The 121,896-nt window shown below is 44.3% G+C and overlaps 1 protein-coding gene across 3 annotated transcripts; it reads left to right on the forward strand.

Moving 5' to 3' along the window:
* Positions 1 to 27,486: 27,486 nt before the first annotated feature.
* LOC117356475 (hormonally up-regulated neu tumor-associated kinase-like) lies at positions 27,487 to 121,278 on the forward strand. Of its 3 annotated transcripts, XM_033935716.1 has the most exons (11): positions 27,487 to 27,664; positions 53,798 to 53,855; positions 96,377 to 96,669; positions 99,152 to 99,207; positions 102,730 to 102,868; positions 103,424 to 103,551; positions 107,334 to 107,469; positions 108,412 to 108,589; positions 111,434 to 111,526; positions 115,843 to 116,053; positions 119,916 to 121,278. In XM_033935716.1, the coding sequence occupies exons 3-11, from the start codon at positions 96,383 to 96,385 to the stop codon at positions 120,626 to 120,628; spliced, it is 1,941 nt and encodes a 646-aa protein (XP_033791607.1). In that variant the 5' UTR covers positions 27,487 to 27,664; positions 53,798 to 53,855; positions 96,377 to 96,382; the 3' UTR covers positions 120,629 to 121,278. The 3 variants fall into 3 exon arrangements, with proteins under 3 accessions (XP_033791607.1, XP_033791606.1, XP_033791608.1); XM_033935715.1 differs by lacking the exons at positions 27,487 to 27,664; positions 53,798 to 53,855 and adding an exon at positions 78,798 to 79,078; XM_033935717.1 differs by lacking the exons at positions 27,487 to 27,664; positions 53,798 to 53,855; positions 115,843 to 116,053 and adding an exon at positions 78,798 to 79,078 and having other exon boundaries at positions 119,916 to 120,087.
* The last annotated feature ends 618 nt before the right edge of the window (positions 121,279 to 121,896 follow it).

The following is a 121,896-nucleotide window of genomic DNA, read 5'->3' on the forward strand; positions in this document are numbered from 1 at the left end:
GTTTTGCGGCTCGATCTCAGCTCTGGAATTTTGCTACACTTTGGGTTCCTGCCAGATACTTGGGACCTGGGTTGGCCACTGTTAGAAACAGGATGCTGGACTTGATGGACTTTCGGTTTGTCCCAGTATGGCAATGTTAAGGTGGAATTACATAAATGAAAAAGAAAATGAAATGACTAAACAAAAAATGAAAAAAGGCAACATGAAATGAAAATGGTCTGCCTGAAAGCCTCATTTTTATAACTGACAAAAAATAGTGCCATTATAATGTGCAAGAATAAGCATTTGTAACGAACCTGTATCTGTGACTTGGGTTTCTCTAAAGACTGGCGTTCCCCTCTGGACTTTTTGGGTGCAAGAAGGGAGTCTGTGCCCTGGAATCAGCATAAGTTCACATTCAGGGGGAAATTCTACCGGCACCTAAGTTAATGAACAAAGGCCATTTAAAATGGCAAAAAAACCGGCACCGTCAAAGCTCCTACCGTGCTAGAATCGCGCTTAACTAGGTGCTTTAGGTGCCGCCAAATGCCACTAGGGGCGTGGCTAATGCCAGAGGTGGCGTTAGGCGGCCTAAAACGCCTCTGTAGGTGCGATTCACGACAAAGATAGGCGCCAGAAATCTAGGCCTGAAAAACCCCTAGCCTACCCTGCATCTTTCACGGAGGCGCGATTCTCTATAGGGTGCCATCATATGACAGACATGCGCTATCGGCGCCCTATAGAGAATCCGGGACTCGGTCATTTTCCATAGAGTAGCTTTCCCTTTTGGATTTGGATATGTCATTTTAGACTGTAAATCGCTCTGCTTGGCGCTTACAGCTAAAGGTGGAATAGTAAATATTGAATAAATACAAAATATGAAACTCAGCTCCACAGGAGGACTGGCGTAGTAAAGGGGGGGGGGTCCGACACAGGCGCCATCTTGGTGGGTGAGCCAGCTCCCGTCCTCCTCTATGCCCCCTACTCCTTCCCTGCCACCCCCACTAGTTTCCAAGTTTATTTGTTATTTGATATACCATCTATCAAGCGTTAGCTAAACAATTTACAATAAGTTTTATAAGAGAATATAATTTTTTTTAAAAACCACCCAAAAACCAATATTATGTACAATTAAATAAGAGGGGGGGATTTAATGACAGACATGAATTAACATGACCAGAAGGAAAGGACACAGGGGCGAAAGTAAAGAAGGGGGGAGGGGAAAGTGCAAGAGGAAGGGGCTCACTTCTTAGGAAGCATTTGTCGTCCTTTGCTGACGTGTTTGTCTGGAGAAAGAAGGAAATCTTAGCTAATGAAGGCATCGCTGAAGAGAAAAGATTTGACTTGGGGGTCGAAATTTTTCCAGAGAAGATTCTAGCTTGATGTCTAAGGGTAGCGTGTTCCAAAGCGAGGGGGTGGTAACTGAGAAGATAGCCCTTCGAGTGGTATCGTAGAATAATCCGCGAGCTGATGGAATCACTAACGAGTTCTGGTTGTTGGCCAGTGGCGTTCTGACGACCTCAACCTGCTGCTCGCACCAGTGTCGGCTCATCCTCTGACATCACTTCCTGGACCCACACCTATGAAGTGACATCATAAGAAGAGCCGACACTGGCGTGAGCAGCAGGTTAGGGTTGCTGCTTGCGCCTTGAAAGTTAAACAGGTACGGGGGAAGGGAAAGGGCATGCGCAGCAGGAGGGGGTCGGGGAAGGGGGAGGTGGAGGGGTGAAGAAGAGGGTTGGGGAATGGTGTCACTGCCCCGGGCGTCCCTCACTCTCGCTACACCACTGTTTGGAAGAGAAAATATATTTTTTATTTATTTAATTTATTTAGATTTCTATCCTGTTCTCCTGGGAGCTCAGAATGGGTTACAATTGACATTCACAGTAAAGTTACAGGACAAAAAAATTATAGGCATTCGAAGAAGAGGCAGGTGAGAGGATGTAGAGTGAGAAGGGGAGGGGGAGAAAGGGGAGCAAGGGAAGGGAGGAGGGAAGGGAGGGCAGAGATGGGGGAGCAGTAGGGGAGCAAGGCATCAAAGGAAGGGGAGCAGGGAACAAGAGAGGGAGGAGAGAGGACAAAGGAAGGGAAGGTAGTCCATTAACACCGTTCAATTGAAGAGATGGGTCTTTAGCGTTTTCCGAAAGGTCGTCAGCGAGTCTTGTGGGCAGGCAATTTGTTCCAAAGACGGGGGATGAAGTGGCTGCCAGAAGGTTTGCAGTTCAAGCCAGTCCACCTTGCCTGGGTGGAGATATACTCTGTTCCATAATGAGAAGGAAGAGAAAGAATTGGCTGCTTACTCCTGGAAGCTGGTCTGGAAGTTTGACTTGGCCAGCTGTCATCCCAGGTACAGTGTGGAAATAGCCACACTGAAGGGTTTCTTGTACTACCACACTGGCCGAAACTCTGAACAAGTGCAAGCCAGTGGGATTTCTGAACGTTCAAGTAGGGCAGCCAAAAGATAAAGGGAAAGGGGATATGGCTTGATATACCACCTGGTTACAATCAAAGAAGTTTACAAATTATATGCAGGCACTTACAGGATTTTGTTCCTGGAGCACTGGAGGGTTAAATGACTTGCCCTGAGTCACAGGGAGCTGCGCTGGGAATTGAACCCAGTTGCCCAGGTTCTGAGGCTGAGGCTGCTACACTAACCACAAAGCTACTCTTCCACTCCATAAGGGGTGTCTGGAAGTCCCCTCATACCTAAACTGAAGAGACAAAGGAGTACTAGAGATCAGGCGGACCCAGTTCCCAAGTGATCCTTCCGCAACCCGTAAGGGAAGGGGATCCTATTCCAGGAACATGCATGGAAAGCCTGGAAAGGAGACAGTGAGAGGAATGCAAGAGAGAATCGAGTTTTCTTGCCAGGAGAGGAGGAGGATACCTCGTACAGCTGTTGTCAGGCCCGAAGAGAGGGGGGTGCAGCCGGTACATCGCTCCAGGGCCTATGAAGCTCAAGGGGACCCAAAGAAGCCCATGAAACATCACGAAAACCGAAACATGTCGTCATCTCAAGAAGGAGACGGCGCGAGAATTTTTGCGTACAAGATCGCGAAGCTTTGAGTGAGCATGAAGCAATAGAAGGTCGTAACAATGATAAAATACTTTTGAGTGACTTAATACGGTGCATTCAAGATTCATAAGAACATAACATGAACGTCTACTCCGGAAACTGAAGAACCATGGGGTGGAAGGAGACGTACATAGATGGATCAGAAACTGGTTGGAGGGTAGAAAACAATGTTATGTTCTTATGTTCTTATAAAATACTTTTGAGTGACATAATACGGTGCATTCAAGATTCAACGAACAAAAACTTGTGAGTGTTCATTCCTAGCTTCAAACTTATTGCTCGGATTACTCCTCCTTGCTTTCCCACCGAATCCCAGGAGGAAGAAGAAAACGGGACACGAGCCACGCTGATTCATCGTGGACCGCAAAGAAGACTTTACAGGACAACAAAGGAAGAAATAGTTCCACAGGTAAAGTTCCCTGTAAATGCTGCAATTGTAGCCTAAAGGACCCACTGACGTCCCGTGCCTTTTTATCTACGTTATCAAGAGATTCGAGGCTATAAACGGCTTCACGATTAGCGGAAAGACAATAGTCATATTGCACTAACTTTAGAACCACTAATAAAATTCTCGATAGCAATACGGCAAATTTCTATGTTCTATATTTTATTTCAGGTACCGGCGTTAAACATGTCATCTCAAAAATCGTTGTACCGGGGCCCGGATTTTCTCTCGGCGGCCCTGGCTGTTGGTACAGTATATATTACTATACCTTTGTAGAAGAAACTAGAACTACCTCCAATAATCCTTTTGCTATTATTCATTCTGATTAATGACTGTTGCGGAAGTTTGACCCACTGGCTTACTATTAAATTTGGAATTAGTTATTTGGCCAAATGTAGACTGCACGTATTTCAGGGAAGCATCGCCAACAGAGAAGGTCAGAGCATAGTAATCAGAGACTATGGAATCTTTAAGGGCGAGGATCCGTGGAGATAATTCTTTCACCCACCCCACAAGACCTATAAAGTTTGTGTAGCCCCCAAATAATACTCTGGATCTAGGATCTGGCTGGGGGTCCCTACACATATTTGCAATATATATACCGTAGAAATTAAGGCGACATGTCTCAGATTATGATCACAGCTCCCTAATTTGTGAAATAACCCATGTGATTGTATTCCTTTTGGTGGTAACGAGAAGCCCTATGACTCTAATTCATGTCGACGTAATCTCGGCCACAAGAAAATGTGTTTCTAATTGACAAATTTTTCAATGAATCTCATTGCATTCGCCTCGTCTGTTCTCAAAACACGGAAGTGCTTGAAGCCCGGCCACCTGCAATAACAGATAGCTGCTCCCCAAAACATTGCCCGTTCGCTTACAATGTGGAGGTGTAAAAGCTTCCTTAAGAGAGGTCTTTGTTGTCCTTCCTTGCGGAAAGAAAGGATCCCAAAGTGAAGCCAGTTTTCGGCAGCCTCTCTGCTCTCAAATGAAACTGGAATCAAAGCCTAATGAGAACCTGTTTGCGGACACTGGACCAGATCCAAAGTATACTGCTGGCCTAGTCCAACGCCCCCGGGGCTTGGCTCATATAAAAAACACAGGGTTGTCATCAGATGGAGGGTTGCTCCAATAAATCAAATTTGCTTTGAAAATTGAAGCACAGCAAAATTTTATTAGGTGAAACTCGCATTTCATGCAGCCAGCCCACGTATATATTTTTATTGCTTACAGCAGCTTAAAGGTATGCCTCCAATCACAGGCAAAATGGGAGAAGATTGCAGAGGACATTTTTTTTCACTGAATGGCAATAGTAACTCAATGAATATCACAGTGGTAATAAGCCAGAGACTACTGGCATGGAAGAAGGAAGACCGGTGATTGTTTTGCCTTGGAAAAAAGTAGCATGCCTCCATCACTGTGCATTCCCAGTTCAGGCAGTTCCCGGGTTAGGAACGAGTTACGTTTTTACAGCTGTTCTTAAGTTGCTCGGAACATGGAACTTGTAGATTTTAAGATTTTTGCTGACAAGGGGGCCAACTGTCCCTCTAAGGTACTGATGCACAACCACACACTGTTCTTGATGTGGCCATGCGTCGTTCCTGAATCTGCTGCAGGAGAAGTGTAGGAGTCTAGGCCACTGGAAATGCTGCTCAGTGAAATCAAATGAAGCCGTTCTTAAGTACGAGTCAAACTTAAGTTGGGCTTATATAACTCAGGGCTGCCTGTACTTGACTCGCGTAAGAACATAAGAATTGCCATACTGGGACAGACCGAAGGTACCTCAAGCCCAGTATCCTGTTTGCAAGTGGCCAACCCAGGTCACAAGTGCCTGGCAAGATCCCAAGGAGTAGCAACATTCCAGAGCTCAGATTGTGATGTCATGATGCCTCATTCCACCAATGCCTAAGAGCCAACCTCAGCAGTGATGTCACAATGGCTTGATTCTTCCTATACGTTTTTAAAGCTGTTCTTAAGTCGGATTTGTATGTAACTCAGAACTTGTGGATTTTAAGATTCTTGCTGCTTAGCTCTGCTCCCAGCTGCCAAAAGAGCCAATGCCAGTGTTCCCTCTAAGGTACCTTATGCACAACCACACACTTAATGTGGCCCTGCATCATTCCTGAATCTGCTACAGGAAAATTGTAGGAGTCTATGCCACTGGAAATGCTGCTCAGTGAAATCAAATGAAGCCGCAAACGCGTTCTTAAGTACGAGTCAAACTTAAGTTGGGCTTATATACCTCAAGGCTGCCTGTACTTGACTCACGTAAGAACATAAGAATTGCCATTCTGAAGGTTCCTCAAGCCCAGTATCCTGTTTGCAAGTGGCCAACCCAGGTCACAAGTGCCTGGCAAGATCCCAAGGAGTAGCAACATTCCAGAGCTCATATTGTGATGTCATAATGCCTCATTCCACCAATGCCTAAGAGCCAACCTCATCAGTGATGTCACAAAGGCTTGATTCTTCCTATACAGGCAGTACAAGAGCGGAAGTAAGGAGGAGCTTGGGAATTACAGGCTGGTTAGTTTGACCTCAGTAGTGAGTAAACTAATGGAAACACTTCTTAAGAAGAGGAGAGTATGATTTCTAGAACTGAATGGACTGCAGGACCCAAGGCAGCATGGGTTTGCAAGAGGCAGGTCTTGTCAGACAAATCTGATTGATTTCTTTGCCTGGGTGACCAAACAATTGGATACATGAGGGGCGCTAGATGTAGCATACTTGGGCTTTAGTAAATCTTTTGGCACAGTGCCGCAAAGGCGATTGATAAATCAACTGAATGCATGCAGTATGGACCTTGTACAATGCGGCATTCTTCCACTGAGGCAGGCCAACCAGTGCAGTTTGAACAGGACGACATTAAAAAGAGCTATATTATATAGAGGGTCCAGTGCATATGAAAGATACCTTATTAATAAAACATGCGTGGCCTCGATTTAGCTTATAAGAAACTTAAGACCTTTATCAACATCTGCCTAAACTCATTTCCAGTCTTTGGACTCTGTTGTGGATAAACTGATTAATAAAAGATGATGCCTCAGGAAGGAAGTTTCGACCCTGGAAAGCAATGACAAAGGAAAACGCAGGGCTCGATCTACATATGAAAGGGAAGCATGAACGTATGCTAGTGTACCATTGCATCCCTGACTGCCAGCTTCCTATAACATTGTGTCTGAGTCAATTGTGACCGGAGCCTGGAAAAATATGAAAGAATTCCAAAAATCAAGTGTGGAATTAATTTGCAAGAAAGATGGTGATGCTTGATTTACTGAAACCAAACACAGTTCCCTTGTGGCTTCCTCCCTTCTATGTTCTTAACTTTTCAGTTTTCTGGGTTTGCTTTTCATTTGTCTTACTCTTTCCTTCCATCTTAAGTGAAGAGAAAAAACTAGCTTTAAACAAGTGCCATGTTTTGCAGTCTGACAGGCTGAAAAGGAAAGACCAACCTTTAATCCTGTGGTGTTTTTAGTTATGTCATTAGCTCAGCCCTAAGGAAGTCCCTGATTGGCTCAGGTGCCTCAGGCCCCTCCCAAGGGAGGAACCTGAGGTGCATGAGCCAATCATAGCCTTTTGTAAACCCATTAGATTCAAGGAAATACACTATCCTTTCTTTCAGCAACACTTCCATTATTTTTCCAACAACTGAAGTGAGGCTCACCGGCCTGTAGTTTCCTGCTTCATCCCTGTGACCACTTTTATGAATAGGGACCACATCCGCTCTCCTCCAATCCCCAGGAATCACTCCCGTCTCCAGAGATTTGTTGAACAAGTCTTTAATAGGACTCGCCAGAACCTCTCTGAGCTCCCTTAGTATCCTGGGATGGATCCCGTCTGGTCCCATCGCTTTGTCCACCTTCAGTTTTTCAAGTTGCTCATAAACACCCTCCTCCGTGAACGGCGCAGAATCTACTCCATTTTCTCGTGTAACTTTGCCAGACAATCTCGGTCCTTCTCCAGGATTTTCTTCTGTGAACACAGAACAGAAGTATTTGTTTAGCACATTTGCTTTCTCCTCATCACTCTCCACATATTTGTTCCCAGCATCTTTTAGCCTAGCAATTCCATTTTTTATCTTCCTCCTTTCACTAATATATCTGAAAAAATTTTTATCTCCCTGTTTTACATTTTTAGCCATTTGTTCTTCCGCCTGTGCCTTCGCCAAACGTATCTCTCTCTTGGCTTCTTTCAGTTTCACCCTGTAGTCCTTTCTGCTCTCCTCTTCTTGGGTTTTTTTATATTTCATGAACGCCAACTCTTTCGCCTTTATTTTCTCAGCCACTAGGTTGGAGAACCATATCGGCTTCCTTTTTCTCTTGTTTTTATTGATTTTCTTCACATAAAGGTCCGTAGCCATTTTTATCGCTCCTTTCAGCTTAGACCACTGTCTTTCCACTTCTCTTATATCCTCCCATCCTAACAGCTCTTTCTTCAGGTACTTTCCCATTGTATTAAAGTCCGTACGTTTGAAATCTAGGACTTTAAGTATCGTGCGGCCGCTCTCCACTTTAGCCGTTATATCAAACGTTTGATGATCGCTACTACCCAGGTGAGCACCCACTCGAACATTAGAGATACTCTCTCCATTTGTGAGGACCAGATCCAATATCGCTTTTTCCCTTGTAGGTTCCGTCACCATTTGTCTGAGCAGAGCCTCTTGAAAGGCATCCACAATCTCCCTACTTCTTTCCGATTCCGCAGACGGAACATTCCAGTCCACATCCGGCAGGTTGAAATCTCCCAACAGCAGAACCTCCTCTTTCCTTCCAAACTTTTGGATATCCACAATCAGATCCTTATCAATTTGCTGCGATTGAGTCGGAGGTCTGTAGACTACACCCACGTAGATAGAAGTTCCATCTTCTCTTTTCAGAGCAATCCATATCGCTTCTTCCTCTCCCCAGGTCCCTTGCATTTCGGTCGCTTGGATATTGATCTTTACATAGAGAGCTACTCCTCCACCTTTATGACCATCTCTGTCCTTCCTAAAAAGATTATATCCCGGTATGTTTGCATCCCATCCATGTGATTCACTGAACCATGTCTCTGTGATAACAACAATATCTAGATCTGCCTCTAATATCAGGGCTTGCAGATCATGAACTTTGTTGCTTAGACTGCGAGCATTTGTGGTCATCGCTTTCCAGCTATTTTTCAGCGATAATCTCCTTTTTTGTATGGATTTTTGTGTCGTTTCACTTTCCTTTGCAATACTAAGAAATGAGTTGCTGATATTGCTTATGTTGCAGCCTTTACTACTATCACATCTTTTCTTTTGCCGGGGGTGGTCTCTATAATTGTCCTTCGTACATACACCACCCCCACCTTCTAGTTTAAATGCCTGGAAAAATATTGTCTAAATTTCTCTGCAAGGTTTCTTTTTCCTGCTGTAGTAATATGTAGCCCATCAGTGCAATATAGCTTCTTGTCCTTCCATGTATTTCCCCATCCTCCTATGTACCTGAAGCCTTCTTGATGACACCAGGCTCTGAGCCATCTATTAAAGTCCTCTGTGTTTTTCACTCTTTGCTCTCCTTTTCCATATGCAGGCAGTATTTCAGAAAAAGCTAAAGTCTTTACAAAAGGTTTCACGCCCTCACCAAGCTCCCGAAAAGCTTTCTGTGCTGCAAGTGTGGAGTTGTTGGCCAGGTCATTTGTTCCCAGATGGATAACAACATCAGTGTTAAAATCCTTAGTTTCTTCCTTAATTATAGTCAGTATTTGCCTGGAACTCCTGGTAGCTGAGGATCCTGGAAGACATTTCACTATTTTGGTCTCCTCGCCTTGTGTTCCAAGGTTAATGCCTCTGATGATGGAATCCCCCAACAGTAATAGTTTTCTGTTTTTGGCTTTTTTATTTGTACTTAGGGTGCGCTTGTTCTCTTGAGTTACCTTCATTGGTTCCAGTCCCACCTCCCTTCTGTTTTCCTGAGTATCGCAGTACACTAGTGGAGCGAAGGAATTCTGTAGAGGTAATATTAGTGAAGGTGGATGTTTCTGTGTTACATGTCGCAGTCTTCCTGAGCCTACTGTGACCCATTTATTCCTGGGCTGTTTTATTCTTTGAGGTAGAGGTGGTAAGTTGGTATGATTTTGTGGAGTGATGGAAGCTGCTTTAATTGTATTCAATTCCTGTTTAAGTTTGCGGAGCTCCTCCTTAATACTGGCAAGTTGAAGACAGATGGGGCAAGCCTTAAGCCTCCAAATAGTATGTCTTGGAATTAAAGCACCACAGTGATTGCATAGAATAAAGGTCATCATGATTGGTTGTGAAGTGACTTGATTTGAGTAGTCCTGATTATATGGGTCTCTATATATGAATAGTGGTCCCTGGGGTTGGTGGGACTATAAGTAAGACTACTAGTAAGGCAGAAATATAGGCTCTATACCACCTAAACAAAACTGCAGGTTCTATCAGTGCTACCCTAAAACACAGGATTTATAACAGGATTTTCCCTACTTTAGTCACCTTGAGCCACAGGCACCAGAAATATAGGCTCTATACCACCTAAAACACAGTATTTTAAACAAAAATGCAGGAAGAGGAAATAAGATTTAACAGAGGAAAGAGAAGGATTTATTTTTTGTGCTTTTTTATATTTTTTTAGTAAGAAACAGGGAGGAGAAGAGAAATTAAGCAGATATAATGCTGAAAACCAGTCAAAAGAGCAGAATATGAAATGCTGAGTAACTTAGCTTTTAGATGTTTACAGGACAGCCTTGTTCACATTGTGACATCACTGATGAGTTTGGCTCTTAGGCATTGGTGGAATGAGGCTTTATGACATCACAATCTCAGCTCTGGAATGTTGCTGCTCTTTGGGTTTCTGCCAGGTACTTGTGACCTTTGTTGGCCACTGTTGGAAACGGGATACTGGGCTTGATGGACCTTCGGTCTGTCCCAGTATTGCAATTCTTATGTTCTTATGTGAGCCAAGTATAGGATAATCAAGCCAATGTGACATCACTGATGAGTTTGGCTCTTAGGCATTGGTGTAATAAGGTATTATGACATCACAATCTCAGCTCTGGAATGTTGTTACTCTCTGGGTTTCTGCCAGGTACATGGGACCTGGGTTGGCCACTGTTGGAAACAGGATACTGGGCTTGATAGACCTTTGTTTATCCCAGTATGGCAATTCTTATGTTAATAGTAGTTTGCAAAGACCACCAGCGAAGGTTCAGTGCTAGAAATCAACTCACTCAAAGACATTTAAAGTAGAGAATGACACGGTGACAAAATTCATCACGGTTCTTGTCCCCGCGGATAACCACAGGAAACCATCTTCATGTCATTCTTTAAGGAGAGAGAGAAGAATCAGAGTATGAATGGCCACAACCACTGACCCGCAAGCTTTGCTTTGAAGAATGCTGGTGTAGAAGGACTGAGGTTGAAACAGACACTGAAGAATGACAGTCTCTGGTATCCAGAGCAGATATTGTGATGTCATAATGCCTCATTCCACCAGTGCCTAAGAGCCAATCACATCAGTGATGTCACAATGGCTTCATTATCCTTGGCTCACATAAGAATCAGAGTATGAATGGCCACAACCACTGACCCGCAAGCTTTGCTTTGAAGAATGCTGGTGTAGAAGGACTGAGGTTGAAATAGACACTAGAAAATGACATAGGATTATTTCCCGCAGTTATTTGCAGGGACGGGAACGGTGATGAATTTTGTCACCATGTCATTCTCTAATTTAAAGCGAAGGTATGCACATTCTATAAACAGTGCCCTACTGGCACCTGTGTTAATTGAGAAACACTGTTAAAAATGGCATAAAACGGTAAAATGAAAGTGCCTACAGGTGCTAGAATCACAGCTAAGTAGACGCTATAAGGTGCTTCACACCACAATGAGCATGGCTAATGCCGAAAGTGGCTTTAGGTGCCCTAAAGAGCCTATTTAGGAACGATTCACAACAAAGACAGGTGGCGGGAATGTAGGCCTGGAAAACCGCAGCCTACATTTCCTGTACCTATCTTTCACGGAGGCACAATTCTCTATAGGGTGCATCCCGAAGGGGCCTAAAGCCCTGATTGGCCCAGGTGCCTAAGGCCCCTCCCATAGGAGTATTCAGGGGACACTTATCTGTTGAGTACCGTTCGCACATATGTTGTGGAGCCAGTACGGACCGCCCAGCTTTGGCTCCACAGCATATGTGCGAACGGTACTCAACAAATAAGTGTCCCCTGAAGAAGGTGCTATTTAGTAGCACCGAAACAGGGATCCTTGTTGGAACTCTCTTAACGTTTGTACAATTCAATAAAGACCCAAGTTGGTTGACTGGACATCCACCTTGTCTTTCTCCCGTTTGTATCCCCTAACAACTGGCATAAGTCAGATTAAAGGATCCCCATCATTACGTATCTCGCAATGACGGTGGCTGCACACTCCTTGCAAGGCTTCTGAGGCCTCAAGCCAGGTTTTATTTAATGGGGACAACTGCAGGAGGTGGCATAATCTCTCCTTGGGAAGCTAGCTTAGAAAAGGGATCCTGAGTGAATTTTTCCTGGTTAAACTCCCTGCCAGACTACTTAAACCTCTCAGCCTAAATCTAATCCCCGAGAGAGAACCTGGAGAAGAATTACAAAGCCCAAGTCTACATATGCAAGGCTGAACCTCTGGTCTCACAACTGACCTTGCAACGCAGGGTAAAATGCTTCATTTCTTTGATTCCCGATGTTGTAAAGCTGCTATTTGTATTACTGTTATCTAGCCCCTAAAGCTGCCTGAAAGCTGCATAAATAAACCTTTGATTGAACTCTGTGCTGGCCTGGCCGAGATGTTCCACAAAAGTTGCATCCGACTGCCTTGCCAAGAACAGCCCTTTCATCAGTTCTTAAGAGCTTTTTTTGCTTCTGTCAGATACCCCTGGATCCTACATACGGTACATACATATGGCTGCCTAAATTTGGCACGCTTTCACAATGCACACGCAACTTAATTGGCTGCCGAGCTGTTAGCCATCAATAATTGGAGGCTAACAACCAATTATCGATATTAATTGGCAACCATTAGGATTTGATCGCACATCGGGCTGCGAGCTATTCTATAATACCAGGAGCTTAAATCCTATAGCATGCATTCGAATAACTTACAGGCCGTAATGAGGTAGAAGAAGATATCTTTTTCCCTATGGGTCTCAAGGCAACAAGAGGGCATCCGCTCAAACTCAAGGGTGGGAAACTTCATTGTAACATCAGAAAATACTTTTTCACCAAAAGGGTGGTTGATCGCTGGAATGGTCTTCCACGTCAGGTGGTTGAAGCCAGTAACATGCTCGACTTCAAGGGACGATGGGATAAACATGTGGGTTCGCTCTGGGGAAACATAGAAACATAGAAAGTGATAGCAGAAAAAGGCCGAGGCCCATCGAGTCTGCCCACTCCATTGACCCACCCCTCTAGTTAATCGCTCTCTGATGACCTTTTCCCTCATAGAGATCCGACATGAGCATCCCATCTGTTCTTAAAATCTGGCACGCTGCTGGCCTCGACCACCTGTACTGGGAGCTTATTCCAGCTGTCAACCACTCTATCAGTGAAGAAGTACTTCCTGGTGTCACCATGAAACTTCCCGCCCTTTATTTTCAGCGGGTGTCCTCTTGTGGCCGAGGATCCTTTAAGAAGGAAAATATCATCTTCTACCTCGATACGACCAGTGACATACTTAAACGTCTCAATCATGTCTCATCTCTCCCTACGTTCTTCGAGAGTATAGCCGCAATTCGTTCAGCCTTTCTTCGTATGATAGATCTTTAAGCCCCGAGACCATCCTGGTGGCCATTCACTGCACCAACTCGACTCTCAGCACATCTTTACGGTAATGTGGCCTCCAGAATTGTACGCAGTACTCCAGATGAGGCCTCATCATGGTTCTGTACAAAGGCATTAGGACGTTGGGCTTCCGACTAACAAAGCTTCTCCGGATACAACCCAGCATTTGCCTAGCCCTGGATGAAGCCTTCTCCACTTGTTTGGCCGTTTTCATGTCTTCGCTGATGATCACCCCCAAATCCCGTTCTGCTGCAGTCCTTGCTAAGGTTTCTCCATTCAATGTGTACGTTCTGCATGGATTATTGTTGCCAAGGTGCATGACCTTGCATTTGTTAGCGTTGAAGCTAAGCTGCCAGGTCGAGGACCAATGTTCCAATAAAAGCAGGTCTTGCGTCATGCTGTCGGACAGATTGCCATTACCCACAATATTACATAGTTTGGCATCATCGGCGAATAATGTTATTTTACCTTAAAGCCCCTGAGTCATGTCTCTTACAAATATGTTGAAAAGGATCTGGCCCAAGACCGAGCCCTGCGGCACCCCATTGGTCACCTCCGACGATTTAGAGATGGTACCATTAACCACCACCCTCTGAAGTCTGCCACTCAGCCAATCGTGGACCCATGCTGTAAGTGTTTCACCTAATCCCATTGATTTCATCTTGCTCAATAGCCTGCGGTGGGGGATGCTATCAAAAGCTTTGCTGAAGTCCAAGTACACGACGTCCAGGGACTCTCCCAAATCCAGTTTCCTTGTTACCCAGTCAAAGAAACTGATGAGATTGGATTGACAGGACCTACCCTTGGTGAATCCATGTTGGTGGGGATCGCGTAGTTCCTCCTCGTCTAGTATCATGTCTAATTTGCGTTTGATGAGTGTTTCCATGAGTTTACTCACTACCGATGTGAGACTCACCGGTCTGTAATTCGCAGCCTCTGTCCTGCAAACTTTTTTGTGCTTAGGGGGAGGGTACTTTTAGAGGGAGGGTTCTTTGAGTGGGCAGACTTGTTGGGCCGATGGCTCTTTTCTGCCGTCATACTCTAAGTTTCTATGTCTATGTAAAGAACGGGGTGTTTCTGCTCATCTCTGTACAAACTACTGATGAAACCTCACACGCTAGAGCACAGGTGTCAGTCGGTCCTCGAGGGCCACAATCTAGCCGGGTTTTCAGGATTTCCCCAATGAATATTCTGGGCTCTTTTGGGAGGACGGGCTAAAAAATCGAATAAATGAAATGAAATGAAATTAATATGCATAGATCTATTAACCTACAATGAAAGCAGTGCATGCAAATAGATCTCATGCATATTCATTGGGGAAATTCTGAAAACCCAAATGGATTGCGGTCCTCAAGGACCGACTTTGACAACCCTGTGCTAGAGGGACAGCGAAGAAACAATGCAGTAGAGGGCGATTAAAAATTAGCAAACTGCTCACTATAAACTTGAGAAGCTAAAAATAGATACTCAGAAAGAAAAGAGGAAGAAGGGAATTTGATAAAGACATTCAAATATTTCCAAGGTAAACTATAGGAATACTCAACATGAAATCTCTTTTCGTATGAGGAAAGACTGGAAAGGTTAGGGCTCTTCAGGTTGGAAAAGAGACGACTGAGGGGAGATATGATTGAAGTCTACAAAATCCTGAGTGGAGTAGAACGGGTACAAGTGGATCGATTTTTCACTCCGTCGAAGATTGCATAGGCTAGTTACAGGGAAATACTTTTAAAACTAATAGGAGGAAATATTTTTTCATTCAGAGAATAGTTAAGCTCTGGAACGCGTTGCTAGAGGTTGTGGTAAGAGCGGATAGCGTAGCTTGTTTTAAGAAAAGTTTGGACAAGTTCCTGGAGGAAAAGTCCATACTCTGTTATTGAGAAAGACATGGGTCAAGCCACTGTTTGCCCTGGATCGATAGCATGGAATGTTGCTACTCTTTAGTTTTTGGCCAGGTACTAGTGACCTGGATTGACCACCGTGAGGATGGGCTACTGGGCTTGGCCTGACCCAGTAAGGCCATTCTTATGTTCTGATGATATGAGACCTAAAAACATTAAAAAAGGGGATAAATCCTTCTTCAGATACATTAGCGACAGGAAACGAAATACAGATGGGATAGTACGTCTCAGGAAAACAGACGGTACCTATGCAGAAACGGATTCTGATAAAGCCAAACTACTAAATGAATACTTTTGCTCAGTCTTTACCTGTGAGGCACCGGGAACCAGTCCACAACTGCAGGCAAGGCAAACCTCGGAAGACCCGTTTCAAAATTTCAAGTTTACACCCAGCAGCGTCCATGGCGAACTATCAAAACTCAAGGTGAACAAAGCCATGGGACCGGACAATCTACACCCCAGGATTCTTAGGGAGTTGTGTGATGTCCTGGTGGAACTGCTATCCGTGCTGTTCAATCTTTCCCTAAGTACCGGAAAAGTCCCCATGGACTGGAAAACAGCTAACATCATTCCATTGCACAAAAAAGGTTGCAGAACGGAGGCTGCGAATTACAGACCGGTCAGTCTCACCTCAATAGTGAGCAAACTCATGGAAAGGCTTATTAAACACGAATTAGATACGATTCTGACCGAGGAGAATCTACAGGATCCCCAGCAGCATGGATTCACAAAGGGAAGGTCCTGTCAATCCAATCTGATCAGCTTCTTTGACTGGGTTACAAGGAAACTGGATATAGGGAAGTCTCTAGACGTCGTGTACTTGGACTTCAGCAAAGCTTTTGATAGCGTCTCGCACCGCAGATTGTTGAGCAAAATGACTTCGATGGGATTGGGAGCGATATTGACGACATGGGTCAATGACTGGTTAAGCTGTAGAATCCAGAGGGTAGTGGTTAACGGTACCCCCTCCAATACATCGGAGGTGACCAGTGGAGTGCCACAGGGATCGGTCTTGGGACCGATCCTTTTCAACATATACATAAGAGACCTGACTCAAGGGCTTCAAGGTAAAATAACACTATTTGCCAACGCCGCCAAACTATGCAACATAGTAGATAACAGCACCTTGCCCGACAGTATGGAACAGGACCTGCTCTTATTGGAACATTGGTCCTCGACTTGGCAGCTAGGCTTTAATGCCAAAAAATGTAAGGTCATGCACCTTGGCAGCAAAAACCCGTGCAGAACTTACACTCTGAATGGTGAGACCTTAGCTAGGACTAGGGCAGAACGTGATTTGGGAGTAATCATTAGTGAAGACATGAAAACTGCCAAGCAGGTGGAGAAAGCTGCATCCAAGGCTAGACAAATGGTGGGATGCATCCGTAGAGGTTTCGTCAGCCGGAGGCCCAAAGTCATAATGCCCCTGTACAGATCCATGGTGAGACCTCATCTTGAATATTGTGTTCAATTCTGGAGACCACATTATCAAAAAGATGTGCGGAGAATCGAGTCGGTTCAGCGAATGACCACCAGGATGGTCTTGGGACTCAAGAACCTCCCATATGAGGAAAGACTGAATAAACTGCAACTATACTCGCTCAAGGAACGTAGAGAGAGGGGGGACATGATTGAGACTTTTAAATATATCACGGGCCGCATCGAGGTGGAAGACGATATCTTCTTTCTTAAAGGACCTTCAACCACAAGAGGTCATCCGCTGAAAATCAAAGGTGGGCAATTTCATGGCGACGCCAGGAAGTATTTCTTCACCGAAAGGGTAGTCGATCATTGGAATGAACTTCCATTGCAGGTGATTAACGCCAGCAGCGTGCTCGATTTCAAAAAGAAATGGGATATGTATGTGGGATCTCTAGCTGGGTGAAGTCTGGGGGTGGGTCATTAGCGTGGGTAGACTTGATGGGCTACAGCCCTTTTCTGCCGTCATATTCTATGTTTCTATGTTTCTAGAGGAGGAGGAGACTCAGGATATATACAGGAAATATCATCAGAACATAAGAATGGCCTTACTGGGTCAGACCAAGCCCAGTAGCCCATCCTCACAGTGGTCAATCCAGGTCACTAGTGCCTGGCCAAAAACTAAAGAGTAGCAACATTCCATGCTATCGATCCAGGACAAGCAGCGGCTTGACCCATGTCTTTCTCAATAACAGAGTATGGACTTTTCCTCCAGGAACTTGTCCAAACTTTTCTTAAAACAAGCTACGCTATCCGCTCTTACCACAACCTCTGGCAATGCGTTCCAGAGCTTAACTATTCTCTGAGTGAAAAAATATTTCCTGCTATACTCATACTTAAGAACGCGGTTGCGGCTTCATTTGATTTCACTGAGCAGTATTTCCAGCGGCATAGGCTCCTACGCTTCTCTTGCAGCAGATTCGGGAACGATGCATGGCCACATTAAGAACCGTGTGTGGTTGTGCATGCTGTACCTTAGAGGGAACACTGGACTAGGGACAGCTGGCTCTTTTGTCAGCTGGGAGCAGAGGAAAGCAGCATGAATTGAATCTTAAAATCTACAAGCTCTGAGTTACATACAAATCGTTCTTATTCCGGGGACTGCCTGAACAATAAAACGTTGCTCTATTGAACAGGTGCAGAGACCAATTTTCTAAAAAACCTCGGTGGGTACAAAATGACACCAGAACCGCAAAAGTTATGAAAGGAGAGTGTGAATCGTTAGCAGCGGGTAAATTGGGATAAAGGCGGAAATCCACCAAAGAATGACCATATTGAAGCGTATACAGAAACTAGGCAAATTGAATGGATTTCGGCAGTCGTTGTGCCATAAGTTTTTATGCTTCTGTTTTCCTTGTTCCATGTTTATTCATGTTTTACTTTTCCAGTTTAAGAATTAAAATCATGTGGGTTTCTATTTTTGCACTGGCCTAGTTTCCTGTCCAAAACACTCCCTGCTCTAAGCTAATAAGCTGAGTCGTAGCAAAAGCAGAAGTATACAGATCCGTATCACATCTGGAAGTCACTTAAATCTTTCCGATTAATCAGCTTTACATAATTTTCCTCAGGAAATATCCAAGGCTCTCTTCTTTATTCGGACGAACTACGTTTGCCGCAGAGCCTAGGCGTTGATAGTAAAGTGAAATTTACCGCATCAGGGCGGAATGAGATGATACAGGAGTCAGCGATAAGTGCAAATTAATTGCTCGCCCGACTTGAACTTGCCTTTCTCATGCTCTTCAGATCTGTGCGGGGTTATCCTTCTGCTGTTTGCACCCCGGGGATTAACATCTGTGTAAATGGGGCATTATAACAAGACAGCGCTGCTGAATTGAAGACTTGTTTCTCTGTGATATTTGCAGGTGCACTGACCACACACTAATCGAAAAGATTTGTTTTCCTAACTCGCTGTGTAGCCTGTAAGGTTTGTACTGGAAAGCAAAACTGTTTTTAGCCAGATGCGACCGAACTTGCTATTAATTCCTCAAGTCCGTCCTTCTTTCAAAAATCAAATAAAGAGAGGAACTATCTTCCTTTCAACTTGCTCTGCCGTTTGTGTCCTATACGGCTGAAACAAATAAACTGCACAGATAAGAGCATAAGAATGGCCTTACTGGGTCAGACCAATGGTCCGTCAATCCCAGTATGCAAAGAGGGAAAAGCAAACTATTTGATCGGTGCGCCAGCTGCATGAGCTAAGATGGAGAAAGTTAGGGTCAGATTGAAGATTTGGGGAAAGCAGAGTATAAAATGCAAATAGGCCAGCTTACGGGCCTGATTTTGAAAGAACGTAAGTTTAACCCCCCCTCTTCTACGAAACCACGCTAGCGGATTTTTGCGCAGAGAGCCGCGCTGAATGGCCCACGCTGCTCCCGACGCTCATAGGAGCTCGATGAGCGTCGGGAGCAGCGCGGACCATTCAGCGCGGCTCTCTGCGCTAAAAAAACCGCTAGAGCAGTTTCGTAGAAGAGGGGGTAAGTTTCAAGTTTATTAAAAATTTAGATAAAACGCCTATCACAAATTCTAAGCGTTGTACATAAAAACGGGATGCAATTTAAAAACAAAACTTATCACTAATAATAAAACCTTAAGCACGCATGCGCACTCCTACCTGCGTGATCCCTGCCTCAGTGATCTGTAGCTCCGTGGCCTACGGCAGAGAAATGTTAAAGCGTGTGTCGCATGATGGTTTACTGTATCCAGCAGCGGTTATTGTGTGCTGGTTGCCCTTTCCACTGTATACAACACAACGCATGATTTAAAAAAAAAAAAAAAAAGGTAGGTGGGAGTAGGGGCACAATAAACAGACAGGCAGTGGACAGGGATATTGAGAGACAGACAGAAATAGAGACACACATACTGAAAGACAGGTAGGTAGGAGTGAAAGACACACATAGAAGGACAGGGGGCCAGGGAGAGAGATAGAAAGAAAGAAAAAAACAGACAACGGACAAGGAGAGAGAGACACACAGAAAAAAGACAGACAGCGGCCAAGGAGACAGACAGCAAAATAGACAGACACATACAGCGGCCAAGGAGAGAGAGAAAGAAAAAAGACAGACAGACAGAAAGCAGCCAAGGAGAGAGAGACAGAAAGAAAGAAAGACAGATAGACAGCAGGCAAAGAGAGAGAGAAAGAGACAAAGAAAAAAAGACAGACAGACAGAAAGCAGCCAAGGAGAGAGAGACAGAAAGAAAGAAAGACAGATAGACAGCAGGCAAAGAGAGAGAGAGAGAGAGAAAGAAAAAAGACAGATAGACAGAAAGCAGCCAAGGAGAGAGAGAGACAGAAAGAAAGAAAGACAGACAGCAGGCAAAGAGAGAGAGAAAGAGACAAAGAAAAAAAGACAGACAGACAGAAAGCAGCCAAGGAGAGAGAGACAGAAAGAAAGAAAGACAGACAGCAGGCAAAGAGAGAGAGAAAGAGACAAAGAAAAAAAGACAGACAGACAGAAAGCAGCCAAGGAGAGAGAGACAGAAAGAAAGAAAGACAGATAGACAGCAGGCAAAGAGAGAGAGAGAGAGAGAAAGAAAAAAGACAGATAGACAGAAAGCAGCCAAGGAGAGAGAGAGAGACAGAAAGAAAGAAAGAAAGACAGACAGCAGGCAAAGAGAGAGAGAGAGAGAGAAAGAAAAAAGACAGACAGACAGAAAGCAGCCAAGGAGAGAGAGACAGAAAGAAAGAAAAACAGACAGACAGCAGGCAAAGAGAGAGAGAAAGAGACAAAGAAAAAAAGACAGACAGACAGAAGGCAGCCAAGGAGAGAGAGACAGAAAGAAAGACAGACATACACATCTATTCTAGCACAAATGACATGGACAGGAACAGACTCACAAATACAGAAGGAAAAGGGTAGAACTATAAAAGTATAGGAAAGTAAACATGGAAAGGGTAAAACGAGAGGACAGGTTATAAGATTTTAATCAATCTCTTCAAAAGGAATATTATTTCAGAGGCAATAACGGATGTCAGAAAGGAGACTAGATATGAAAATGATTATTGTTCAAATGCATCTAAGAAAAGAAGGTAGAGAATGCTATATTGAGGGGGCACTTACCCTCAATATGGTATATTTTACCCAAAGATATACGAGGGGGTACTGAAAAGTTCTCAGCCCAACCAACCGACTTCCTAAATTCTGAGCGTTATTTTGCCACTGGAGCTGAAAAGAGCGTTATCTTATTTCATTAAGGGCTAGATTCACAAAGGGCACGGATCCAATCCGTGTCCGGGGGGGGGGCTGATTCACGAATTGCCCTCAAGCAAATGAGGGCGATCGGAATCACGCCCCCATCCAACTGTCGGGATCGTTCTCTAGCGATGTAGATGGTCTGCGCATGCTTAAGAGCAACAAACTTTTTTTAGTTTTTTTTAACTTTTTCTTCACGAGCCCGTGGTTTTAACCCGCTTTAAACCCCCAGGTTAAAACCACGGGCTCGTAGTGCTGGGGTAAGGGCAGAAGAGTCGGGGCAAGAGCAAGGCAGCGAGTCAGGGTGGCAGGAGAGATTTGGGGCAGGGAGGAGATCAGGGCTGAGAGCAAAGAAGCAGGGCAGAGAGCAGGGCGGCAGAAGGCAGGGCGATCGGAAAGGAGCTCAGCGATTGGTCCTCGGCAGTCGCTTCTTTTTGGATGGGCCAGCCCAGTTGGTGTTGCTTTTTTATTTTAGTGAATCGCTTCTTGCCTGCATTTGAATGTCGTTGCCCCTCATTTGCATGCGCGGGTCGGAGGACGATCGGGACAGGTTAGTGAATCGGGTCGGAGGGAAATCGGGCCGTAAAGGGGTCGCTAAGTGGTCGGAAGGTGATCGGTGGGCTTAGTGAATCTAGCCCTAAGTGCCAATTTGCAGAAACGAAATTCTCTGTTTTGACATTGTTTCAGGCCTTTCTCGTCTTAGTTGGGCTGAGAACTTTTCAGCACCCCTCCCCCCCCTTGTAGAGGTCAATTTTCAGGCCTGGCAGTGAGGTCCTGATTCTATAAACAACGCCAAACGTGTCGGCACCGAGCAGCGCAAGCGTCAAGCATAAGTTAGGCGCCATTTATAGACTTGCACCCAGTGGCGCCTAAAATGATCTTAGGCGCCAGTAGGCATTGAAACCTTAGGCGCACTCTATTTAGGCCAAGGTTTTCTTGGCCTAAACGAGTGTGCCTAACTTAGGCACTGCTTATGCCTAAGTCAAAACATGCCTGTAATCTACCCCCTAAACACAAATCATGCCCAAAATCCATCCCGTAACCACACCTACTTTCTTGTAGGTGCCAAGGAGTAGACGCCTACCTTGAAGTGGTAGGTATTTACCAAGGTAGGCGCTTACTATGAAATTAATTGCAATTTTTAATTAATGGCACCAATTAAGGCTTTTTAAATAATAGCCTAGGTTGGCTAGCTGCACTGATCTAGGCACTTCACTTTAGGCGTCATAGTGTTCATAGAAACATAGAGTATGACGGCAGAAAAGGGCCATCGGCCCAACAAGTCTGCCCACTCAAAGAACCCTCCCCCTAAGCACTTCCTCGAAGTGAACCCACATGTTTATCCCATTTTTTCTTAAAATCGAGGCACGTTGCTGGCCTCAACTACCTAAAGTGGAAGATCATTCCAACGATCAACCACCCTTTCGGTGAAGAAATACTTCCTAATGTCACCACGAAATCTCCCACCCTTGATTTTTAACAGACGCCCTCTTGTCGCCGTAGGTCCTGTGAGGAAAAAGATGTCTTCTTCCACCTCAATACAGCCAGTAACATATTTGAACGTCTTTATAGGCCAGCCACGAAGTTTAAAAAATGTAGATTTGGAGCTGATGACCTTGTGTGGTGGTGCTAAACATTCGGAACTGGCAGCCCAAAAGTTTGAACTACGCACAAAGAAGGTGCATTATTCTTACACAAGTGCCCACCATCCCCCACATTTTGCATATGGCGTCTTAAGTTGTGTGCACAGCCAATTTGCATGCCCAACTTAATTGATTAATAGGCCTAATTAGCGCTGATGATTGGCAATTAACACCTTATAACTGATGCTAATTGGCACTAATTAAAAGGCACACACACAGCTTGGAAAGCACGACTCGTATCAAGTTTCAAGTTTCAAGTTTATTTATGGCTTGATATGCCGACCATCACATGTATCTGGACAGTTTACAATATTAAAAATTAGAAAAATCTAATAAAATTTAAGATTTAGTTGAAATAAAATAAGAGGAGGGTAAAACTAAAACTATGACAAATTAAGACTAATTAGAGACGAAAGGTACTGGGGGATAGGGAAGTTTTAATTACAATGCGTAAATAAAAATAAAAAGGAAGGATAGAGGGATTGGGAATAACGAGAGGGAGACGGGATGGCGCTTCTTAAAAAAAAATTTTTTCCCACTTATTGATAGGCATCTTTAAAAAGAAATGTTTTAACATTCGTTTTAAATTTATTTAGGGAATTTTTGTTGCGGGGATAAAGTGGCATTGAGTTCCAGAGCGAGGGCGCGACTACAGAAAAGATGGAATTTCTAGTGTAGTAAAGGTCCTCGATTGAGGGTCCTGTCAATAAGCTTTGATTCGTAGATCTAAGGACCCTAGGAGGGGTGAGTGGAATGAGATATTTGTCTAGGAAAACAGGGAGGTGGGAGGTCTTAATTTTAAAAGTTAGAAGAAGAATTTTGTATGTAGTTCGGCGAGACACTGGTATCTAGTGTAACTCTCGATGAAGCGAGGTAACGTGATCATATTTTTTTGGCCTTATAAATAAGTTTGATTGCGGTATTTTGGACAAGTTGTAGTCTGCGGGTTTCTTTTTGAGTTATGCCATGGGAAAGAGAGTTGCAATAGCCTATGTGTGAAATGATTAAAGAGTGAATTAGGATTTGGACGGAAGCGGGTTTTAGAACAGAGGTTATGGAACGAATTAAGCGGAGTTTGTAGAAACAGTTTTTGGACAGGGAACTGATTTGATCGTGGTAGGTACCCTGTTTCCCCGATGATAAGGCAGGGCCATCAAATAAGACAGCCCCCCCTTTTTAGAAAAAAATGTAAAATAAGGCACCCCCCCGCAAATAAGCCACCCACCGATACCTGCGCTTACCCGAATCGGGTGGTACGGTGGGTGACTCCGTGTGGTCCCTCCGTCTACCGTATTTGCCTCCATGGCTGCGTGCCGCGCCTCATCATGAAGTGAAGAGGAGGAAGTGACAGGACTGCAGCGCGCGCACGTGACTCCGCGCAAGGAAACACAGGCAGCTTCCCTCATCCCTCCCTAACGGAGACTGCAGGAGTTTGTTCACGGCCAGAACATCCAAAAGTGAGACACGCAGACAGGTTTCTTTTGCTGTGAGCAATACCACTTACTGTATATAAAGCCTGTTTAAAATGCATACGGTATATAAACAATGGTTTCACATTGTCAAGTCCCCTCTGATGCTGCACTACAGAATAATCTCTTTACTGTGTTTCCCTGATGGAGAACATTGGGGACATTAAATGGTACAATATATGGTATGATGGATAAAGCTGGCCATACACGGTACGATTTTTCGGCCGACCGATTCTTCAGCCGTCAAATAAGACAGCCCCCCCCTTTTTAGAAAAAAATGTAAATAAGGCATCCCCCCGAAAATAAGCCCTAGAGCATATTTTGGCCTTCCAAAAAAAATAAGACAGTGTCTTACCATCGGGGAAACAGGGTAAGATCTTTGTCAAAAGTGACTCCTAGTAGTTTGAGTTTGGGTTCTGTTTGGAGGGGAACTGAATCGATAGATAGTTGTCCGATTAAAGAATCTTTGGGCTCCTTTTATCAAGCCGCGCTAGCGGTTTAACGCGGGTAATAGCGATGGTTTTTAGCCAGTGCGGGGGTTAGCGCGTGATGAATAATCGCGCATGTTAACCCCCGTTAGCGTGGCTTGATAAAAGGAGCCCTTTATTTTTATAAGGGAATAGAATCCCTCGGGATTTAGTTACGTTTAGTGAAAGTCTGTTAGTTCGGAGCCAAGAGCTGATTTTGTATGCACCAGTTGCAGTGTACGAATTTGGAAAGAGACCGTGGCTTTGGACAGACTGTGAGAGGATATTTAAAAATAAAAAAATCCTACAATTCTACGCGGATTACAAATTATTCAGGTGCTCAAGCATTTTTTCCTGTCTGTCCCGGTGGGCTCACAATCTATCTAATGTACCTGGGACAATGGGGGGATTAAGTGACTTGCTCAGGGTCACAAGGAGCAGCGTGGGTTTGAACCCACAACTCCAGGGTGCTGAGGCTGTAGCTTTAACTACTGCACCACTCTAGAATTCAAGATGTAGTGAAAGTGAGCCAAGTATAGGACAACGAAGCCATTGTGACATCACTGATGAGGTTGGCTCTTATTGGTGGAATGAGGCATGATGATGTCACAATACCAGCTCTGGTTAGCAGAGGCTGAATCCTGCTACACTATTTATTTATTTAATTTTCTATACCATTCTCCCAGGGGAGCTCAGAAAGATTTACATTAATTTATTCAGGTACTCATGCATGTTTCCCTGTCTGTCCCGGTGGGCTCACAATCTATCTAATGTACCTGGGACAATGGGGGGATTAAGTGACTTGCGCAGGGTCACAAGGAGCAGCGTGGGTTTGAACCCACAACCTCAGGGTGCCAAAGCCGTAGCTCTAACCACTGCACCACACGCTCCTAAAATGGATGCGCTTTGTTCTAGAATATGCCCGATCTGAGCACGACATAGGAGAAGGTATTTAGGCCTGATTTTAGCTGGCCTAAATGGGTACACCTAAAAGTTGTGTGACACACTAACGCTTAGTGTAATTCTTACGCCTGGCAGAATGCTGCGCAACAAAAAATTCAAACTTCTGAGCAAAAAATTTCACAACTCTGCACTCAAAATTTGCAAATTCTTCAAAATTCTGCAAGTCAAAATGTAAACAATATTTTTGCTAATTATTATCCATATTGCATTTAAAACAAAATGTTTTTCTTCTACCTTTGTTTTCTGGATGTTTTATTTTTCCATCATGTTGGCTCCAGTTTCTCTTTTCTGCTTTCCTGTCGTCTGCTAATTCTCCTTCAAACGGTTGCTATCCGTTTATCTTTTCTACTCTCTGTCTATTCCCTCGCTATACCTGCCTCATATTGATCATTCCTTCTTAGCTCTTTTCTGCCTCTTTCTCGCCCTTCTCCTTGTTTTCACTTTCCAGCTACCTATCAGATTTCAATCTTCTCTCCCATTCCCCATCTCATTCCTTCCTCAGCCCTCCATTCCCTTTCATCTTCAATGTACCTCCATTACCATGTTTCTACCCTCTGTTATATATCTATCCTCTCAACCGTTTCCTTGCCCCCCCCTCAGGGTTCTACCATTCTCAGCATCTTCCTTCCTCTATCTTCCTCTACCCTTATAGCCCAGCATCTGCTCCCTCGTTCTTCCTTTTCCACCCTTGTAGCTTGACATCTCCCTCTCTCTTCCCTCCTGCATTCTCTCCCCCCCTACCATGGTCCAGCGTTTCTCCCACTACCTTCTTTCACGTCCATTACCAGGCATCTCTCCATCACTCCATTCTGTTCTTGGATCCAACATTTCTGTCTTTCTCCCCCCTCCACCTCCTGTATATCTCTGTCTCCCTCTCATTCATCCCCATGTCCAACACCTCTCTCTCACCCTCCCTTGCATCCCTCCCCCCATGCAGCATTCTCTCCCTTCCTCTGCCATATCCATTTCTGATTCTTTCCTACTGTCCACCATCTCTCTCTCCCCCTGGCTTATGCTCTGGGTCAAACCTCTCTATCCCCCTCCATGCACCATCTCTCCCATCCTCCCCTCCATTATCATGTGCAACATTTCACCCTCTCCCTCACCATGAATGGCTCCCTCCCCTCCCTCTTTGCCTGTATCTTTCATTCCTTTCACCCTTTCCTCCCCTGTGCTAGCTTCTTTCCTTCATCTCACCCCTCCCCTTCACTCCGCTTGCCAGCAACTTTCTTTCCACCACCCCGAGCACCTCTTACCCTCATTACGCCACTAGAGGGAGCAGTGACTCCTTATAACCTTTATGTCTTCTGTGACAGCATTCTCCATGGGGGAAAAGATTTTCCTAAAGGATTGCCACACAGCTTTGAGTACATTTTATGGTTTGGCATTATATCCAGGGGCAGTAACTAATCTCAGAAGTACTGACTAACACCTTGGACTCTTGATGCCGGCACATTTGCTGCAACATGGCCCTTGTCGAGTCCACTGACATCAGAGGGAGAGTCGGCGCTGGAGCGACAGCAGCTTGGGGATTGTGGATCACACCAGAAATGTCACATGGGTGCGGGGGAAGGGAAGCGGCGTGCGCATGGCAGGAGGGAGCAGGGAAGGAGCCGTGTGGAAGGGGGGAGTGCGGAAAAGAGGGCAGGGGAGGGACGCCACTGCCCCAGACACCTCTCACTCTCGCTGCACCACTGCGTGCAGCATGAACTGCCTTGAAGAGGAGATTCACTGAGAGCAGGGCACAGCAACTACATCGTGGCGTTGAACTTACACTTTTGTTACATCGTACAATGACTACATATCATCAAAAATACAATCCGAGAAGTAGACGTAGAGAAAGCAAATCGAATCCCAGTAATAGGACTAACTTGAAAAAAAATCATACAGTATACGCTCCTCCCTTCTTATTCGCGGTGTCGGCACCTCTCTCTATTGGCTAAGGCTCTTTACATCTGCATTGTGATGTCATAGAACGTTATCCTCTAAAATAAAACCCTAAGCGCGTGTGCACTTAGGAGGCTGTAATCCCTGCCACTGTAATGTGCGCCTCCGTGCTGAATTCGATTTGAGGTGCGTGGGGCGGCTTGCGGCACATGGGGCAGAAGGAGGCAGAAGAAGGAGAGTTTGACTGTTTCGTTTGGCGGTTTCCGCATGCGCAGTAGAGCATGCGGCAGTTTCCCCGTCAGTAGGAGCCTGCGGCGGTTTAAACATTGCCATTCTTCCACGACGCTGCGACCCCGAAACCACTGCAGACCACCACAAAAACCAGGTAAAAGGTCTAATGAAGGGAGAAGGGCTACTTCTGGACAGGGGGAGCAGTGAAGGGGTGCTGCTGGACACGGGGAAGGTAAAAGGAAGGGAGAAGGGCTATTGCTAGACAGGGGGAGCAGGCAAGGGGTGGTGGTGGACAGCCGAGGAAAGAGAGAGACAGAAAGAAAGAAAGAAAGAAAGACAGACAGACAGAAATCGGCCAAGGAGAGAGAGAGACACAAAGAAAGAAAGACAGACAGACAGAAATCGGCCAAGGAGAGAGAGAGAGAGAGAGAAAGAAAGAAAGACAGACACACACATCTATTCTAGCACCCGTTAATGTAACGGGCTTAAAGAATAGTGGTTATAGAAACATTGTCATATGACGTCAATACACACCATTCTTGTGGTTAAAATATTAGTATAAATTATATATCACAGTAACTACACCCTACAGAAAAATTTGTATGGATGTTAGTAACCCTCTGCTATATTGATTGATTTTAAAAGCTCATCAGGGGAACAAACAATACATCTGGTCTCAGCATGGCTGCACTTTTCAAGGCTGTATTGTTTGTTCCCCTGATAAGCCAAAACATTGGTGAAACAAGGTCGCTTGTTGGGAAGTTTGGAGAAGATGTGACAGCGTTGGAGCTCAAGTCGTCTTTTGTCAGCCAAGTCCCTGAATGTGCCTCTGGGTGACTTTGCCGTTTTCTAAACCTGAGCTGTTCTGTGAGGGAGTTTTTTTGCCAGTGAATCAAAAGCAGTTTTGATTTGTACCTTTTTGTTTCTACACTGCTACATTAGTCTGAGGCTTTTTCTCCCTCTTTTTGGGTGCATGCTGGGTTTGAAGAAGGGGGGGTACCTCGGTGCCACATTTTGATTCATTATATTAACATATTATATGTTGTGTGTCATTGTATAATTTGTTAATAATCTAGATCAGGGGTAGGGCACTCTGGTCCTCGAGAGCCGTATTCCAGTCGGGTTTTCAGGATTTCCCCAATGAATATGCATGAGATCTATTTGCATGCACTGCTTTCAATGCATATTCATTGGGGAAATCCTGAAAACCCAACTGGAATACGGCTCTCGAGGACCGGAGTTCCCTACCCCTGATCTAGATGAACTCAAAACCAACAATTGAACTTAATGTATACATACTTCTTATTTTATTTTATTCGATGCATTATTGTTGTACTATGCACTTTGGGGTGTCCTTATGTTGCATTTGATGTTGTTTGCATCAATCAATTGTTTGAACCTAAATGCAGCGATATCAAAATGAGCTCTGAGAGTCCATAATTTCTATAAAACATGGAAGACCTTGCGAACCGCCATGTCAACTTGTTTCTGCATTGTCAAATTCTGATCCAAGGTAACTCCCAATATTTTAACGGAAGAACATGTAGGATATTGCACAGTTGGAGTTCCACTTACAGAATAGCGCACCTTTTTTTTCTTTTCCAGCGCCGTTTTTTCCGGTGCCATATAGGGAATTTAATCCTCTGCTTGTTTGTGTTTTATAATCCCACTGAAAGTTCCCAGAAGGAACTGAAACTTCGGCCTTGGAGTTTTTGTCGACGTGGAGGTCCTTTCAGTATATTTTGGGAATAAATAGCCTTCTTAAAAGTTTGACCTCATTCTCCGTCTAAACATATCATTCCCTTTCCTTGGCTATCTTGATTATTTGGATTTGGATTTAGGATTTAATTACTCCGCAATCTATGCAATCTATCCAGTGTAAATATTAATAAACTTAAAAAGATCAGATTTAAGGGACAAAAAGTGCCAAAAAGCCAGAACAAAGCAATAATAGAGTTGCTTGATCTTTTTTTTAAAATTTACTCTGTATTATGGCATATAATTATTGTTTGATGTGTTGAGATATCATTTTGTGTACTTTCTTGATTATTATTATTATTTGTATGCCATGCCTCCAGTTTGACTGATGGGGTTTTTTCCAGCCATTCCTTTAGGCCAGTGGTTCTTAACCTTGTTGGAGGTACTGAACCCCATCGGTTTCATATGCGTGTTCACCGAACCCTTCTTTATTCCCTTAGTTTTGTCGGAGCTAGACTAGAATTACTCAACTTGGCATTGCAAATCATGCAATTAGGACGCTGACTCCCATCACGTTCCATTATACATGTGAATCCATATTGTACATATTCGTCCGACCACTTTCGTATTTTGCTCGACATAGTTAGTAAGGGATTAAAATATTAAGATAGGTATCACACGACGTACCATCACAACAGTTACAATTCGACTACTGTGCGCATCAAATCCCCTGCAGCACAGATAGGCCAAGCGATGTTGCGTGATCACCTGCAGCCAATTATGGACAAGCGGGGAGTATTGTCACGAATCATAAGCGCTTCGGTCACGTTCAATCATCTATCAGTTAAATCACAAATTTTGATCAGGAATTGATTGATGTATATAAGGCGTTAGTTACAGATTGATAGATCAAGAAACCGAGTACACGATCAGTCTTGATCAAAATCACTGAATAACTGATAGATGATTGAACGTGACCGAAGCGCTATATGAGTCGGAGGTGTGTTTTGACCTCCGCCGAACCCACGAGACTGACTCACTGAACCCCTGGGGTTCGGTCGAACCCAGGTTGAGAACCACTGCTTTAGGCTGTCTCCAACGCTCTCCCCCTCCTTAGTTTCCGTTCATGAACGTTTTCTAATTAGGAACTTTTTTGAGAGGGTCAGATTTCACAGGTCATTAGGGACAGATTTACTGCACAAGCGATTCGCTTCCACAGGTGTAGAGACGGTTCCTGCTCAATAGAGCTTACAATCTAATTAAAACAGGCCAAAAAAACCCACCAGGCAAACAGGACAAATAGGGGTTAGGGAATTTTTCACAGAGGGAATGATAAAACTAGGGTTACCATATTTTTCTCCGGGAAACCCCAAACAAATGACCCCACCCAGCTCCCCTCTGTTCCGCCCCAGCCCCGCCCAGTTCTGCCTCCAGTCTGCCCATCCACAGCATCCACTCTCTATTGACTAAGGCTCTTTACACCCGCATTGTGATGTCATAGAGCTTCCATTTCCACCCCGAGCCCCGCCCCCCACAAAGCCTCCTCTCTTCTTCCGGACGAGCTCCAGCCACGTCTGGAGGGCCTGGAGCATGCGTGGATGTGTGTGACGTCATCCACCCATGCTCAGAGGCCCTCCAGATGCAGCCGGAGCTCGTCGGGGCTTTCCAAAACTCGGGCAATTGGCAGGTTTTGGAAAGTCCGTCCGGGAGTCCAGACAGTCCTCTAGAAAGAGGACTTTCCCGGGGTGATGGGACAATCGCGCGCCAGACACCGGCGCGCCGACAATCGAGCACTGACAATTCGGTGCAAGACACAAGTGCGCCGCGGGAAAACTTTAGTTTTAAAGAGCTCCAACGGGGGGTGTGGGGGGAAACCCCCCACATTATAGAGAAAACGGAACTTTTCCTGAAAAAAATCAGAAAAAGTTCCATTTTCTCTATAATGGAGGGTTCTAACCCCCCCCCCCCAACAGCAGCGCGAACACTATGCAGTAAAGTGGGGGGTTCCCCACTCACACCCTGCTACAGAGCTCTTTAAAACTAAGTTTTCCCGCGGCACGCTGGTGTCTTGCGCCAAATTGTTTTCCCTCCATTGTCAGCGTGCTGGTGTCTCGCGCGCGACTGACTATGAACCCTTTCCCCGACATCTGGTAACCCTGGATAAGACAGACATGGGCACTTTATAAGTGATTGGGAGTTAGGAGTTATATTTAAATATTTTTATTAAGGTTTTCAAGAAAAAGTGTGACTCCCCCATCCTCCCTTCTTCACCAGTTACCCTTCCCCTCAAAGCCCAAGCTTGTCAACTGCTTCCCTAATTTCATATATACTGAAACTGCACTATATCCTATCTGTACAGCATCCTGAATTGTATATCCACTGGAATAGCCCAATCCTCCTTGCCATATCCCATTTCCTAAACTATACTACACCATTCTTCTTGTAACTCCTCTGGAAATGTTCTTCTTCTTGTAACTCTTCTGGAAAAGTCCAGAAGTCTCTTTGTAATCATCCTGGAAATGTCCAGATGTCTCTTTTGTAATCCGCCCAGAACTGCAAGGTTGAGGCGGAATAGAAATCAGTAATGCAATGTAATGTAAAAAGGTGCAAGTAACATTACATAGCAGTGTAATCCAGTAACTCTCACATGTGCACAAATCAAACCCCGCCCCCCTCCCACCAACATCAATAGTGTCAATATCCAACAATCGGACAAGTGGCGTGTGACCCCCCCCTCACAAGGTCAGTAATCGTTCACGGGCTTGTGGGAGTTAGGAGTTATAAGCAGCTCTCAGTGCAAGACCTTTAGAAAAGATTAATTGGTGAGCCTTTAACCTCTACCTGCCTAGTTTGCAGTCGGTTAAGGTCTCATGCAGTAATCAGATTAGTGCACGGTAAAGTGGCTGCACTAACTGATTTCCACAGCAACGCCCACTCTCCACCCCAGAAATGCCCCTTCCGTGGGAAAAAACCCAAACACACCCAAGGAAGGAGAGCGTGGTGAACTTAGTGGCAGTGCCGTAGTAACGGGGGTGGGGGGGTGGCAGGGTCTACCCTGGGCGCCATCTTAGTGGGGGAACCGGCACCTATTCTTCTCTCCACCTCCCTGCTCCTTCCTTGCCCCTCCCCCACCTCCATGCGTGCACGCCCCTTCTCTTCCCCTTTACCTCTTTATCGTCACCAACCTGCTGCTCGTGCCAGCGTCGGCTCTTCCTCCGACGTCATTTCAGGGGCCCCGTGCCTAGGAAGTGACGTCGGAGGAAGAGCCGATGCTGGGGTTGCTGCTCGCATTGAGAACGTCAGAAAGGTACGGGGGAAGGGGCTCGCGCGCGGCGTGGAGGGGTGTATGGGGTGGGTGTGCGGAGAAGAGGGCAGGAGAGGGGCGCCTCTCGCCCTCGTTACGCCACTGCCTTGCGGTACACCACTTATAGCATTCCATTTTCCATTTCTAGACCGCAAATACCTTTCAGTTTGCTGCGGTAAACAGAGAAACAAAGAAAGTGTAAACCACAGCGAGTTACAAAATTTGCAGAAAGCAATTTGCACAAAATAGCAAAAATTTTCAGTTATAAAATAAATTAACGAATTTTCAATTACCAATAAACTTGGATGATTCCCTGTGCTACCCTTTCTTACTTCGTATGTTCTGTTCCCTGAACCATTTTAGCGCTGCGCCGTGTGGGCCTAATTCTCTTGGCTTTAGTAGGAATCGAGAGTGGCCCGTTGCATTGAATGCGGCGGGAACGTCGAATTGCAACCGAACCGATTGTTTGCCTCCGCTTAGATGAGATTTTCCTTTTGATGTTGGTTCTGTGCTGTGCGTAGCCCTGAAGCCGCGCTGCGTACTATGAAGTGTATTACAAAAAATTACACTGGCTGCCGGTTGAAGCAAGGGCCATTTTCAAGTTTGCCTGCTTCTGCTTCAAAACCATACCAGGCGCTTCCCCAATCTACGTGTCGCACCAATTTGAATTTCCAGGCCCCACTTGCACACATAGTGCCTACCTGTTTGCTTCTCCATCCTTTACGCACATTGCCTTGACCTTCTTCACTGTACCATTTTGCTCTGATTGTACCTATTTTCGCTGATTGTTCCATTTTCTCTGATTGTACCTATTTTCGCTGATTGTTCCTATTTTCACCGATTGTACCATTGTTCGCTGATTGTTCCATTTTCACCGATTGTACCATTGTTCGCTGATTGTTCCATTTTCACCGATTGTACCATTGTTCGCTGATTGTTCCATTTTCACCGATTGTACCATTGTTCGCTGATTGTTCCTATTTTCTCTGATTGTACCATTTTCGCTGATTGTCCAGTCCTTCTTCATTGTAAACCGCCTCAAACTACTATGGCTTTGCCGATACATAAGAAATAAAATTATTATTATTATAAAATTATTATTATTATTATTGAAGGGATATATCTACAAGAGATTCCTTGATAGATCATTATCATTCCAAACAGGCAAATGGAATAAATGTTTAACCAACTTCATTTCAAATGCACCTTCCTACCAAACCTTCAGGAAGTCAATTAAAACCTATCTCTTTGATACATTTCTCTGACTCCTTTCCTGTCTTCTTGTATCTTTGAAATGCTTCTGGATAAATCTTGACTAATCTTGACATGCTAATGTAACGTGAATGTCTTTTTTGTAACATCACTGTCTGTATATAGTCTCTTCCTCTGTAAACCGCTCTGAACTGCTTGTGGTATTGCGGTGTACAAAATTAAAATTATTCTTATTATTTAAAAAATCAGATAGCAGTACAATAACACGGCCTCCTCTACAGGGTACTCTTCCTCCTGAGGCTTTGGTTCACCTTGAGCATGGGTCTTTCCCTCCTGATGCCTTATCCACATGCTCCATCCATAATTCTTTAGACCTTCTTAGGGTGCCCAGAAGTGCTAGAATTCTCTTAATGTTAGGGTTATCAGACCTCCAGCTGCGAAATAAAAGACAAAGAGATCAAAAGATGTATATACTGCCATCTAGTGGTTTCAAAATAATTCGCAGACAAATTTACTAGAGAACGAAATCCTCATGTAACAAATTTTGAAGGGGAAAAAAAAAAAAACTCCAGCCATTGTATGCTGTCCTAATCCTTTATCTCATTGCCTTAACGGTGATTTTTACTTACACATTCTAGATCCTGACAGTAGGCACCCCCAGAATCATAATGGCCTCCCAACGGCTGTTCAGATTTAAAAGCTGATGTTATATAAAAGAGGTTATCAGATTTCTTCCTTACAAAAATAAAGAGGACATGTGACCCCGCCCCAAGTTGCTCCAGTCACAGCCATTTCTGACCCCAGCCACATCCCATTCTGCGCCAGTCCTGCCCCCTCTACAAACCTCGTTGTGTCTTCCCTCAGTCCGGGCCAGGTCTGCTGGAGCAATGTGCGACCGGTTCCAGGCCAGGACTGAGGGCGCTGTCGACACATATTTGCATGATTCGATGCATGCCTAAATTTTGTGGAGTATTTCCATCGGACCCCAAAAGAAGGTTTCTTAACCGAAACGCAGACCGTGTTGGGCCCGCACCCCCAGTTTTTGCTGGGTATCATTTGGATTGACTGTATCGCTTTTTATGTAGGAAGAAGTTTGTGATTAAAACTTTTCATCAAGAACATCGTTTCCACAGTTTTTCTTTCTTTTTGGCTTTTCCCTGTTTCCTGTGAAAGTTTCTGGTGTTTTCGCTGTTTGGGTTTCACGTAATACATAGAAATAGACGGCAGATAAGGGCCATGGCCCATCTATTCTGCCCACCCTAATGACCCTCCCCTACCTTTGCCTAGTGAATAGATCCCACGTGTCGATCCCATTTGGCCTTAAAATCAGGCACGCTGCTGGCCTCAATCACCAGCAGTGGAAGACTATTCCAACGATCAACCACCCTTTCAGTGAAAAAGAATTTCCTGGTGTCACTTCGTAGTTTCCCACCTCTGATTTTCCACGGATGCCCTCTTGTTGCCGTGGGTCCCTTGAAAAAGAAGATAATAATGGGCCACACGAGAAAGCTATGAGCGGCCACCCAAAGATTTCAAGCATACACTTCTCCCTCCGCATTCGCGGTTTCTGTATCTACGGTTTCAACTATTCGTGATTTTTCAGCCGCTGACTCCACCCCCCCAAAAAACGTCATCACTACAGTTTTTTCCTTTTAATATACAGTACCGATAAAAAAAGTTTATCACTTACCATTACTGGAACTCTGAAAATCGCTGCTTCCATGCTTTCTCCCACAAATTCGCTGCTTCCATGCTTCCCAATGTGCACCGAGAAAAACGCTGCTTCCCAGCATCCCTAGAGAGAAAGGCTTCTTCCCAGCATCCCTAGAGAGAAAGGCTTCTTCCCAGCATCCCTAGAGAAAAACGCTGCTTCCCAGCATCCCTAGAGAAAAACGCTGCTTCCCAGCATCCCTAGAGAGAAAGGCTTCTTCCCAGCATCCCTAGAGAGAAAGGCTTCTTCCCAGCATCCCTAGAGAAAAACGCTGCTTCCCAGCATCCCTAGAGAAAAACGCTGCTTCCCAGCATCCCTAGAGAGAAAGGCTTCTTCCCAGCATCCCTAGAGAAAAACGCTGCTTCCCAGCATCCCTAGAGAGAAAGGCTTCTTCCCAGCATCCCTAGAGAGAAAGGCTTCTTCCCAGCATCCCTAGAGAAAAACGCTGCTTCCCAGCATCCCTAGAGAAAAACGCTGCTTCCCAGCATCCCTAGAGAGAAAGGCTTCTTCCCAGCATGGATGAAATCGCTGAGAAAACCAGCCCAAACACCTCAAAACACAAATAATAACTTGTTAATAAATAAATAACTAAAAACAAAATGCTGTTCCGCAGCAAGAAGGCAAATCCCCAAGCAGCTGAGCTCCCTGGGAGCGAGTTTGCAGAGTTTTTGACCGAAGCCTGGGAGCAGACTGCTCTGTTCATCGCGATGGAGAAAGAGGAAAGAGAATTTTCTCAGGTACTTCCAGGCGGCTGGTAGAAGCTGGGTCCTAGTGCCAGCCCACAGCCTCTAACGCCTGCTCTTCTCGCGGCTCGCCACACAAAGAGACCGGCACGTGGAAGCGAGCAGGCTTCCACCCAAAGTAGTGCCGGTTCCAACCGTAGCCTTGGAGACTCCCTCCGCTCCTGCATCCGATGCCTTCCCCTCTTCTTCCTCAAAAACCGCGAATAACAGTTGACACGTTATTCGCGGTTTCAATAGTAAAAATGATGTCACTTTCCCCAAAACTGTGAATAACATATAAAAAAGATATTTGCGGTTTTTTCATATTCGCGCCTATTGCCAGAACGCATCCACCGCGAATACGGGGGGGGGGGGGGGAGAAGTGGACACATACTGCTGATTTTGTGAACCTTCTTGACCTGTTTGGTTCAGACTGGATCAGTGGCAAAGCGAGGGTGAGAGGTGTCCTCCTCCCGCCCCTTCCTCGATCCCCCCTCTTCCAGTTCCCCGTACCTCTAGTTGTTCACCGCTACGAGTAACAACTTCAACGTGCTCCTCGCAACCCCGGCGGCTCTCTCTCGATGTCACTTCCTATGCGCAAACCAAGAATAAGCTCCCCTGCCCCAAAATATGAAAGGAAAATATGCGTGGCACCCAGAAGTGACATCAGCAGGAGAGGTGATGAAGTCACAAGAGGCACGTTGAAGCTGTTGCTCGCGACGGTGAACCACTAGAGATACAGGGGGAAGGGAAGGGGGCATGTGCGTGATGAGGGGAGGAGTATGAAGAGACGGAGGGGTGCCACCCCCTCGCCCCCACCCCCCTTAATACGTCACTGGACTGGATGCTAAGCATTAAAAATTCATGCTGATATTGGTTCTACAACACGTCAAGGATATATTTCTTTACCTCACTCTGGGGTCCTTTTACTACTAATAATACAGTGTTTCCCCGCGAATTTGCAGTTCGCGAATCAAGGACTCGCTCAATCGCGGTCTGCTCTAACCACCTCTCCCTGTAGTAAAGTCAGGAAACACCAATCAGGAGCTGCGTGTCAACGCAGCTCCTGATTGGTGTAGCTCGACTTTACTATGGGAAGAGGCGGTCGGAGCCGCCTGCGAGTGATTTTTTTTCACCCGCCGGCGCTCCAGCTGCCCTCTCCTGCCTCCCCTGCCTTTTGACAGGCGCAAAACCGCATTTGCGTTTTTTTAAAATTCCCGGGGATTCCTGGAACGGAACCCCTGCGAATTTCAGAGGAGTACTGTAATAATAATTTATTCTTATATACCGCTAAATCATTAGTTCAAGGCGGTTTACAGCAAGAAAGAACTTCACAAACAGTGAATTACTTACCTCCTTGACAAAACCTACGCCTTCCAAGCCGCCAAACTAAACCCTTGGCTAGCCCAAATGGTCCTCAAGGCCTACAACTACCTCGACTTTAGAAAATTACTCAAAACTCACCTATTCCAAGACCAAGACCCTTAATGCCCCTTTTCAATCCTCCCCCGTTCTGATCTACTCCCCTCCCCCATCTCCCTCCCCTCCCCCCTACTTCTCTCCTTGCTGTTCGCAACTCTATGATCAATTTGATATGTAACCACTTGTAATCTCTGTCTAACTAATGTGAACCGCCTAGAACTCTTCGGGGTATGGCGGTATACAAAAATAAAGTTATTATTATTATTATTACATAAGCGTATCAAAATTTCTCAGAAAATACAAAATGGCAATTAAGTCACATATTTATCAAACAGATACAATTTAAGAATTTTTCTAAATAAATAATAAGACTGAGCTTGGGAAATAAGCAAACTCCAACATGAATTCATTGCACTGGCCTGAAATGCAAAATTTTTTCCCTAAGAATCTCTTATAATGACATGCTTTTACCGATGGAAATGTAAACCAGTAAGTTTTTCGTGTATTCTTATTTGAATTAAAAAAAAAAAAATTCAAAGTGGGAAGAGAGGTAGGTTGGAGTCAATCCAAATAAGACTTTAAAACAGATACAGACAAATTTAAACAAAACTCTAACCTCAAATGGCAACCAATGGAGCTTTAGATAATAAGGGCATATCATGTTTTTTTAAAACCAAAAATCAGGCAAACTGCTGTATTCTGTATTATTCTGAGTCTATTAAGAATTTTTTGATGAGATAAGAACATAAGAGTTGCCGCTGCTGGGTCAGACCAGTGATCCATCCTACCCAGCCGTCCACTCACGCGGCGGCCCCCAAGTCAAAGACCAGTGCTCTTAATGAGTAAAGCCTCACCTGTGTACATCCCAGTTTAACAGGAACTTGTCCAACTTTGTCTTGAATCCCTGGAGGGTGTTTTCCCCTATAACAGCCTCCTTGAGAGCGTTCCAGATTTCTACCACTCTCTGGGTGAAGAACTTCCTTATGTTTGTACGGAATCTCTCCCCTTTCAACTTTAGAGAGTGTCCTCTTGTTTTCTCTACCTTGGAGAGGGTGAACAGTCGGTCTTTCTCTACTAAGTCTATCCCCTTCAGTATTTTGAATGTTTTGATCATGTCCCCTCTCAGTCTCCTCTTTTCAAGGGAGAAAAGGCCCAGTTTCTCTAATCTCTCGCTGTACGGCAACTCCTCCAGCCCCTTCACCATTTTAGTCGCTCTTCTCTGAACCCTTTCAAGTAGTACCGTATCCTTCTTCATGTACAGCGACCAGTGCTGGATGCAGTACTCCAGGTGAGGGTGCACCATGGCCCGGTACAGCGGCATGATAACCTTCTCTGATCCCAGATAAACGATATTACAGTAGTCCAATATGGACAAAATTGATGACTGAACCAGTAGCCTAGTAGACACTGAATGAAAATATTTTTTAACAGTGAGAAGTTTCCATAGTACTGAAAAGCATTTTTTAATCAGCAGATCAGTATGGTCGTTAAAAGATAACGAGCAATCTAACATAATGCCTAAAATTTTGATCGTAGTGGCTATTGAGTAGTTTTGGCCGTTTTCATTGATTTTATCATTAGGACTAACAAGAAAAAAACTTTGTTTTTTTCCCGAATTAAGCTTCAGTTTAAATTTAGTGGTCCATTGTTCTATTTGTGCCAAAATAAATGAGATCTGATTTTTTTTTTTTTTACTTCAGTCATGAATGATATTAAAGGAATAAGTATAGTTATATCGTCGGCATAGATGTAAAATTTTACCTGTGAACTGAGTAATAGATTTCCCAATGACACTAGATAGATATTAAAGAGTGTTGGCGAAAGCGGCGAACCATGTGGAACACCACACGGGTTACACGGTTACCAGCACTAAGGGCTCCTTTTACAAAGCTGCGTTAGGGCATTAACGCGCGGAGCAGCGCGCGCTACAATGCCCCGCGCGCTAGACGCTGACGCCAGCATTGAGCTGGCGTTAGTTCTAGCCGCGTAGCGCGCAGTGTAGCACGCACTTTAGTAAGAGGAGCCCTAAATACACTTTTCCCTCCGTATTCACGGTTTCAGCATTCGCGGTTTCGATTATTCACGGTTTTTAGCTTGCTGGCTCCTCCCCCTAAATGACATCAGCTTGTATAGAGAAATTGACGATTCCAAGCGTTTACAGAGAAAATCGCCGATTCCCGGCGCTTTATTCACCGTGTTTTGCCTCTCCTTCAGGAACAGGCCAGGTCTCCCGCCATGTTATTCGCGGTTTAACCATATTGACGATGTTTTTTGTAATAGAAAACAGCGAACAACATATGAAAAAGCTATTCGCGGTTTTTCTGTATTTGCGGGTCTGTTAATCCCCTGTCACAGCGAATACGGAGGGAGAAGTGTACGTGATAAGATCTATTGTTCCCAAATCTCTTGGAACCAAAGCGTGCTAGTCGTTTTAGCGCATGCTAAACGCTAACGCATCCATAGACTATAACGGACACATTAGCGTTGGGCGCGTGCAAAAATGACTAGCACGCCCTAGTTAAAGGACCCCTCGACTTTGCATTGTCAAAAGTAGCAAATTCCACAAATGAGACGTAACGCATTTAAGGACTCATTTTACTAAGGTGCGCTTGCGTTTTTAGCGCACGCACGAGATTAGCGCGCGCTAGCTGAAAAATGACCGCCTGCTTAAAAGGAGGCGGTGGCGGTTAGCGCGCGGGGCATTTTAGGGCGTGCTAAAACCACTAGCGTGCCTTTGTAAAAGGCTGTTTGCAGTCGCCATATGGAGTGTGCAAGATTGAAACGAACGCAGTTACAGGATTCGAAGAGCATTTCAGCCAACTGTTTGAGGGCCGCCGTGGAGGACTCCAGGGGTCGCACGTCAGAGACCACTGATCTGGATCATCTGTCACTAACAAGAGTCGCCATCCCTCTCCTATTAAAATCAGATACCTTCCCGACCAAATTATAATGCCGCAGCCTCAGGTTTCCATCTGCTTCTACTTTTATTCAGCTGAACTGTGTTTAATCCTCGCTGGCGATCCTTTTTTATTTTTATTTTTTTTAATTACCCTTTTCCAAAATCAAAAATGCCATTTCAGAAAAAGTTGTTTTGCTTTTTTTTTTTTTGTTTGTTTCGTATCGCAACTGCTTTTGTGTCATCGTCTCTTTTTTAACTCAATATTTAATCAGAAAATGTTTTTGGTAACAACAGGGGTGCTTCCATTTGGCAGTCAAACTGACATCTCTATGAAGGGAAAACAATGTATGATTGGAAGCAGATCCATTCTTGCTCGCCGCATTAATGAAAATGTTTGAGAGACGGAACTGTGCGTGATATGTGGGGGGGGGGGAGGGGGAAAGAATGGTGCAGAAGGTCTACATTTTATTAACAAGTCATCAGAAAGCAGGTTGTAATTCATAAGCAAGAATTTACCCCAAGGAACACCACCAGACTCCATGCTTTTGAGTTTCCTAAGAAAATACATATGCTGTTCCACTTGATTTCCTTTCAATAAAACCCAGCCGTTAGCACTTCATTTTTAAGCTGGTCCAACTAATCAGGCGAGTTAGCTCAGCATAAAGAACAGGAACCAGCTTTTTCGGCAGAGTATGTGGTGGAGGAGGTAGGAGTTTCTTTTTAATAACTTAGGCCCTCTTTTACTAAGCCTTGGTAGAGCTAAATGCTCCAGGCCACGGTAAAAATCTCTACCACGGCTTAATAAAAGCGGGGGTGGGGTAAATAAATTCCCTAGATCAGGGGGGTCTCCAAACTTTTCGCCAAGAGGGCCACATTGGGTACTTCAGCACTTTTCAGCGGGCCGTAGTAAAAAAAAAGAAAAAAAAGATCTATGAATTTTATTGAAAAGCAGAAAATTTTATCAACTAATTACAGAGTATGTGAGATTTAAATTATCGTATATTAATGACGACGAACATTACCAGCAAATTCTCTTATTTTTCATCACAAATTATATTAAAACCATTAATGTGAATGATGGAACTGTTTGTGCGTTTTTAAAATCTTTTTTTTATTATTATTTTTTATTTATCATTTTACACAAATTTATCAAGCATAATATCTTGTAATTTAGGAACAAAAAAAGAAAAGAATTTTATAAAGGGGAGAAATATAACATACTCCCCTTACAATATTAAGCAATCAATAGTCCACAATGTACTTTCTGTGATCCAAGACTTACAAAGAGTGATATTAATAATTAAAAAAAGAAATCGTTTAAGGAGTAAATCAAAAGTGACTGAAGTTACAGGGAGTATTAATCAGAAGTCAGTTATTACTGAGATTCAAATTTTGAAACGCAAATTACAAGTAGTGACTTCAAATGCTCATCAGATAAATTTGCCCTGCATTTTGGCTTGATATATTTCATTCCGGGAAAAAGTTTGTTCGCAAACACACGTTGTCCCAAAAACGGAGATAAATTTACAAGCAAATTTCTTCAAATTTGGACAGTCAATCGAGGCCAAACTAGTACGAAGAAATACCGCAAGGTATACAATTACGATTCAGTATTAAATAAGGTTGTGAATAATATTAATATTAACATAATATGGAATATCAATATATTTGGAACACAACTTTAATTAATGCATTTGAAATCTATCGACACCACCTGATTGGTTTTTTTTTGTGGATTCTCATTGGAAAATTAGTCCAATTGGCGCATTTCCGCACAATTCTTCCGCGGGCCGGATACTTTGGAGACCCCTGTGCTAGATGAAAGTCATAAGAACATAAGAAAGTCATAAGAACATAAGAATTTGCCTCCGCCGGGTCAGACCAGAGGTCCATCCCGCCCAGCGGTCCGCTCCCGCAGCGGCCCTTCAGGCCTATCACCTGTGCAGTGGTCCCTGACTATTCCTATAACCTACCTCAACTCCTATCTGTACTCCTCAATCCCCTTATCGTCTAGGAACCTATCCAAACCTTCTTTGAAGCCCTGTAACGTGCTCTGGCCTATCACGGCCTCCGGAAGTGCGTTCCACGTGTCCACCACCCTCTGGGTAAAAAAGAACTTCCTAGCGTTTGTTCTAAACCTGCCCCCTTTTAATTTCTCCGAGTGCCCCCACTGCATGGGTTAAAGATTGGCTAAGTGGCAGACTTCAGAGGGTGATGGTTAACGGTACCCTCTCCAAAACGTCGGAAGTGACCAGCGGAGTGCCGCAGGGCTCAGTCCTGGGTCCACTCCTTTTCAACATATTCATTAGGGATTTGACTCAAGGGCTTCAAGGTAAGGTAACCTTATTCGCTGATGATGCCAAACTATGCAATATCATAAACGGCTACAATCTGCAGAATACTATGGAACAGGACCTCCGTACTTTAGAAAGTTGGTCCTCTGTCTGGCAGCTGAGCTTCAACGCCAAGAAATGTAAGGTCATGCATCTCGGAAATGGAAATCCATGCAGAACTTACACCTTGAATGGAGAAACTTTGACCAAGACTACAGCAGAACGAGACTTGGGAGTGATCATCAGTGCAGACATGAAGACTGCTACTCAAGTGAAGAAGGCTTCATCTAAGGCACGGCAGATGATGGGTTGTATCAAGAGAAGTTTCGTCAACAGGAAGCCTGAGGTCATGATGCCATTATACAGAGCCATGGTGAGACCTCATCTAGAATACTGTGTGCAATTTTGGAGGCCACATTACCGTAAAGATGTGCTCAGAATTGAGTCGGTTCAGCGGATGGCCACCAGGATGGTCTTGGGGCTAAAGGGTCTCTCGTACGAAGAGAGACTGAACAAATTGCAGCTCTATACTCTCGAGGAGCGTAGGGAGAGGAGAGACATGATTGAGACATTTAAGTACATCACGGGACGGGTCGAGGTGGAAGATGATATCTTTCTTCTCAAAGGACCCTCGAACACAAGAGGACATCCGCTCAAACTCAGGGGAGGGAAGTTTCGTGGAGACGTCAGGAAGTACTTCTTCACGGATCGAGTGATAGAGCATTGGAACAAGCTTCCAGTACAGGTGATCGAGGCCCGCAGTATCCCAGACTTCAAGAATAAATGGGATACCTATGTGAGATCACTGCGGGAGTCATACCAATCAATAGGGTCACTAGGATATAGACTTAATAGAGCAGGTCAGTAGAGTTAAGGGGGCCAGTAGACTTAAAAGGGGGTCCATGGTATGGGCAGACTTGATGGGCTGTAGCCCTTATCTGCCGTCATCTTTCTATGTTTCTATGTGTCTACCTTTTCTATGCCCTTCAGGATTTTGAAGGTTTCTATCATGTCTCCTCTAAGTCTCCGCTTTTCCAAAGAGAATAGCCCCAGCTTTTTTAACCTGTCCGCATATGAGAAGTTTTCCATACCCTTTATCAGTTTAGTCGCTCTTCTCTGGACTCCCTCAAGTACTTGAAATTAGTCCTTGAAATTAGTCAACTTTATGGCCTTTTAAAAGAACTTGCAAAGTTTTGAGAATATTCTGATGTTTTTGCATCTCATTTGAGACAATTTCATTGTTTATATTTGTATTGTATCCTGAGGTTTTACTGAAGTCTAACGCAACAGATGACACCAATCTGCAGCTAGATCAGTTCACACTATAAGTGTGTGTTCAATGTTTACATAATACCCTTACTCCCCCTAGTGATAGCTTTTGGAATTGATTGTCTTCTCTTTGAAGACAATAATAATAATAATAATAAGTTTATATACCGCAGGACCGTGAAGTTCTATGCGGTTTACAAAGATTAAAAGAAGGTACAAATAGATTGAACTTAACAGGGTGGAAGCTAGTGATTAACAGCTCTAGGGATCAGTTATTGTGGAGAAAGAATTGTACGGGTCAGCTTCCTAGATATTTCAGGAACAGATATGTTTTTAGCGTTTCCTGAATTCCCCATAAGTAGTAGGCGTAAGCAATTGTTCTAGATCTTTACCCCATAATGCTGTCTGATGTGAGAAAAGGTGTTGATGGTGTCTTCTGAGTTTACATCCTCTAACTGGAGGGGAAACGAAGATCGAATGTGAACTTCTCTTATGTCTGTTGGCTGAGAAGGAGAAAAGGTCAGTTATGTATTTAGGGGCTAGTCCGTATAGTACTTTAAAGCAGAAACAGGCGAACTTAAACTTTACGCGTGCCTCCATCGGTAGCCAATGCAGCTGTCGGTAGTAAGGTGTCACATGATCAAACTTCTTCAGCCCGAAAATCAGTCTGACCGCTGCATTTTGCAATATTCAGTAAATTTTACCTATAACAGATTATCAAGTTTCAAGTTTATTAAAATATTTGTTTGACCGCTTAATCTAATTTCTAAGCGGTTAACATAATAAAATTACATAAAAACAAGTTAAACAGTTACATTGAGACGTATATTAAAACAGGGAAAACAAGTGACTTGCACAGACATACGGCAACAAAGGGACGGATGGGGAAGAACTACAATTGATATAGGATAGGCAGAACATCAATGGCTAAAACAATAGGTTAGGTAATAAATGATTAAGAAAGATTAAGATTTGATTATAAACTTGGCCCTTAAAAGGGCATTTTAACAAAAAGCGTCTCGGAATAAAAATGTCTTTAATCCTGTTTTAAATTGTTTTATATCTGATTCGTTACGAAGATATATAGGCAATAAATTCCAGAGAGAAGGATCAGTAACAGCAAAGTTGTTGGTGCGTAAAGTATTAATTGATTTTAATGAAAGTATAACTAAAAGATTTTGAGAAGTTGAGCGGAGGGATTTTGACGTAACATACGGGATTAAAAGGCTATTAATAAAATCGGGTTGGTTATTCATTCTGGTAGTAAATGTTAAAAGTAAAATTTTATAATTAATCCTGTATTCGATTGGCAACCAATGAGCGTTGATTAGAAGGGGGGAGACGTGATCATATTTCTTTGCCCTGCTAATGATCTTAATAGCGGTATTTTGGACGATCTGTAGTCGTCTGATCTCCTTTTTTGTAATGCCCTTATAAATGGCATTGCAGTAATCTAAACAGGAAATTACCAAAGAGTGAATTAAAGTGCAGCAGGTTCCAGTAACTTAGAAAGGAAGTTTGCATCGTGTAACTCCAGGCTGATGACCTATAGGTTAAATTGGATCCTGAGAAACTGGAGATTCTGTGATTGAGTTGTAAACGGAAACTCTTGGCATCGTTTCCAGAGGCTGTAGGTCATCAAATATCCCCCAAAACAACTGGCATCTCTAGGTGTAAAATTAGATAGTGGATTAATCTACGACCTCTCCCAAATATCTCGAGTTACACCTCATCCCGTGGATTCTGTATTTAGCCCTAAATTTTCCACGCCCAAATTCGGGCATGATGTCAAGATGCTTACCCGTCTCAAATACCACCAATAATTGAATTCTAACAATAATTGAATTCTATCAATCAATTATTTGGCATTCGTTGTCATGAACTGGAAGTTGTACGTGCGTGCTGCCGTGCCGTGTTCTATAGCACTGCACACACCCAACTCATAGTGTGCAACCCAAAAGGAGGCATGGCTATGAAAGAGACAAAGGCTCAGTGGCGTAGCGAGGGGGGCCGGCACCCGGGGCGATGCTGCCCCTTTCCTGCCCTCTTCCCAGCTGCGTTCCCACGCCCCTTTCCCATACGGTTTTAACTTCGGCATGAGCAGCGAAGAACTCGCTGCCCGCATCGGCTTCGGAGCTCTCACCGACATCACTTCCTCCCGGAAGCTGCCGCGGGCAGCAAGTCCTTCGCTGCTCGCATTGAACTTAAAAAGGTGCAGGGATTGGGCGCAGGCATGTGGCAGGAGGGAGGGGTACTGGCACCCAGAGGAAGAAGGCGCCTGGGGTGGACCTCCCCCCTCACACTCCCCTTACTGCGCCACAGAATGGGCTGGTGAGGGATGCTCACCCAAGTGTAATAGAATCGGGGGGGAGGGGATGGATTTACACCGTAACGCAGTAAATGATGGCAGAGAAAGACCTTTCGATCCATCCAGTCTGCCCAACAGTGGCCGGAGCCACGCCCACCACTTTACGCAGGCCCCAGTCGTCCATGTTCAGGTTTCAGTTGTCATACATCCTCCCAATCAAAGCTGCGCATTGGAATCAGGACTACGCACTATTCCATAAAGAGTGTTCATCTTGGATCGCCCTTTATGGAATACCGGTGCCCAATTTTCGATGCCATTTACTGAATCTGGTCCCATATGTCTATAGCTTTACATTAGATTGATCAGCTTTGCTTGTTTTTAGGAAGATCTTTGCACTAACATATCTAAATTATTGTAGCATGCTTATGGGCTTCTTTTAGCAAGCCGCGGTAGCAAGCGCCGTGCGGCAAAAGCGCCAAAGTCCATTCAATCTCTGTGGACTTCGGTGCATTTAATGCACCGGATCACGCTATTCACCTTGATAAAAGAGGCCCTATATCAAGGCATGTTCGTGAAGAAGCCAAAGTATTTGCTGCTCTGGTTATGAGTGGCAGAAAACTTGGTCATATGACCTCATTACTTGTTGAGTTGCCTTGTTACCGATAGGGTACAGGAACTGGCTTAAAGGAGTTTGCTTATGGACCCCTTTAATAAAACTTAATGCAGTGTTCTTCAATGCAAGACCTCGGGGCCAGTGGCGGCCCCTGAAGACCTCTGAGAAGGGCGCCCACTGTCTTTGGTTTGTTCGGGTGTTTTCCCCCTGCTACTCTACCTCTCTACCCTGCTCAGGACAAGAAGGGGAACATCAGTGGGGGGAGAGGCACACGCTTGAAGAACAAAGCATTTCTCAGCAGACAAAAGAGAATCGCCCCCCGATATTCAAAGCTATTTAGCCAGCCAGAAATGACTAACCGTGAATATGCAGCATGAGGTAAAAGTTATCCAGCCTTATTGTGCAATATTCATTGCTGACTGGCTAGGTTTAGCGGGCAAGGGAAATCTTGCCTCACTAATCTACTGCATTTCTTTGAAGGGGTGAAAGAAAACGTGGATAAAGGTGAGCTAGTTAATATTGTATATTTGGATTTTCAAAAGGCATTTAGAAACATAGAAAAATGATGGCAGAAAAGGGCCATAGCCCATCAAGTCTGCCCACTCTAATGACCCACCCCCTCAACTTTACCCCTCTAGAGATCCCACATGTGTATCCCATTTACTTTTAAAATCTGGCACGCTGGTTGCCTGAATCACCTGCAGTGGAAGTTCGTTCCAATGATCAACCACCCTTTCGGTGAAGAAATACTTCCTGGTGTTGCCATGAAATTTCCCTCCTCTGATTTTCAGCGGATGCCCTCTTGTGGCCGATGGTCCTTTAAGAAAAAAGATATCATCTTCCACCTCAATACGGCCTGTGATATATTTAAACATCTCAATCATGTCTCATGTACCTCATGAAAGACTTCTGAGGAAATTAGAAAGTCATGGGATAGGAGGTAAAGTCCTACCGTATTTACCCGGAAATACGACCCAACTGGAAAATAAGCCCCAGCATGATTTTTCAAGATGCTTGTAATATAAGCCCTACCCCAAAAATAAGCCGCAGATAAGATTGACCCCCTGAAGCCCCCCCATGTCCACAGCAGGAGGAGTGCCCAATTCCTTCTGTCTCAACGGCGAACCCTCCTAACACAATCCATGGCAGGCGGGATGCCAACTCCCTCCTGCCGCTGGCTCCATCATCCCCTGAACCCCATCAAACACTCCCCAACATCCCTGACTCCACCCTGACACCCCCATGATACCCACAACATTCCCCGATTCCACCCCAAATGCCCCCCCCTCCATATTTTTATCTGATGGCCGGCAAGAGGATGCCCACTCCCTCCTGCTGGCAGGCCCGCCACTGCAAAATGCTTTCCCCACTGCCCTTATTGGCTCAGATGCCTAAGGCCCCTCCCTTAGCAGGGGCTTAGGCACCTAGGTCAACCGTAGTCTTAGGCTTTCTCCCCAGTACATGACCAATCGGAGTGCAGACACAATGCGCTTGATTTAATGGTAGTTTTAAAGAGAATAATATCGGTATTTGACCCCCAGAAAAAAATAAAATAAGCCCTAATGCATTTTTGGAGCAAAAATGAATATAAAACCCAGTCTTATTTTCGGGGAAAAATGGTATTATGGATTAAGAAATGGTTGAAAGACAGAAAACAGAGAGTGGGTTTAAGTGGTCAATATTCTCAATGGCAAAAGGTAAATAGTGAGGTTCCTCGGGGGTCTGTGCTGTGATCACTGCTTTTTAACACAGTTCAGTCAATATTCAGCATTGACCAGTTAAGTTGTAACAGGCAAAAATAGGACTGCTATTGAAGTTGGCTGATTTGAATATAAGAGCATAAAAATTGCCGTTCTGGGGCAGACAAAAAGTCCATCAAGCCCAGTATCCTATTTCTAACAGTGGCCAACTCAGGTCCCAAGTACTTAGATAGATCCCAAGTAGTAAAACAGATTTTATGCTGCTTATCCTTGGGTACTTGGAACCTGAGTTAGAGGTCTGCACGGGAACGGGGATCGCGGGAATCCCATGGGTCCCGCGGGAATCCCCCCTAACCCACGGGACTCCCACGGGGACCCCCCTCTGGCCCACGGGATTCCCACAGGGACCCCCCTCTAGCCAACGGGACTCCCACGGGGATGGAAGGCTTTGGAAGCAGGGTTCGTTCATATAATATAATGGACACGTCAGCCTTAGTAAAAGAGGGGGGTTTATAAGTTAATTACCTGAACAGAAAACAAAAAAAGGGTTCCACCAAAGAGATTCCACAAGGAAAACAGCAGCGCAAACACAAAAGAAACTGTGGAATTGATGATCCTGTCAGAAGTAATTGCTGCTTTTTATGGAGACGGGCGGGGATGGAGGCAATTCCTTGCAGGGATGGTGGGGACGGAGAGGATCCTGGCGGGGACGGGTGGGGATGGAGAGGATCCTGACGGGGATGGGTGGGATTTCTGTCCCCGCGCAACTCTCTAACCTGAGTTGGGTCCCTCATTGATCATAGTGGCGGTTCAACAGCAGAGATCAAACATCAACTAGCACTGGGGTGTGCAGCCATGGGGAGCATGGACCAAATATGGAAGTGCAAGGACGTCTCTGTCATCATCAAACAAAAACTGATCACTGCCATTGTGTTCCTAATCATGACTTGTGGCTGCGAGACAGATAGAGGAAAAATCAATGCCTTTGAGCCGTGGTGCAGGTGAAGACTTTTACAAATCCCACGGACAGCTAGGATCACCAACAAAGATGTTCTTGATCATATAAATCCAGAGTTGACCCTGGAAGGCAATATTACCAGACAGAAACTGACCTATTTTGGACATGTGATGAGGGCGAATTCACTAGAAAAAGAGGTGCTACTCAGAATGGTCAGTGGTAAAAGGAAGCAAGGGAGACCAAAGGGCCGTTGGCTGGATACCATCAAGAATCAACATCAAGCAATTGAAAGAAGCTGTGGAAAATAGGGAAGCATGGCAAGAAACAGCCTACAGAGTACCCAAGGGTCGGACATGACTGAATGGACAGTAGTAGTATTAATATAAGATCAAATCTTTTCCAGAGAAGGGAAAATGGTAAAACTAGAGGTGGCAGGAGTAATGTTAGGAAATTCTTTTACACGGAGAGGGTGGTGGATGCCGGGAATGCCCTCCCGAGGGAGGTGGTGGAAAAGAAAACGGTGACGGAATTCAAAAAAGCGTGGGCTAAACACAAGAGAGTCACTAATTCGAAAATGGATGGTATAAATTGAAGAGCTAAGGCCGACTCTGGATTGGATGGGATTTGATGCTTTTGATGTACCTCTTGTATGTGAGTATAGCAGACCCTCAATATTTGCGGGGATTAGGGGCAGAGTCGGCCCGCGAATATTGAAATATCGTGGATAATTTTCAGTGCCGGCTTTGACCCACCCCCGCATCCCGGACCTTCCCCAGACCTTACCTGGTGGTCTAGCGGCGACGTGGGGCAGAGGCGATCTTACTACGCTCCTGCCCTGTGCAGAGCCGTTATCAAAATGGCTGCCGTGAGTTCCCATTGTAGTCTCGAGACGGCTCTTCATGGGGCAGGATCATAGGAAGATCGCTCCTACCCCGCGTCGCCGCTAGACAACCAGGTAAGGTCCGGGATGCAGCGTTTCAAGAAAAAAAAATGCGAATAACCGAATCCATGAGTACTACCGCGGATTCGGAGGGGGTACTATATTAAGTGGTTTATAATATTATTACATTTGAAAAGAAAGTTATAAAAACTATTGTTAGAAATAGAGGTTACAATGATTCAATCCATCAGAAGGGAAGAGAGAGGCAAGAGATCTACAAAGAGCTTGTGTCTCTTATATGGCAATTCGGTATAGGATGGACTTGGGAGGACATTGATGCGAACTCCAGGAACTTGAAACATGAGGACGTTGTGGGAAGACTTTACTGTATGTGTCTGCAAATGATGAGATGGTTGGATAGGCTGGAGTTAGCTTCGATGGCAACTCCGGTAGTTGGAACCTAAGGACAGTACCGGGTGGACCTTACGGTCTATGGCCCAGACATATCAAAGAGAAAAAAAAGGACAATTTCATTTAATCATTTAGTCCTGGCTTGTTCCTGCTGAACAAGAACGTGCGCTGGTAGGGCTAGTCTCGGTTAGGGCGCTGGTCTTTGACCAGAGGGCGTGAGCGGACTGCAGGGCATGATGGACCACTGGTCTGACCCAGCAGTAGCAATTCTTATGTTCTTATGTTTGTATTTTTGTTTGAACCCCACTATTTACCCTTCTCTGTTGAGAATATTGACCATTTACACCTACTCTTTCTTTTCTGTCTTTCAACCAGTTTTTAATGCATAATTGGACATGACCTCCTATCCCATGACTTTCTAATTTCCTCAGAAGTCTTTCATGAGATTCTTTGTCAAATGCCTTTTGAAAATCCAAACACACAATGACAACCGACTCACCTTAATCCACATGTTCATTCACCCCTTCAAAGAAATGCGGTAGATTGGTGAGGCAAGATTTCCCTTGACTAAATTCACCCTCCAGACTTCAGGTACTAGGCTGGATTTTAAAGAAAAATTACAAATTACTAACCATAGCTCTGCAAGTTCATTTTTAATTCTGTCAGCACTCTGGGATGTATACCATCCGGTCCAGGTGATTTGTTACTGTTCAGTTTGTCAAAATGACTCATTACATCTTCTAGTGTTACAAAGATTTGTTTGAGTTTCTCTGATTCATCAGAATTGAATATCATTTCTGGCACCGGTAACTTCCCCACATCTTCCTCAGTAAAGACCAAAGCAAAGAATTAATTTACTCTCTCCGCTATGGCCTTGTCTTCCCTTGGTCGTCTAGCAGTTCATCTGATTCTCTTCCTGGCTTCTTGCTTTTAATATAACTAAAAAAGTTTTTACTGTGTGTTTTTGTTTCCAGCACAATCTTCTTTTCACGGTCTCTCTTTGCCTTCCTTATTAGCACCTTGCATTTGACTTGCCATTCCTTGTGCTGTTTACAATTATTTTCAGTCAGGCCCAGATTCTCAAAACTTTAACGCTGTCGCTACGCTGTTTTTCCGGCAGTTTAGCCTGTAAGCAGTTTAGCAACGGATTATCAAAAGGGATTACCTCCCTCTTTAGCGAGGATTCTAGCAGTCTCCGACACTGACATGCAAATGGGCTCTAACCTCAATAATCACCTTTGTAGAAGGGGGCCTAAGTGAGTGGATTGGAGAAAACTCTGAGAACAAGTGCTCTTCAAGCTCCTGGTCCCAGCTATACACCAGAGAGTTGCCTAGGTGAATCGCCGACTCCACATTGCATAGGAGTTAGAAATTATACTGTGGCAAACACCCCAAGAGGTCATAGTAGCAAATGGTATACACCAGTTCCTACTACTCCTACTAATCATTTCTATAGCGCTATTAGACATAAATAGTGCTGTACATCAAAACACAGAAGAGACAGTCCCTGCCCATAAGAGCTTACAATCTAGTCAAGACAAACTGGACAAGCAGGTGCATTAATACATAAAGAATTATAGAGGGACTGATAAGACAGGTATTGGTGCTTCGCAAATTGGGGCCAGAAGCAGAAATTATTGGGGGTAGTGGGGAAGAAGAAATAGGGACCAGTTATGGGGATTTCCCTTAACTACACATTTGGTATGACACCCATAAAAAGGGGTTCAGGTAAACTTAGATAAAATGGAAGTGAGAATTTAGGAGCTGACTCAATAAAAGGCAACTTACATTGGCCGGCGCCTTAAAAAGTGACACCGTCCACGTGTCAGGTTACACTTAGGGCTGCTTTTATCGGACATTTCATCACGCGCTAACCCCCGCGGCAAGCCAAAATACTAACACCTCGTCAATGGAGGCGTTAGCGGCAGGCGCGGCAGGCGGTATAACGCGCGGTATTCCGCGCGTTAAACCCCCCCCCCTACCGCGCCTTGATAAAAGGACCCCTTAGTCGCCGTTTACAAAACCGCAGCTCGCGGGGCCTTTGTGAAAACTGAAGTGCCTGAAATGTAGGCGGGGGGGGGGTTTTAAAGGCTTACATTTCAGGCGCCCTAGTTTTGGGAGAATCGCGCTGAGCGGAGCCTAACTCCACCGAAACACCCACTTAGGGCTCCTTTTACAAAGGTGCGTTAGGGCCTTAACGCGCGGAATAGCGTGCGCTAAATTGCCCCGCGCGCTAGACCTGAACGCCAGCATTGAGCTGGCGTTATTCTAGAAGCGTACCGCGCGGTTTAGTGCGCGGTACATTTTGTGCGTGCACTAAAAACGCTGCACCTTAGTAAAAGGAGCCCTTAGGCATTTGGCACCGCTAAGCGCCATGCGTCGGGCGCCTATCTTTTATAGAATTCCAGAGGAACCTATCACACAATTAATTAATTTATTTTTTTAGCAATTATTGAGCCTATTAAGGGTATTTTATAGAATCAGCCCCTCGGTGGCTGTTTCTTATCACTGCTGTTCTTATAGAAGATCAGGAAATGGTATGTGGGCAGGACGGGAAATACGTCTTCGCCTTGGGCCACCACAAATTAATTGGCAGCAGTACAAAGGTTAACAGCTGAATACAAGATGTTCCTGAGATCAGGGAACCATCTGCCGCTGCCCAAGTCTTCCTCACTGCGGCAGAACAGCTGCTTGAGCAGGACACAAAAATACAGTCTCTTAACAGATACATATGTGGGGAAGGATTGATTAGGTTTGCATGATATATTTCAATTATTCGTATTTGATTTAAAAGGTGATTTTAAAAGACATTTCCTTGGCTAACGCTGTATTTTTATGATTTGCAAGGAAACAACAAGGCAAGCGGTGGAACAAAAGAAGATCGGCAAACAGTAAGGAGATTCAGGTCAGGTTTATTCAAAATGCACCCGGGAACAGTACCTAATGCATTGCGCCCCAAAGGACTGCCTCAGGGGCGTGAAACTGTCTGGAGTAAGCAGTGGCATAGTACGAGGGGCAAGGGGAAGATGGCCTGCCCCCGGGTACCATCTCAGTGGGGGTGCCGACACCTCCCCGCCTCCCCACGCCATCCGCTGTACCTCTTTAAAATCTTCGTCAACGCGAACAACTGCTCTAGCCTGTTGCTTGCGCAGGCCTGGCTCCCTTTGAAATCACTTCCGGGTCGTGAGGCCAGGAAGTGACGTCGGAGAAAAAGCTAGCGCAAGCAACAGGTGGCGAAACTGCTCACGCTGATGAAGATTTAGAAGGATGGGGGTGAGAAGGGTGTGGAGTGCGGGAGCAGGGGGACGGAGAGGAGGGCGCCTCGGCCCTGGGTGCCTCCCACCCTCACTACGCCACTGGGTAGAGTTACCATAAGAACATAAGAATTGCCGCTGCTGAGTCAGACCAGTGGTCCATCTTGTCCAGCAGTCCGCTCACCCGGCGGCCCTTTGGTCCTCCTTTTGAGGACATGTCCAGGAGTCTGGCTGGCTTTTCAAAACCTGCCACTTTGTCCGGGTTTGGAAAGCTTCGACGTCGGGATATCATCCGCAAATGCGTGGATGGAACGCATGGCGTCGTGCATATGTCATTGCATCGCATCCGCGCATGAGTGGATGCCGTCCCGACGCACGAATGGGTGAAGGGGGCGGGTCGTGATGCGGGCAGAACTGGGCGGGCCTGGGGGCGTGGCCATGGGTCTGAAGGAAAATCTGGTAACCCTTCCACCAACAATTAACATCAGCTGGTGTGAATGAAGCAGTTCACGCCAAGTATCCTGGGTTTGTAATGACCGGCAATGGAAATGATTTGTATGCACGTGTTCTTTAAGTGGTGCCCAAAAACATCAGCACAGTGCTTAGTGTGATTCTATAAAACGATCACGCTAGATATAGAATCGCGCTTGGCGGCCATATGTGGCATAAGATTTAGGTGTAGCCCATTAGGCCAGGGGAAACCAGGATTAAATGCCTGCCCCTAAGTTGTGCTTGGATCAAGCGTATTATAACTGTTAGGAATGCTGATGATCTGCTCATGCCCCTCTCCTGGCCACACCCCCTATTGAGATTTGCGCACTAGAAGTGAGGTGTACCACTTTTTGGAATGTGCGCGTAGCTTCTAATCATTGTTCTTACTACCCTCTCATCAATGTCCTTTTTTACTGTCTACCTAAAGCTTGCCACCTCTTTCCCTCACCCCTCCAGTGTTTCCCTAACTCAATCCTTTTCTCCCCATCAGGTGCCCTCCTTTTATTTATCCCCTCCTTCCATCATGTACCCTCTTTCCATCTAGTATCTTCTCCTCTCTCTGTCCACTTCCATCCAGTGTCTGCTCTTCTCCCATTTTCTTCCTGCATTTGTTCCCTTATCTCTCCCATCTGCACTTCCATCATGCATAGGCTCCCCACTACCATCCAATGTCTGCCCTTTCTCTCGCCATCCACCCCTTTTCAATCAGCATCTGCCCCCTTTCTTTCCCTCCAATATCCTTCCCCCTTATGTCTCTCCTCTTTCTCTGTACATCAATTCTATCAACACCACCCTTCCATACCACCCTGCCCCCTTTCTTTCCCTCCACCACTCTTCCATTCCAGCAATCCTACTCCTTTCTCTCCCTTCATGCAGCAAGGTCCCACGATGACTGTAGCTGCCAGCTGCCAGTCCACCCTACTCTGACGTACTTGCTCTAGAGCGGACTTAGCAGCCGCATGCTGGAAAGTCCCATGATGACTCGTCTGCTGGCTCTGCTCCAGGGAGTTGTGGCAAAGTCTCGCAATGACTGCGTTTGCCGGGTCCACCCCCTTCAACGTAACTTACTTCTTCCGGAGCAGAGCCAGCAGACAAGTCATCACGGGACTTTCCTGCACCTCAGCGCGGCTGCTGACTCTGTTGCAGAGAAAGTAAGTCAGAGGTAACGTTACGTGACCATTTATTTTTTCATCAAAAGGGGACATCTATTAATTGACTGTGTATCCTTTCTTTCATTTCTTTCTTTCTGCACTCGGGCCCAACAATTGCACCTTTCTATTCCCTCCCTCCTTCCTTCCCATGTCCTTAGTGCCCCCAGTGCCTCCTTCCCATGTCCATGGTGCCCCCAGTGCCTCCTTCCTGTGTCCATGGTGCCCCCAGTGCCTCCTTCCTATGTCCATGGTGCCCCCAGTGCCTCCTTCCCGTGTCCTTAGTGCCCTCAGTGCCTCCATCTTGTGTCCATAGTGCCCCCAGTGCCCCGTCTTGTGTCCTTAGAGCCCCCAGTGCCTCCTTCCTGTGTCCATGGTGCCCCCAGTGTCTCCTTCCTATGTCCATAGTGCCCCCAGTGCCTCCTTCCCATGTCCATGGTGCCCCCAGTGCCTCCTTCCCGTGTCCATGGTGCCCCCAGTGCCTCTTTCCCATGTCCATGGTGCCCCCAGTGCCTCCTTCCCGTATTCATGGTGCCCCCAGTGCCTCCTTCCCGTGTCCTTAGTGCCCCTAGTGCCTCCTTCCTGTGTCCATGGTGCCCCAGTGCCTCCTTCCCGTGTCCTTAGTGCCCCCAGTGCCTCCTTCCCATGTCCATGGTGCCCCCAGTGAATCTTCCCATGTCCATGGTGTCTCCAGTGCCTCCTTTCCGTGTCCATGGTGCCCCCAGTGTCTCCTTCCCATGTCCATGGTACCTCCAGTGCCTCCTTCCCGTGTCCATGGTGCCCCCAGTGCCTCCTTCCTGTGTCCTTGGTGCCCCTAGTGCCTCCTTCCCGTGTCCATAGTGCCCCAGTGCCTCCTTACCGTGTCCATGGTGCCCCCAGTGCCTCCTTCCCATGTCCATGGTGCCCCCAGTGCCTCCTTCCCGTGTCCTTAGTGCCCCCAGTGCCTCCTTATGTCCCCCCCACTGCCTTCCAGATTTTGTCCACCCCCAAAGCCAGCCTGCCTGTCTGCCTACCTATCTCCCTCCCTCCCTGCTGCGCTAAAGCCAGCCAGCTTGCCTGCCTACATCCTGCCCTCCCTGCCGCGGGAAAAAAAATAAAAGCGCCTCTCCCCTTCCTTTCCCATGGCCCGCACCTGCAATCTTACCTCCCCCCACCGACAAGAAGTCTTTTCGGCAGGGGCAGGTAAGATTGCAGCGGCGCGGACCGGGGGAAAGGAAGGGCAGGAGGACCTGGACCTGGCCAGCCGTGCACCCCCCGAAGTTGTGCACCCGGGGCGGACTTCCCCCCCCATCCCCCCTCTTGGTACGCCACTGCCAGTACCACTCCCGACTCTAGAGACTCATTGAAAAGGTCAGTCAGCGGAGCTACCAGAACTTTCCTAAGTTCCTTCAGCACCCTCGGATATACTCCATACGGCCCCATCGCTTTGTCTACCTTTATTTCAGCTAGCTCCTCACAAACACAAACACAACCCTCTGAAAATCAATCAGGGTCTATTACTCCTCTAGCCCCATTCACGTTTGTCTTCTGCGGTCCTGCTGCCAGTGCTTCAGCCGTGAACACAGAACAGAAATATCTGTTAACCAATTCGGTCTTTTCTTTATCAGCTTTTACATATTCCTCCCCTTCACCTTTGAGTCTCACAATGCCACTTTTGCACTTCTTCCTTTCACTAATATATCTAAAAATTGTCTTGTCTCCTCATTTCACCGTGTCAGCTATTTTTTCTTCCATTTGCATCTTTGCTTTCCTGACTACATGACCAGCCTCTCTTAACTTTTCCAGATATTTTTGCCTGTCTTCCTCTTTCTGAGATCTTTTGTAGTTTATGAAAGCTAAGCTCTTTGTCCTTACCTTCTCAGCTACTATTTTTGAGAACCAAAGCAGCCTTCTTTTCCTCTTACTTTTACTTACTTGCCTCACAAAAATGTTTGTCGCCCTTACAATCGCTCCTTTCAGTTTTGCCCACTGCATTTCCACTCCTTCCAGGCGTTCCCATCCAGAAAATAATTCCATGATATAAACCCCCATCTGAACAAAGTTAGGTTTTATAAAGTCTAGAACCTTTGCTTTTGAATGAGCCCTCTCTATACCCATCTTAATATTAAACCGTACCATGCAGTGATCATGGATGCCAGATGATCACCCACTGTAACATCAGAAACATTTTCCCCATTTGTAAGCACTAAGTCCAGTATGACCCCAACCCGCATGGGTTCCATTACCAACTGCTGGAATGGTTCTCCTTGTAGAGAATCCAGGATCTACTTCTAGAAGACCCCGCAATAGGGATACCCCAATCAACATCCGGCATGTTAAAATCACCTATTAGAAAGACTTCCCCTTTTTTAGATATATTCTAAATGTCTACTATTAAATCTCTTCCATCTGTGAAGGAGGCCTGTATATCACACCAATGTAAATATATTCACCATTCCCTCTTTCAAAATTGATCCACAGTGCCTCTTCCTTGCCTCCAGATTCTGTTCAATATGTTTTTGAGCAATATTGCTGAAGGGTCAGAAGATAAGGTTTGCCTTTTTGTGGATGATACCAAGATTTGTAACAGAGTGGACACCCCAGAGGGAGTGCAAAACATGAAAAAGGATCTGCAAAAGTTGGAAGAATGGTCTAATGTCTGACAACTAAAATTCAGTGCAAAGAAGTACAAAGTTGAAATCTGATTGGGATGCAAGTGCTGGGAGGCTAGAGGATGATATGCACAGACAGGGAGAGGGACCTTGGGGTGATAGTGGCTAAGGATCTGAAGGCGACAAAGCAGTGTGACAAGGCAGTGGCTGTAGCCAGAAGGATGCTAGGCTTTACAGGTCGTTGGGGAGGCCCCACTTGGAGTATTGTGTTCAGTTTTGGAGACCACATCCGGCCGAGGATATACAAAGACTTGAAGCAGTCCTGAGGAAAGCGACAAAAATGGTAGAGGGTTTACGCCACAAGAAGTACAAGAAGAAACTGGAAGACCTCAACATGTATCCTCTGGATGAGAGGAGAGACAAGGTGATTATGATACACACATTTAAATATTTGAAAGGTATTAATATAGGACCAAATCTTTTCCAGAGAAATGAAACTGGTAAAACTAGAGGACCTAATTTGAGATTGAGGGTTGGTAGACTTAGGAGTACGTTAGGGAATTCTTTTTCACGGAGAGGGTAGTGAAGAGGAAAACAGTGACGGAATTCAAAAAAGCATGGGATGAACACAGAGGATCTCTAATTAGAATATGAACAGGCAGATTTTCACAGCCTGAATCCCATAAAGGAGATGGTTTGGAAAGGCTGGAGTGAGCTTCGATGGCAACTCTAGTAGTTAAAACCTAAGGACAGTAACGAGTGGACTTCTAAAGTCTGTGGCCCAGAAATAACTATGAAAAAAGACAATTCAATCATGAAATAGTAATGCATGTAGTTACAGGGCAGACTGGATGGACCGTTCAGGACTTTATCTGTTTCATTTACGATGTATGTTGTTATGTCACTTGGAAGTTTGCACTGGGTTTTCAATTTTGGCTTATAGCTGGTCTCGGCATCTTTTCGTAGCTTACATAGAATCAAAAATCTAGTGCAATATTCATATAGTGTGTTTTTCACAGAGACTTATAGTTAAGCATTCTTAATCTGGTGTAAAATCAATTCATATTTCAGAAATAAACGTTTAACCTCCTATGGTACTGTATACTTCTAGGCTTCACCCAATGAGAAACACATTGGTGGTGGAACATGGAACCCCCCCCCCCCTAAACTGTTTCACTATGGTCTTCCTTAGAACAATATGAAATCCTTGTCACGGGCAAAAAAATGGATCCCTGTCCTCTGCTCTGCTATTTCCAGGCAAGCCCGGTTATTTTCTTGTGTCTGAATTCAAAAGGGCCTGGGATAGGCATGTGGAATCTGTTAGAGAGAGGAAGAGATAATGGTTACTGCGGATGGGCAGACTGGATGGGCCATTTGGCCTTTATCTGCCATCGCGTTTCTATGTTTCTTCTATTTCAAGTTTGTAGCACTCCACTGATCTGAAACTAGGTTTTTAAAAGGGGTGTCAAAGTCCCTCCTCGAGGGCCGCAATCCAGTCAGGTTTTCAGGATTTCCCCCAATGAATATGCATGAGATCTATTTGCATGTACTGCTTTCATTGTATGCTAATAGATCTCATGCATATTCATTGGGGAAATCCTGAAAACCCGACTGGATTCCAGCCCTCGAGGAGGGACTTTGACACCCCTAGTTTATAACATGCTGCTAAAATACAGTACATTATTGTGCTTATTAACCTGATTTTTTTATCCAAATTTCCACGATTTTATTTGACGCAGCACAGGATATATGGACTCCTGATGAAGGTATAGGCTGCCAAAACACTGGCCATGTTGGGTCCTTAGAACATCCATTCATCTGGATTTGCTGCTTCAGTTTTTTATAGTGTTGAATAATGCATGTTAATGACATTAACACACTCTGATATAATAGCGCACTTGATTAAATATGGCAGCTGATGAACTACTGATTTGGTAGGCTGATATACTGTATCTATAAAATTGTTCAAAATCTAGCTAACCTGTTGTGTGTAATCAGGAATGACCATTAGGTGGCGCCAAAATATCTTGTTTGTTTCTGATTACAGTAGTACTGTATGTTGGTTATTCTCTAAGGTATCTGGATTAATGGTTTTCTATCTGCTGCCAGCCCACTTATGAATTTCAGCTGCCCCCACTTACTCAGCCCTTGTTATGGCCCTAATCTAAAGCACATTTTATAACTATTGCATTCCATTTATATAGAAAAGTCTCATCCTGTACAATTTTGGGGACTTAATAATATGAAGTCCTCTTGGAATCTGAGACTGGCTTGTCTATTTGGGAAGCTTTTTTATGGCCCCTGTTAGACACTGAGGTCTTTTTCTCCTTTTTTCATAAATTTGAGACGTTGCCCTGGTTGTTGAGGGGTGTTTTTGTGAAATTGTTATTAATTTGGAGGGCCATTTTCGATATAGAAACATAGAAACATGATGGCAGATAAAGGCCAAATGGCCCATTCGCAGCATTCACTATCACCTCCTCTCCCTATTGGCTAAGGCTCTTAACATTTGCATCGCCTCTTCCTATAGGCTAAGACTCTTTACTCCTGCATTGTGATGTCATAGAACTTTAAGGTTATAGAAACATAGAAACATGATGGCAGATAAAGGCCAAATGGCCCATTTGCAGCATCCACTATCACCTCCTCTCCCTATTGGCTAAGGCTCTTAACATTTGCATCTCCTCTTCCTATAGGCTAAGACTCTTTACACCTGCATTGTGAGGTTATAGAGCTTTATAGTTATAGATACATAGTAACATGATGGCAGATAAAGGCCAAATGGCCCATCCAGTCTGCCCATCCGCAGTAACCATTATCTCTTCCTCTCTCTAAGAGATCCCACGTGCCTATTCCAGGCTTTCTTGAAATCAGATAGAGTCTCTGTCTCCACCACCACCTCCTCCGGGAGACTGTTCCACGCATCTACCACCCTTTCTGTAAAAAAGTATCTCCTCAGATTACTCCGGAGCCTGTCACCTCTTAACTGCATCCTATGCCCTCTCATTCTAGAGCTTCCTTTCAAACAAAAGAGACTCGACTTGTGCACATTTACGCCACGTCTAAATCTGAGTTTAAATGTTTTTGTGCAACGCGCACAAAAAAATCCCGTACCAAACACGCCCATTTTCAAAACCACAAAACGTCTATCTTGTACAGGATGAAACTATCTTGGGGTTTTTTAAAAAATGGATGCATTTGTGTTCAGTGCGTCTTATCTTTTTGAACCATTTTCGGAAAAAAAAAAGAAGTCCAAAAGAAAAAGGCACAGAACAAGCCATTGGGATGTAGGAGGGGCCAACATTCTTAGTAGACTGGCTACACAGACATCCCAGCAGAGCAGTGGGTCACCCTAGGGGCCTCTACAGTGAACTTCACATAAAAAGTCCAAGGTACACATCTCACCATAACTCCCTTATATTATATGGTGAGCCCTACAAAACCTACTGTACCCTGCTGTACACCACACCAATAGGCGTTATGCCTGCAGGTGACACCTATATGTGGGTACAGTGAATTAGGATGGAGTTTGGAAGGCTCGCAGATTCCACCGTAAATGTAGTGGTCAGAGGTAAGTATGAGCTAGAGAATGACACAGGGATCAATTTTTCCCCATCCCTGCAGGAACTCATTGTCCTGTCCCTGCCCCATTCCTGCAAGCTCCGTCCTCATCTACACAAGCCTCAAACCCTTTAAAATCATAAGTAGCAACATTCTAGAGCTCAGGTTGTGATGTCATAATGCCTCATTCCACCAATGCCTAAGCTCCGTCCTCATCTGCACAAGCCTCAAACACTTTAAAATCACAAGTAGCAACATTCTAGAGCTCAGATTGTGATGTCATAATGCCTCATTCCACCAATGCCTAAGCTCCGTCCTCATCTGCACAAGCCTCAAACACTTTAAAATCATAAGTGTTTGAGGCTTGGGCGGTTAAGGCAGAGCCTACAGGAATGGGCGCTGTAACTCTTCAGGCCAATGACAGCATGTGGGGAGTAAACACACTGCCTTCGACCACCCAGAAGCTTTATCTCTTCTACTGCTTCCTGTCCCCGCATAGGCGGGAAGCAGTAGCAGAGAGAAAGCTTCCAGGTGGCCAAAGGCAGTGTGTTTACTTCACACAGGCTGTCAGCCTGAAGAGTTACAGCAGTGCCGCTGGAAAGAACGGTGAGCAAGCATCGGATCTCGCCACAGGGGGAGGGAGAGGGGCTCCAGATAGGTGCATGAGCTGCTGTAAGAACATAAGAACTGCCATCACCGGATCAGACCCTGGGTACATCAAGTCCGGTGATCCGCTCACGCGGAGGCCCAGCCAGGTGTAACCTGGCGAAAAACTTAGTCACCTGTAACCCTCTATTCGCCTTCCGATGAGATGTGTATCTAACTTGCCCTTAAATCCTAGAAAGGTGGGTTCTGCAGCAATCTCCACCGGGAGAGCGTTCCAGGTGTCCACTACTCGCTGTGTGAAGAAGAACTTCCTGGCGTTTGTCCTGGGCTTGTCCCCCCTCAGCTTCAGTCCATGACCTCTTCTTGTCCTAGTCACATTTGACATCGTAAATAACTTTTTATCCTGCTCTATCTTGTCGATTCCTTTTATTATTTTAAAAGTCTCAATCAGATCCCCTCGTAGTCTTCTCTTCTCAAGGGAGAACAGTCCCAGTTTTCTAAGTCGTTCTTTGTAGTTCAAGTTCTCCATACCTTTTACAAGCTTCGTTGCTCGCCTCTGCACCCTCTCCAGAAGCTTTATATCCTTCTTTAGGTAGGGAGACCAGTGTTGGACACTATTCCAAGTGTGGTCTGCCCATTGATCTATAAAGCGGCATTATAACTTTCTCCGATCTACTCGTGATTCCTTTCTTTATCATGCCCAACATTCTATTTGCTTTCTTTGCCACCGCTGCACATTGTGCTGATGGTTTCAGGGTCCTATCTATCAGTACCCCCGGACAAAAGTATGAAAATAAAAAAGCCACCTGGACTCCCAACAGAGTCCTCAAAAAGAGGACATGTTCGGAGAAACCCAGACATCTGGTAACCCTAGTTGTATGACCATGACCGTGATAGGAAGATCCTACCAATTGTTGTAGATCCACTTAGACAACGTCCATTGATAAGAGGTAAGAACATAAGAATAGCCTTATTGAGTCAGATCAATAGTCCATCAAGCCCAGTAGCCCGTTCTCATGGTGGCCAATCCAGGTCACTAGTACCTAGCCAAAACCCAAGGAGTAGCAACATTCCATGCTACCAATCCAGAGCAAGCAGTGGCTTCCTCCATGTCTTTCTCAATAACAGTCTATGCAAACAGGTCAGGTTTAAAGCATAATGAATATGTATGAGATAACTAGTGCAGTTATCCAGGTCTTGTTATGTCTGAGTAAACGGAACCATTTCAGCTAGAAAACCACAGCATGATGGCTGAAACATTGGTTCCACTTACTCAGATGCGGCAAAATCCAAACCAGTGGCGCAGTAAGGGTAGGAGGCGCCCAGAGCGGTGGCACCACCCCTTCCCGCCCCCACTCCATACTAGCGCTCTCCCTTCCCCCGTACCTCTAAATATTCGCCAGCGCAAGTAGCTTCTGCAGCGTGTTCCTCGCGCCAGCGTTGGATTTCCCTCTGATGTCACTTCCTGGCCCCGTAACCCGGAAGTGATTCAGAGGGGAACCAGACTGGTGCAAGCATCTACAGAGGTAAGGGGTGGGGGGAGGGATAGTGTGAGTATGGCGTGGTGTGGCAGAGCGGGGCAGAGAGGTGTCAGCGCCCCCACTGACACGTACCCCCCCACACCCCTTACTACACTGATCCAGACACCTGCAACAACCATGATATCAGCTCCAGAAGCCTAGGAGAATGTATAATATATGAGATGGATTTGCATTCATCCATTGTATGCAAATATATTGCATGCATATTCATTAAGGATATGCTGAAATCTATACCAGTTTGTGGTTTTCAAGGAATGGAAGCGAATGCCAGTGGAATTATGAACTTAAGGTTAAAGCCAACCTTTACGATGACCTTTCTAGCTTGACTAACTCGTGGCTGCCTTTAAATCCTATTCAGAATATTACTGTCCAAGGCCTGGCAGTTGAATTTAGAATATACTAGTCTTTAAGCCTGTTACATTAACGGGTGCTAGAATAGATGTGTCTGTCTGTCTTTCTTTCTGTCTCTCTGTCTCCTTAGCCGCTGTCTATCTGTCTTTCTTTCTTTCTCTCTCCTTGGCCGCTTTCTGTCTGTCTGTCTTTCTTTCTTTCTGTCTCTCCTTGGCTGCTTTCTTTCTCTCTCTCTCCTTGGCCACTGACTGTCTGTTTTTCTTTCTGTCTCTCTCTCTCCTTGGCCGCTTTCTGTCTGTCTGTCTGTCTCTCCTTGGCCACTGTCTGTCTTTCTTTCTTTCTCTCTCTCTCCTTGGCCACTGTCTGTCTTTCTTTCTGTCTCTCTGTCTCCTTAGCCGCTGTCTATCTGTCTTTCTTTCTCTCTGTCTCCTTAGCCGCTGTCTATCTGTATTTCTTTCTCTCTCTCTCCTTGGCCGCTTTCTGTCTGTCTGTCTGTCTCTCCTTGGCCACTGTCTGTCTGTCTTTCTTTCTTTCTTTCTTTCTCTCTCTCTCCTTGGCCACTGTCTGTCTTTCTTTCTGTCTCTCTGTCTCCTTAGCCGCTGTCTATCTGTCTTTCTTTCTCTCTCTCTCCTTGGCCGCTTTCTGTCTGTCTGTCTGTCTCTCCTTGGCCACTGTCTGTCTTTCTTTCTTTCTCTCTCTCTCCTTGGCCACTGTCTGTCTTTCTCTCTGTCTCCTTAGCCGCTGTCTATATGTCTTTCTTTCTGTCTCTCCTTGGCCACTGTCTGTCTTTCTTTCTGTCTCCTTAGCCACTGTCTGTCTGTCTTTCTTTCTCTCTCTCTCCTTGGTCGCTTTCTGTCTGTCTGTCTTTTTGTCTCTCCTTGCCCACTGTCTGTCTTTCTTTCTCTCTCTCTCCTTGGCCACTTTCTGTCTGTCTTTCTGTCTCTCCTTGGCCACTGTCTGTCTTTCTTTCTTTCTTTCTTTCTTTCTTTATCTCTCTCTCCTTGGCCACTGTCTGTCTTTCTTTCTGTCTCTCTGTCTCCTTAGCCGCTGTCTGTCTGTCTTTCTTTCTCTCTCCTTGGCCGCTTTCTGTCTGTCTGTCTTTCTTTCTGTCTCTCCTTGGCAACTGTCTGTCTTTCTTTCTTTCTTTCTCTCTCTCTCCTTGGCCACTGCCTGTCTTTCTTTCTGTCTCTCTGTCTCCTTAGCCGCTGTCTGTGTGTCTTTCTTTCTCTCTCTCTCCTTGGCCGCTTTTTGTCTGTCTTTCTTTCTGTCTCTCCTTGGCCACTGTCTGTATGTCTGTCTTTCTTTCTATCTCTCTCTCCTTGGTTGCTCTCTGTCCTTCTTCTTTTGCTGTCTCTCTGCTTGGCCGCTGTCTGTCTGTCTGTCTTTCTTTCTTTCTCTCTCCTTGGCCGCTTTCTGTCTGTCTGTCTTTCTTTCTTTCTGTCTCTCCTTGGCAACTGTCTGTCTGTCTGTCTTTCTTTCTCTCTCTCTCCTTGGTTGCTGTCTGTCTTTCTTTTTTTGGTGTCTCTCTGCTTGGACACTGTATGTCTGTCTTTTTTTCTGTGTGTCTCTCTCTCCTTGTCCGCTGTCTGTTTTTTGGTTTTTTTTCTTTCAATCTCTCTCCCTGGCCCCCTGTCCTTCTGTGTGTGTCTTTCACTCCCACCTACCTGTCTTTCAGTGTGTGTGTCTCTATTTCTGTCAGTCTGTCAATGTCCCTGCCCACTTTCCCACCTACCTTTTTTTTTTTTTTTTAAATCACGCGTTGTGTTGTAAATGGCAACCGGCACACAGGAAAGTAAACCGCCTCGTAGCTCCCAACGTGCGTACACGCCGAACGCGCATGCGCCACACGCTCCAACATTTCTCTGCCAGCCACGGAGCTACAGATGCACGGAGCCACGAAGATTGAAGGGCGCATGCGCACTAAGGGTATTATTATATAGGATGCTGCGGAAAATGAACAAATTCTTCCCTGGTTTATCATAGCTTTTTACAGAACCAGATTCATCTGGGAGGGAGGGGTTGGCAGAAGAATGAAACAAAATAATGTAAGGAGCGACTGACCATTTAATTTTGAATATTTGGGGGTTTTAAGTAACCAGGCAATACGAGAGGGTGCTGAAAAAGCCTCCGCCCAACCAACTTCTTAAATTCTGAGCGTTATATATAGTAACATAGTAGATGATGGCAGATAAAGACCCAAATGGTCCATCCAGTCTGCCCAACCTGATTCAATTAAAAAAAATTTTTTTATTTAATTTAATTTTTTTTTTATTTTTCTTCTTAGCTATTTCTGGACAAGAATCCAAAGCTTTACCCGGTACTGTGCTTGGGTTCAAACTGCCAAAATCTCTGTTAAAACCTACTCCAGTCCATCTACACCCTCCCACCCTCCCAGCCTACTCCTGCCCATCCTCCACCAAACGGCCATACACAGACACAGACCGTGCAAGTCTGCCCAGTAACTGGCCTTAGTTCAATATTTAATATTATTTTCTGATTCTAAATCTTCTGTGTTCATCCCACGCTTCTTTGAACTCAGTCACAGTTTTACTCTCCACCACCTCTCTTGGGAGCGCATTCCAGGTATCCACTACCCTCTCCATAAAGTAGAATTTCCTAAAATTGCCCCTGAATCTACCACCCCTCAACCTCAAATTATGTCCTCTGGTTTTACCATTTTCCTTTCTCTGGAAAAGATTTTGTTCTACGTTAATACCCTTCAAGTATTTGAACGTCTGAATCATATCTCCCCTGTCTCTCCTTTCCTCTAGGGTATACATATTCAGGGCTTCCAGTCTCTCCTCATACATCTTCTGGCGCAAGCCTCCTATCATTTTCGTCGCCCTCCTCTGGACCGCCTCAAGTCCTCGAAAAGGAGGACATGTCCGGGGAATATCGGAACGTCTGGTAACCCTATGTGTATCTCCTGAGAGAATGGAAACTTAAACATGAGAGCTGACAACATGCAAGCAATCACTTCCTATTGGCTGTCAGGGCTGCTCTAGACCAGCCCTGGAATTTTTTTATTTATTTAATCTTTATTGATTTTCCATTACTAACAAAAAGTGCAACATAATATTCATATCCGTAACAATAACAAAAAAGCATTTAAATTCAATCAGTAGCAATGCAACAATATAAGCCTTTTAACTTAGTATGGGGTCCATTGACGTCTTTTATACAATTGTTATAGTTCTTTTATCCTTCTGTGTTGGTATAATTCAGACACATCCAGGGGGGGAGGGAGGGGAGGGATATATCTTTAGTGTGATTCCTTGATGTAATTGTGGAATGGGAGGGGGCTTATATTGCAGCCCTGGAATTATGAATTTTCAATGGGCTGCTAAGCTGCGCACAGCACAGAAAATTCAACAGAGCACAAAATTCTCAGGATGTTTACACAGGCAAAAGAATTAGCAGCTTTGGGAGTTGCGTAATAAGAGTTGGCAGCGAAATAAAGCAATTTGAGCATGGTAATGGTGGTGCGAGGGAAGGGGGAGGGGGGAGGATTGTGCGTCAGTATCATGGATGCTCCTAATCGTCTCCAGTTCTTGTGGGTCTAAGGCAACAGATCTTGTTCATCGCAATATGCGAAAAATCTGGCACACGGATCAGGATACAACTGTTCTACCTCACGCCTGTCATCGCCTCGCAGCAGATTTCGGGCACTTTCCAAGCCAGAAGAAAGGGACTCCGAGCCCCTTTTGCCATCGGTTTTCTATTAACACTTTAGCAGTGCAGTGGGTTCCTTTCTGCTTCTGGCAACGAATGTGCCCTGAGCTACATCTTTTGTCTAACGCATGAGCTAAGTGATGCTTGATTAATGAACACATGAAGTCACTGTCAGTGGTGTTTGCCTATGTTAGCAACATCTTTATTACATATGGTCGAGACCGATAGATAAATATTGTCCGGGATGGGGTAAAACGCAGAGTGACCTCATGGATCTTAACTGCATGTCCTTAAAAATAGGTCCGTGCCACTTATAGTCTCAGCATAGGTTATGCCTCTGACCGATCCTTATGACAATTTAGCTCTGAAGGATCCTAAAGTTTTTCCCTCCCTATGCTGAGACTAAAACTTTTGCCCTGAGGTCCGTGCCGCTTTCAGTCTCAGCCTAGGGAGGGAAAAGCATTAGGATCCGTCAGAGCTAAATTGTCATAGAGGTCGGTCAGAGCCAGAGACTAAAAGTGGCGTGGACCTCAGATTTTTAAGGATGTGCAGTTAAGATCCGTGAGATCTGTGTTTTAGCCCTTCCCATATTGTCCTGACTTCCGTGTGATTAGACATAGTGCCGAGCCTGTTGTAGAGATCTTTCTCCTATCCTCTGTTATTTTCATTAGCGTCTGTTTGTGTGCCGAGTTTACCCAGTCCCGGGCTTCTGGCCGCCCCCGTCCTGGTGCATTGTGGGACTTGCAGGACTGATTTCAACCGGCATGATCAGGCACTACAAATCCCACGCTGCTTTGGGATGCTATGTTCAAACCAAGGACTGACCAGAAAGTTTTCAGCCTGGAACTGGGTCTCTTGGTACCTCTGGTATCCTTGAATATGTTTCGCTGCTGGAAAGAGTAATTCTGTATTCTGTACAAAGGGGACATGAGGAGAATAGACTCTCAGGGGAGGATTCTCATAACTTACCGTGCCTTTAACAATAGTCGCTAAACCGGCTCCAGTGGGTTTAGCTTGGCAGCATTTGACTGGTCGATTATCAAAACGGCACACCGTGGTCTTTTCCGAGCTTCCCGGCAGATTCCGACTCGGCCATGCAAATGTATTACAATGAGGTCATAAATATTAAAGTGGAAGTATAATTGGGCTCTTCAATATTTATAGGAGTCCTCCGGGCGATTCTCTATCATTGCCGGGTGATTCCCCAAGCGCGGCGCTGGCTTTAGACGACCAACAATTACCGGCTGGTCCACGGGCGCCAGTGCTGTCGGCGCTTGATTCGCCCAATTTCAGTGGCATACCAAGGGCGGGGTGGTGGGGGCGGAACGCCCCAGGTGCAGTCAGTGAGGGGGTGCGTGGAGCTGTCATGGGGCCATGATTTGGTATGCATGGCCTTTGACTCCATGTTCCACCACCACCTCTTTCCCCCCCCCCCCCTCCGTACGATGCCAGCTTCCAATTTCAGGGCAGGGGACCTGCATAGCTGACTGCCCGCCCACCAGACCACAGCCTCATGACCACTCCACGCAGTGGCATACCTAGAGTGTGTGACACCCGGGGCCAATCGTTTTTAACACACACCATATAAAAAATATTTATAGGAATTTTAGTTACTTAGTTTTATATCTCGTTCTCCCCAGAGAGCTCAGTTTAACATTCCCAGTGTTACAATATAACATTACATAGAGTTACAACCTCTCCCACCCTACGCTGGCGCTGCGGGGTAAACAAAATAAACAAAAATGATTTTTCCTCTCTCTGGTCCAAATTCTCAAAACTTTAAAGCTGTCATTAAACTGTTTTCTGATGGTTTAGCCCGCACGCATTTTAGCGGCGGATTATCAAAACGGATTATCTGTGTCTTTAGTGAGGTTTCTAGCAATCTCCGACAATGACATGCAAATGGGCTCTTCAACACTGAAATGAGCCTTCCAGTGGATCCTTAAAAATTGACGAGCCATTTTCTAAAAGCAGCGTCAGCTTTTAGCTACAAAAATAAGCGACTGGTCCAGGGGTGCCGATACAGTGATTGCACTGTTTTAAACCCCAGCGTGGCAGTGTCACAGATTGCTAAAAAAGGCGTGTTGTGATGCAGATTCTCTGCCGCCGCAAACAACCCCCTCCCCCCCTTACCTCCATGTAGATCTCTGACCGGAGGGACGCAGATTCCCTCCACCCAGCTGGCCTGCCACTTCAAAATGGGCCTTCCCCTCCCCGGTGCATCATGGGATGCACCAGGGAGGGGCCCGAGGCTCTGATTGGCCCCAGTTGTTTAAGGCCCCTCCCATAGCAACACAAGTACACCACTGCCCAATATTGCCTTGGGATCTAGAGGGGATCTAGAATTGTAAAGTACCCTGTACAGTGTATGCTGCATAAAGCAAAAACAGTATTTGACACAGCAAATACTTGATCTGATCAAGGAAAACTGCTTGAGGTCATTAGAGTAGCCCTCCATTGTACCTTAACAGTAGCTCATGTTGATAACTTCCCCCTTTAGTATTTCAAAACGAGTTAGATTTAGGCACAGAAGATATTTCCTTGTCCCAGGAAGGCTTAGAATCATAGGGGGACGTTTAGTGAAAGGCATTAAGCCCCTGACACACGCTACGGCATTAACCCTTTCAGGACCAAGGGACATATTTGTCCCATAACTTTAAAATCCTATAAATTTTGATTGGGATCGTCTACAGTTCTAAATTTGATATGTACGGATTCCATATGATACTGCCTTTATGTAAACAAACTGGTTCCGACATTCATTCATTAGCGTCGTTGCTAGATTGACGAGAAGATTCACTTGCCACACTGTCCATAAGCCAGAAGTGTGATTTTTTAAATAAAAATAATGATATTTCACAAAAAAAAATCAATTTTTTGGCATCTGCAAGCCCTTTTTACCATAAAAATGTCGTCAAAACCACAAAAATTGGCCTACGATCCTTATGGTCCTGAAAGGGTTAAGGTGTTCTGTGGTAACTTACCTGTTAGCGTGCTTTCGGGAATTTTTCTGGGAGACGGCATGGCACAGGTAGGGAAACATTATCCTGCTTCTGGGTTCTAGGTAATGCTTCACCGCAGTCCTATTATTTTTGGAAAGAGTGAACAAGCGATTCACATCTGCCCTTTCCACTCCACTCAGTATTTTATAGACCTCTATGGTATCACCCCTGAGCCGTCTCTTCTCCAAGCCGAAGAGCCCGAGCCGCTTTAGCCTCTCCTCATAGGGAAGTCATCCCATCCCTTTTACAATTTTTGTCATCCTTCTCTGCACCTTTCCTAATTCCGCCATATCTTTTTTTGAGATACTGCGACCAGAACTGCACACAGGATTTGAGGTGCGGCCGTACAATAGAGCGATACAAGGGCATTATAACATTTTCCGCTTTGTTTTCCTTTCCTGATAATTCCTAACACTATATTCGCTTTCTTAGCCACTGCCGCACCTCTGCCACTGCCACCTTCTTAGCCACCGCCGCACTGAGCTGAGGGTTTCAACATATCCTCAGCGATGACACCTAAATCCTGTTCCTGGGCAGTGACTCCCAGCATCACGTAGCTATAGTTTGGGTTCCTCATTCCCACATGCATCACTTTGCACTTGTTCACACGGTGGAGAGGAAAACGGTGGCGGAGGTCAAAGAAGCGTGGGATGAACACAGAGGATCTAGAATCAGAAAATAATATTAAATATTGAACTTAGGCCAGTACTGGGCAGACTTGCACGGTCTGTATATGGCCGTTTGGGGGAGGATGGGCTGGAGAGGGTGGAGATGGGCTGGAGTAGGTTTTAACAGAGATTTCAGCAGTTGGAACCCAAGCACAGTACCGGGTAGAGCTTTGGATTCTTGCCCAGAAATAGCTAAGAAGAAAAAATTGAAATTGAATCGGGTTGGGCAGACTGGATGGACCATTCGGGTCTTTATCTGCCGTCATCTACTATGTTACTATATTTTGATGCCCGGTCTTCCAGTCTCACAAGGTCCTTCTGCAATTTTTCACAATCCTCTTGTGATGTAAGAACTTTGAACAACTTGGTGTCATCAGCAAATGTAATAATCTCACTGGTTATTATCTCACCAGTTGTTCTTGGGAAAGGCGTTATATCTAGCATTAATAAAAAAATTAACATACTGTATATGCGTCAGGGCTAATTGTGAACAAGCTTCAGGTGTGGTAAAGAATACCAATCCCAAAAAACACCAAAGGGGTGGTGGACCACAAAAATAAGCCAAACCAAAAATGCGAAGAGCGGAAAAGCCACAAATGACCAGGATGAGTGCAGGAGTAGAAAATTTTAAAAAAATACTGTATTGCAGGGGAGGTTGCAAACTTTTTAAGCCGCTGCGGCGCACTAATCTCGGGGCTGCGACAGGAGGGCACCCGTAAATGCGCCTCTCCTCCTCGCGGCACAGATTGCGATTCACTGCCGTATTGTGTAATACAGGCCATGTGTCCCCAAGGACTCCTGAGGAAGGTATGGGCTGCCGAAACACAGGCTGTGTTGGTCCTTAGCATATCCACTCATCTGGATTTTGTTGCCTTATTTTTTGATGGTTGGTTTTGTTTTTAATAAATTGATTTTATTTTCTACTCTTGCTCGCATCCTGGTAATTTGTAGCTTTTCCACTCTGCTTTTTTTTTCTTTTTTGCATTTTTGCATAGAACATGACAGCAGAAAAGGGCCAAGGCCCATCTAGTCTGCCCACACTAGTGGCCCACCCCCTAACTACCTCCATGAAGAGATCCCACATGCCAATCCCATCTTTTCTTAAAATCTGGCACGCTGCCGGCCTCGATTACCTGTTGTGGAAGATTATTCCATCATTTCATCTTTGATTACACCCTAAACTGTCCACTAAAATGTTCCATTGACTATTGTTGACATTGTAATGTTAGATTAGAGAAACTGGGCCTCTTCTCCCTTGAAAAGAGGAGACTGAGAGGAGACATGATCGAAACATTCAAGATAATGAAGGGAGTAGACTTAGTAGATAAAGACAGGTTGTTCACCCTCTCCAAGGTAGGGAGAACGAGAGGGCACTCTCTGAAGTTGAAAGAGGATAGATTCCGTACAAACGTAAGGAAGTTCTTCTTCACCCAGAGAGTGGTGGAAAACTGGAACGCTCTTCCAGAGGCTGTCGTAGGGGAAAATACCCTCCAGGGATTCAAGACAAAGTTAGTCAAGTTCTGCTGAACCAGAACGTACGCAGGTAGGGCTAGACTCAAATAGGGCACTGGTCTTTGACCTAAGGGCTGCCACGTGAGCGGACTGCTGGGCACGATGGACCACTGGTCCGACCCAGCAGCAGCAATTCTTATGTTCTTATGTTAGAACTCCTATAGTGGAGCTCTATGAAGAATCTTTTAATATATATAAGTATGTTCGCATATATTTTTTCAGGATCTTCAGAATACCGTTTGAGTAGATTTTAACGTTTTACTCCGGACAGCTACATTCCTCCTTTTTTTTTTTTTTTTTTGTCATATAAAAATGAACAGTGAAGAATAACTTATCTTTGCACGTAGCCAAGACCGCAAGGTGGTTAATTAATGACGATGGAGTGAAGCGTTTCCTTATTGCAGTTCTGCTATGACATTGTAAATGTTACATTCAGGCCAGCGAGATAAATAGAGCTGCTTCAGGACACTGGACTTCTGTCAGACTTATTTGTTGTTGTTTTTTTTTTCTAGTTTATGAATTATTTTAAATTTTATTCCATTATTTTTACCCCTATTCTTTTTATTTTATTAACTGAATTCTATTGTTTAACGGTTCGTCCCTTCTATTCCTTTTTACATATTCCTTTAATTCATTTCGATATCATTTACATAGATGGTGCTCCTGTCTAGGAAATACAGTGGCGCCTCACACAACGAACGCCTCGCACAGCGAACGCTGCACACAACGAACTTCATGTCTTGATTCATACAACGAACTTCGTTTCACACAACGAAGTCGCCCGAGCTGCCGATGTATTGCATCCTTCCGCGCAGGCACTGCAGGCAGTCGTTAGTCACTGCGCTTAACTGCCCTCTCTCACAGCCCTTCGCCTGGCTCCCTGTGCAGTGGCGGACCGTCGGCTCGCCTCCTTTTATGGAGGGGCCCGGCGCCTACTGCTGATGCGTTGGGGGGGGCGGAGCTACTCTCGCCGCTTCCCCGATGCTAGAAAAAAAAAAAAAAAAAGAAAAGTTAAGTCCCAGTTTTTGCCGCTGAGACTCTGCCCTCTCTCACTGTATACAGTCGTCCTTTTAAGATAAACTCAATATTTTTTATATATCATGGCTTCTAAAAAAAGCAGGAAGGTGATTTCTGTTGAAATGAAACGGGAAATAATTAGAAGGAGTGAATGTGGGGTAAAACAGTGTGACCTCGTCAAAGAGTTTGGCCTCAGCAAGACCACCATTTTCACCATTTTGAGAAATTTATCTTTTTTTATATCATCTTAGCATATTTTATGCTGCAGAACGAATTATTTTTTTTAACATGTATTGTTATGGGAAAACGCGTTTCACATAACGAACTTTTCGCATAACAAACTTGCTCCTGGAACGAATTAAGTTCGTTGTGTGAGGCACCACTGTATTCGACTTGCTTCTCTCCTCTCCACTCCTTCCTGCCCTCCATAGTCCTCCCTACTCTCTTCTAACCCCTCCCTCTATAATGTCGCCTAGAGCGACGCACAAATGGAAGAAATAAAATAATTTAATTAAATAAATAGATAAAGGCCGCTCGTACGAATTCTGTGAGCGTCGGAGCATTTACCTTGCCAGTCCACAGTAGAAACCTCTACCCTAACTTTGTAAAAACCAGCGTATGTGGACTAATAAAAACAACTACTGCCTTAGGTTTTTTAAATATTTATTTCTTAAACTTTATTTTTGAACAACAGGTGTGTATCTTTTTTTAACTTGCGACATTTTTCCCCCAGACATTTGTTATACACAGCGGCGTAGTAAAGGGGGAGGGTCGACGGAGGCGGTATGCCCTGTGCGCCATGTTGGTGGGGGGGGGGCACCAGCACCCCTCCTCCTCTCCACCCCCCACCTCTTCCCATTACCCCCTCCATGCGTTTTCCCCCTTCCCTTCCCCCATATCTCTAGTTAAAATTGTTGTTTGCGGCAGTCAACAGCGCGCTCTTCGCAACCCCGTCGGCTCTTCCGTTGATGTCACTTTCGGGTGTCACACATAGGAAGTGACATCAGAGGGAGAGCTGACGTTGTCGACCGCCGCGAGCAACGACTTCAGCTGGAGGTACGGGGGAAGGGAGGTGCATCTGGCAGGCAGGATTGGGCAAGCAGTGGGGGGTGCCATCACCCCAGGTGCCTCTTATCCTCACTAAGCCACTGGTTATACAGGTGTTGCTTTGTACATCTGCCTGTTTTTCTTTAGATTTCTGTTTCCTCAAATGTTTTATTTCCCGAGAGGGTCTTTACAACTCACTAGGATGGGGTGCTGAAACGTTCGCAGCCTAACCAACCGACTTTCTAAATTCTGAGCGTTATTTTGCCACAGTAGCTGTGTTCTTATTTCATTAGAAACATAGAAACATAGAAATAGACGGCAGATAAGGGCCACGGCCCATCTAGTCTGCCCACCCCAATGACCCTCCCCTACCTTTCTCTGTGAATAGATCCCACTTGTCTATCCCATTTGGCCTTAAAATCAGGCACGCTGCTGGCCTCAATCACCTGTAGTGGAAGACTATTCCAGCGATCAACCACTCTTTCAGTGAAAAAGAATTTCCTGGTGTCACCTCGCAGTTTCCCGCCCCTGATTTTCCACGGATGCCCTCTTGTTGTCGTGGGACCCTTGAAAAAGAAGATATCTTCCTCCGCCTCGATGCGGCCCGTAAGATACTTGAACATCTCGATCATGTCTCCCCTCTCTCTGCACTCCTCGAGCGAGTATAGCTGTAATTTGTCAAGCCGTTCTTCGTATGGAAGATCCTTGAGTCCCGAGACCATCCGGGTGGCCATTCTCTGCACCGACTCCAGTCTCAGCACATCCTTGTGATAATGTGGCCTCCAAAATTGCACACAGTATTCCAGGTGGGGCCTCACCATGGATCTATACAATGGCATAATGACTTCCTCCTTACGGCTGACGAAACCCCTTCATATGCAACCCATGATTTGTCTTGCCTTGGACGAGGCCTGGATTCAGTATAGGGCGCCTGTCTTCAGAAGCTGCCTAAGCGGCTTTTAAGAATCACACATGGGTGCCCTATACAGAATCACCCTAAGCCACCTAATCACCACTCTAACCGATGCCCATGTTACAGGCACCGGTTAGAGAAATATGTTGCCACTGAACAGATGGCGGCAAGGGATCTCCCTGCCGTGATCAGTTTAGAAGCCGCAGCCCACATTGCACTGGGAGAAAGGCCTAAGATTCTGATTGGCCCATGCCCCTAAAGCCCAGGCCCTTTCCTGGTATATCCCACAATGCACTGGGAAAGGACAGGCCCACCATTCAGATTAAGGCGGGCCAGCCGGACAGAGGAAGCATCTGGCCAGCTGGCCAACTACTAAGGGTAGGGGGGTTCGGGTGGGCTAGGGGGGAGTTTGGCTGGACTGGAGGGGGTTCTGACTAGGTTGGGTGATCTGTTTAGGCTGCAGGTGGGGGATCCGGCCTACCTTCATGGGGGAGTATCCGGCAGGAGGACCTAGGCATCCCTCCTGCCACGATCATTATAGGGAGAGGTTCAGGGGTATCCGGCAGGAGGGACTGGGCATCTCATCTGTTGTGGTCATTACAGGAGTGTTTGGGGGTGTCCGGCAGGAGGGACTGGGCATCTCTCCTGCCTCAGTAATTACAGGAGTTGGAGGGTGTCCAGCAGGAGGGACTGGGCATCCCTCCTGCTGGGGATGTGTCAGCAGGGTGGTGGGAGGAGGAATTGGGCACTCCTTCTGCCGCAGATATTTGGGGGTGGGGGCCAGCTTCGGGGGTCCCGGCAGGAGGGACTGGGCATTCCTCCTGCTGGTAGTTTTTGCAGGGGAGGACAGGTCCCTGCTGTGGCTGCCAAACTGATCACGGCAGGGAGGTTCCCTTGCTGATCAGTTCAGCGGCTGCGTTTACTTGAAAGCACCTGATATTTAGGCCAGAAAAATGCTGACCTACATTTCAGGCACCTTACACGGGCCTAGGGAGGCGCCCAGAGCCACCTAAGCTCCCCTAAGGTCACTTCCGACTGAAACCATGCCCACACCTAGCCTTAGGCAAGGTTGAGCGGCCCTACGTACCTTACTAGGTTCCTGGAGGCACCTCCAATGTAGACGACCTGCCTCGGGAGATGGGTTTTTTTTTTTTTTCAAAAACATGCATCCCGATTGGCTTTTAGACAGCGGTAGGCTGCCTAAAATTGGGGACGCCATTTATAAAATTTGCTCCTAAGTGCCAATTTGCAGAAACAAAATTCTATGTTTTGACCTTGTTTCAGATCATTGATTGAACCATATCCACGTCATTCTCTTCTTGGCTGGGCTGAGAACTTTTCAGCACCCCTCTCGTAACAACCCCCCCTCCCTTCCCCGCAGAAAACCAAAACCTGAAAATAAATGTAAAATGGTTCAATGGATGTTCTTAGAAAAGGAGTATATATTTAAACCTCTGGCTTCTACCACCCTTCAATTACGCCCTTCAGTTCTTGCATATTGCTGTGACCCTTTTGTAATGAACAGTGCATTCTTATCTATTTATTTATTTTTTAAATTTCTATTCCGTTTTAAATCAAAGCGGATTACAATAAAACATAGAAATTCAAGCGGGAGACGTACGTACGCGAATAACACCTGAGCGTCAGTTATACGGACTTTATATTATTAAAGGCAGTGGAGCGCTGCTTTGTTTGGGGTTGCCCAGGAGCTCCGCTCTAGCGCACGACCTCTCAGCAGCTCTCATGTCTCCCACCCATCTTCTCCTGGCGCTATAGTTTTAAATCTTCGGGCAGCCGCCACACAGCGTCCACGAGCAGGCCTTCCCCCGGAAGTAGAATCAAGGGTTCCAGGGCAGGCCTGCTGTTTGACGCTGCGTGGCCCATAAATTTAAAATCATAACATCAGGAGACGGGAGGGAGGGTGGGTTACAGTCGACAGAAAATTGGGGGGAAGCCATGGCCCCCTGTGGCCTTCCCCCGTTCCGACGCCTATGTCTTTGCTACAAAACTTCAACAGATTTCTAAAAAAATTTGACCTAATTAATAAAAGTCTGAACAAAAAAGATGTGTTTTTTTTTTTAAACATCTTCTTAAAATTCCTCTTATCACCATGAAACCTAGGGAAGAAACCTGCAGTCTAACTGAGGTGCCCGGTGGTGTCTGCAAGAGAACTTAACCCTAGTCCATCAGTCAGTCCCGTGCACGGCAGCAGTTTGTTCACTGCTGACAAAGGGCTTAAGTGTCATTTGAGCCGGTTGCTCTGGGGACTTAATTGACACCATGTATCAGGTTAGGTTAATAATCCACAGGTTAGGTTCAGCTTGAGCAAACCAGCATGACCGGGCAAAAGATCGGTGACAAAAAGGTCATCTAAGAGGGAACAGATCGAGCGTGATCGATGGGAGGTAGCTCCGTGGTACCTGTCGCAAATCACAGACTACATTCCTAAAACAGTTCTCTTCCGAAGATCGGACAGCTGGTGAGCCCGACTTCACCGGACGATGCCTGTGGCTGACGGAGAAACCCTCAATGGCCCAATAACAAACCCTAGGGACTTGGAGCGTGTATTACCAGAGGGGGGGAAAAGCAGCAAAGATGTCCCAACACCGGCCTGTTTCGGCAAGAGACGCCAGGACGCAATGAAGCATTTCTCTCACACCAAGCGGGTTGGGAATTACCTGGTGGGGAAAATGATCAATAAGGGCTCGTTTGCGAAGGTGATGGAGGGCATGCACATCCCTACCGGGCAGAAGGTAAACATGCATTCAGATTTGCGGCAGAGTTTTGTCGAATTTAAGATATTTAACCTTGGCAAGTCAGCAGGGATTTATTGCAGAAGCAGGCATGAGAATAAAAACATCCACGTGAATGTAGGCATTAAACTAATTAGCTTGCTCTAAGCTGATTAGTCATTTGATGGTGCAACATGAAATTCCTGAAAGACCCTTTTGACGAACCAAAGTTTGCACAGCGGTTTATTAAAATAATGTACTAAACCAGTGTGGCGCAGTGATTAAAGCTACAGCCTCAGCACCCTGAGGTTGTGGGTTCAAACCCACGCTGCTCCTTGTGACCCTAGGCAAGTCATTTCATCCCCCCATTGCACCAGGCACATTAGATAGATTATAAGCCTGCTGGGACAGACAAGGAAAAATGTTTGAGTATCTGAATTAATTCATGGAAACCATTCTGAGATCCCCTGGGAGAACATAGTGGGACAAGTTTCAGCCTCTGATAACCAGAACTGGTATTGTGATGTCATAATGCCTCATTCCACCAATGCCTAAGAGCCAACCTCATCAGTGATGTCACAGTGGCTTGATTGTCCTGTACTTGGCTCACTTTTACTACATTTTTGATATCTAGAGTGGTGCAGTGGTTAAAGCTACAGCCTCAGCACCTTGATCCATGCTGTTCATTGTGACCCTGGGCAAGTCACTTAATCCCCCCATTGCCCCAGGTACATTAGATAGAATGTGAGCCCACCGGGACAGACAGGGAAAAATGCTCGACTACCTGAATAAATTTATGTAAACCGTTCTGAGCACCTCTGGGAGAACAGTATGAAAAAGAGAAAAGAAAAAAAAAAATCCAATAATGGAAAGTTTCCATCATTTAAAATCAAATACAAAAGCACACATCCATTATTGATGTGAACTAATGAAAATGACTTCAAATCTCAAGACGATTTCAAGGATGATCTCTTCTCAGTGCTTTTAAAGGTTGGTTAAGAGGACGTTTCAGTTGCTTTCTTCCATACCCTATTGGGGGATGACGAAGGAGCTTTTATAAATGATCTTGAAAAGTGGCTACAGAGGTGTTATTTGTCGTCTTTCTTCCTAAGGATGAAATCTCTTAAAGGTTTAGAATGTTGATCTCTGGCTGTCTATGAAGCGAATGCGCAGTATAACGAATTTACAAAAATGAGGTCGATATTCAAAGTGAATTAACCGGTTAAGAGGGGCTCTTATCCGATTTACTCATGCTGAGTGCGCGCTGACACCTAGATTCTCTATAGGTTGTCGATATCGACAGCTGCCTAAAAAGCGGCCACCGATTGCGTATGGCACCCTATAGAGCAGGGATCTCAAAGTCCCTCCTTGAGGGCCGAATCCAGTCGGGTTTTCAGGATTTCCCCAATGAATATGCATTGAAAGCAGTGCATGCACATAGATCTCATGCATATTCATTGGGGAAATCCTGAAAACCTGACTGGATTGCGGCCCTCAAGGAGGGACTTTGAGACCCCTGCTATAGAGAATTGTGCCTCGGTGAAATATAGGCGCTGGAAATGTAGGCCCGAGTTTTCCGGGCCTACATTTCTGGTGCCTATCTTTATCATGAATTGCTCCTACGTAGGCGCTTTAGGCTATCTAATGCCACTTCTAATGTCAGCCACGCCCACAGTGGCATTAGATGGCCTAAAGCACCTATGTAGGCCGTGATTCCAGTACATATTATATAGGCGCCGATAGGCTCTTTAACAGTGCTTTTCTTTGCCATTTTAAACAGTGTCGTTTCTAGAATTTCCCCCTGAGAGAATATTCAGAGGCACTTACCTGGATAGCCCCATTGAATATCCCCTCTAACCACTAAAGTCAAAACCAGCTATTGTGTGAGCAGTCCAGGGATGGAGTCGGCACTTAACTAGATAAGTGCCGATATTCAGCCCTTAACCAGTTACGACACATGAGAGGAGTAGAAAATCTCACGCCCTATTTACGTTCCTTTCAGCAAAGGGCTGCAAGAGTAAGAAACACCATGGGCATTGTCTTTCTTTTCAGGCTGCTTCGTATGACAAAGATTTCTGTCCATTGTTGATTAGATCTGTATCTTATAAACACTACAGGAAGCTTTTGAAGACTTTTCTTTTCTCCAAATTTTTGGTTAGCTAAATTTCTTCGCATCATGTTGTTTCTGTATTCTCCCCTAGCGTAATCTTTTGTTAACCGCATTGAACTAATGGTTATGCGGTCTAGAAAACTGTTATTATGTTATGTTAACAGGACTCCTGCGTTTGCGCTCCGATCTTTGCCCTGAGGAGGAACCTCTGAACTGGTTAAGAGCTCGATTTTGGTACTTATTTGGCTGCATGCTGTCCACCTGCACATAACAAAATAATTAATACCAATACTCGGACATGGCCATCACTAAATATCCAGGATTAATTTCGGTGTGCCTGCCACCAGCTCAATATTAACCAGGGCCGTGTTAACCTGTGGACCAGGTGAGGCTCTGGCCCATGGCGCCGGCACTAAAGGATACCAAACGCCCAGGGCTGTGATATCACTGGCCAATGAGCTAAGTTAACCTGAAGCTTTGCTCCTCCTCCTCCTCCCTTTTTTGATGCTGCTGCCCTCTCCTGGCAGGGCACGGCTTCAAGGGCCAGCGTTCCCTCCTCTGACGCTACTGCTCGACACTGATGCTGGCCTATGAAGACTTATCCTGCCGGGACCAGGAAGTAGCATCAGAGGAGGGAGGAGGGAACTGGCCAGGGATGGGGCATGGACTACGATGGAGTATGGACCAAGGGGCAGTACACCATAATGTCTTGAGCTGGTCCTGATATTAACCACAGTCTGTATGGATTTTATTAAGCTGTACATGGTATTTTGTATAAAGGTGACATGGTAAATTGTACGTATAACAGGGCTTCTACAGCTAAGCATCCAGAGGGCCTAACCTATAAACATAGGGCCTGTGTTCTTATATAGAATATTAGCCTAACCAGGTATTATAACGCACCTAACATTAAGGCATGATCACTTATCCCAGCTATAGATCTGATGTAAATATTAGCACTTAAGTGTTGCTGGGATTTGTATGACTTACAGTATCAGATACCTATATTAGCATAAAAACATAAGAATGGCAAAACTTACAAACTTATTATAGCTTGCAGATCCTATGTTACCAGACAGATTTAGTAGGACATCAGGCCGCCCGGTGGTATAAATTAATTTCGGAAATTTTGAATAAAAATCCAAAAAATAGTCTTAGAGACATTTGGAGCATCGAGATAAAACAGTCTATTTCTGCATCTCGATGGCCACGAATTTGGACTTGGAGGTTGAAATGTACAGCGTCAGCATCTATGAGACAAACTTGGTTTTTCTTGTTGCTAGGATTTTTTGGACCCCAGTTCGTTTACAAACGATAGACAGTTCTAAGTCTAATAGATGCTGGCATTTGTCATGTTAATATAGGACGTTGGATCATCTGTTGTTCTATTGTCCATTGATACTTAATTTTTGGAAGTCAATTTGGGGACAAATCAATGTCGTACTTGGGTCATCGACAATGTTCCCTCTAATTTTTCATAGGCTGTGTGCGCAAAAAATTTCGTCTGTGCTCATTTTAAAGAAAAACTAAATTTGTGTGCGCTATAAAAATGATTGCCAGAGGGCCCGGAGTTCAGTTATGGGCATTTATGGGCAGGTCTTTGAGTTTAGTCTTAATTAGAGAATGACACGGGGAAAAAATCTGTCCCCATCCCCGGCTCACCGTTCCCTTCACCGCCCCATCACTGCCATTCCCTTCACCGCCCCGTCACCGTCACTGCCATTCCATTCACCGCCCCGTCACCGTCCCCGCAGCATCCATAGAAGCCTCAGTACTGCAAAACACCATAAAGACAGAAGAGAGTCCTGCCACTACTACTACTGCACTGAGAATCTGTTTCAGTGCCTCTGCCCTGTAGTAAAAACAGAACATAAAATAAATCAATTGACTTGTCCTCCCTTGCAATGACGTGTCCCCCATGTTCACCTATAGCTCGAATCTGGTCAATTGTGCACACTAAAAATGCCCACCTGAGCACATAATCATGCAGATGCTGCAGTACAATGAGCAACAGGAGGATCTGGAATGTGAGCACAGGCAGGCAGTGATACAAAAACAGCAGACACCCGACCGATTGCAACGTTCTGCCATCTCCCTCCCTTCACCTCACCTTAGATGTAGAGTATGCCGGCTTTCTTTTTCGCCCAGCCGCACGCGCGGCTGTTCATTTGTTCAATATTCTCCTCTGACGCAACTGGAAACAGGAAGTTGCAGGAGAGGAGAAGATTGATCAACTCGAGCAACCGCGCATGTGCGGCTTTTTGAACGCGTATGGCTGGGCGAAAAAGAAAGCCGTCATACTCTACATCAGTGTTTTTCAACCTTTTTACACCCATGGAGCGGCAGAAATAAAGGAATTATTTTGTGGACCGGCAAACTACTAGGACTAAAATTTAAAAACCCCGTTTCCGCCCCATCTCCGCAAGCTCAGTCACCTCAGTAACTATAGAAAAATAGACAAATATAGTGCAAAATATAGACAGTAGATATAAATTCTCAAAACTGACACGTTTTGATCACTAAATTGAAAATAAAATCATTTTTCCTACCTTTGCTGTCTGGTGATTTCATGAGTCTCTGGTTGCATTTCCTTCTGTCTGTGTATCCTTCCTTTCATTTCTTTCTTTCTGCACTCAGGCCTAAGAAGTGCCCTTTCTATTCCCTCCCTCTTTCCTTCATATGTCCTTAGTGCCCCCGGTGCCTCCTTCCCAAGTCTTTAGTGCCCCTAGTGCCTCCTTTCCATGTCTTTAGTGCCCCCCAGTGCCTCCTTCCCATATTCTTAGTGCCCCTTTTAACAGGGGATCATAATTTTGAATAATTGCTTTAAGTGCAAAGTGTCTAGATAACCAGCACACTTCATTCAGAGATCTGAAAGCAATTGATTCACATTCAGATGCATCTGCTATTTCTTGAAATTTGCATCGTTTAGTAGAAGACCGACAGAACACCATGTACACAGTTATAAGAACATAAGTAGTGCCTCTGCCGGGTCAGACCAGAGGTCCATCCCGCCCAGCAGTCCGCCCCCGCGGCGGCCCAACAGGTCATGACCTGCCTTAATCACCAGAAGGGGCCCCCTTGCCCCCTAGGTTTCTCATCGAAGTCCTATCTTCCCATCAATGTCCTAACCCTCCGGCCTTGCACCTGCACGACCTGGTGAGCTGTCTATACTTATGCAACACCCCAGCACCTCCCTCAGTACCCCACGATCCCCTTTTCCCTCAGGAATCTGTCCAATCCCTGTTTGAATCCCTGTACTGCACTCTGCCGGATCACTTCCTCCGGGAGCGCATTCCATTTGTTCAACGACCCTTTGGGTGAAGAAAAACTTCCTTGCATTTGATTTGAACCTATCTCCCTTCAGTTTCTCTGAGTGCCCCCTTGTACCTGTCGTCCCTTTTAGTCTGAAGAACCTGTCCCTGTCCACCCTCTCTATGCCCCTAAGTATTTTGAAGGTCTCTATCATATCCCCCCTGAGCCTCCTTTTTTCCAGAGAGAAGAGCCCCAGTTTATCCAGCCTCTCAGCATATGGGAAGTTTTCCAGCCCTCTTACCAGTTTCGATGCCCTCCTTTGGACTCTCTCAAGAACTGCCATGTCCTTCTTGAGGTGCGGCGACCAATATTGAACGCAGTATTCCAGATGTGGGCGCACCAACGCTCGATACAGTTCTCATTACAGTTTCTACTTCTTTCATCAATTTTACTTCTTTCCATGAATCAGAAAGACCCAAATCTTCCCGATGTGCAACACAATGTTGCTGCACTAAATGTGGAATGTCTTTTCTCAGCTGTGCTGCAACACCATCTATTTTGCCCAACATAACAGAGGCACCATCAGAGGTGAACGTAACCATTTTATTCAGATCAAGTTCATGTTTCCTATAGAATTCCCTAATTGCTGTTACTATTGATGTAGCATCACATGCTTCCAACTGTAGCATCCCACCAAATGATGTCCTATACTCATTTGAATTGAATGGCCGATACTTAAAGTACTTGTTGACAGAAATGTCTGTGCTTTCATCAACACTTAACGCATGATACGTTGCTAATTTAATGTCTGCCATACAATCATCTTGCACGATGCCATTGATAATTCCAAGAAATTCAAACACATAGTTTTTGCTTCTCCAGCTATCAGGTATACTAACATAATTCACCATGTGCTCATTGATATCTTGAACAGAGAGCATTGAGTTATTCATCTTAATGGCCAGCACAACACTGTCGACAAGAACCTTAATTTCATCAGGACTGGAGCGCTTCCGTTTATTACTAATTTGCCTGTTTTCTTTTTTGGTTGGGCTTTCAAGCAACATGTTAACCAGTCCTCCTCTTAAATTCGGATTTTTACTTCTGAATTTCCTAATACTGTCGGTATGAGATTTACTTGATAGACGGCGTTTCAGAAAGTCCAGTTTCCAAACATCATCCCATATTTTTCCAGTAGAGAATTTTCCAGTTGCTTTGGCATCTTGACAATAACAACACACAACTCCATCGTCTTCGTCATAGGTAAATATTTCACGCAGTCGAACACGCATTGTATTTCGAGATTCCGGTGTCTCCGTTTCAACAATTTCTTCAAGCCATTCAGAGAAGACCTAAAAGCTGTTGCAGCTCTCTTGCGTTTTACACTTTTCACCATTCGCGGTTTAGACATTTTAAGAGTTATATCTGGTTGCAATTTAATAAACGAATATAGTTATACAACCGCAGTAACACGCTGCACACTACGATTCCACGAAATAAACAATATGGCAGAATTTCAGGAAGTCAAAGAATCGGAAGTGTTTCATATCCTATGGGCCATAGGCTATGGCCCTATGGGGCACGTGATGTGTCAAGTTCAACTGCCAAAGATAACGGAATCACGTGAATGACTTAAAATTTATATTATAGCGCTTCAATAAATGTGATAAATGGGAAATCGGAACAGCTGGTCTTCTGCGATATTTCATTTTAGCAGTGAAAATCATTTTAGGCAAAAATTTATTTTTTTTATGCACGCTATTTTAATTTGTGTGCGCGGGTTCGGCAAGTTGTGTGCGCGCGCACAAGCACACAGCTTAGAGGGAACAGTGGTCATCAATACTAATGACTTATGAAGCCATAATTTGTGGCACTCTATTACAAATTAAACCTTCTTTGGATCGACATAAAAGCCAGTTTTTCTTGATAATGACGGGAATAGCCATCCAGATGGTTACACCTAACTGGAAGAGTTATGATCGACTGAATTACACTTTCTGGTGGGCAAACCTATGTTCCAGTTACAAGTATGAAAGAATGAACGCAGAGTGTTTGGGATTTAGTAACGCATTCCAAATGGTGTGGAGCCCATTGACTGCATTTATTGAGTCACAAGAACTGTCATTCTCCTTTCCTTTTATTTGACTTCCTTACACATCCAGGGAGGGGAGTGTATTATTGTTTGCTATACTTAATTATCTATATTATTGAAATTAAATATGTACTTCTATTAATTATGGGGAGGAGGGGGGAGAAAATGATTGTTTTTTGAATTATTTGAGTATTTAAAGTGCGTTCTGAGTAGTGTTTATTACATTACATTAGCGATTTCTATTCCGCCTTTACCTTGCGGTTCAAGGCGAATTACACAAGAGTTGATTAAGATATTAAGAAGTACATATTACTAAGATATTAAGAGATATTAGGGGAAAGTTTTAACATTTCCTGGTTTGTTGATGGGTAGATGGTATTGCAGGAGGAGTTCGGGGCTTGTTTGGTTGAGTTATATTGGTTTTATGTATTTTTTGAAGAGTAGGGTTTTTGTTTCTTGTTAACATTTGTCTCACAAAACTAGGGAAATAGCTAATATGAATCTGTGATGCATATATCAAATCACTTATCTTAAATCACAGCTCTTAATATAACTTAGTAAAAATAAATATTTCTATATTTGTAAAGTGCTCAGACCATATAACCAATAATTTAGTGGTAAAACCAAACTGTGGCTATTATAGGGACCATCATCGCCTTTACAGTCCCTAACCCAACCATCTGAAATTATTAATGATGATAGGTAAAAAACCACTTATCTGAAATGGCTGGATAGTTGGATACTCGATGACCACAGCTGTGATAAAGTGCCAGCGCTCGAATATGCTCAAACGTGCACTCAATTTGACTAAATAGGCATGTTAAAATCCCCCCCCCCTCCTCACTCGAGTTTTGGCTCTTCATCAGGAGGGGGACACTGTTAAATCAAATCAAATATATAAAAAACATTATAGTGATATCACTAATACTATTACTCAATCATCGTTACCACTATATATCTTCATTAGTATATTCTAAATTTCAATAACTAATCAAATTTTATGAGACTAAACCTCATACCTTTTCTCGGCGTTATAAACCCGGAAGGCAGCAAAGTCAGGACAATCTAGATAATGCATTTTATAGGACTATTCTGCTTCTGTCCGGAAGTGACATCAACCGGACTGTTACAAAATGTTATAATTGGAACCAATCTATATCTAAATTTAATCCATGAGGAGTTAGGGATTGCCAATTGTAAATGAATCTTTGTTCTTTCATCAATAACAGCTTTGATAAATCTCTCAAATAATCCCTAACCTAACAGATAACAGATAACAGATAACCTAACAGATAACAGAACAGCATATCTGAGAGCGTCAATAGGATGGGCGTCCTGCAACCAATGAGACACCAAGGGGGCGGTAACTCTTTCTCTATTAATGTTACTGAGGTGTCCAGTTACCCGGACCTTAATCTTTCTAATAGTCTGGCCAATGTAAACCTTGCCACAAGGGCAAATTATGCAATAGACCAGCCCACTTGAATCACAATCTGTCCCGGTGGACAAGAAATATTTCTTGCCCCGGATAAAGGAATGTCTATGTATGTTTGATCTAAAACATACCGGCATTGGCAACATTTATCGCATTTTGTATGTGGAGGTAATCTGTGTGTACTCCGTTCCATTTTTCTATGTTTTAATTTTTCACCCAGATGTTGAGCCCTTGAAAAAGCAAATTTTGGTTTCTCCATCAAAGCGACATGATATTGTAGAATTGGCCAGTGTTTTTGAATGACCTTTCTAATGGCATTGCTGTTATTTGTATACTTGATTTGATTTAACAGTGTCACCTCCTGATGAAGAGCCGAAACTCAAGTCGGGGGGGCCAGGGATTTTAACATGGCTATTTAGTCAAACTGAACGCACTGGCACTTTATCACAGCTTATCACAGTTAAAAAAAAAAGAGAACAAGAAGTCGCTATTAGAGAGTTCAAATATTTATCCCATAATGTTGCTTGAAACGATAAAAGTCTTCAGTCTATGACTGAAGGAAAGGTGAATAGAGCAGGTGTGCGTTGCGAGCGCTTTAAATTTACAAGTGCGAACCAATCCACAAGATAGAAAACATACATATTCATAGTCCAGGGGTAGGCAATTCCGGTCCTCGAGAGCCGGAGCCAGGTCAGGTTTTCAAGATCTCCACAATGAATATGTATGAGATGGATTTGCACACACTGCCTCCTTGAGATGCAAATCTATCTCATGCATATTTATTATGGCTATCCTGAAAACCTGACCTGGCTCCGGCTCTCGAGGATCGGAATTGCCTACCCCTGTCATAGTACAACAGACACAGCCTATCCATTCCTTCCAAACCGTTAAAAATAGCCATAATGCCAATAAAAAGTTCACCTTATATGAACTGTAAAATACATTTCTCTTCAAAACTAATAAAATGCTTTAATAAACAGGTAGGTAAGTTTTCAACTGTTTCTTAAGTGAGAGTTTCTCTCTACATAATCTTAAAAACCCCTGGAGCCAAATTAAAACTTCACACAAGCCTCAACTGGCAACCAAAGCAATTCATGAAAGTAAGGGGTGACATGATCAAACTTTTTCAGATTATAAATCAGTCAAACTGCAGCATTCTGGACTCTATGCAAATTGCATAGATTTTTTTTTTTTATATAACCAGTGAAGTAGACAGTATTCCAATAGTCCAACTGGCTCAAAAACCAGTGACTGAACCAATAATCTGAAAGATGAAACGTCAAAATATGCTCTAATAGTTCTCAATTTCCACATCATCCGCCTGATCTTTCATAGTTAAATTCTGATCCAGAGTCACTCCCAATATTTTGATGGTGGATTGAATAGGATAAGTTATTGCATTCAAAGTCAAAGAAGCTTCAGTGCAATTCTGACGTGGGGTTGCAAAAAAGAATATTTCTCCGAGATATGTCAGATATTTTTGTCTGTCTTCCTTTTTCTGTGATCTTTTGTAATTGAAACATAGAAATATGATGGCAGATTAAGGCCAAATGGCCCATCCAGTCAGCCTATCCACAGTAACCATTATCTCTTTCTCTCTCCGAGATCCCACGTGCCTATCCCAGGCCCTCTTGAATTCACAGTCTCTGTCTCCACCACCTCTTCCGGGAAACTGTTCCAAACATCTACCACCCTTTCTGTAAAAAAAGTATTTCCATAGATTACTTCTGAGCCTATCACCTCTTAACTTCATCCTATGCCCTCTCATTCCAGAGTAGAGAGTTGAGCAGGGACAGAAATCCCACCCATCCCCATCAGGATCCTCTCCATCCCCACCCATCCCCGCCAGGATCCTCTCCGTCCCCACCCATCCCCGCAAGGAATTACCTCCATCCCCACCTGTCCCCATAAAAAGCAGCAATTACTTCTGACAGGATCATCAATTCCACAGTTTCTTTTGCTGTTTTCCTTGTGGAATCTCTTTGGTGGAACCCTTTTTTTGTTTTCTGTTTAGGTAATTAACTTATAACCCCCCTCTTTTACTAAGGCTGATGTGTCCATTATATTATATGGACAAACCCTGCTTCCAAAGCCTTCCATCCCCGTGGGAGTCCCGTTGGCTAGAAAGGGGTCCCCTTGGGAGTCCCATGGGCCAGAGGGGGGGTCCCTGTGGGAGTCCCATGGGTTACGGAGGGATTCCTGCGGGACCCCCGCAGGATTCCCGCGATCCCCGTTCCCATGCAGACCTCTATTCCAGAGTTGCCATTTCAAATGAAAGAGACTTGCCTCATGTGCATTTATGCCACAGATGCATTTAAATGTCTCTATCATGGGGCAGGAAAGAACACAACTTTTTCATGCCCCTGTCACCATAGCCACCGCTGCCACTGCTCTGAAGAATTTCAAGATGGCTGCCAAGATTTTGTGCAGATGGATGGATGCTAGAGGAGGGATGGATGGAAGGAAGGATGCCAGAGGGGAGAGGGTGAGATGGATGCCGAGGGAGAGAACAAAGGAGGGCAGAACAGGGAGGCTAGAGCAGGGAAGGAGGGAGGGAGGATGCCAGCCTTCCAGAGCATGGAGCATGAAAGAAGTGAGATGCCAGGGGGAAGGGAGGGAATACAGAGATGTCAGGGGAAAGAGGAGGGATCTCTCTGATCTCCCTGCAGCTTACAGGCTCTGTGCATGGGCCCATGTCCTGAGTAGCCTTCAGCATTTCCTCACAAATTTCTTTATAAGTGCTTTAAATATATTATTTTTTCTGTTATACCTTATAATAGCTCCTTTGAGTTTTGCCACTGCTTTCTTCTTCCAGATGTTCCCATCCAGGCAACTCCTTGACATAATCCCCCATCTGAACAAAGTTAGTATTTTTGAAGTCTAGAATCATCGTGTTGACGTCCGCTCATGCGAAGAGACCCTCCAGACATAGCCTCAAGCTCAGAGAAGGAGATATGAGGTTTGTGTGGGAGCAGGGCTGTGGGCGGAGTGGGGCAGGACTGGGGGTTGAGTGGGGCAGGGCCAGGTGTCCTCTTTTTCTTTTTTAAGAGGAAATCCCTATTTTTATGGTTGTAAAAAGCTGGAGCAATTTTATACACATCCACTTGAGTGTGTTAAATGCTATTCTACATGCTCAAATCATTTATGAAATTCCCCCTTAAATTACAGTACAACCTTTTCTATACTGCTCTGATGCAGAAAAGCCTTCTTATGCGAGAGAATCTTGAGTAAAACCGTTGTGCTAAAAAATAATGCAACCAGCATGCAAAGTGCGTGAATGATTAATTGCTCTTGAAGTTGAATAAACAACACTTGAAAGGAAATATAACAATCCAAAAAAAGGAAACAAATTATAAATATAATTCCACACTATTGCATTTGACCTACCAGACCTTTGTTTTCAAGCTGTTTCATTGGCAAATTTGACTCTTGATGCAGGCCAGTAGGCTGAAACTTGACTTTTGTTATAACGTTGTCCAATAAAGCTGTGTTTGCTATCCTCATTACACCTTGATTTGCTTGCTGCCCACTTCCTTGTTTGTTGCTGGTATCTTACTCAAGGAGGAAAAAATGCCGATTCCTGCGTCTAACTGTATTCTCCAAATTCTCACATTTTATGGGTAGATTCATATTGTCCTTTGCAACTGCATTCACAAAGTATCCACTTTGCTTTAACTCTCTTCAAATTTCTGAGTACAAGACTAAATTAAAGCTAAGCAAGTTTCATGATTCTCAACCTTAGCCTCCAAATTCAGAACTTGAAATTCACTTTGTGCTATCTGTCTCGACAGATTTTGGCCTACAGACACAATTAAAGCCCAAAAGTCTTCCAAAGATAATGAAGAATTGAATTAAGTTCATAAATTGCCTTGACTTGCCCAGCCTATATTCCCTTATCGAGAGAGTCAGGAACAGCTGATTCCTCCAGCATTTAAGATATGCCCACTGGTTGTTCCCCGATGTTGATGTTGCTAAAGATACTCAAAGGAGATGTAAGCAGTTTTTATTGCTTCATCCCAGGGAATTAGAAAAAGGAGTTTCTTTTGTACTTAACTTTCCTTGTAAGTGTTTGATAAAACATTTGACTAATACTTATATATTCTTTAATACATTTCAGTTATGTTTTTGAGTGATAAAATAGTTGAGGCTGGTCATCAGTCACAGCCCTAGGGTTGAGCGAAGATATAGGTTGTTTTTCTCCAGGTTTCACCTTCTTTAAGAATGATTTAGTGTGTTCTCTCTCTTAGGATGCTTCTTAGACTGTTTTGAGCTCTTGAAATCTCCTTTATTGAGGACTTGGATATGTTGGAATATTAATGTTTATAGATATGCTTTACTTTTTTATATTATACAGTTTAAATTTGTATTTCTGTATATTGTATTAAAATGTATAAAAATATATATTTGAAGTAAACTCACAATAACAGAAACAATACAGTTAGCAGAATTACTCAATGCAACATAACATAAATCTTTGTTTATATTTTTTTAATTATATTTATATATATATATATATATATAATCTAAAATATATTTTTATTTTCTATTTTTACTTATTTTATATTTTTTTCTGTCTTGCTTTGAACCAAAAGAATAATGCAGTATATAAATATTTATGTTATGATATGTTGCTTTGAGTTATTCTGCTAACTGTATTGTTTCTGTTATTGTGAGTTTACTTCAAATATATATTTTTATTTTATTTTTATACATTTTATACATGTAAGAATTTGGAGAATACAGTTAGACACAGGAATCGGCTTTTTTTACACAGGAATCGGCTTTTTTTCCTCCTTGAGTAAGATACCAGCAACAAACATTTGCTGGTATATGTTGTTGAGAAATCTAGAGGATTAGGGGACACTTGATGAAGTTACAGGAAAATACTTTTAAAACCAATAGATATTTTTTCACTCTGAGAATAGTTAAGCTCTGGAACACTTTGCCAGAGGTTGTGGTAAGAGTGGATAGCGTAGCTGGTTTTAAGAAAGGTTTTGACAAGTTCTTGGAGGAAAAGTCGATAGTTTGTTGTTGACCTTAATTGGCCACCATGAGGACAGGCTACTGGGCTTGATGGACCATTGGTCTGACCCAGGAAAGTTATTCTTATGTTCTTAGTTTCAGTAGTTAGCCTCACATATATTGGTGAGCAATATTGTTGAAGGGTTAGAAGGAAAAGTTTGCCTTTTTGTAAATGACATGAAAATTGGTTTCGTTATCTCTAGCTTCAGCCCAGGAAACTCTTATGTTAGCTTCCTCCCATTAAAGCTTATTTTCAGCAACTATTTTTGTTTTAATACTTTTTTCCTGTTATTCCTGAATGTGGCATCTCTCCTTTTGTGGACTTTAGTGTGGTAATATTTTTTCTTTTCAAATTGAGGTAGTTTTCTATTCTTCTTTACCTCTGAATTATTTGCTTATTTCTGTACACATGTGTTACTTGGTTGAAATGTATAAATGTTACAAATAAAAAGAAAAAAACCATCAGTGCATGGCATTTATTTTTATACCATGTGTGCTACCTATTGCCTTTAAAATACAGGATGCCCACAAAAACACCCCTTGATTTTAAATGGTTACAAAACCAAAATTTATTGCAATATTCTTTCACCTTTGAGGCTACAGTTTCATCTACTCAAAGTTTCATATGGATTACATATACTCAATGTGCACCTCACCAACTCGGCAAACATCGATGCGATAATCGAGCTCGGACCAGACTCTCTGAAGCATATCCGTCGTGATCACGTATATAGCTTCAGTGATGCATTCCTGCAGATCATCCATAGTTGCGGGTAGTTGAGGTACGTTACTCCAAAGGAAAAAGTCACAAACAGTAATGTCCGGTGATCTCAGGGGACACTTGAGGAACACCTGATCATTTTGTCACGTTGCATTGGCTGAAGGTTGTAACTTCTGCACCAATTGCAGCTTATAAGGGTGAAAGAAAGTGCAAGTAATTGTGTAAGATCTTGCAAACCGTGCTTTTTGGGACTTGTATTTGCTGTTATTTATAAACATAATCCAAAAAGTTTTGATTTTGTAACCATTTAAAATCAAGGAGTGTTTATGCGGGCACCCTAAACATGAAACTCAGCATCTAGCAATTAAAAGCCCTGAAACTAATGCTATAAAGGGTTTTGAAAGTGTGAAGGCTGTTTTTACATGTGGAAATGTAATGTAATGTAATGTAATTTATTTCTTATATACCGCTACATCCGTTAGGTTCTAAGCGGTTTGAAGAAAATATACATTAAGATTATAAATGAGAAGTAAGAAGGTACTTAAAAAATTCCCTTACTGTCCCGAAGGCTCACAATCTAACTAAAGTACCTGGAAATTAATAAAGAAGAGAAAATAAAGATGGTTGAAAAAAGAAAAATTCTATGTGAATGGAAATGGTCTTAAAAAATTACCCTGGATTCATTGGCATGGTAATGGTGGACAGAGGGGGCCAGACTGCCCCCAGGTACCACATTGGCAATGGCACCTGCATCTCTCTTCTTCATCACCTACACACTGCTCACATTGGCCTCATTCCTTCCTCTGATGTCACTTCCCATTCACAGGGCCTAGGAAGTGATATCAGAGGGAAGGATGAGCCCGGCGCAATTAGTGGTTAAGACATGCTGCTCATGTCCGGTGAAAATTTGACGAGATATGAGGGGGGAGGTTGCAGGGAAGGGTGCATCAGGGGGGCTGTAGAGTGCGTGATACTGTAACAGAAGCGTGCTGGACAAAAATGTTCCGACAGTCCAGTACAGAACCTATGTGCGCCGGATTAAAACAGTAACTGTTAGTGCTGTGAGGGGGGTTTGGGGAGAACCCTGTCACTAAACGTACAAGTATTCGCACTCCCATTGGGGGAGTGTGGGGGGGAACCCCCCTACACTGAAAACTGCCGTTTTGCTGTTTTTTGAGTATTTGGCAGTTTTAGTGTAGTAGGGGGTTCCTCCACACACCCACCCTCAGAGCGCTGTTACTGTTTTAGTATAAATCATGTTTTATTGATGCACAAGCAGCAAATACACAATACAACACAAGAGTACAACAAGGTCGAGATCATCAAACGTACAACCAAACAATTTCCCCCCCCCAAAGAATCCCCGCAAACCCCCACCCACTCCCGATAGCAAACACCCACCCCACCCCGAAGCCCCCACCCTGAAGCCCTACCCATAACCCTAACCCTAAGCCAGCAAGAAAGTAAAGAGACTGCTGAGCAAGCTGTGTTCTTATGCCGCTCAGCACGTAGTAAACAAGACAACCGGACCCCAACCACCCGCCCACAGAATCGATCCCCATCCTACCCAACTAACTCCACACACACCAGTCCATTCATACCAACCATTCACACTCACCCATACAACATACCAACCATCCCGGGGGAAACAGCTGAGGGCACATGGTATCAGCAACTAAACGAATTCAAGACCAAACTTCTGGCCCTAGGGGAAAGCGATTGAATATAGGAATCCCAGGTCTGCAGGAAAACTTTTGTCCGCATGAAGGATAAACGGGCATGGCGCTGCTCCAAGAGCATCAAATTATGAAAGCGATTCCTCCAAGCTCAGTAAGCAGGTGCGGTTGCTTGCATCCAAACGCTAAGTATGATCTTCTTTCCTATAACAGCAGCTTTCCGGATTAGCAGCCGATGTCCCCGAGCAGGCACACGCAAAGATTCATATCTATCCAAAAGCAAGCCTACCGGAGACATCGGAATAGAGTGACCAATAAGCCGCTCCAAGAAGCGGAGTACGGCCCTCCAAAAAACTTTCACTCGAGGGCATCCCCAAAATGCATGAAAAAAGGAATTGCATCCCAGTTGACACTTAGGGCAGGTCGGAGAAGAAATGCCCCCAACCTTGTGGACTCACTCTTGGGAAAAATATGCTCGATAGACCACTCGAAATGCTGTTACCGTTTAAATCCAGTGCGCATATGTCCTCTGCAGGATTATCTGTGCGCAATTGTCAGCGCATTTTTGTCCAGCGCGGAGAATGACGGGTCACTAGAGTGCAGGGAAGGGTGCATCAGGGAGAGTGTGGGGGTTCACCTCCACCACAAACTTCCCTAGCTACGCCACTGCCTGGAGTATACATAAGCATACGTTCAAGATAGCATGTACATATCCTCGCTCTATGTGTACGCATTCCTGGGGGTATAGTTAAGAAGGAGAAGGGCCAGAGTTGCGGTGTACCTGCGTAGTTTATCAAATATATGAGTACACCTAGGTGTTTACATGTACAATGCTGGTACGGAGAGTCTATTTTCTAATAGCACACAGATGCCTATCTTGACTTTATAAAATAGATCTCCCCACATAAGCACTCTGTTATAAAATTCGGCCCAGTATAAAACTTTAAGCCCCAAACTCCAACACAACAAAACCAAGGTTCTTAACTACGGCTGTTCTGACTTATAACATAGGTTGCCATGAAAGTTATTGACAAGAAAAAAGCCAAGCAAGACTCGTACATTTTAAAGAACATGAAGAGGGAGCCACGCATCCACCAAATGATCACACATCCTCATATCGTGCAGCTGTACGAGACTCTGGAGACTGAGAACTCCTATTACCTGGTGATGGAGCTGTGTCTAGGGGGAGATCTCATGGACCGAATCTGCGACAAGAAAAAGCTGGAAGAAACAGAGGTCAGGAGATACACGAGACAGATAATGTCTGCAGTAGAGCACTTGCATCGCCATGGAATTGTCCACAGGTAATTCTTCCATTGTCTGTTGAACTATGCAGTAATATGATGCCTACATAAGAAAGTACAGTAAAACCTTGGATTGCAAGTAACTTGGTTTGCAAGACAAGCAAAACATTTTATTAAAATTTTAACTTGATATACAAGCAATGTCCAGCAATACAAGTACATACAGTATACAAGCGTCACATCAACACCAATGAGCTGATGGTTCATCTCTCTGTGACGCTGCAGGAGTGTAGTGACTGTTCTAAATGAGTGAGGTCTTGCAATACGAGTACGTATAGTATTTTGTATTAAAGTTTTTGGGTTGTGGAATGAATCGTTTGAGTTTCCATTATTTCCTATGGGGAATTTCACTTTGATATACGAGTGCTTTGGATTACAAGCATGCTTCTGGAACGAATTATGCTCGCAAACCAGGGATTTACTGTATATGGCCTAGAAATTCAACTAAAAGGTATAAAAAAATAACCTGTGATAAACATACAAATCAAAAATGTCCATACGGTGAGAAAAACCTTTGATTGAGGGAGAAAATGCCTCAGAGCCCCTCCTCCATCCTAGAGAGATTGGGTGGCAGACATGACAGGTGCCAGCACCTCATTGACATTAAAAAAATATTAAAAAAAAAAAAATAGTGTAGTGTAAGCGAACAATAGAATAGACGGAAAGAAGCAAAAAATGCTTATTTGTGTAAGCTATCACACTGACGATGGCCAGCGTTTTGCCTTTTACTGTAAGCTGCCTCAGGGAGTGGAGCTAACCTGAGGTTATGGATTCGGGCCCACACTGCTCCTTGTGACCCTGGGCAAGTCACCGGCTCCCCCATTGCCCCAGACTGTGAGCCCACCGGGACAGACTGGAAATTATGCTTGAGTACCTGAATAAATTCATGTAAACTATTCTGAGCTCCCCTGAGAAAGCAGTATAGAAAATTGAATAAATAAATAGTGTGATAAGCTTCAGCCTCTGATAACCAGAGCTGGTATTGTGATGTCATAATGCCTCATTCCACCAATGCCTGTCAGCCTCATCAGTGATGTCACAATGGCTTGATTGTCCTATACTTGGCTCACTTTTACTACATTTTGATGTCTAGAGTGGCACAGTGGTTAAAGCTACAGCCTCAGCACCCTGTGGTTGTGGGTTCAAATCCCACGCTGCTCCTTGTGACCCTGGGCAAGTCACTTAATCCCATCTTTGGCCCAGGTACATTAGATCGATTGTGAGCCCACCAGGCAGACAGGAAAAAATGCCTGAGTACCTGAATAAATTCATGTAAACCATTCTGAGCTCCCTTGGGAGAACAGTATAGAAAACTGAATAAATAAATATAAATCCAAATACACAACTATTGTTAATTCCATTAAAAAATCTTGCACCAATACAACTGCTGTACACAAAAAATAATAGAAAGCATACCTACGTTCCCTAGCATCCGCAACGTGATGTCTTAACTGCTGCACAAAGATGGACGTGGCGTTTCTTACCTGAAAAGGGCAGACAGAACGTCACTTCCTGTGCACAAGCCAAATGGAACATAAGAACTGCCACTGCTGGGTCAGACCAGTGGTCCATCATGCCCAGCAGTCCACTCCCGCAGCGGCCCCTAGGTCAAAGACCAGTGCCCTATCCGAGACTAGTCCTACCTGCCTACGTTCTGGTTCAGAAGGAGCTTGTCTAACTTTGTCTTGAATCCCTGGAAGGTTTTTTCTCCTATAACATCCTCCGGAAGAGCGTTCCAGATTTCTACCACTCTCTGGGTGAAGAAAAACCTTCCTTATGTTCGTACGGAATCTATCCCCTTTCAATTTTAGAGAGCGCCCTCTCGTTCTCCCCACCTTGGAGAGGGTGAATAGTGTCTTTCTCTACTAAGTCTATCCCCTTCAGTACCTTGAATGTTTCGATCATGTCCCCTCTCAGTCTCCTCTTTTCAAGGGAGAAGAGGCCCAGTTTCTCCAATCGCTCACTGTACGGCAACTCCTTCAGCCCCTTAACCATCTTAGTCGCTCTTCTCTGGACCCTTTCGAGTAGTACCGTGTCCTTCTTCACGTACGGCGACCAGTGCTGGACGCAGTACTCCAGGTGAGAGCATACCATGGCCCAGTACAGCGGCATGATAACTTTCTCCGATCTGTTCGTGATCCCTTTCGTAATCATTCCTAGCATTCTGTTCGCCCTTTTCAGGTTTAAACCATTCGGTTCCTTTTTTTGTTGAGTTGTTTTGGTTCAGTCTACTGGACCTCTCTTTATTCTTGTGTTTCAATACTACTAGAAACTCATCTATTCATGATATTTAATTATTGTTATATTTTATACAATCTAAAAGTGCCGACTGCTATATTTGAGGTCTCATAAATCCTTCATGGCAGTGGGTACCAATCCTATTGCAAAACAAAATAACATTTTCTTCCAGCCTCTCTGTTAAACTGTAGAATAAATGTTCACGAATTTAAGTTATTTCTGGTTTGTTTGTTTTTATATATAGAGACTTGAAAATTGAGAACTTTCTTCTAGATGAGAACAACAACATCAAAATTGTTGGTAAGTCCAGATCGATGTGCAAGAATGCATTTGTTTTCAGGACGTGTTTTTTTAACAGTTCAATTGACTTTCCATAGCAACCACTTCATTGTTAGCTGTATCCATTGGCTCAGTTACTGATTAACAAATACAGCTTTATAAGTAAGGATGAGTACTTGTCTTTAATATATTCTGATTTGGAACATAAGACCATAACATATGAATAGTCTTACTGGGTCAGACCAATGTCCAACCTAGCCCAGAATTCCGTCTTCTCGAAGGCTAATCCAGGTCACAAGTACCTGTAAAAAAACCAAATAGTAGCAGCATTCCATGCCACCGATCCAAGGCAAGCAGTGGCTTCTTCCATGTCTGTCTCAACAGCAGTTTATGGACTTTTCCTCCAGGAACTTGTCCAAACCTTTTTTTTTTTTTTTTAAGTGCAATATCTTTATTAAGTATATATATTATACAAGGAAAGAACAAAGTAAATACAAGCTGAGTCCAGTATAAAGAAAAGAACAGTAAACAAAAACAGTCCGCATCAGTATAAGTAGTCCGTAGTAGTTGAGTAGCAAGTACATGTAATATCATCATAAAGAGAAGAGCAATAAGAAGAGGAAAAAACAATTTCTGCTTACATAAGTGTAGTATTTAAGACATATCGCAAAAGGAAGTTAAGGGTGCCCATCGTTTGTCATGAGTATGTAATGAGCCACGTTTTTCTGCAAAGCATCTTTTTTTAAAACCAGCTACGTTAACCGTTCTTACCAAATTCTCTGTCAATGTGTTCCAGAGCTTAACTAGCCTTTGAGTGAAAAAAATATTTCCTCCTATAGGTTTTAAAAGTATCTCCCTGTAACTTTATTGAGTGTCCCCTAGTATTGGAAAAGTTCCCTCTGCGGCATCCCGCACCCCTCCTGACGCGACTCCCGCTGTCTTTCTTTCTGTCTGTCTCTGTCCCGGGCCCCCTTTGTCTGTTTGTCTTTCTGTATATCTCCCTGCACCTGTGTCTTTCTTCTTGTCTTTCTGTCTCCCTTCCTTCCTCTGTCTGTCTGTCCAAAGCAGCATTCCCTCCCCCCATACCAGTTCCCTGTGCACCTGCCCCTGTGTCTTTCTTCTTGTCTTTCTGTCTCCCTTCCTCCCTTTGTCTGTGTGTCCAAAGCAGCATTCCCTCCCCCTCCATTTCCCTCCCCCCACACCAGTTCCCTGTGCAGCAGCATTATTGTTTCCTCTACCCCCTTTCCCTTCCCACAGTCGCGACTACAAACGGGTGCCCGAGTCCTTTGCCGGCGGCCCCCCTTCCCTTTCCGCGGGTCCGAGTACACATGGCGATTCAAGCTGCGTGTCCACCAGTCTTCACACGCTGCTTCGGGTCCTTCTACTGGCCTGATTTACTCTGGCACGTCCGGAGCAAATCAGGGTAGTAGAAGGGCCCGAAGCAGCGTGTGAAGACTGGTGGACACGCTGCTTAAATCGCCAGTCGGGACCGCGGTAAGGGAAGGGGGGGGGGGGCGGCGGAAATCTTCTTCTACCTTGCCTCTCCTCCACCGTCGGGAGTCAGCGCTAGGAGCTTTAACGGCTGGTGGTTCCATGTTGAAACAATCCCGCGCCTCTTTGAAAACTGTGACGCCGCTGGAGCCGGGAGACGACGGAGAGGGCAGGGGGTGAGCCGCGCATGCGCACTTCCTAGCCACAGCTCACAGAAAACGGACCCACGCTTAGGAAGTGTGCATGCTCGACTTACCATTTTATTATATTAGATGTATATGAAAAATGGATAGAAGAAATTGCATTACAATTAGTAATATTATTATGGGGGTGCGGTCAGGGGTGAAGCCTGGGCAGGTCTGTGGCGGAGATTGGGAGGGGGTACTCGGATGATATTTATTAGACTTAGAGGGTATTTGGCTTGAAGAAGTTGAGAAACACTGCCTTAGATTACTGCTGAGTCTATTACCTCTTAACCTCATTAAATACCTGTTCAATCTGGAGTAGGGAATGACATGGTGACTGTTAGCTGCGGGTAGGAACGGAACATAAAAAAGATTGGTAGCTGTCGGTACGGGGCCTTGTCCCCACAGTAAAGTATCTGCCACGGGTTTCCTCCCTTCCCACACCTCCAGGTCAGCAGCCTTCCTCGCGATCTGTGCAGTCCTGCAGCCCCCTCCTACCCCTCCCGATCACTGTGGTCCGGGCATCTCTTCTTCTCGTTGGGCCATCTCCTTCCCTTCCCCTCACCTTCGCTTGCACTTTTCAGAGTTTTCTCTCTCTGAGCAGCCCGGATGCCATAGCCTTTTCACAAGTCATGCACGACTGCCCCAAAACTTCTCCTCTAATACGAGCCACCCAGACGGAAACAGGAAGTTGCATCAGAGGAGAAGTTTCAGGGCAGTTGCGCGCGACCTGTGAGAAGGCTATGGCATCCGGGCCGCTCAGAGAAAGAAAACCTTGATTCTAAAAAGCACCCACGAAGGTGACGGGAAGGACGGGAGATGGCTCGATGAGGGAAAGAGGTCGAGTGGTGCCGAAGGGGAGGGGAGAGAGGAAAAGACAACGAAGGGAAAAGGGGAGGAGAGAGAGGAGAGAGCAGATGCCGCATAGAAGTGGGAAGGAGAGAGAGATGGGAACAGATGCTGGAAGGAAGTGGAGAGGAGAGAGAGGGAGGAGCAGATGCTAATTTTGTGTTCAGAATTTTAAATTATTTTGGAGTGCTATGTGCTGGTACAGAATGCAGCTTGATATGTTGTAGGTCATGTGCCATTCTCTTTTTCAGTTTCTGTTGGGAGTTCGTTTTTTATTGGGTTGTTTTTTTAACTAATTTTTGTTTTAGATTAGGTTCTCAGAAGGCAGCATAGGTGAAGCTGGGAATATTTCTTTCAGTAGTTCATCTTCCTGAAGTAATGGCTGTGGATTTTTTTTATGTTTCTCCTCAGTTGCTCCAGCTTTAGATTATATGTGAAGGGTGGAAGCTAGAAAAGTCATAATAAAAGGTGACCCGTCAAAAGCGCGCTGACAATCCCGTGCACGCCACGGCTTCTGCCAATTTCAGGCCTTCAGGTTTGTGCTCTGATGGGAGGTGTGGAGGGGAACCCCCCACTACACTTAGAAGTCCTGGCGCTTCTGTTAGGGGGGTATGTGGGGGAAACCTCCCCTCCCCACTAGACTGAAAACTCCCATTCTCCTTTCTTCAGGAGTTTTCAGTGTAGTGGGGGGGAGGTTTTCCCCCCCAAACATCCCCAAACGGGAGCGCCAGGACTTCTAAGTGTACTGGGGTGGTTTCCCCCTCCCCAAAAAAACCCCTCAGAGCGCAAATCTGAAGGCCAGAAACTGGCAGAAGTGGCAGTGGCGGCAGCGTGCAAATGTCGCCATGGGTTTGTCAACGCGCTAATGTCCGACGCGCTTTAGTTATGGTACCTAGGAAAAGAATGGGATACAGGCTCAGTCTATGAACAGAATTCCTCAAAGTTGGCTCAAGCCTGAACTTTGACTAGATACTTCAGTGAGTTGAAGGATTTTTCTTTGTCTCCATCTGTCTTGCAGATTTTGGGCTGAGCAACACTCTGAAGTTTGAGAGCCTGTCTGAAGAGTTGTTAAATACCCAGTGTGGAAGTCCAGCATATGCTGCCCCTGAACTATTAGCACATAAAAAATATGGTCCAAAAGTGGATGTCTGGTCTATGTAAGTAGATCTGTGACGAGATTAAATTCAATGAGTTAAAAGCATGAGGCCGAGAGTGAAAACCAAATTCAAAAGTTCTGTGACGCTACTGGAAATCATTATGTCGCACAGTGTCTTGCAAACCTTTTTCTGCCACAGCACACTCAACGCAGAACCACGTCTGGAAGACCTCTGCGCGCGCATGGATGATGACGTGATGGTGTCAAGTGATGTCATCACGTCAATGTCTGCGCATGTGCGGAAGCCCTCCAGACACAGGTCCTGAGCTCGGGAAATTTCAAAACCCGAACAAATTGCTGGGTTTTGGAAATCCTTCTTATCTGCTAACCCTGAAATTGCTACGCCAGGGGAGGGGGGTAGCAGAGAGGAGGAGAGCCACCGGCTGACTCGCGTACAGGACATCTCTCGTGGCACACCTGGAATCTCGCTGCGGCACACGGTTTGCGATTCACTGATGTACTGAGCTGAGAGGAACTGGAAGTAAGCCTTTCTGAAGATAAATGGCAAGAAGTTCAAGGTATTTATAGATGGAATGTTCTCTATTTTTGTTGGCAGAGGAGTTAGCGCGTTTGCTATGCTAACTGGCACATTGCCTTTTACTGTTGAGCCATTCAATATTAAACAACTTTATCAGAAGATGGTAAATGGCGAGATCAGCCCTATTCCTCCGGATACTTCTTCAGGTAACTCATTCATTTACATTGTGTCATAGGCCAAAGCCTTTGTTGTTCGATATGCAGTTTTCAAGACACAGTAAGGAAGATTAGCTTTGAAAAATTCCAGTTATTTCTGTACACCTGCGTCTTGTAATTGCTAGTAGATACAGAGGGGCATTTTCAAGAGGACATGTTAAGTTTGGATGTTTTGAGGAAAACGCCCAAAACTCCAGTAGAGAAAATGACCCATTTAAAAACAGCAAAACATCTTTTATTTTCACAAATGACCATTTCTAGTTGTGTTTACCTATAGTTCGTCTATCTTTTTTGACCATTTTCAAACATCTAAATGGAAAACACATACAAACAAACCATTGGGATGTACAAGCAGCCAGCATTCTTAGCAAACTGGCTGCGGACATCTCAGCAGAGCAGAGGGGCACTCTAGGGCAGTGGTCCCCTGGAGGACCACCAGGCCAATCGGGTTTCAGGATAGCCCTAATGAATATGCATGGAGCGGATTTGCATGCCTGTCACTTCCATTAGATGCAAATCTCTCTCATGCATATTCATTAAGGCTGGCCTGAAAACCCGATTGGCCTGGTGGTCCTCCAGGATAGGGTTGGGGACCACTGCTCTAGGGGATACTGCGGCAATTGTCACATTAAAAAGTCCCAGATACATATTTCACTATCACCTGCTTATATATGTATGGTGATCCTTCCAAAACCCACCCCAAACTTACTGTACCCACCTGTACACCACAACAGTAGCTCTTAGGCCTGCAGGTGTCATCTTTATGTAGGTACAGTAGGTTTTGGGTTCATGTTCCCTTGCTTTTTGGACCTTGTTCAGCTTTGTGAAATAAGGATTTGGATATTCATGAAGCATGGGACGTCTGAATGCCAGTTTATAGAGGTCTGAAACATGAATAATGCTTCTCGTAAAATAAGAACCATGGATGGAGATGTGGTAGATTCTGATCAATTTTCAGAGGACTGTGTTCATTAGGAGCTAGCTAAACTAAAGGTGGACAAAGTGATGGGGCCGGATAGTGTATATCTGAGGGTATGGAAAGAACTTAGGGAAGTTCTGGCGGCTCCGCTGGCTGACCTTTTCAGGATTTCTCTAGAACTTTCCATTTATGGATTTTCGTTAATCTAGCTTAACATCAATTTTGTAACTTTACCCCTTTTTTCCTTCTGTATCCAAGTATGTCAGTACGTTTGTTCGTCTCGCCCATTTTAAATAGTATGTTAATTTTATGACTTACTTTTATATTTTGGTTGTAATTCGCTTAGTAAATTATGGATAAGCGATTTATCAAATATAAATAAACTTAAACTTGAGTGGTACTGGAGAAGGGCAGATGTGGTTGAAAGTGGAAGTAGGGAAGAAATCTACGTGCCAGTAAGTCTGACTTCCGTGGTAAGTAAATTAGGAAACACTTTTAAAACAGAGAATAGTGCAGTTTCTGGAATCCTGTGGATTACAGAACTGGAGGCAACATGGATTCGCTAGAGGTAGGTCTTGTCAGACAAATCTGATCAATTTCTTTGACTGGGTGACCATTGAATTGGATGGAGGGAGTATGCTAGATGGGGTGCATTTAGATTTTAGCAAAGCTTTTGACGGCGTTGTACACAGGCATCTAATAAATAAACTGAGTGCCCTTGGGATGGGCCCCAAAGTGATGGGCTGGGTCAGGAAGGTTGACAGAGGGTTGTGGTCATATGGAGATCTCTCTGAGGAAAGGAATGTTACCAGTGGTGTGCTTCATGGTTCAGCTCTTGAGCCTGTTCTTTTTAATATTTTTGTAAGCCAGAGGGCCACCGCGTGAGCAGACTGCTGGGCACGATGGACCACTGGTCTGACCCAGCAGCGGCAATTCTTATGATATTGCTGGAGGGTTAACTGGTAAGATTTGCCTCTTTGTGGATGATACAAAAATTTGCAGTAGAGTTGAGTAGGCACCCCTGATGTTCATGTTTAATTAGCATTTGTCATACCGCATCAGCATATTAACAGACCTAAGTGGTTTACATTATAATACAAATAATTTATGAAAGGAACTCCATTAGAGATAGGAAAGCACTAGAAAGAAAGTACTAGATAGAGAATAAATTAAAACAAAATAATAATAATTGTGCTGAACCAATTTTCTTCGTTTCAGATGACAAACTGTCCATCCCAAATGATCCCTCAAAATAGAAGGTCTTCAGTCTAGTCTTGAATGACTGTGTGGTTACTTCTACTCCGGTGTCCAGTGGTAGATGATTCCATAATTGGGGGGCCAATGAAGTAAAAAGCTTTATTTCTAGTAAATTCCCGTTTGGCACTCTTTGCTGACGGGAGTACTAGTCTGTCATCTTCCATTGATCTTAATGTTCTCCTGGGGTGATAAGGTCTTATTAACGAATGTAAATATTCAAGTTGTTGATGATACAGAACCTGATGAACCAGGGATAGCGTTTCAAATTGTATCCTATAGTAAATAGGCAACCAATGGAAATTTTATGAATAAAGATGAGACCCTATCAAATTTCCTCTTAAATCCCAGCATTTTAATAGCGGTATTTTGAATAGTTTGTAATCTCCTAATATTACTTTTTGTTGTGCCCATGTAAATGATATTGCAATAATCCAATTTGGCGATCAATAATGCATGGACAAGAATATGCAGATTGTGTTCCAAAAATAATCCCCTAAGGACCTAATGAAGCTTGAAGAATGGTCTAAAATTTAGCAGCTAAGATTTAATGCTAAGAAATGCAAGGTCATGCATTTGGGCAGCAAAAACCCGAGGGAAAGGTACAGTTTAGGGGGTGAAGAACTTATGTGCATGACAGAAGAGAGGAAGTTGGGTATGATAGGATGTGATAATCTTAAATTGGGCAAAGAGGTTGAAAAGACAACAGCAAAAGCTAGAAGAATGCTAGAGTGCATAGGGAGAGGTATGGCCAGTAGGAAAAAAGAGGTATTGATGCCCCTATATAAGACTCTGGTGAGACCTCATTTAGAATATTGTGTACAATTCTGGAGGCCTCACCTTTAAAAAGATATAAAAAGGATGGAGTCAGTCCAGAGGAAGTCTACTAAAATGGTATGTGGTCTTCATCATAAGGCATATGGGGACAGACTTAAAGATCTCAATGTGCATACTTTGGAGGAAAGGCAGGAGAGGGGAGATATGATGAAGACATTTAAATATCTTTGTGGCATAAATAGGCATTAGGCCAGTCTCTTTCAATTAACAGGAAGCTCCAGAGTGAGAGGGCATGGGATGAAGTTAAGAGGTGGGAGGCTCAGAAATAATCTTTTTTTTTTTTTTTTTAATAATTCTTTATTCATTTTTAAACTTTCAGCAAGTGCACAATATAAGTAATACATAGATTTACTAACATCACTTGATAAATCTATCAAGATCATAACAAAGGTATATATATCTAAACCCTTCTTCCCCCCTCCCTTTCCATACAATTATTTAATTGAATCAATCTTTGTTATATTTCTTTTTTACATTTTTATTATTATTTTTTTTTTCATTTATATAAACCCTCCCCTTTCCCTTCCAATCATAAATAATGTTAAGAAAATATTTTTTTACAGAAAGGGTAGTAGATGCATGCAATGGTCTACTGATAGAGGTGATGGAGACAAAGACTGTGTCTGAATTCAAGAAACGTGGGACAGGCATGTGGGATCGCTTAGGGAGAGGAAGAGATAGTGGATGGGCCATTTGGCCTTTAATCTGCCATCATGTTTCTTTGAAAGGGCAACCTAAAGATTGTTTTCTCATTTTTTTTCAGGAGCTGTGCATTTTATGCATTTATTACTTGAACCTGATCCAGATAAACGGCCTACAGTGAAGGAAGCAATGAAAGATAAATGGCTCAATGAAGGATTTATCAGGAAGCCATTGAATTGCATCACATATAAAAACAGGTAATATGTAGCACATCAAGGTAAAGATGCTGCTGGACTTAGTTTTAGCAGGGATAAACATCTTCTGTTCTAAGTTCGAGTAATGTTGATATATTGAACAATATTGAAAAGTACTTATGCATTGTTGACTACCTATGTTGTTTAAAAATCAAATGACCTGAACCTCAGAACGTCTAACACCACCCTGTCTGCAGATGGGGGAGAAAACTGGAATCTTCATGTCATAATGAGAGTCATTTTCAAAACCTAGAGACATCCAAATAATGACATAAAGTGACATTAGGATATGTTAATCGCCAAAATGGCCAAATCGCCATTTTCAAAACCTACTTCCTAGACATTTGAGTACAGTTGGTTGTAGGTCAATTTTGAAGGGCTCCCCATACAATGTAAGGGGGTTATGGTGGGATGTGTAATTGGTACCCTTTATGTGGAGTTCACTGTAGTGCCTCCCTTGGGTGCCCCAATGCTCTGCTGGCATGTCTGTGTGACCAGTCTACTAAAAAGGCTGGTCCTCCTATATGTAAATGGATCATTTTGTACATTTTTCATCTGAATATTTTGTTTTTCAAAAATGACCAAAAAAAATAGTCACACTAAGGTAAACACATCTAGAAAGGTCATAAGAACATAAGAATTGCTGTTGCTGGGTCAGACCAGTGGTCCATTGTGCCACAGTCCTCTCCCGCAGCGGCCCTTAGGTAAAGGACCAGAGCCCTATCTGCATTTTTGAGAAAAAGATGGATGTCTTGCAGTTTCAAAAATGGACATATTTCCTACCCGTGTTTGGGACACGTTTCACAAAACGTCCAAAATCGGACTTAAGACACCATATTGAAAATGCCCCTCCATACCTTCTAAACGTCAACCAAAGTAGCAACTTTTGGGGACCACACAGGTTCCTTTGTCTGAACGAGATATTGGGTTTCTTTTTCATTCCAGACTTCGTCCAGATGAGCTAAACATGATTGTTTTAAATTACATGACTGAAAACTTAGATCTTAGCCTTTCAGAAGTTATCAACGTGTTGATAAATAACAGGCCATCTCCTGTCATGGCTGCTTATTGTCTATTGCTGAAAAAGCTTCTAAAGTATCAGAAAGAGCACAAAACCATGAAGGTAAGCAAATCAGAATGTGAGCATAACTTTAAAGCTGCGGTAAGCCAGGGTGGGGTCTCAGTACAGACCTGCACTCAAACCCTTTCATTCCCGCCTCCTCCAACAGGATATTTCTGTCAGACTCTGGGTGAGACTCTGCAGTTGTTGAATACAGACTTGTGCTGTACTTTACATTTGGTGAGCGCATTCTTGAGAGGATAATGGAGGCAGCAGGCTCATGAAGGGGAAGGAAAGAAGGGATAGATACTGGACATGGGGGGAGGGGAGGTAGGGAAGGAGAGATGAGCCATTGGACATGAGAAGTTCAAGTTTCAAGTTCATTTAGTTTTTGATATACCGCCTATCAGGGGGACTCTAAGCAGTGTACAATAAAACAAAATATGCAAATATAAGTTATGAGATAAAATAAATAATAGACAGAAGGGAGGGAGTTGGGTATGATAGTATGTTGGGCAAAGAGGTTAAAATGACAACAGCATAAGCTAGAAGGATGCTAGAGTGCATAGGTCGCTTGTTGGGAAGATTGGAGAGGATGTGACAGCGTTGGAGCTCAAGTCGTCTTTTGTCAGCTAAGTCCTTGAACGTGCCTCCAACTGACTTTGCCCTTTTCTATACCTGAGCTGTTCTGTGAGGGAGTTTTTTTTGCCAGTGAAAGTATAAAAAGCAGTTTTGATTTGTACCTTTTGGTTCTAGGTTTTTTCTTCCTCTTTTTGGGTGCATGCTGAGTTTGAAGAAGGGGGTACCTCAGTGCCACGATCACACAACATTTTGACTCATCTCATTATATGAACATATTATATGTTGTGTGTCCTTGTATAATTTGTTAATAATTACAAGACAGATTTTTTAAAAACAAAGACCAGAAACAAAAAAGGATAGAGGGGGAGAAGAGAAAAGACAAATAGGAAAGGGGAAATAAATATCTTTTCTTGATTCATTTATCTTAAGCATTGTATATGACTTTAAACAAAAACGTTTTAAGATTTGATCTGAGCTTTGATATGGAATTTTCCTGTCTAACATGAGCGGGCAAAGCATTCAAGTTTCAAGTTTATTAAAAGTTTGTTGTACACGCAATGTCAAGAACTTCAATGCGTATGACAATTTAAAATTAGGAGACAAAAAAAGAGACAATTTTATACAAATAAACGTACAATGTAACGTACAAATAATTACCGATACAAAAGGAGAGAGGGATGAACTACAATCTTTAAAGACGATAGAGGTTCCATAAGGATGGTGCTGTCACAGAAAATATGGATTTGCGTGTGGTATCATAAACAATATGGCGCATCAATGGAATGGCTAGAAGATTTTGATCAGTGGAACGTAATGTTCTAAGAAAAGGGAGATGGGGAAATGCTAAACATGGGGAGTAGAGGATGGGTGATGAGATGCTGGACACTTTGGGAGATGAAGTGGAAGGGGAGACGCTGACTACCTAGGGAGGAGGATAGGGAAAGGAAGGGGATATGTTGACTTCCTGGAGGGGTAGGGAGGGATAGGGGAGGAAAGACTTTGGGAGGGGGGAGGGTGCATGGACGAAGTTTCACCTAATATATCAGATACCATAACTATAATATTAGCTGATAGCATGACCACAAAATCCAGCGGCAGTACTAGAATATAAATATATTCTTTGCTTGCTGGATTGATCTTGGCAAGATTATAAAGTCCATCCTAGCAGAAGAGTGCGATATCATCCAATAACATATTATAAGTTGATTTAGAACATGACAGAACAACCAAGGAGAACCAAGCAACTTCCACAGGCAACACAGCAGAAAACAAAGAGGAGGTGGGAATGACCTCAGCAAGCCTGATCAAGATGATGTTAATAGATCTTTATTATCCAATGTTGAAGACAAAAACACATTGAAATTGGACAACTTTAAATTAAGACTTATTGGGTCCTGCGCTCTACAATCAATATTGAATAATAAAGATCTATTAAAATAATCTTGATTTGGTTTGCTGCGATCATTCCCACATCCTTTTTGTTATCTGATGTAGGCTAAGACTCCAACTAATATCCAGATTGCATTGCATGGAATTGTGAGGAATCGCTTCAGAAAATGGATAGCGTGTCATCGATCAAACTATACCCCTCTTTTTTACAAAACCGTAGCATGCATTTTAGTGCCGGCCGTTGCAGTACCAGCTCCGATGCTCATAGAATTCCTTTGAGCGTCGGAGCTGCTATTGCCACAGCCGGTGCTAAAAGCTGCAGTACGGTTTTGTAAAAGGGGGGGGCTTGATGTTTAACTTAATGGTTTTAATTTGAATGAAAGTTGTAATTATAAATCTGATCATTTTTTTCACACTGAAATTTTGAATCTCACAATTGGTGTATGTTTAATTTTTTGGCTCCTGACATGGGCCATTTGGCCAAAACACAACCTATGTCAAGTCAGTTGAAGATTTTGAATAAAAGACATTTGTGCACCTTTGATGTATTTTTTGTATGTTTGTTTTTAAATTATCTCTGCTGTGGGGGTTTCTTGTGAATTGTGAAGGATTATTCTGGTTTTCTGATTTAGAAACTTGTTCTTATATTTATATTATCTTACATTTGCCACAATTCATTCAAAAATGTACCTATTCTTTTCTAACTTGTAAAACATCTAACCCAGGGGTGGGCAACAAGGGCCGCAATCCAGTCGGGTTTTTAGGATTTCCCCAATGAATATGCGTGAGATCTATTTGCATACAATGGAGGCAGTACGTGCGAATATATCTCATGCATATTCATTGGGGAAATCCTAAAAACCCGACTGGATTGTGGCCTTCGTTGTCCACCCCTGATCTAACCAATAAGCTTGGATTCCATATTTTGTATTCTAGAAAATAGAGCCTGAAGAATGGAACCCACCATCCAGAACTATATGGCAAGAAGCAGCAGAAAATCATGGTTTTCTCAGAAAGCTTCCTACCCAGGTGCTTATATAACTGTCATTTATTATACTGTATACAACAGTGGTTCCCAACCCTGTCCTGGAGGACCACCAGGCCAATTGGGTTTTCAGGCTAGCCCTAATGAATATGCATGAGAGAGATTTGCATATAATGGAAGTGAGAAGCATGCAAATCTGCTCCATGCATATTCATTGGGGTTAGCCTGAAAACCCGATTGGCCTGGTGGCCCTCCAGGGCAGGGTTGGGAACCACTGGTATACAAGGTACAAAGAACTGCACACCACCAGTATACAAAAGTAGATTTCTCTCTTATAACGTTTAGGATTCTGTAAAACTCCTCATCGGTTTTCATATTAAAATAATGATAGTTATTTAAAATAGAAACACCATGTAGAGACTGTAATGCACCTAAAACATAAGCTGGAAAAGGGGTGTCAAAGTCCCTCCTCGAGGGCCAGAATCCAGTCGGGTTTTCAGGATTTCCCCAATGAATATGCATGAGATCTATTAGCATACAATGAACTGGAAAACAGCTAACGTAATTCCACTCCACAAAAAGGGCTGCAGAACAGAGACAGAAAATTACAGACCGGTGAGTCTTACATCCATAGTGTGCAAACTCATGGAAACACTGATCAAACAGAAACTTGACAAAATTCTAGACGAAGAAAATTTACGTGATCCACATCAACACGGATTTACCAGGGGAAGATCCTGCCAATCTAATCTGATTGACTTCTTTGACTGGGTGACCAGTCATCTGGATGCCGGGGAGACCCTGGACGTGATATATTTGGACTTCAGCAAAGCTTTTGATAGCGTCCCACACCGCAGGCTGTTGAACAAACTAAAATCGATGGGATTAGGGGATACATTCACTACATGGGTAAGGGATTGGCTAGATGGTAGGCTTCAAAGGGTGATGGTAAACGGTACCCCCTCCAAAACGTCAGCAATGATGAGTGGAGTACCTCAGGGCTCCGTCTTAGGGCCGATTCTATTCAATTTATTCATAGGAGATTTGACCCAAGGGCTTAGAGGAAAAGTATCACTGTTTGCCGACGATGCCAAACTATGCAACATAGTTGGCAAAAGCAGTGTGCCTGACTTTATGACGCAGGACCTAAGACAGCTGGAACAGTGGTCATCAACTTGGCAGCTAGGCTTCAATGCTAAAAAATGTAAAGTAATGCACCTAGGCAAAAAAAATCCACACAGAACTTACACACTAAATGGTAAAACCTTGTCCAGGACCACGGTGGAACGTGATTTAGGAGTGATCATTAGCGATGATATGAAGGCTGCCAATCAAGTAGAGAAGGCTTCGTCCAAGGCAAGACAAATGATGGGCTGTATCCGTAGGGGTTTTGTCAGCAGAAAACCTGAAGTCATAATGCCACTGTACAGATCCATGGTGAGACCTCATCTCGAGTATTGTGTTCAATTCTGGAGACCACACTACCGGAAAGATGTGTTGAGAATTGAGTCGGTTCAGCGAATGGCTACCAGGATGGTCTTGGGGCTCAGGGATCTCACATATGAAGAAAGGTTAAAAAAACTGCGGATGTACTCACTGGAGGAGCGAAGAGAGAGGGGGGACATGATTGAGACCTTTAAGTATATCACGGGGCGTATAGAGGTGAAAGATGATATCTTCAGTCTTACAGGGCCCTCGGTAACCAGAGGACACTCGCTGAAAATCAGGGGAGGGAAATTTCAAGGTGATGCTAGGAAGTACTTCTTCACCGAAAGGGTGGTCGATCATTGGAACGAGCTGCCTCAGCGGGTGATTGAGGCCAGCAGCGTGTCAGATTTTAAGAGAAAATGGGATATTCATGTGGGATCTATAAGGGAGTAAGAGTCAGGGAGTGGGTCATTGGTATGGGCAGACTCGATGGGCTATGGCCCTTTTCTGCCATCAATTTCTATGTTTCTATGAAACAGTGCATGCCAATAGATCTCATGCATATTCATTGGGGAAATCCTGGATGGTCGCTGTTGCCCCCGTTTCACCCCTAGACCACCAGGCTTTAAAAAGTAAGTAAGTGGAGAGGTCCGGGAGGCGGGGGTGGGTCAGTGAGATGAAAAGCGCGAATAATCGAAGTCGCGAGTGCCAAACCCGCAAATATGGAGGGGGGACCTGTATAGACAAAATGGGTTACGGTTTGCCATACTTATAATGCATAGGGGAAGATAAGTGAAGAGAGATGGTGAGGGGCAGCTGAGTGTCAATAAAATTATCGATTGCACTGGAGGTGTTGAAACTTCACCTGTCTTTTATCCTTTGCGGGACACAGACCATAGAAGTCTTTTTCTATCTGGAACCAACTCTCCCCCACAAATCAGACTACAGAACTCTCTGATGACCTTCCGGAAAGCAGTAAAGACCCTCCTCTTCAACTGAAATTCTAACTGCAAACTACCCCTTGACTCTTATATTCCCCCTCCTTTCTGCACTCTCTTGTACTTAAGTTGCTGTATAATCTTTGTACTGTCCAAAATGTTTTCCATTGTAAATGTTGGCTTGTAACCTGTTCTGAGCTACTGGGAAGATGGGATAGAAATCGAAATAAATAAATAAATACCGTATTTTCACTCATATACCGTGCACCCGTGTAAAACGCGCACACGGGTATAGCGCGCGGGAAACTGTAATTTATGTAAAGAAATTTTTATATACCGCGCACACCCGTATACCGCGTATGCCGCCCCGACTCTCCCGTCACCGCCCGACTCTCCTCTGGCCGCCCCAACTCTCCTTTGGCCGCCCCGACTCTCCTTTCGCCCGCCCCGACTCTCCTCTCCCCCTTGAAGTCCTGTCCCCACCCTGAAAGCCTGATGCCCCCCCCGACGTCCGATTCACCCTCCCCGCAGGACCACTCGTACCCCCACCCCAAAGGACCGCTCGCACTTGCACTCGCACCCCCTCCCCGAAGGACCGCTCGCACCCCCACAGCCTCCCCACCCCCCCCCATCATGGAGAAGCTCCTACCGTTGTCCTGCTGCTTCCTCTGCCGGCGGTCCCGCCCCTTCTGTGAGCCCTGCGTCTGCGCTGCTTCCTCTTCCGGCGGTCCCGCCCTTTCTCTGACATCAGAGAAAGGGTGGGACCGCCGGAAGAGGAAGCAGCGCAGACGCAGGGCTCACAGAAGGGCCGGGACCGCTGGCAGAGGAAGCAGCAGGACAACGGTAGGAGCTTCTCCATGATGGGGGGGGAGACTGTGGGGGTGCGAGCGGTCCTTCGGGGTGGGGGGTGCGGGTGCGAGTGCATGTGCGAGCAGTCCTTCGGGGTGGGGGTGCGAGCGGTCCTGCGGGGTGAATCAGACGTCGGGGGAGGAACTATGTAAAAAAAAAGTTGTAAAACGTGCTCACGCATATAACGCGTGCGTTATACACGATTTTACAAACCATGCGCGTTATATGCGTGAAAATACGGTAGATGTCTAGATTTCCCTGGACTTGTCCTCCTCCTTTTGAGGACATGGCCGGGTGTCCAGATGGCTTTTCAAAACCCGGCACTTTGTCTGGGTTTTGAAAAGCTTCCCGACATAATTGTGTCGGGAAGGGGCATCTTCACGTGCGTGGACGCAATGCGGTGATGTCATGCGCATGCGTGCGTATGACATCATCGCATCATGTCTGCGCATGCGTGGATGCCAGCTGGGGGTGGAACAGGGTGGGAAAAAGACAGAACTGGGCGGTCCTGGCGAGGCGGCCATGGGTCCAGCACATTGTGGTGATTTTAATTTTAATTTAATTTAATTCTTATATACCGCTAATAACCGTGAGGTTTCTAAACGGTTTACAAAAATGAATGCATTAAAAGATAGAATAAATAAAAATAAATAAGATAGGTTCTTGGAAATTCCCTAACTGTCCCAAAGGCTCACAATCTAACTAAAGAGACAATTTATGAAAAATAAAGATAAAATATAAAGACAGAGATAGATATAGAGATAGAAATGAATATTTCACCAAGTAATGAATAAATAAATTAAAGATAGAATTAAAATAAATAAGAAAAATAAATAAAAAATAGAAATAGAAGAAAGTATCAAGAGAAATAAAAAATATATATTTAAAGTGTTCTCCCCTGCTGGATCGGGGGAGGGGTGTAACTGTGATCAGGTGCCCTGCTGGAGAGGGGCTCCTGATACTGCTGCTGGTCTCGGTGAGCCGTTGGCACCGCTTCTTTTGAAGTGTTCTCCCTTGCTGGATCCACAAGCAAAGCTTAAAAATCACTTTTAAATAGAAGCATATTAATGGAGTGTTATTATTAAGATTTTTACTTGCAGTAAATTTTTGTTCACGTAAGCGGACATTTCTACATCATTTTTCAGAGGACAACAACGATGGAGAAAAGGAATGGCAAACAACTTGAAAGCATCAACCAGGAAGTGGAGATTCAGAAGACCCATCAATTAATACGAGACACAGGCAAGACAAGAGAGAAAGGAGAGCAACTGTCTACCCAAAACCCAGCATTTCCAGATGTTGTTGGAGAAGAAGAAACTGCAATTTCATTGAAAACCCCAGAAAACCTACAGGAAGGTATTGATGACGTTTGCATAAGGCTTATAAAGCACAGTTACTTGCCTGTAACAGGTGTTATCCGAGGAAAGCAGGCAGATAGTCTCACATGCATATGATGTCATCCATGGAGCCCGGTACAGACAGTGCAAAAAGTGTAGTCACTCTTCAAAGTACCTGCGCCAGTGCCTTTCCACCCATCAGCTCACGGAACCATCAGTTCAGTGAAAAAAAGCCAAGAATCCAACTAGGGGAGGTGGGAGGGTTGTGAGAATATCTGCCTCCTGTCCTCCTGTGCTTTATCCTAGGACAAGCAAGCGGTATATTCTCACATGTGGGACTCCCTAGCTGAACCGAAAAGGGTGGAGGACCACCAGGCCAGTCAGGTTTTCAGGATAACCCTAATGAATATGCATGAGAAAGATCTGCATATAATGGAAGTGCCAGGCATGTAAACCTGCTCCATGCATATTCATTAGGGCTATCCTGAAAACCCGACTGGCCTGATGGTCCTCCAGGACAGGGTTAGGTACTACTGATCTAGAGTAGTGGTTCCCAACCCTGTCCTGGAGGACCACCAGCCAGTCAGGTTTTCGGGATAGCTCTAATGAATATGCATGGGGCAGATTTGTATGCCTGTCACCTCCAGTATATGCAAATCTCTCTCATGCATATTCATTAGGGTTATCCCAAAAACTTGACTGGCTGGTAGTCCTCCAGGACAGGGTTGGGAAGTGGAACCACTACTCTAGAGCAGGGGTAGGCAATTCCGGTCCTCGAGAGCCGGAGCCAAGCCAGGTTTTCAGGATATCCACAATGAATACGTATGAGATGGATTTGCATGCACTGCCTCCTTAAGATGCAAATCTATCTCATACATATTTATTGTGGATATCCTGAAAACCTGACCCGGTTCTGGCTCTCGAGGACTGGAATTGCCTACTCCTGCTCTAGAGGAAGTTGAAAAGAGACTCTCTTGGAGGGCACAAGAAATTTCTTGATGCTCATGATCAAGACACACCAGTCATGCGGGTCAGCACCTTATATGGTCCTGTTGTACTGAGTTATCACCTCTTGATGCCACTAGGGTACATTGGACATTGAGAGGAAAACCACTGATGCAAAATCAAAGGGCTCAATGACCCAGGGAGCTTGAGTGAAATTATAGCCGAAAATAGCTCAATGCTCCTGGAACGGGAAAAGGCTTTAAGCGGCCCAAAGACCTGAAAATAAAAAGTCAAAAAAATTCAAAAAGCTCGACTATAAGGGAAGGAACTTGAAAGAAAAGAACAAATAATGGCAAAAACTGAAGGGAAGGCACCCAAAAAAGGCAAAGGTTTGACGCGTTGAGAACTCTGAAAGCACAGCTCAGCTCCGCGGAATACTAAGAACTGCAGGTCCCTTGAGCTGATGTCAGGCAGGAAGGCATCAGCACACACGTGATATGGACAGTACTTAATGTAACCCCCTCCTTCTCAGACTGAGGTAAAAAGGTATCCCTCTTGAAATAAGATTTGTTTTGTAGTCGTGCACACCGAGGGTTAAATTGATACCTTTCCCCAGGAGAAGGGGTGAATTACATAAACAAAATAATAATATATAATAATATGGTATAACCTTGAAATAAAAATAGTTATTAAACGTATAATAAAATAAATATAAAGAAGCACTAAGGATTCAGAATTAAAATTAGAAATAATATTTAATAAACAAATGCTGTAAATCAAATCTAAGCAAAGAGATTCTACTTCCCCTCTGTAAAGTTCTTCTTTTTCCTCAGATTTGGGTATTTGAGGCTTTATTTTCTCCTAATCTAATAACCCCAAATTGCCTAAATATACTTTCTAAGCTAGGAAAAAAATAGATAATTGATATTCCCTATACTTTTCCCTCCCCAGAATTTCCTATTTCTAAAATCACTCAAATTTCCTATATCTCAAATCTCAGATTCTAAATAAACTTTTCAACAGATATTCTCAGGAAAAGGTTCCCAAAACAGTTTACCAATTTTCTTTTATCAATATTCTCTTATAACATTCCACAGGAATCTGTCACAGGATCTCTCATAAAATCCCCTGCAAAAATCAGCACCACAGAAGTCACTCAAAGATCCTCTCAAACATTTCCCAGAAGAGTCTCATAGAAGAGCAGACTGAAACTTTCCTCAAAAAATCAGCACAATAAATTTCTCACTTATAGAATCTCTCAAACACTTCTCAGAAGATTCTCACAGAATATCAGAATATCAGACTGAAACTTTATGCAGAACTCAGCACCATATATTTCTTAGCCAGGGAATCTTTCACACATTTCCCAGAAGATTCTCGCAGAACATCACAAAAAAATCTCTTCAGACTCTCAAACATTACCAGCGTCCATACCAAACTTCAGACCTTATCCAGAATTTCACAATCCTTCACAAATTCAAATAAAAACCACCATAATTACCTTCTCACCAGGCACAGAAACCAAAACACCTCCACGCAGATCCAAGTCACCCTCCCCACTGTCAAATCTGACCGTTCGAAGGTTCAGACAACTGATGCTGATCTCTGCAGGAGGACAGCAGACCTGTGCAAGAAATCAGCAACAGAAAACCTCAAAACTGCACCAGTACAAACAATACACAAACCATACTTCTCAAAATAGAAAAAAACCCACAGATCTTACCTTCCAGGTCCTCTCTGCTTCATTAAACCCTTTAAAAACTTCTTTAAACCCTGTTTTTCACACTCAAGTAACTATTAAACTTTTAACCCTGGTTACATTAAAATTTAAAGTGACAGTACATAAGAACATAAGAAGTTGCCTCTGCTGAGGCAGACCAGAGGTCCATCCCGCCCAGCGGTCCGCTCCCGCGGCAGCCCATCAGGCCCATTGCCTGAGCAGTGGTCCCAAACTATCCCTATAACCTACCGCTACTCCTATCTGTACCCCTCAATTCCTTTATCCTCTAGGAACCTATCCAAACCTTCTTTGAAGCCTTGTAACGTGCTCCGGCCTATCACAGCCTCCTGAAGCGCGTTCCATGTATCCACCACCCTCTGGGTGAAAAAGAACTTTCTGGCATTTGTTCTAAACCTGTCCCCTTTTAATTTCTCCGAGTGCCCCCTTGTACTTGTGGTTCCCCATAATCTGAAAAATCTGTCCCTGTCTACCTTTTCTATACCCCTATACACTTGGTATCTGTTCATACTGGGCTCCGTGGATATCACTCACGTGAGAATATTATCCCTGCTTATCCTCGGAGAATGGACTTTATGTTATAGCTTAAGGAATAAAACCGAACGAACTTGATAGGTTTTCCCTCATAGTCTGTTTTTCTGAGAAACAGTCCTGTTACTAATATTACTAATCATTTCTATAGCGCTTCTAGATGTGTGCAGCTCTGTTATATGCAAATCTGGTCTCATGTTATCGGTTAAATATGTGATTCTGTTTGCGTATGGACTTTACTGTGACCCGCCTTGGGAAAGGTTTTTGGGGCACAAGATGTGCTGACAGTTGACTGTTATCACCTGGTTTCTATGTAAGGCTTGGCCCTCTCCTTGAAAAACGAAACTTATGTGACCACAACTCAAGTTCACCTTAGCCATAGTAGAAAATGTTCAATAGAAATGTCTTTTAATTTGCACTTGTAGATAGTGGCAGCATTTCATGGGGCCCACTTGCCAAACCCCTCTTTCATGGGGTTCACTGAAGCGTGCAGTCCCCTTACATCCATTTGCACATAATGAATCTTTTTTTCTCAATCCAAATTTTTTTGTGTGCTTATTCCGAAACTTTTTTTTTTAAATTCCCTACTATTGAATTCTTGTTGTCTAATGTAACTGCTGCCTTTGCTGGAAATAAGTGACCGCGTTTTCTTATTTATTCTTCTCAGCTTCCAAGTTTGCAGACAGAGAACTGATTCACCTAGAGCTACCCAAGTCTCCCCAGGATAAGCCCTCAAACCAATCACTAAACCAGCCGTCTCTGGATGAACGAGACCATGTGGATGATGCTGAAGTTCAAAGACCTTGTGCTCATGAAAAACAGACTCCTGCATCATTAGTTAATGCACCGTCCGAACAACCATCTCTATCGAGTTCAGGCACAGTAACCCCAAGGGCTTTACTGGAAAGCAAAGCCTCAAAACAAAGTCCAGCACCTCAACAAGAGGCAATATTTAAAGACCTCCTCAAAGCGATGGATGAGAATATTCCAGTGCCTACTCGGCAGTCCCCAGAAAAAGAAAGTCAACATCTAGCAATGAATGACGTGCCTCAATTGGCTCCTTTACCCAGGCTAAGGCAAGCTGTGTTTAGAGATGCATTATCAAAACGGTTTTCATGGGTTGGACTCTCGCAACAAGCAGCGCCTACCTCTCCTCCATTTCTGGCTGATTGCTCCAGACCTCCAGTTTTTTCATTGGCCCGCCAGCAAACCCTGATGGCCAGAAGTTTGAGGCAGTCTAAAGAAAAACCAAGGATGTCGTTCACCAATGCTAAGATGAAGAGAAACTTGATACAGCTAAGACACACTCATCAAGCTACAGATCTAAACCTTCCAATGCTCTCTCTTCCATGCTCAACAAAAGCAGAGAAAAAAATCTGAGGGGTTGATATTCAAAGCCAGTTGACTGGATGATTAACTGGCTCTGAGCTCGCTCCAAGGGAAGATTCAGCAGCATTTATCCAGATAGCGCCAGGCATTATCCCCTCTAACCACTAACGTCAAAACTGGCAATTGTGGGGACGCTCTGGGAGCGAAGTTGGCACGTAACTAGATAAGTGCCAATATTCAGCCCTTAATTGGTTAAGTTAGACAGACAAATAGAATCACATAAAAAACAGTCCCATCTTTGACCAGTTTAGCTTATGCTGGGTTTCACTAAAACGCGAAATAGCTTCTTACCACGGGCCGGCAAGGTAAATGCTCTGACACTCATAGGAATTGAATGAGCATTAGAACATGTAACTCGCCAGCCCATAGTAAGAAGCTCTTCTGCGATTTAGTAAAAGGAGCCCTTAATCAGTTAAAGGCTGACTATCGGCACTTACCAGGTTAAGTGCCAGATGACCACAAATAACCTAGTATCCAAAAGCTCCGCCCTAGACCTCTCTCACTGGATCACAGCTCTCCCACCTAGAGAATGACATGGGAACAAATTTGTCCCCATGCCCGCAGGAACTCAATTTCCCCATCCCTACACGTTCTGTCCTTGTCCCTTCCCCATTCCTGTAAGCTCAGCCTTAACTGCTTAAGACTCAAACACTTATGATTTTAAAGTGTTCAAAGCTTGTGCAGAAGAGGACAGAGCTTAAGCATTGGTTGAATGAGGCATTATGACATCACAATCTGAGCTCTAGAATGTTGCTACTTAGGATTTTAAAGTGTTTGAGGCTTGTGCAGATGAGGACGGAGCTTAAGCATTGGTTGAATGAGGCATTATGACATCACAATCTGAGCTCTAGAATGTTGCTACTTAGGATTTTAAAGTGTTTGAGGCTTGTGCAGATGACGACAGAGCTTGCTGGAATGGGGCAGGGACAGGGACAGAACTCATGGGGATGGGAAATGGAGTTCCCGCAGGGACGGGGACAAATTTGTCTCCGTGTCATTCTCTACCCCCACCTACCTCCTCACCAGCCGTTGCCATTTTAAATCTTCGGGCAGCCATCAACAGCAACAAATGAGCCTGCTTTTGTTGGCCTGCCTTGGAAGTCTTAATTCTGCAGCAACTGGACGCTGCAGAATGAAGACTTCCAAAGCACGCCGACAGCAGCAGGCTCACTCGTCGCTGCCGGTTGCCGGAAGATTTAAAATGACAGCATCTGGGGAGGAGGTGGATGCCATAACTCTTCTGACCTCTGACTGCCAAT

Source organism: Geotrypetes seraphini, chromosome 3, assembly GCF_902459505.1.
Source record: "Geotrypetes seraphini chromosome 3, aGeoSer1.1, whole genome shotgun sequence".
NCBI lineage: Eukaryota > Metazoa > Chordata > Amphibia > Gymnophiona > Dermophiidae > Geotrypetes > Geotrypetes seraphini.

What these genes read in the sequence shown, in the direction of transcription:
- LOC117356475 (XM_033935715.1), top strand. Translation starts at nt 78,827, where the DNA reads ATGCCTGTGGCTGACGGAGAAACCCTCAATGGCCCAATAACAAACCCT. An exon ending in AAAGTGGATGTCTGGTCTAT is followed by an intron (nt 102,869 to 103,423) that starts GTAAGTAGATCT and finishes TTTTGTTGGCAG; the next exon opens with AGGAGTTAGCGCGTTTGCTA. An exon ending in TCAGAAAGCTTCCTACCCAG is followed by an intron (nt 111,527 to 115,842) that starts GTGCTTATATAA and finishes ATCATTTTTCAG; the next exon opens with AGGACAACAACGATGGAGAA.